Source organism: Echeneis naucrates, chromosome 24 (genome assembly GCF_900963305.1).
Source record: "Echeneis naucrates chromosome 24, fEcheNa1.1, whole genome shotgun sequence".
In the NCBI taxonomy this organism is placed as follows: Eukaryota; Metazoa; Chordata; class Actinopteri; order Carangiformes; family Echeneidae; genus Echeneis; species Echeneis naucrates.
Window position 1 is genome coordinate 14,152,904 of NC_042534.1, and position 144,179 is coordinate 14,297,082.

Below are 144,179 nucleotides of genomic sequence, written 5' to 3' on the forward strand. Positions count from 1 at the left end.
CACTGCAAAGCGCCTTCTCTCTATGATAATGCCCCTCCTGGCATCGCTAGATACATATATAAAATAAGTGCATCTTAATTTATAAACCCAAAGGTCTGTACAAAGAAATTGGCATGTACAGTAGGCGTAATAAGCTTTATTTTCATTCTTCAGCGTTCATTCAGTATAAACCCACTTTGATTTGATTTCAAAAGAACGTCTTAATTACTTGAATGAAATTCAACTAAGAAACTAAACCAGGGCTCAGGCTTCATTCTGAGCATCATCCTCTGCAGTTATAAGGAGCGGTTACCTGAGTTTCCACAGCCCGGTCTGTCAGCTCCCTGTTTCTTTATTTATCAGTGTGACTGATGTGTGTGGAAATCCCAGGAGATCAGCAGTTTCATAAATACTCACACCAACATCATGTCACAGTCAAAGTCGCTGAATCGCATTCTGATGGCTCATGGGAACATTAACTGAAGCTCCTGCGAAATATCTGCAGGTTTTTATGTATCGCGCTGCTGCCACATCGGATTTCACGATTGAGCACGGGGAATACAGGTGCACACAATACAGTCCTGTATGAGCCGGTAAGGGTGAAGGATGTCAGTCATCTTTCTTTACCACTTTATCACAATATTTTGTAAATAAATCCTTCAGTTTGTTTCTTTCCGCCAGTTTGATGATACAAAGATTTGAAATTTGACTTGGTCTTTCTGAGCTGTACAATAACTTTAATGGATTTTATAGATTTCTTGGGTTTTTCTGGTGTATTTCTAGGACATTTAAATATGAGCTGCTTAAAAGTTCCCAGAAGGTCGTCACCAGTGTGCTCACATCTTTACAGCAGCAGAAACTCTAGCTGGACGTCTGGGTTCAGCCGGTAAATATCTGTTCCTACAATCCAACAGTCTGCAATGTGAACCTCCTGGTTGCAGATTCATTTTTATGGCAGACCTAACTCGGAATCTGGGGGATTGTCTTCCTGGCCAAATGCCGTCTTTTTTCCTCCTAGATTGTTAAAACAGCAGAGCTGTTGTTACATGACCGCTGTCAAACTCAAATACAACTATAAATGACTATCATTGTCCGATGTTTCGTCAGATTCGTTTTTAAGGGGCTGACGTTTTTGGATATATTCCGTTTAATTTTGAATTTTTTACTTTTTTTTGTATTATTTTACTCAAGAATATTTGAAGCAAACACGGGATATATCCCTGTCTCCCACCTCCCAGTGTGAGATTATGTGTGTATTATAATAAACAAAAAAACATTTCTGTACCTTCCAGTTGATACCGGAGGCTGCTCCCATCTCTACTTTTAATATGTTCCCAAACACACAGCCTTCTGGTTCTTCTCAATTTGGGAGAGGATCCTCTCTAGTTGCAGATTTGTGCTGATTACATTCAGGTCTGACCATCTGAGCTCAGTCCCTGTTTCTGCCTCCATTCAGGTCTTTTTTCTTTGCTGTTGAAATGAACTGCATCACTGTCCTTTTATGTGCTCCGTGAACTAGCTGACCTTTGTCACGAGAGGAGCTAAGTTGTTTCGTCTTGTGTCTGAGAAAAGAAGAAAAAAAAACAATATTTAGCATGATATTAAAGACGGAAGTGTTTTGAACGACACCATTTAGCTGTGCAGAAAGAAGTAACATCCTAAACATCGCCTCTGATGTTTTAACACAAACAAAATGTAAACTGCCATCTACTAAGAGGCCTGGATCCATGAAGTGTGTTCGGAGAGTGTGAATTGTATTGAAAATGCAGTCTTAGCTCTCCTGCTATACTCCTCCAGGAATTAATTTTTTGTATCAAGCACTTTGTTTATTCTTTAAACACATAAATAATCCTAACATATTTGTGGTCGATCACCATAAAGTCTCGCTCACCCCTCCTCTTTTCTTATCTGGCTTTGGGACAGACAGTGACAGCGTAAAATAGTATTTAATTATTTTATTTTTATTTTTTCAAACTTTTATCAGGGTTTTGTAAAGTTAGAACATGAAACTGTACTGTAAATCCAACAAGTATCAGCTCAAAAGTATTAAGTCTGCGCCTCCTTGCGTGAGGTCACACAGACAGGCAAACGTTTTTTACACAGCTAAAACAGCGTGTGGTCAAATTAACCCCGGAGGAACATTTATACATGCAAAATGTGTACAGCACATTGAAAACCCGTCATCATAGAATAGAATAGAATCCTTTATTGTCACTGTTCACATTGTCACCAACATTAACTGTGAAAATATGCTTAGCAGCTCCACATGGCAGCGAGAAAGAAAAACAAGAAAAACACAAAAGCGCGATATCTCAATAAAAACAATATAAAATATAAAATATAAAATATAAAATAAGTATTTCCAAGGTATGATAAATACGGGAATGGTTATGATAAATATGGGAATGGGTATGATAAATACGGGAAACAGTGTATACTGTAGTGCAAAAGAGTTTACATTATGGCAATGTCATTATTTACAGCAGGTAGGTGTCTTTGGGGGGGAAGGGATATTGCACTTGGTAGTGAGTGTGGCCATTGTCAGTCTTTGGGTGGGGGTGGGGGTGGGGTGATGGCTTTGACGGCCTGGGGGAAGAAGCTGTTAATGAGTCTTGTAGTTTCTCATAATTTCATGCTTAAGCACTTGACCCCCTCAAATTGGGAAAAATCCAGAAATATGAAGCCAAAAAAAAAGAAGAAGAAAAAAGTCAACTACAATTTTTGGAATGATAAACACTGAATACTGAACACTGGTTCGATAGGAGGATTAATAGGATAATAAGTGTGAAATTCTGCACATTCACAATGCATTTTGGTAGAAAAGAAAACAAACATTGTTTTTTTTTTACCCGTCATATTTGCAGTGATCTCCAGACTTTACATATTCTCCCAAAAAGTGAAGATGAAAGATTTCCCTTTTCATATCAGGTTGTACTTAAGCATCAAAGGCGTATTTCATAACAGGATGCCTCTCTCTCTTTTTTCTATACCACCAGAACACTGTTGGCTCTCTGTCAGCACTTTCCCCTTTTAACTAGCCTTTCTTGCCTTGTGGTTTCATATGGGTTTTAGGATAAATGAAAGCAGAAAAAGCTATGGGCGAGATGTACGACACCCAGAGTACAGACCTGACATGCTGACCTAGAGGAAATTTCGCACATTTGTTATTGACACGCTGGTTTGTTCTATCCTTTATCGTCGCAGATGGAGCAAGATTGGAGGGTTAACTAGGGCAGGTTTGAAACAAACCAGCACCGCATCATTTAAAGCCTCATTATCAGCCCGAGGCCTGAGGGAACAGAGTTCTGTCATTGTGTTGCTCACACACTGAGACCAGTGCTGTTCTCATGTCCACAGCCACCCAACAAAAACATTTTGAAGCAGGCAATGTCAACATGATATGTGCTGGCTGGAACTGATGCATTGCACAGTAAACACAACTTAGTTTACTCTCCAATAAAGCAAGCAAGTGATTCCACAATACAGCAGCGATATGATTCCTTCATTGACAGTGTATAGGTGACAATAAATGACCACAGCACATGCTGCCCTGGAGTGAGCTCAAATAAATCCCTTGAGGGCAATGTGGAGGATTTTATATAGGGCAAATGCTTTGATCAACACATTTCTAGTGTTGCACAGTGAGTATTAAGTCCCTGTGTCTGACTCTCTGACAGCTCTGACAGCTCTTTCACCTGTCACACAAGCAATTTATGTAGAGGTATTTTTGTAGAATGGCAGGCCAGGGACATGCGAAATGTGTGTGTGTGTGTGTGTGTGTGTGTGCGTGCGAGAGAGAGCGAGAACCTTAACACTGATGATGATATGATGACAGAGAGACAGATGGCAGACAAGAAGAACTGAGTGAAGGAGAAAAAACAATGGAGACAGAAACTGTTCCTTAAAAATGAAACATACATGAAATATAATTGTTTGACATATGTTCTGCTTTTAAAGGTTTGCTGGCTTATCCCACTCTAAATCCTACTGAGGAGCCGTACAACAGAAAGAGAAGTCCACCAGATTAAATGACAAAATACATAGATTGCCTGCAAGAAGAACACACAGAAACATTTTTGGATCCGACGCCCCCATTGACACAGAATTCACATGTGTGTGCTGACAACTGCCTTGCAAAATCCTTTTGAGGAATAAATCTGGTCCGCGGTGTGACAACGCTGTAGTTAAGCTTTGTCGCCATGCTGGCAATAAAAAAAGAACTATGTTGGCTGTCGGAAACAAACTGCTGTCTCCTCTGGAGAAGTTGACCCATCCATCCACCACAGCTATCTCCCCACAATCGACCGCTCGCTCTTTAACGGTGCACCCAGCATCATCATTTCTTTGATCACAAATATATGTCAAGTACAAAGCAATTGATGCTGATGCTGTTTCTGGGGGGGGGACACACACACACATGCAACAGCTGCTGGCAGTTGCCATTCCTTAAGAATGATATTAATATTTACGAACATGAGGAAATGTGGGGAAAAAAAAAATCCTGTAGATTAGAGGTCAAAGTAAAGCTGGATATATAGCCTATACATGATAGAGAATGATTACATTCTTGATGACACCGGTCAGCTAATTGCGAGGCGAGCCAGTCTGTGAAATCAACTCAAGGAAAGACATAAGTTACATAAATTATGGTAGACAAGAAAAGGAGTTGTTACGTTGCTCAGCTGTTGAGTTAAATTTGTGAAAAAATGTTGTATATAATTTGGTAAACTGAATGAACGCGCTTTGTTATAGTTTTTACTTCACTACTTAACACAACCTTTATTGTATTAAAATGCTAAAAGATCATATGGAACACTCGTTTTTACTTTTAAACACTTGAAACAACCAAGTGGCTGACTGGAATAAAGTAAAACTAGTGGATTAAATTATCCTCTAGAATGCCAGAAATCTTTTTTGAAGAATAAAAACATGTTTAAACACCTTTGTGAGTGTTAAAGTGGACTTTTTCCAAGGAGAAAAAAAAAACAGCAACTTTCCAAATGAGAGGAATCTTTATTACAGCAGTTTCAAATATGCCACATTCAAACTGAGTGTGAATCACCACATGACGACCAGCGCAGCAACTGGCTCCATTTTTCAGTAGATTCTCTATCTCATTAAAAAAACGAGTTAATCCTACTGACCAAAAGCTCTGGTTCAAATTAACAAGTAAATATTGATAATCACATCAAATAAAATGATACTAGGGCACATCCACTTAGAAGAAACATACTAGTACAGCATTTAGGTAATTGTACTTTAACTGCTCTGTGAGGGGAGGCCTTCAAAATTTGAGCGAGGACACTGATGCAGGAATGCAGTGAGCTCCTCGTGTGGCCATTTTCTGTGCAGCACCAGAAGAAAGACACACACAAAAAAAAAAAAATCTCTTAAATACCCTCCCACTCTAAATGGTAGCATTCATTTCCAACCTAAAGTGAAACCATGGCGCCCATTTACTGTAAAAACACAATTATCCTGGCCAGGTTATAGCTCTATATATGCACACATATGTGCATAACACGCGCCACATAATCTTTCCTATATTCTTAAATAACAGTTTCAATAACATTTCAAAGTCGTACCCACGTCTGACTCTCCCCCCTCCTACTACAAGCAGATGGTTTACCCCAGTAAGTATAAATACTTCCTGATGCAGTAGCTCCTCCTTTTGCCAGTGGAGACTGCAGAGTTCCAGGTAAGACTGATGTTAGCTGTGTGTTAGCCATACCCTGTTTACCATTGAAACATAGACAACTGACCTGCCTTTGTGGTGCCCCCCCCCCCCACTCCCACTGCTTTTTCGTGTTTCATGCTCTGTGTAGGACTGACTTCCACAGCTGCTGAGAACTGCAGGCCGAAGAATCCTCCTATGTTGAAAAAGCACAGACATTAATACACACACAGCATGACGTTAACCATGTGAGATGGAGCCATCTCCATGATGAGCTCAGTTTAGCAAAAAAAAGACTGAAAACAGTAAGAAATAGATGTTCTGCCTCTGCCCAAAGTCCAATAAGTCTAAAGACAATGGACACAACGTAATTTTGTTCATTCCGTGTCAAAACCAAATGGAAAAACAGTGATTATCTGTTTTTACAACATCATGATTGCTCCAGCTTCTTAACCTTCTTTGGGTGTGGTTAGGTTAAGATGAGTTAACCAGCAAAGTCTGCTGAGTCATTGCGCCGAGGAAGAAATGGCTCCAACGTCTATAACTCTCTTGTGTTAACCACAAGTTGACACTGAGAGCCAGTTGTTTTCACCTGATTCAGCTTTTATGGCCTGCTAGCTTCATATTTAACGGAAAGAGTATTGGTTTACTCCCTTTTCAAATTCAAAGAAACGCATTTGCCAAAACCTGATCGGAACCATGACCATGATATATTGTGCATTTCTTTTGCTATTAGATCATACATCAGTACACACTGACGCTAAACAGTCCAGCAGGAGCAGCTGTGTTCAATATTACAACTGTGTCCTGTCCAAACAAAAAACAGTCCACTCCTATAAATTCCAACACTATCAAAACTGCAACATAGCCAACCCCCCCCCCCCCCCCAACACCACCACCACCACCCCTCCCATTTTACTTCCAAAATATAGCTTCATCTCATCATTTCAACCTCATACAAGTTACCTTCACAGCAACCAACCCCAATTCCTGACACAATTACCCCCTCAGACCTCGCATGTCTCAGGTCCCACCTTCAGAATTGTGTGAACCCTCCAGGCCAGACAGCATCAATAAGTGCCTGACAAGTCTTGAAGGAGCCCCATTCCCAGACAGTAGTGGCAAGATAAAAGACAAATGAAGAATAATTGACTCACAGCTCTCGGCCAAAGGGATTAGTATGACTGAACTGCTGGGATCTCTTCCACTCTCTCTCTCTCAATCTCTGTCTGTCTCGCTCTCTCCCCATCTGTCTCCCTGCCTCGCCTGTTTGTCTCTTTCTCCTGGCACTGCCAACCCCACCCGCAATCCCACTGTCCATTAATACCCAACAGAACGGCAAAACTTATTAGAGACATCAATAAATGCCATTAAAATCCAAAGGGAAGTAACTGACCTCATTTGAAATGGCAACTCAGAGTTTGCCCTGCGACCAAACTAATATTGAATCTCCCCTCTTTCTCTCCCTCACCTATAGATGTTACTTAGACTTCAAAAACGGTGCAGGCAAATCGACAGGATGAAAAACATTATTTGTTGCAAACAAATATAATTCGAAGTACTCGTAGGCTGTCTTGCATTCGAACTGACATGCACGGTGATCTGTTTTTGTTTTTTCTGTTTGAAGCAGCTCATTATTTTCAAGGGTTTGTGGAATCCAACAATCTCACCAGTCAGTCAGATCAATGGTTTGTTATTTGCAGAATCTGCTGTGTCATATTAAGGTGGTTATGTTCCTGTTGTGGAAAGACTTTGTCTAAGGAGACGGAAACTGTAATATGAAGCGTTAGCCTTGAAGACTGAACTTTTTAAAGCCCTGATGAGTTGTTAGTATTTGTTCTTGCAGCACAGCACTCGTCTCTGAGGGTAATTGGAGGGGAAGAACCAAAGCATAGAGACACCGTGGGATGAAATGGATTTCATTACTTGAAGGGAAACTTGCATGCCCCAGATTTGAGCTAATTTCTTGTGATAAACATACATAAATCCAGGAATACATCATCTCACTTGTGTATGACATCCACCTTTCTGCATTGCTCCAGCTTGCGTTGTGTGCGTGCGCGCGACCGTGTGTGCGCGCAAGCTACCATTCAAATCCCTGACACTGACTTTGCCTTTAAGTACAGCTGTAAATGAGGGGTCTTCGATGTGGAAGAGTTCAGATAATGGTCAGGTTATTTCTGTTTACCATCATTCAGGGAATGAGAGGAAGTAACATCAAGACAGAGTACTTATCGTATTTCCTATGGGTGTTCTGCCACGACTCAATCAAACATACGACTCTCTCCTGTAATACTTTGCAAGGGTCAAAGTGGGTAAATAACAGAAAGTTAAAAAAAAAAAAAAAGACATATTTCACATTCACTGCAGAGCAGTGGCATAGCGGTTTCTGTTGCCCCAGAACAAGAAAGTGCGATTCCTTGGCCTGGGGCCTTTTTGTGTGGAGTTTGAGTGTTCTCCCCATGCCTGTGTGGGTTTCCTCCGGGTGCTTTAGCTTCTTCCCAACATCCAAAGACGTCATGTTTACGGTAATTGGTGAATCTAAATTGTTCATAGGTCTGAGTGTGAGTGGTTGTTGGCCTCTGTCTGTGATGGACTGGTGACCTGTCCAGGGTGACCCTGCCCTGGCTCCAGCACCCCCCATGGGATAAATGATAGAAAATAAATGAGTGAGTGAGGATTTTTCTTTTTTTTTTTATGTCATAATATATTTTCTGATCTGGTTAACTTTCTTTTATTTTCTCCAGACAAACACAATGGCCAAAATTAGTAGTCTGCTATCTGTAAAAGTAATACAAGTCTACAAAATCAATTCACCCAACAATACATATTACTGTCATAGGATTTGGAATAGTACATTCAAGGTTCATGCTGTACCTAACTGTTATTCACCATATGACAATTATACCCTGAACCAAATTTCATTCTTTTTTGGGAGAACACACAAAAGGTGACTCATACTTTGTCTTTTTAAAGTCCCTGGTGTGTTTCAGTTAGCTTAACTTAGCATAAAGCCTGGGAAAAGCTTTGGGTATGTCCAACAGTAAGAGAGTCCATTTCTAAACAAACAACTATTTTTATATATAGTTTTTTGTTTTTTGTTTTTTTTTTATTCACATTTTTAAAATTATACAACTGTGAAAGACAAATATTCCAGCACATGCTTTCCCCTTTAGAGCTGCTGTTTTCAATTTTTTGCCAAGCGGAGATAACTGGCTACTGCTTGTTATTGAGGGCATTATTAAGAAATTCCTTTAGACTTGCAGAATTCTGAGTGAGCAGATAGTTCAGAACATGCACCACAAGGCGGCATAACACACAAGTTGCACACAGTGAATTGCACAAATGTGTCCTGCTTAATTCCTGTTGCGTTGTTTGTGCATCTCAAAATTACTATCATCACTGCATCGCCCCCCAAACAGGTGGAGGACCGTCGTAACAAAGGCAGAACCTGTGACCAATGGCTACGCATAAAGCTACAGGCTGTTAAGTTCCTACACATAACAAGGCCCTTTTCTGTTTTAATGAGCAGCCTGCCTTGCTTGACGATGTTTTCCTCGCTGCAATTTTCTCCACCAAATTTACAGCTAAATGAAATGACCAAACAGCAATTAACAGCCTCCGAACCTGCCCACGCCTGTTTACTTAATAGAATGTAACACCAGATGAGTACAGTAGTCATAACCTTCGTTGGGTTAAATACCTGGGCACCTTTGAATTGAACAATTTCATTCTGACGTTGTTCATTGGATCCTTGTTGGTGGGGTTACTGTAGTGGTCATTCCATAGGAGCAGATGGCGGCCGTGAATGCTGAAGCCACACCTCCCTCATCCATATGGCACCCGATTTTCATTCAGCATCTGTATCCACGGGTCCATCCGTTCACACGCCCATCCACTAACAAACTCCACATATCCATCCAAGCACAAACTGTTATGGGGCATTATCGTTTAGTCAGTCTAGCTTAACAGTGCCAGAAGCCTCATGCTGCCCAATCTCCTCTTCCGTATACTAAAGACCTGGAACACTAAGTCCTCTCTCCTGAGCCCATGTATGCCATCTGTGCTCCAGACAAGATGGAAGAGCAGCGTTAGGTTTCTGCCTGCATGCAGGATGTCGAGGGTGACACAGATCAATGCGAGGGGTGTGGATGAGTGAGTAAAATGAGCATTGATTGCCTGGAGGAGGCACACTGCCAAGGGGGGCCAAGGCTACATAACACCCACTGAGGACCTTGGGGAGTGATGATTGCCAGTGCTGGGAGATTCCCGTTTGTGTGAGAAATATATATATTTTCTCTTTGTGTAAATCTATATGTGAGATCCAAGCGATAATTAAAAAAAAAAAACAAAACAAAACAAAACAAAAAAACTATTAAATGCTCAGAAAATCCCCTTTACTGTTGCACAATTTCAAACATTCCTCACAAGTTGCTGCTCTGTGGAGTGCAATAAACAAGTAGCACTTATTCATTTTAGAATTTATAATTTATAGGAAAGGCTGCACCTGTGAGCAATGGCTACACATTCATACACACATAAATGTGTCCAGAAGCTGTCAGGACAAACACATACAATTTGTAGCATGTTTTTACCCCTTTTATTGGCATCTCATTATTTCTCACCCCCCACCCCGCTGATTTGCAGGACTTCACTACCACTTGGAAAACGATACGAAACGAAAACAAGACATATAACCTCTAAAATTCTGCGGCGGATCTGGCCTCTCGGCAGCTACCATCACATTAAATAAATAAATCCATTTTTAAGATACATTTTATTCCTGTTCACTGACATTAGCACGAAAACAGTGAACGCGGCAGCATGAGCATTGCAGACATACAACAGATTTAAAGCTCTATGCTTTAGCAACAGCTAAACCAACCATTGAAAAAGTGCGTTATCATTAATGCCAAACTTACCATGAGTTAGTGACACATATATTCTCAAGATCAGTATACTCTGTTTTGTCTTCTTGCTAAGCTGTAATTTTGTGTGATAAATGCAATACTCAGCCATTTTTTAAGGTCCTATTTGATGGATAAACTACAGTTCTACAGCACACTCAGCTTGTACCAAGAGACAGCCAATTTAACATCTGATGTAGTGATGTGTGCCAAAACGGTATCACTGATGGAAAGGCGGGTGCACTGATAACTAGGCTGGTGCGGCTCTAAAGACACTGCAGGCATATAAATTTCAGCCTTCATTGCCCATCATTAAAATAAAAAGTTGTTTGAAGATTTCCTCAATGTTCTAACACTGCATGGGACACAGCCCTAATGGTAGGTTTAGAAGACACAACTGTACCATGTGTCCACGGTGATGCTCTGCTCAACTGTAAAATACCTTCAGCCATTATAAGTGCCTTCGTTTACAATAAGTATTGTGTTATAAAGATAGGTATGAACAAATGGTGAGATGAGATGGAACAACATAATATCAGCCATAAACAGTTCATAATGAAGTAGAGCGGTGGCGCCAGCAGGATTACGTTTAATGCAGAGCAGAAGAACCAGCTGTCAGTTTCTCGGCCTTAAGTTTCCCCCTTATAGACAAATCTGTACCTGAGCGAGCGAGAGAGAGAGAGAGAGAGAGAGATTGGATGACATTATTTTACACTGAGGTTTGGACACAACACAGACAGAAAACTCGTCATTCAGATGTATGTCAAAGAGAAAAAAAAAAAAAAAAGTCCACCTACAGGCCTGAAAAACAAAGGGAGCAGAACATTTGACTACTAAGCTATTTTTTTTTTTTTTTTTCTTTGTACAGTATTGAAAATCCACAGAATCATAGCCTGGTGATGGCGATAATGGCATAAATCAGACAACTGCTGACCTCATTCCCCTAAATAAAAGACAAAATCAAAACAAAATGCACAGCGTTACAGGATCACAGTGACAGAGAGACCGGGCTTTCAGGCTCGATTCTGCGTTTCAAATTTAGATCCGAAAGCATTGCTGAGGGAAAAGCACAGGAAGTACTGTTGCCTCAAAGCAACAGGGGTCTGGGATTGAACCACTGGCCTGGGGCCTGCCTGCCTTTGTCCAATTACTCCAGCTTCCTCCCACAGTCCAAAAGAATGCATGTTACATTAATTGTTTTTTTTTTTTTTGTTTTTTTTTGTCTCTGTATGTTGGAATAGTCTGGCGACCTGTCCATGCTGTGTCCTGCCCTTATCCAATGTCAGCCGGGAAGTTCGTTAAGTGATGGATGGAAAATAAGCAAGGATCTGAAATTCATTTGAAATGCATACAGCTTTTGGCCACCCATCTACTGTGAATGCCTCAGAAGGACTGTGAAGACATGTTAAAAATGAAACACTGAAATGTCTCATTGACAAAAGTATTCGGCTCTTTAATTCAGGACTTCATGGAGGCCCATTTTGGCATCACTTACAGCTTTGGATCTTCTTGGATGAGACACAAGCTTTGCACACCTGTATTTGGGTAATTTATTCTTTTTTTCCTGGCAGAGTCGCTCAAAGTGTGTGTGTCTGAATACTTCCTGAAGCCACTGTATACATATTTCTCCTCTCTGAGTATGAACTGCTCCGTAAAAGAGACACCGTTTTCAGAAGGGGACAGGGGCTTATGGTGCTAACGCACCACTTGAATAAACTGTGGACTTGGAATGAATGAATGAAATGGTGTACAGTTCGGAGAATAATGCGCCACAAAGTAAATAGCCCAATGCGTGTTTGCCAACTGCTGTCATTTATAAACTCACCCTGCGAGTAGGCTCACTGCTGGCCAGTCCTTACAGTTTTTAATGGGTTTCTAATGTCTTTTTATTTTGGCCTGCATTTCTTTTCGTGTTTTTTGCACTTTATCCCCCTCATTGTTGAAATATAAGCAAAGTTTCCATGGTCTCATCAACGCAAAGATGTGATGTGACATTTCCAATTATAAAATGTGGATTGGAAAAAAAAAAAAAAAAATGTTTAGAAACCATCTCGTATTATCTGCATCTTAACTTATGAGCGTAAGGAAAAGGTTGGCAATAGGCCCACAAAGATGTGACTAAAGTTAATCCAGCGTTTTTCTGAATGATCCAATATTGATCTTATTTTAAGCAAGTCAAAAGCTTTAGATCCCCTTTTCCTAGCTAATTAACACGAAACTCAACCTTTTAAAATGCTATCTGAAGATCAGATAGCAAGATAATAAACTGTCTGAGAAAGGATCCCTTCGGCAAGTGAAACATTTGTCTTTTCTCAAATGAGTTCCATTGAACATGACATAACTTAGCTAATAGCTAATTAAAAATGTGATAACGTTGATGATTTACACACTCAAATATCAGCCGCTGAAGATAACAATGGCGTGCATTAAACAAAGTTCTATATATACATTTGATGATGAATAAAGAGGACCACATGTTCAGACCTCAGAGTTTGGCAAGTCGCAAGAAACTTTCCGTGTCTGCCTCTACTCACAGTTCCTGTCACAAGTAATCAGACACTCACGCTACACACTAACACTGTAACCATCTGAAAGTCATGGATTTCCAAGTGACTCAGCTCCTGAGCCTTGCCCAGACAAGAAATAACACATAATAAGAGAGGACAATTAGTCCCTAACATGAGGTGTACCTTGATGGAGGAATAAGTGTATCGCTTTGCTTTGATGCTGAATAATTTTTTCGGCTTTTTTACATTGAAAGAATTGCGGCTTAATTTAAATGCTAATTTGGGATATTTTTTACGCTGCGACGTGACAGTAGGCTTTTTCCAGTAAACTAATCATACAAATGAGATGCACTCCTCACCCAGCTTTGAATCGCTGGAGGAAAGGTGGGTCAATTTGACCTCACAGTCATTACGCAGAGGTCCAAGAGTAACCTGGAGAAATGATGTTTATAACCCTGTCTCTAAGATCAAGAGACCTTTTTTTTTTTTTTTCCATCACTGCCTTTTTCTTTTCCCCTTCTCACTTCCTCAACAGCTCAGAAAGGCAAAGAGAGAGCAGACAGAGGTTTTTGCGTAAGTGGATACATTGTGTTTTCTTCAAAGTATTTCAACATACAGAATACCTCAAACACTAGCAAATTACGACATAACAACTCTGTTAACTAAAAGTAGTATCCTAGCTTCTCCTTAGATTTATCCCGCATGTTGCACCTTTTTTATTTTGAGGGAGGGGGGTGGGGGGGGCTTTTATTACGCTGCTCATTCACGCTGTGTATCTGTGCTGCTGTCGTGAAACACTTTCAGCACATCAGCCATGGAGCATGAATACTTTATAAATGGATGCAGTAAAGCATGCATTTATGGTTGCTGTAATTCCCCCCCCCCGTGCAGTCCCTCCGTCGGATTTCTTATAATTATCACCGTGTCGACAAATTTGTGCTTTATTATAGATGAAGACTGATCGTTAGCTGTGGCGTTTTTATTGAATTCTTAAATGCAGCCAAGTGCACTGTCATGATGGGAGAAGAAAACTTGGAAAAGTGGTCCGACCTTTATGGGCACAGCGAGGTCAGCAAGCTATGGCAGTTGTCAATCGTCTGCTCATGGTGGACAGCTGATTCAGATATTTATTCACGCGTACGCGCGCACACACAAATTCAGTTTGCAGTCTAAATTCCACAGGTGCAAATTTATTCATGGGAAATGCAAACTACATGGCAGTATCATTTATATTAATATACATTTCGATTGTCAAGACCTTAGACTTACTCACTTGTTTAGGTAGTGTCTTTGCTTAAGGGGTTTTAAAGAGGACAATTGTGATTTCTGTGGGGTTTGATGCTGACTGGCATTAATAGAGCAAATATTTATGTTTACCTTAGTCCTAAAAATTATTCATCCATCATTGAAATGCTGGGAAATGTGAGGTGACTGACCATAGCGTATTGCTGAGTGACACATAAACAGACATAAACGGATGAAGGTGAATACAGGCTTGGGAACACACCTGTTTTAGTTCATTATACAGTTCGCTACAAATATGAATACCAAATACATCACTGTGAAATCTTCACTAGAAAGGAGAAGAGAAAGGAGGTTGTATTAAATACAAATACAGTTCTGTGAATGCAATAGAACTAAATGGGCTTTACATTGTTTTACTTTTCCATAAATGCAACATGCATTGACGTTGTCATTCACAATATGCGCCGTATACTAATTCAGTGATGACATTTGTCATTATAAGCACAGCACTGATTCGTGTGCAATAGTCAGCATTTCAAAATGTAAAAGTGCGACTTCATAGAGGTTTTAGGCTATAAGTGGGACTGCACTGTGTGGGCATCCACAGACTTTCATGAAATTTATCCACATATCGCATTAATAGAATGTGTAATGTATACATACTTTAATATAAATCTAATGGATCTAATCTAATGAATGTTGCTTTAAAATAATTAAAAACGGCTACCAATGAGTAATGTCGGAGCAGTTGCTGTCAAAATATTACACACTGTATGATGTGTCGCCTCTCTGGTGTAGGTAGGTGTTAAATCAGTAGGAGTAACCTTGTTAAATATGCGAACATTTGTTAGTGTTTTTAAAAGCGAAGTACCAACACAAAACCATATATGCATTTCATATGAATAGCACATATGGCATTTACAAAACAGCAGCTGCAATAACCATTGCGATATTCAAGGATGCACTTCTAATGCATACTGAAAAGGACATATTGAAATAAGTCCTGTTGACAAGACACATGAAGTGAGCCTCAAAGACTGGCAGATTATCAGCGCTTCTATATATGCATGCTGTATCTTTGAAGGCAACAGAGGACACTCTGTATAGTTAATTAAGCTCTTATGGCTCCATCCTATTAAGAAGATAAAGAAGACAGAAAAAGGGTTGTTCTGAGGGGACGTTTACAAAGAAAAAATTGCAGTAAGTGGAAAAAATCTACAATAGAATAAATCCATTTAAGGTGAGAAAATTGGATAGGAGGGTTTCTGTGCTTCAGGTGTGTGATGACGAGATATTATGGGCACATAATGAAGTACATCCGAAAATAACTATAAATGAAGGGGCCTTGAGTGTTCAAAGAAGGATGTAAAAGCTTCTGAATACACTAAACTGTGCACTGAGAGGTTGTCTTCCTGGGTGACCTTGTTCTCAGAGACCTGTTCAAAGCATCCCTGTGAAGAAAACAGCAATTATTGTCATGGGTGGGCGATGAGCACCAAAGCACCTGGAGACAATTTCCAGTGAAAGACAAAAAGTCATTATTATGCCAAGTTTGGCAAAAAAAAAACAAAAAAACAAAAACCTTTCCGACAAAAAAAAAAAAAGGCACTCAGACTTGAATAACGAGACATCTGACATCAAGTGTTCAGACATGAAATCTTTTCATATGCTGCACATGCTACCTTCGCTTGTCTGTTAATGTCATGGATTTGGAATTCAAACATTCATCGCCGTTTTACTATTTTTAACAGCTCGAACGCGACGGGGCCAGTTTGAATATGGCTGCAATGCTCTAATGGTCAGAATGTAATGGTAATAAGGCATTACAATATTCGCCCACGATAGTCATTTGCTGTTAAAGCCTTAATGATGAGTACCAAGGTCGTCATAATTCACCGAGAAATCGCAGGACTCTATTTGAACATCTATTTGCTCTCTCTCGTGGTTTCACTTGCTGTTTTATGAAACCGATGTGTCAAATTCATCTGAGTCTTACTTCTCACCGTCGCTGAAGTGTGGAATGCTTAATTGGGGGAGGACCCTTGATAGTGTCCGCTCCCTCATTGCTTTGTAAGGGGTGTGAGTTTCAGGGCTGACTGGAAATACGAGAACTGTGATTTAGTGGAAGCAGTATCTGGGTGGTGGTACTCATCGTTTGCAACATCACTTCAATTTCAAACAAAAAGAGTCTACAAGGTTGCACAAAAAGACTGTCTAATTCACTTATCACAGGCGCACATGAAGTCTGTATTTGGAGGGAAACTGACGCAATTAGCAATGTTGTTTGATGTAACAGAAAGTAATATAAAAAAAGGAATGAAACCAATTACTTTTGGCATGGCTGAATAAGCAAAGTGATAACATTACTTTTGAAAAGAGCAAGAAGATTCAAGTAATAAATCAAATTTTTGGGTAAGGAACCCAACGCTGCTGATGATTTAGCTTCGGTGAGACCCAGACTCAGATTAGAGGACCAGTGGCCATCATAGATGTCAGGTTATTGTAGCGAGCATCATTTGTTTGTTTTTGCTGTTTGATAGATCGATACTGTTGTCCTAAAATTTTCGCCGGAGGGGCTCTCTAATAGAAACTGTTTTAGAAGCTGTTGTAGAAGATTTTCTTGGATAAAAATTTCACTTTGACTTCTGTGTGATGGGATTTGAAGGCTAGATTTGTGTTGTATTAGGAATGTTATTTTCAAAATCAGTCACAGCCAAGTGAGACACCTGTCTGCAGTTAAAAATAAATAAATAAATAAATGAAACTTTAGAGCTTATTCAACCGTTTAATCATCACAAATGCATCAGTCCTACAGAGACTGCTTCATGGTTTGGATATATTTTGCGTGTTGAGTGCTTGTTGATTAGACTGAGATGAGCTTAAGAAAAAAACAAATCATTAACCTTTGCGTAGGTGTAAGGAATGTTTTTTTTTTCTCTCTTTTTTTTTTTTTTTTTTTTCTCACTTCAGGGGATGCGGTGTCACTGATCACATCAAGTTAAACACATACACACAAATACACACACATTTTCCAATGCGGGAGGATTATGAGTGGAAGGTACAGCCCATTGCTTTCTAATAACATCCTCTAATCTCTTGCCAGCTGCCCTTGAAGCTGTCCACTCAGAAAACATTGCAACTTTTCACCTTCAATAAAGAACTTCCCTCTCGCTCCTGTCTCACCCTCTACCAGTAAGGGGGGGGGGGGGGGTTGCGTACCCTCTCAATCAAAGAGATTGGACAGTGTTGGTCCTCTACTTTGCTGCAGAGGAGAAACCCATTTTTATCCCCTACCTTGTCAGGCTGAATTAACTGTACAACCCCGAACCTCTGCCCATTACTTGCCGCCACACTGTCAGCATGGTTTTCTATTTCTCTCCCAAGGTTCTCTCAGCTCCTACTCTCTTTCCAGTACATTATACCCACACCTTTCCACACAGAAGAGCCTTTAAGGTCACGGTCATGAAATTTTCAAATCTTTTGTCCTTTTGTGTCAGGTGTTGTATTGGAGCAGGCATTGATTTCAGTGGGCCGTCCTTTTTTACACCACCTAATGGCTCAACTCAAACCAAGCCGTCCTACGACATAATATCCCAGTGCTTTCAAATCAGGCTTCAGCTTTGGGGGGGTTACTTTGTAATTTTCACTCAGAGTACTTTCATCCCCTATTACACTGATCCATCCATCAAAAGTTTAGCCCACTCACTTTTAAACTTAGTCGTCATTTGTATTCATCACATTTTCAATTTCTCCCACTCTCTCTCTCCATGATGCCGCATAATAGGTTTTGTGCTTATAAGGTGTCGTAGGGTTTCTTTTTCCAATTAGCATGGAATCATTTCTCCAGCACTAATCTCGAGCCCTGCATATAGCCACCTCCCCCATCTTTGATTTAACACTCATTGTGAATCTAGGGGACTTGAAGGTGCTGCCGTGTTGGAGAATCCCCACATCCCACAACTTGTTCACCTCCTGAGTGCTTGCACTTCCAGGTTTAGTGCTGGTTTATGAAGCATGATATGAAATAAACCCTTTTTCAGGCCCCTAACAAAGATTGGTGGCGCAACTCGCACTCAACTCAAAAAGCTCCATGTTCAAGGACGAGGGGTTCTGCAGATGCGTTTCAGGCAAGATGGGAGAAGGGGCTGGAAAGTTAATCCGCAAACACTAACGTCTTCTGAGAGGAGTGAAAGGACGGACAATCAGAACGCTAGCTGCTGCTCCGTGAAGCAGAGGCAGGTAGTGCTCATCATCTCAAAACCGATACACAAAGGGGGCTTTGCCTGGACCGCAAAGGAGAGGGAGAAGAGCGAGCTTTTCACTGCTACACCATCATCTTAAAGCATGCAAACATAAACCTAAAAAAAAAAAAAAGGAGGGGGGGCAAAAACTAAATTACAGCCACAAACCTCTTTATTTTCCCGACTTAATTGGTGCTGATGGCACTCTTGATTGGAAAAAGTACAAACCCAATCTTCGCAGTGGAAGTTGTTAGTATGTACTGAGCATATTGTTTATTCTCATCTGAATCTGAAAACTAATGAATGCATTGCTTGTGTCTGGTCATGGCAAATATAGGCCTCACAATCTCTTCTTTTATGGTTAATAATAAAATCCATTGGAGAGAAAACATTCAAAATGCAAATTGTTAACCTACCCACCAGTCCCCTCCAACACACACATATGCACATGTAACACACTGTAACACACGTTTGCCAGGAACACACACCTAGCATAATTAGATTGGGACCAAGTGGTAAAAAAAAAATCAATTTTTGGGTGATTCAAACCACTAAAGCAAAAAGCCGACATGCTTATCCATCTACTATTTACTGTGCTAGCTCCCTGTCAATATGGGTAACACTAAACACAAATAATTGATTTAGTCAGTTCAAAAAGAATATATGATACATGCTACTAATATTGGATTAAAAAAACAATATATATTAATGTATGACAAGTTTAATTGTCATTAAAACAATCTTATTATATTTCAAACTGATTTTTATCCTCTTGTTTTGCTTTTTCTCACCATATCACATTTTTCTCCACTTCATGAGTGAGTAATGTTTTGCATCACCTGTGTACAAACATTGTAGAGTTAGTAAAAAGTGTAAATAACACAAAAAAGTGAACATTATATATTCTTCCCATTAAACACAAATGTAAAATTGGAAAGAATAACTCCAACCTAATAATATGGATGATTAAAAGCTCTTGATGATGAATGATTAATGATGATTTTATTAAAGCAAATTTTGAGAGATGTTCTGCTTTATATGTAACTATTAAGCAAGTAGGGTACTTCCAAAGCATGATGGGAATTTCACTCTGTAGTAAAAGACCTACATTTTTGTATTTGAACATAAAACAAGATAATAAATTATTTGTGAAAAAATCAAAGCTTTTCTGTAATATAAAGAAAGGAAAAAAACGTGATAGATTTTGAATTAAACACTGAAAGGAGTCTCTTTAAAAAACAAAGTATATTATATTGTTATTAACACACAAACACTACTTAAAGGTTTTCTTTACCTGAATGAATGATGAATCTGGGTCTGTAATTTACTGCTTTGTCTGTGACTCATGTTGTCTTCAAGAGGATACTTAATATAAGTAGCTGAACTTCGAATAATTTCTTTTTACTGGGCACAGAATACAGGCAAGGTTACAATAGTTTTAGAGCAATGGGTAGTGTCAGCAGATTCCCCTTAGGCTGTAGGTAGTGTATCAGATCCACCAGTCAGGCCACAGAGAGGCTACTGTGTCTTCTAATAAGCAGATGACTGAAAGTGTAATCACTATGGCGTACACTAGTGATGATATTTTGGTGTCATTTAACGGCTAACTAAATGTCCCAAACAGCTGCTCCCAGTAAATGTCTTAACAAACAGGAGATGATGAAATAATGAAATTGTAAGGGAGCATTTTCAAATAAATTCACAGATGGTGCTCTTTCTGGTGCAGCAGCAGGATCAGGACTGAGAAGAATTAAAGTTCTGCGCCCATGTCCCCATACGGAATGTGTCACCAGGAGCGACAGTGAGATTTTAAATAGTTTTTCGACACCAATGGGGCTCTGCGGCTTAGAGATTGATATATATTGGTAAACCGGTGGCTTTGATCTTTCTGTAAAACTGTAACCAATACTGCCAGACAATTTTCACAGCCACAGAGCTAAAGAAAACAAGTGTGGTGGCAGGAAATGGGTCAAGAACCGCAGTGCTAAAGTCAAACAGTATGTGTGCTGATGTATCCACCCGAGCCTTATTTTTCACTGTATTTTAAGAACATCACAACTTCCAACTTTTCAGTTGAATGCATACCCCCCCCCCCCCCTTAAAAAAAAGACAAAAAACAAAACACTTTCATTGCTTTTACTGAAAGTTTTGCATCTTCAAAAACACAGTTGATCGTCTTTCATGAAAAAATCATAAGTTAGTCGGCTTAGTAAAACGATGATTAATAAAAAAAAGTTGCTCAAATAAAAGCTGCAGATTGTTCTTAGTTGAAATGCTTTTTTACAAGCTTACAACTCCAACATCAGACACTGAATAAATCACTTAAAAGTAGAATAAAATAAATGTCCAGCATCTGGACTGGTAGCAGTCACTTAGCAACTCGTCCTGACCTTGGATGCCGTGTTAGCATGCATGAGCAATCTACATCCCTTATGCTTTGATGTGCCGCCGTCTCTCCTTCTCCATCCATGCATGAGCAACCTAAAGATTTCCTGTCCGGGTCAATCATATTGAATTCCAAGCTGATCGACTGTGACAAGCGGCTCACTCATCGACATAGTTCGCAGAATGCTGAGAAAATGCCTCACCTTAGCCAGGCCTGCTCACCTTGACTATGAGCAATGAGCTCCGAGGTTGACTGAATAATTCCTTCCGATCCTCCCAAGGCAGCACATCAAAGAGATCTGCATGTAGATTAAAGCCAGTGGCTTGCGAGGAGTTTACCTTAAACCAGTTAGCATTCACACCCACAACAGCACTTTTCGGGAACCGAGAAGACAGAAGGAATGCAGTGAGATCTCTTTCTTCCATCGCTGAGGTAAGTAGAGCGAGCCAGCCATGAGCGGGTCATTAAAAGGACCACCTGCTCTGCATCTCCATCTCAGCCTCGTAGCGTCACATTCAAGACCGACGCGGCACGTAAACAGTGAAGCGAACACATCTGAGCACTTTGCGCACATGCACACACATGCACGCACACATGGGGCACATGCCTCTGGTTAAGGTGATGATACACAACATATGGCACCGGAGAGCCTCCTAAACCACTTGCAGAGAACACAGAGGAATCCTTTGGATTAGTGTGTGAGTGGCTCATACAGTAAGAATTTTCAGATTTGGGCTGCTGGCAAGAGCAGATGGGCTAATGGCCTGCTTCAGATGTGTAATTAGTTTTTACAGGGCCAACTTTTCTCCGTGAGAATGATGACTTAATAATGTAGTCATGTATTAGGTCATTGTTGAATTGTTAATATAGTTGCAGTGATTATCCCCTCCAAGAATTGAGGACACTCTCTCCGTTGATGAGTTGTCAGCGATGAAAAGGGCAGATTCTCTGAGAGAAGGGTAGATGACCAAGGATATCATTGATGTACGACAAATCAGTTTGTATGCGACTGTGTCACTGCAGCAGGGGAGAGAGGTAGGCTAGAAATAAAATACACTTTGTTAGCAATATAAGTTGTCAATATACACTCAAGCTCCTTTCAAATCAGACTACATAAAATGTTCCTGTTATAATCTATTAGAGAGAGCACAGAGTGGAAACACTGCATCTACCCCCCCCCCCCCCCAACAGTAATTGTCCAATCATAGCTGTGGAGCTGTAACAGGTGTAATACTTCTGTTGGTCCCTAAATTTCTCTTGGGTTGGATCCAAAATTGCCCTTTTCATTATGCTGTGTCCTTCATTTACTCTCTTGCTGTTTCTTTATAATAGTTCCCCTTTAAAATCCCACAGTGGAACGAAAAACAGTAGTGAATATGTTTGCGTGATTGTGTGTCTGTGTGTGTGTGTGTGTGCACTACTTTATTCACAATGCTGAATTTCATGGTTGAGAAAATGACGCTCACATGACTTTTCACCTGGTAGGGGGGATTTAGTCTGCGTGGAGTGGGAGTAAACTGTCCAATGTGCGTTCATTTTCTTCTGACAATTTCCACCTTTGGGGACCGTTTTGGCTCTTGGCTGTTGACAGAGAAAGAACAAAAATTTGAGAGAGGGAGACATTATGGGATTAGGTTAAACCTTGTGCTTTTGCGCTTGAACATAGCTGTTAGAACTTTAGCATGTCGGGTTTTACTTACTCATAACCCGCCTATGGACTAGCCCTAAGAGGCAAGTAAAGGACGTTGAAAGCCTCACCCATAGGTTTTCTAAAGTGTAGCTTTAAGGAGTGGGCTTCTCCTGCATCTCCATCTCGGCAGTGCCTGACTCCGCCTAAATCCTGGCTAATCCAAATAGGCAAAGAGTCGAAGAACTCAGCTATGATAATCAAAACTGAGTTTTGTACCAAGCTGCTAAAGTATTTGTTTCTGCTGTGGAGTTGAAGGTTTTAACGTGGGAGACTATGAGGACTGTTTCACTTTTGAAGTTTCCATTTGAGGGACTGAGGTTTTTAGCTCAGCCCCGAGGGTTACCGCTTGGTTGCTAACCTAGCATTATCTTCTCAGCCAATAATTAGTTGATTATTAGGTTAGCTATGTTATTTTCTGAATTTCCAGGTTACATAAAAAAAAAAAAAGAAAAAAATCATTTCGGCAGGGACAACACAGCAGCATAGTGATAAGTGCTGTTGCCTCGTAACAAGACGGTTGTTGGTTAGGTTCCCACTTTCAGTTTGCACGTTGTCCTATGGGTTTCCTCCGGGTACTCCAGTTTCCTCCCACCATCCAAAGACATCATGTTTGGGCTAACTGGCGACTCTAAACTGTCTGTAGCGCTGAGTGTGAGTGTGAGTGGTTGTTGGTCTCTGTCTGTCTCTGTGTGTTGGCCCTGTGATGGACTGGTGACCTGTCCAGGGTGACTTGTCCTCACCTTTGCCCAGTGTGAGCTGGGATTGGCTCAGCACGTGGAACTTGATAAGCGGTTGAAGATGAAAGAATAATTTCAGCAGTGGTAGATTCAGCCATTTATGACTAATACTTTCTGTCTCTTTTCCATCTGGGCCAGTGAGGTGCTGTTGTCTATCTAAGGATACTGTCACAGACCTATTGGTTCTAATTCTGACCCAAATCAGCAATGCTATGCTGTACATCAGATATGCGTGCCAGATTAAAATGCCTCTGCGGCAATATTAACTAAGCAAAGCTCGACTTAGCTCATGATTCATGCGGTTTGTAGAAGTATTAACTTCAGTGTTCAAAGCAGCGCCTGTGTGAATGCATTCATCTTCAAATTTCAAGCTTCTGCTCATGCCAGAGGCTATTGGAAATGCAAAAATAAAATTTGCAATCTATTGTTTTAGTCTGTTGACTACTCTGAGGAGTGTGAAAAATAAGCAGCAAGGAGAATAAAGCTCATGCCGCACATTGCTTAAAAATGACCGCAACAAAATGAATGACCATCAGTGACACATGAAGACACGCTCACCTTCTCATTAAAATATGCAGATGAACTCCATATTAATGACACTGACAGATGTTCAGATGCAAATTCATGAGCCTATGAACTTGTAAATGAGCAACATTATCACTGCTGTCATGGGGAAAAGTGGTTTTTTTTTTTTTTGGGTTTTTTTTGGTCAGAAAGTGATTGTGTCCATCTGTCAGTAGTCCTATCTTAGCTGCTATTCCAGACACTATTAGACTGATTTGGAGAGAACCTGAGGGTTGAAGGATCTGCTCAACTAGCATTCAAACATTAGACAGATGTTCCCCATGGGGGTAGTTATTAAAAGTCAGAATTAAAAATTTTGAAAGGCCATTTGTCTGTTTGATACACCTCAGGATGGATGATTCATCCAGAAGGTCCCTCTAGTGTTTATGGGATTTGTTCTGACCTGAATAAAAATTGTATCATTTTATCACTGATTAAAGTGCAGCATCACAAAGTCCGCCGAAAATTACACTCAGGCTTTCCAGAACAACTAAAAGCTCCGAAAACAACGGCTTAGTTGAAAGAGAAATGCCGGAAAAAATGATCCGAGAGCGGCAGTAGTACAGTCCAGCCATTTCTTGTTCAAGACCGAGGCCTCCTTGGCACTGTCTTTCGTGATGACACCCGTGCATGTGGGGTTGGGGTCACATCTGGCTGTGCCTGGATCTGATCTGAGCAATCAGATGGAGCTGGCGAAGCATCACAAGCCAGACTCGGCGCTCAGAGCCGAGAGAGAGGCAGGGCGAGGAGGCGTGTTGAGAGGTCTGCAGATGGTTGATAACAACTCATATATGCTCAGTACATTTCCTCATGTAGCCTAGTTGTTATCTCTTAAGTGTGCCGAAATTTCAGCTCCTCACTCTCCTCGAGTTTGGATCCAATAGGAAGCCCTTTCATGGCGCTTTTCCTTTAGCTGAAAGGGGCTCTCGAAAAATGACAAGTATTCTGCCTCTATACAGTTGCTGGTTTTTGAAGCAGTCTCGAGCCTTATATTTATTTCTCAGACTCCACTTGTGTGTTGACTGTGAAGCACGGTCATTGTAGTGATGTCTCAACTGAAAATTTTAAGGGCATTTCAACACCATATATAAAATATATGCTTTGAACAACTGCCATAATGCTGATGTATCTTAGTACAGGGCGCAGGGGTAGATAATCAAGGCCCCTTGGTAATTTATCGGCTGTTATTGACTTGTTCAATCTGGAAGTGAATTTACAAACATCCCTGCTTTTTTTTTTTTTTTTTTTCTTTCTTTTTATTGTTTACAACATGAACTGTGTACAGCTGTGTACAATTAAATACACACAGCTGCTCAGTTTTAATGCATGAAAACACATTAAAGACATGAAAAGAGCGTTTCAGAACGTGATGCGGACCCGGCAGGATCCGAGCTGCGGCTCATGTCGGTTTTAAGGCTGCCTTGAAGTAAAGCTCTGGCAGCTCAATTATTACTTTCGCTGAGAAAATTTTATTCTCGCCTGTTTTTCTTCATGTCAGAAAGGTTACACGACAACAGGGATGGAATTGTTGCACGACAGCACAATTCATCGAAGGACTCAGGCAGGAAACTTTAACACTGACATTCTTAACTTTGTTAAGGTTTGTATATATATATATATATATATATATATATATCATTTATTTTATTTATTTTTTTTTTCGGGGGGGGGGGGCGTTTAAAATCCATTCATTCATTCATTTAACTTCTACCGCTTATCCATTTCCAGGTCTCAGGGGGTGCTGGAGCCAATCCCAGCTCACAATGGGCAAGGCTGGGGGTCCACCCTGGTCAGATCACCAGTCCATCACACACATTTAAGATTGTGACATAAAGCATTTTATTACACTTTTGTCGGTCTCTCTCACGAAACAGTTTTTGGATCTTGATGTAAAGCATTGACATATGCTTAAGGTCTATGATTTTGCTCGATTTAAAGCAGACCCACATAACAATCTGGAGCCGACAGATACAATATGTGTATTGTTTGGCCTCGGTGGATGTTGGCATTCCACTGACCTTCCAGTGTAGTTTTCCGATGTAACGTCTTTCATGTGTTTGCACAGATGGATATGTAATGGCCTCTGTGAAACCAGAAAAGAAAAAGGCAGTATGTTGCAATAGCTGTAGGAAATATCACAAATGCAACTCAAATTTCCCATTCTACCAGCCAATTTGGTAATTAGCAGGTTGTTTTTTATATATTATATCCTGCTACAGATGGACTTATTATTCGAGAGCCCAATGCACACGCCAATAAAACTCCTTATTTGGTTTGCTGTTATATTGATTGCACACATAGACTGTGACAGACACACACAGTGCTCAGTGTGATGAAAATGCAATATTTTAAAGTCATCAAAATAAAGATTTAGTGTACATCCTCTGAGCAGCCAGACGTTTTTGTTACATATTTTTTTTTCTTGCTTTTTCATCATTGCTGGAAAGAGTGGCTTGACATTCTAGCTCAGCAGTGACGGCACAACAAAAGGGTTGAAACGCACACAAGGGAAATTATCTGAACACGATGTGCTCTCTGTGCTTTCCACTTTAGAAACTATTCATGAGGGCACTGACCGTGCTTTCTGCATATCTCAGACCTGATAATACCCAAAATTTAATACTCAGCTGAAACTAATTATCAGTTTCTTTCTCCGCCAAATCTATTTACAGCACCCTCTGGCAGTTTAAATTGGGAGAATAGTCTCTAGTCCATACAATTTAGAGAATGCACAGCATTTCTATCACCACAAGGCCTTGAAATCAATATGTCAATAAACCTACATCTTTTTCTATTCCATTACCCTCTTCCCTGCCATATGCCATAAGGGAGGCAGGAGCACCAATGCATGCTCATACTACATGATGCACTCACATACACAGATAATTTACTGCCTTTTTTTTATCCATCTGGTTTTTAGAATTTTTAGATGTCTTTAATCAGGTTAAAAATGTTTTAATCGCGCATTTTTCTTATTTTTTACGCAGCAGCTTTTGATTCAGCTTCTATAGAATAAATCAAAGCAGCACAGAACACGTCGCATTGTCCTCTGACACGAAGTTCAACACGTTTTAGCAAATGTCACGTTGAGGTTTGCTGAAACGTCATAAACGTCATTTATCAGTCCCTCCCGTGTGAAATCTCAACAGTTGTAAATCACACTAGTTATCTCCTTGGGCAAATAATACTCACCATGTTTTATGCATGTCACCTGAACTCTGGCCTGGCTCAAGCTAGCTCGGGGTGAAGATGGAGCATGTTAACTATTTATCGCACGTTACAACAGGACATGAGCCTGTCAGGCTTAAAGCCCGCCCTGGCTCACCCGCCGTCTGCCACGGAAACCTGCTGACAGGGGTGAAACTCAATGCTTCCCATGTCTTCAACAGATAAGGATCCAGACCTCCTTTAGTCACCACCGAGTTCCCCTGCAGACCGCCACACAGAGCTACCTACAATTGAACTGGCAAAGGAAATGAGGACAGACAGTCTCTTATCAGCAGTTCTATTGCCTTTCCTCTCCCGTCGTTCTGACAATGAGCCGCTGCGGTTCCCTCGCTTTTCACTCACCAAATGTATGACTGTACCCGAGACATGCAGACGATCAATTACCCTTCATGTCTCCGCCCCATCAAGCACATTCACATTGCCTTAATGAAACGGGAGCAAGTGTGATAGCGGGGACTCTGACAAGTAGACGAGGATAAAGGGGGAAACAATGTGTTGAAGGGATCCTATGAAAAAAGTTCAGCAGTTTAAAAGCTCAAAAAGATATTTTACATCCTGAGCTCTGCCTTTGAATCACCTTGGAAGCATTCCTGCATTGTCAGAGGGGGCAGAAAATGGGAATTAAACTGTCATACAAGCAGCAACATGTCTAATTGTTCCATGTTACAGTTAAATGTGGAACCTCTGGCCTGAATATGGAAATATCAAAAGCATATATCTTTTTCAAAAGCTTGTTTCTATTTAACCATCACATTTTCATGGAGTCACTTGCTTCCATCCTCCGCAGAGCTTGGACTCAGCTCAGTAGTGTTTTGAGTCCACAGATGTTCTTCTAAGGGAGAGGAGCCTGTGAAGACTCATTGGCTCCTCTAGCAGCAAGCAGCAAGAACTAGTTTAGCACAGAACAGCTCTGAAAGCTGTGCTGCTATAAATCAGATAATATATGCCCTCTTTAAAATCTAAATACAGCCTGTTGAGCTGTAAGAGAAAATAAATTAAAGAGCCTCTTGAGAGGGACTGATTGTCTAAAAAGTTTTGAGAAAAGCACTTTGAAATAAAAAAAATTCTTTAATTATGGATTGACTCCTATGCATGATTGTTATTTTAAAAGCAAGGATGATTACAAAAAAGAAATTGCAAAACAATGGGATGAATTTTAATGATTTATTATGAGTCACACTGCATTTGCTTGTTTATATCATTCTCTTTTATGTGGCATTTATGCTGTTGTTTATTTCTTAATGTATTATTTCTTCAATTTGAACACTCCATAGATAAAAGCAAATCAGTAAGCTGGGCTGAAAGGTGCAGGATGAAACTGTAAACGTAGTCTGCATAATAGTATATGCTCTTAAACTGTCAACCCCCAGTGTGGAGGCAGAGTTCAGTGTCCAATCCAAAAAAAATAAAATAAAATAAAATAATAATAAATATAAAGCATTTGGGAAGTTAACGATTTTTTTCACTGTCCCCTGGATGAAAGTACTTTAACTTTCATGCGTTCAAAAGTGTAGATTCCTGCTCCAGCGATAGAATTCTGAATTTGTGAAATCCCTTTATAGCAGACATATTGCTGCTGTAGCATTGCTGTATTATTACAGCTTACTCCTGTAAGCCGCATTTTCCACAGAGGTTAACAACATGCTTTCAGCCAGGATGAATGGCTCCAAAGTCTGTCCTCAATTCATGCCCGTATTTGGCTTAGGAGATACAAGAAACAAAACGGATGATCCTATAGAGTCCTTCATATTGTTTGCATTTAAACATTGTTTACTTCTGTGTTTGAAATGAGCCTAATATTTAAATTTCTTTTCCCCCTAACATGTTTTATAGATGATAAAAGTGTTTTTTTCTTTTTTTCTTTTTTTTTTTGTTCTTTTCTTTTTTTCTTTTTTCTTTCATTTGTGTAAATATTCCAGAGGTCAAAATCAGTGCTCATCCATTAGTCATAAGTCATGCAGCACCAATCATCGAGGGTCTGGTTGCTTCAAAACTAATGTGAGAATCAAAAGGAATGGTTAATATAGCTGTTGTTGTATCATCTCCAAAGCCTCACAAGCCTTGTGAGGGTAATTAATTGTAATCAAGGATTTTTTGTTGAAGGCGTATACAAAGAAAATTTTGGAATTCAGCAAACTGTTTCGCAGCTCCGGTTCTTTTAACGGTGCGAGCATTTAGCTCGTTGCAGGCTCGCCATGTTGGATTCAGCCCGGGAGATTTATCGATCCAACTGAGGCTTCTATCCGTTTTTGCCTCTGCTCCCACTTAATTTATGGCTGAGGCAAGTTTTGCTGTGTGCTCATGCAAGCTGAAGATGCAACAAATTAGCACTTCCAAAATCATTTTTGAAAATGATAAATTTTTTTGACTCATGTTTGTTTTTTCTCTCTCTATCTCTGAATAGCAGAATAAACACAGAGGTAATAAATTAAGTTTGAGAGATTTTATAAAACATGTGTTATTTAACCTCATAACCCAGAATAATACATCCAGAGCTATTTCTAGTTTGGGTCTGACAGCTTTATTAACATCTAATCACCACAAAATGGAGCATCAGTGCAAAAACGATCTTGCTGGCTTTTATTTGAATTTGTAGTCAGAGTCCTTTTGGAAAAATGTAACATAAAATAACATGTCATGACATTTAAAAGACATTACATGCTTTTGAGATAATGAGACCCAAATGGAGCAGAAGGCATCATGAAATTCTCAGTTTTACTGGCTTGTCTGTTTTGTCCAAATACTGGCGATTTTAATTCCTGCACATGTACAGAAACATTTCTTCGATTTATTTATTTTTTTTTCTTTCCAAGCATGAACTAATTAAAACCAGAGCCAAGTGTAACCCTGTTAGTACAGAGAGTGCTATAGAAAATGTGAATTTCTGATGATGCAATTTAGCTTTTAATATTTTATAGTGTGTGACGAAAATAAAACAAAAAATTAAAAAGGGTGAATGTCCGCCTGCAGTAGAGATGCAAAGTCGATCCTTTGTGCCTGTTTCTTTTGCTGATGCCTGAGATTTGGCTTAAACCAGAACACAGGACTCTCCAGGGGATTGTAGTGATCCTGTTCATGTAATTGTTTCAATCATTAGTAGTAGCTGTGGTTTGAAGGAAGACGCATATTGCCATGTTTGCATCACTCAGCCACTGTTGCCATAGAGAGGAAGGCATAGGAAGCCTGGGAGAGTCCAGCACATGGAGCAGGAGCAAAATTCAAAACGCTTTGTTGCTGCACTCGTGCGAAACCTATTGTTGAATTCTTCGACAGCTGCCAGAGAATTTAAGTGTAAATTGACTGAAGCTGTGGATTGTTTTCAGTTTTCTCTGCGACGTAGTGTTCAGCACACGTCCCGGCTTTTTAAACCTGGAGATGGGATGTTAAGGGGGTTGTTTATTACCCAGAAGTCACAGTATGCTTCCTTCTCTGCACACAAGCTTGTACCTTCAACTTTTTACTAGACTTAAAAATAACATCCTCTGAAACAGAGGAAAAAAAGCGGACAGTTGAGTTTTGAAAAAAGAAGAACCAGCCTCATACAAACTCCCAAAATCCAATTGGCTAGCAGCTAATTTCGGTTGGCAACGCTAGGACAATAACAGATACACTTTCTCTGCGCAAAAAAAAAAAAAAAAATGTAAAGAGATGTTGACATGCTATTTAATTTATACTGGTTAGATGTTTGAGGGGGTATTTTCGTACAATTTATAGAAGTCACTTGATAGCATTATCATGTTAGCACCATTTCAAAGCTTTGTGCCATTGATTTACTATATGAAAGTATGTCTATACGGCTCATGAAAAATATGTATCATATATCAAAGGTGATTAACTTTGATGTCACTTCGTCATTTTGATGGCGTTGAAATTTATTTCAGTTGTAAGTATGTACTGTATACATTTAGGGGTGACGGCGTGTGATGCATTCACATCACTTTGATATATGGAAATAGGATGCTAAAATAGGAAAAGTGAGCACGCTGCATAGGACTTCTTAATCATCCACCCTCATTCGAACTCGTCCAAGTAAAAGTTGTAATTTTATTCTCTATTTTGCATTGGATATTACACACCTCTTCTGACTGCATGATGACAGCATGACATGAAATTCTAATTGATTCAGATTCATTCTGCACCTCTATTTTTGGGAAGGAAAGCTTGTCCAGGCATTTTTCTGTCTCCTCTCAAGAAAGCCTAACATTTCCCCGTCAAAGAGGTCGGCGACAAATGTTCTACAACTGTCTCTGCCACCAAGGAACACGGGGAGAGCAATTTACTGCGCTCACCAGTCACTCTAATCTTCAAAGGATGCTGTTATTGCACCGCTTACACCACTCTCTATCCGCACAGTTTATCCGGCCCATCCTGCCAGGGTGTGTCAGGTAAAGTGCTAGATTACAGACTGTGTCAAGTGAACTACCCCCAAAGTGACAGTGCTTAAAATATTGATGGCGCCATTTGCTTTGTTCCTTTACAATTTTTACCATATTTTTAAGAGAGCGTGCATGTTAGCGATACAGTGATTTCCTCTGCGTTATCTGCTTCAGATTGGGCCCCAGGGGCTGGGGCTGTCAGACCAATCTGAGTGGAGCACATCTGCACGGTGGGGCCCGACGTAGCAGGGGCACACTGTGCTGCATCGCCCCGGTGTTTAGCTTCAAAATTTACGGGATCAAAGTGACTGCTCCAGTGGAGCGGAGTGGTTGTGACGACAATGCATCAAGGGCAACACTCATCTCTGCCTAATTGTGAGGTGGTTCAAAGGGGAGAGAGGCTGCACAGATTAGATTGTGCCGCAGGAGGGGCGAGGGGAGACAGTCAAAATGGAGGCGTAACATCGGGAAGGAAAAAGAGACGGGGACCGAGATACAAGTGGGATGACGGAGTGTGCGGCGGGGGGTGGAGCTGGGAGAAGAACAGAGGGGAGAAAGCACAGAGCCAAACTTGCTCCCTTCTGGTGCCAGTACATTTCATCCTATTATCTTTTTTTGTTTTTTTTCCCTCTCTTTTCAGTAAGCTCTGCCAGTCACAGTCAGTTGCCCAGATGAAGCTTTGGGCCACTAGTTTGGACAACATATAAGGCTATTGCACAGGCATGCCTGCCAAGTTTGTGATACTTGTTTTGCCAAAATTGCCACTGTATTATTTTCTTGGTCTTATGTTGTTTGAGCGAATAATAATAATAATAATAATAATAATAAAGGACAAGGACTTCCACTTTGGACTGCTCCACTGCATTAATGTTTTGATGCTGCATAGACCAATAGACCAGAATAATGATAAAAGAAAGAGGACGTGGGTATTCATGACTTCTATTCCAGGGTTAGCTATGCTTTACTTCCTTTGTTCACTATAATAAGGTCATCTATTACAATTTGTGTACACGTGAATTCTTGAAACAATTTCTCTTTCATCCACTAACACTCAAAGCTACCCAGTGTGCCTAAAATTTGATGGAAACAACAAATCACACAGATGAACTCTATGGTAGCGGAAAATAACGGTGAGAAAGCAGCGGTCAGTTTTGAAATTTCAATCCTAGCACCCATGCATGAACGAACAACACTCGCCCCGTTTGCACAGTGTTCTCGGTAGGTGTATGCAAATGCCTCAGTGTGTTTAATTCAAATGACAAGTCAGCTCTCGGGGCTCGTGTGCGCCAGTGTTGAATACAATTAGTTTCACATCGCTAATGCATAAATAATGACTTCCCCAAGAACAGTGCGAGCATCCTCTGTCCTCTGCTGTCGCACGCAGATCTGGATCACAGCTCTCTCCCTCTTCTAAGAGAGGTTCTCATGATAAATGTGAAGTGCACTTTATTAGAGATAACATTATTCTTTGGTACAGAAGTTCATGCCAAAAAAATGGTTAATTTATATGCCATTGTAAGATTGTACTTAAATTAAAGTAAAATGTACCGAGTGTTCACATTAAGCGTGCATCACACCGACCTATTCACTTAAAGCTGTGTCACACAGAGTTCATTGGGAAGAAAAAAAAAAAGAAGGAAAGAACTCTTTAATCATAGCCGAACAAAAGTTGTTCCCCCTCCATCCAGAAGATGTTGAGGTGTTTCACAAGTCAAGTAATGGGATATAGAACCAAGAGACAGGCCTCCTGTGAGACGCGGCCTGGCCAATGGCTGATTATAATGGAGGCGACTGAAGTTCTCTCTCGCTGATAAAATGAAAGGAAGAAAGCTGTTCCAGGGATTTCAACATTCAAGCTCACATGGAAAGAGTAATGTTCCATGGTAGCGTTTATTTGATCAGCTCAAACACGCCATGATCTCTGTGGATCAGAGACCCCGATTTGCACGCAGCTCAAGAGAAACCAAGAAAGACTGAAATCAAATTTGTAATTGGAATAATGGACAGGAACATTTAAGGCTATGTGATATTTTTGGCTACTTCTGACCATTTGTTTTTTTTATCAGCCCCAAAACCGTGTGACTCCTCCAACTCCTCATGAAAGTGCAGTACCCAAGTCCACCATTTATTTATTTTTTATTGCCCCTGTTGTGGTTAAGCACATGGTAGTTTTCTTCTTATGCAGAATAGCAAAATCAAATTTGCCATTACAGCGACAGGCTAAGCAAAGACATCTTACACTCCAATGACTCCATTTGCAGATTTTTTTTTTTTTTTCTTCAGAATAAATGACTTAATTACCAGTGAAATGACAGTGAAAATGACTGGTGGCTACATCTACACTCCAGCACAATGACAGACGGACTGAATTATTACATGTGCAAATTATTAACTATCAAATTAATGACTCTGGCAGAAATGCTTGATGATAAGTTGATCCATTTTGACTGACAAGTGACAACAGACACGACAGCGAGTTGAGAGGTGACTTTATCTTTATAGTTACATGTTGTTCCCCAGCAAAATCTTAAAATCCAGTTTGTCATTTAGCTGTCCAACATTTTTTTTTTTTTTTTCATTTTTGATTTGTTGTAGAACCAGAGAAGTACATTTGCTGAAATAAATGGATGGGATTTCTGAGAAGCCAACATGTATTGATTGTGATGGTAAAAATGTGGGAGCAGCAGCAGGAAAGTGAATTAAACCATACAATTAAAATGGGAAAAAGTAAAAAAAAGGACAAAAGCAGAGAGTGGATGTTGAAAATTTTCTTTCTTCCTTACAATAAATACAGCGATTTCCTCTGCATATCACCTTCATGTTAATGATACAGATGTATGACTGTCTGATTTGTAAACTAGCAAAACAACACTATTACAAACCAAAAGAGTTGTCAATCAACACATTTCATGTCCAAACAAATTCACGTTCTCATCTGAATTTGATTTATTCCATCAGCAGTGCTCACGCACGCTGCTCGCAGCCATATCTCAAATTTTATAGTCTGTCATCGGCAGCTGCGGCAGAGTCTGTATTTTCAAGCACAGTACGAGACAGCCATCAGGTAACACAAAAAGTCAGCTATATTTCACTGTTCACCTACTTTTCAGTGTTTGAACACTGTTAGGACAACTTCTGCTTCACGTTGCATTATGATTGATCCTAAGTGTCATAGATCAAATTGGACTGATATTTCATGTTTGTGATGTACCACAACTGCTGTTGCCAATAAAACTACAGCAAGTGCAACATACTGAGCAACAATTGCCTTTTAATAGATGACAACTGTGATTGTTAAATCATTGTCAACCAACTTGAGCTTTTGATCACAAGTCTCTGTGCACCACCTAAAGTGCGGTACACATCAGCAGGTTGAGATAAAGCTATCCATTCCTCTAGATCGTTACTTTACCATCATTTGAAAAAACTATAAGCCCAGTGAAAAGCGAGACCATTTCCCATAGACTTCAATACAATCTGACTTCCTTTGCCTGCCCCACGACAGTCATTAAATAGAATACAGGTTTACAGCTCTTGTTGTGATAAGACTAAAGACAGATGTTTTTTGTTTGTTTGTTTTTCTAGATTAGCCAGCTTGTACATTTGTTATGTTGAATCCCGGAAATGCTCGACTTTCTGACGTGATGTGTACACTCTGGCTGTGTGGCATGTGTGTGTTTGTGTGTGTGTGTCAGCTGTCTTACCCTTTTCACCCTTTGCACCCGTAACTCCCAGCTCCCAGCAAAGATAGACAGAGGAAAAAAAAACAACAACCTTAACTTCAGCTGTCATTGTCTAGGCTGAATGAGAGTATGTCACAGATGAGCAGCACTTTAAACTCCCTCCAGTTTGGCTTCATCCGCTGGCCACGGCTTTGTAATGCAGGGGGGACTACTGAGAGCGATGCTGCTCCTTGAATAACTGTGTATGCTCTGCCAGTCAGGTGTTACTGAATACACAAACCTTTCAGAGGATCCTGTCCAAACACAATGGTGAAGCATTGAGAATAAATATTCCACAGAGTGTGATGATCACGCATCTCAATTACCGATCAAAAGAAAAATCCCGAGGAGAAATTGCAATATGCCATGTAAACAAACAGAGTTACAGATGCATAGCTGATGTGGTGATGTTGATCTTTGTTTTGCAGTTCCTTTATCTGTGAAATGTAATTTCAGGGCTTTGGCACTGGCAGTTATGGATACCAAAGACAGCTGCCAGTTTATTAGGAACATGTAGATGTCGTTTTTTTTTTTTTTTTTTTAAACACGATGTTTATTTTGGGTGGTGTTCAGTTCTATCATGTCAACATGTTTTGATTGTATCATGTTAACATCCGAAGACAAAATGAAAGGATGGGGTTTGTTTTTCCAAATTTACATTTCTTTCTACCTGCTTCATTCAGTGACACAAAAAAACTGTAAACTTGATTAGCCTCAAGACTTTTCTTTAGTCATGGGCTAGACTCAGAGAAGACTGGATCTGATTGAATTGGACTCAACAGCGGTGGTCTTGCCTTGAGCCAAAACACAAAACAGACTCATTAAATTTCACAAAATAAGTACTAACACTGTACCATGAAAATGAGCGTTCCTCTCGCAAAACATGATGTTCTGCCAATAGCGTGAATTGGACACGGTGTGTAAGATGAAACTTCAGACTTTGGGATCACATAAACTTGCCTCGAACTACCTCCTGGACAGCTGACCACTGCATGTTTGTTTTATGGCACAGGCGCAGCACAGGGCTCAGCAAGGCCACCCAGCTCTTCTCAAATGTCACCTGTGTCCAGCAGAGGATTTAGCTCCTGCGACAGGCTGGGACACAGAATCGGACGTATTACAGCTTCACATCTCAGCCATCGTGTTCTCCAGGATCTCATTATAACAAATTTCCAAAACCACACATGCATAGACTCCCCCCTACTTCCTCCTCCCTCACCTCATCACCATCACCGACTAATTTATTAATGATAAATATACTTCATCCAAACTCTGACAGGATGATTTATGCAAGTAAGAATATCAGTAAGCTTTATGCATGGAAAATTTGAGAGTGTGATTTTTTTTTTTTTTCTAGGCCAATATAACTATACATCAATTATTTTCAACTCACTTCATTTTCTATATCCACAAACATACTGGATGATATTAGGTTTGTGTATAATTACCCTAACATCCTTTTCATGCATAACTGTGTATAAATAAAAGTACCGTTTACCATTTTCTTCAAGAAACATTATGAGTTTCTCTGAAGCTTTTATTAAAATACAGGCTCTAGGATTCTCCAAGTATGATTTACTGTACATGTTTACCTGAAGAGGCTCCTACTTTTCCACCAAGTCTGCGTTTGTTAGTTCGAAGTCAGCCAGCCCGTTTGGCTGGAAGCCATATTGTTTGTCCTTGAATGTGCATTTTGTAATGTCAATTAATTCTAAATTTAGAAGGAGCCATGGTCTAAATTCATTTGTAGCTGTCACATCATCGCAGACACACATCCATACCCTAGCTTGGAGAAACTTGATTAGCCCTGGTTATTAAAAATGTTCCTTCCACCTAATTAGTTTGCCATCATCTCACATTGAAGGTGCAAAGTGGAGTGGCCACTGGGGAAAAAACAAAATTGAACTTGAACTAAACTAGCAAATATTATAGAGCAATTGGGATCATCCATGCCCATATTTTGTGTTACACTGATAATCGCAATGCTTTCTGTGTGTTTCAAGATGACAGCTACACTTCAACCCTGGAGAGAAGCATTTCCCTTGGGAGGATGTGTCTGAAAGCTTTTTGCCAAATTCAGTTGGCACATCGTATGGTGCAGGGTGACCAGACTGTCCCCGAAAGCTGGGGACAGTCTCAGATTTGGGCGACCTGTCCCCGAAAATGTCCCCCTGAATAAATTGGTGAGTCAAAGAAACGTTGCGCGCAGACCCGAACTCTAGTTCTTACGGTAGCCAGTTAAAGTAACGTGGTGACGTCACAACCAGAAAGGACGCGCCGCACCCGGAAGCAGATTTGTTTACTCCTGGTTGCTGCGCTACACACCGACAACGCGGAGGCACGGCAGAAGAGACCGGAGACCGCGTTGCGGTGAGTTGTGTATGAAACTGTTTATTTTGTTTGTTTGTCTCAGACTTGGCTGTGTGTGGCCGAGGTGAGGTAAAAGTAAGGATGGTCGTGATACAGTGCGTCTGTTTATCTGAACTGAGTGTGTTCAGACAATAATATGATTTCAACTGATCTGTTGTAGATTTTTTTTTTTTTTTGAGCCAGAATTGATCGTGATAAATTGGAAGTCTAACTTGGGTTGGGACTACCAGTTTTGAAACTGCCTATTGGCTACTTATTTTCTGTAATAGGCATTATCAATATGCATGACCACGTAAATGCCCCAGTTATTTATATTTCGTAATGATGACATTTGATTTTTCACCACAATGTTGAAAATGGCCCTGATTTTCATTTCAGAAATTTGGTCATTCTACCCCACGGTAGAATGACCAAATTACAGCTACCGTAATTTGTAAAGGGGCAAAAAGATGAGATATTTTGGCCCGATTTGAGTGCCTGAGTACCTTTACCACCATACTACAAACCACCTCTCTCTCCTTTCCTGTCCCAGCAACAGTGGCGAGAAAAATTTTGAGGTTCATGATCATTTAACAGTTGGACTGTTAGTTGTACAATCGAGCTGAAACCCAATATTCTCTACATGTAACCCTAGCTTCTCTTTGGGCATTGTTCATTATTACTTTTCCAATATGCCTTGGAGTAGCTTGGGCCCGGAGGCCTTTGCTTCCCATGACCACAGGACAGAGTTTTAAGGAGCCCTCGAAAGTGAACAGCCTAGTAAATATTCTGTGATCCTGCAAATGCAGCCTCAATCAAATGATATCAGCATTAGAGGTGCTCTTATTAGGTATGTACCATAACCATTTGAAATATTTTTATTCTGACGAAATGTTTGTACCGTAAAGGCAATCGTGAATTGCCGTGAAATTCTGAACTTCAGCCTTGAAATTTTCACAGACAGTATAAAGCGACCTGTGCTGTAATTGACACGTATAAGTTAATAGATCCTGTGCATTGCGAAACATATAGTATTTAAAAAATAAATAAATAAATAAAAAAGCAATTTTGGAAAATTAATTGCTACCATTTGCATTTTATGGGTCACTTGCTAGTGGTGTTTCATTACCAGAAAAACAAAAACAAAGCTGAGGTATAACTCTGCATGTCTGATAGCAGGGGAGAGATTTGCTTGTCAGTCATCTCCAAGGCTGACATAAATGAAGATGTTGGCGCATGAACTGATTACCTTTTAATAATGCTCAGTGGGCATTGTTAGTCGGTCAGACAATCCCTCCCACCAAATCAATTAACCATTACTCAGAGAGGGTTGTTCCTTTAAATGCATCTAAGAATCATTCTGGATATAGGAAACACACAATTACATGCTCACTGCATATTTTCAACCTTTAGAAATGAGAGGTCAGATGTGTGCAGGGGTCATATTGACTGTAGTGCGTGCATGAAAGCAGTGGCTTTCATAACAGAATGCATTATTTGAGAGTGAAGGCCAGACACACTGTGAATATGAGTTCCTATTTCATACACTCCGGAGGGAAACATCCGGAGGGAAGAAACATATGACAGTGTTTCGTTTTAAAATGAAAAAGTTCAGCTGAGTGGAGGAAAACACAGAAGACAGAGAATATATCCCATTTTCAATGAAATGACCTTTTCTTTGACGATCGCATTGGTTGTGAGACCCTGCTTGCAAACACCTTGGACTCAGAAAAGGAAGAGAAGATCTTTAGATATGTTGTGATTCTCATTTAATCAGGACTGCTTTAATGAAAACGTTATTCAGCACTGATACATCTTTTTGAATGTCACAGATGCTCATGTTTGAACTTTCACCCAGCTGACACAGCCTATAGAGCCCAACTCAGGCCTCAACTCAACAAAAGCAATACAAGAATTTTGAGAATCTGCTGCTGAGCAACCAGGTGTGTTTCCTTTTTTTTTTTTTTAATTTTTTTTAAGTTTTAATATTTTCTTTTAGCTATTCTTCAGACCTGGAATTACGATTTGTTGGATGTAGGTGGTGTGAAACTGACTGTGATTGTGTGTTCACTTGTCAAACAACAAATAAGCTTGAAATCCCATCTTGCACATACAGCAAACATGCTATTGAATTTATATAGGATGCCAGTATTGCACTGATTAACCTACATGTACTGTAACTCACACTATATCTAATATTTTAAACTATGTACTAAATATGAAATAATAGAATATAGCTTGGGAACAAGTAGGCCTTGACTATACTGAATGTTCTTAGAATGTTTTTAGCGATAGTTATGCCAGGCAGAGGACCCAAAATACACATGGCAACTCTCTCAATAATGCCGCTCAAAAATCCTATTATTCACATTACATCGGCATTTTTTAAGAGACTGACACATTCTGGGAATTAATACGCCAGTCAAGTGATTCCCGAGACATGGATGGATTAGGAAAACCGGATAGGTTCTGGGTTTGCGTCTGCGTTTTGCAGCCTACTGCACATGGACATTCGTGTCCCCGCTGCTTGGTCCTTTAACTTACATGGCCACAGTATTAACGCTCACATTTTGACACTCTGGGACGAATCATGTTCCCCATTAACAACCACTGGAACAGGTGGAGCAACAAACTAGAACATCATTCAATATACTGAATGCATTTCTTCGACCATGACAAACTTGTCAAAGTAACTATATCTTTGGAATGTGAGCTTTTTTTTTTCCCATTGAACAAAATGGTGTATTAGTCAGGCATTATCTTAATCCAGAGGCATCAAACTTCAATTCAACGCTTCTGATCTTCAAACGAAGACATACATCCTGTAAATTCTACTTACTGATTAGACTTCAACATTGGTCTTGTCAGTGAGATTAATATGTGTTAGACCATAGCACATAGTACTTTATAGTTAACTTTTAAGTCATTTTTAATTGCTTTTGTTTTCGGTTTGATAGTTTTTACTGTGGCTCTGTAGTGGAATATGCTGTTATATCAGAAAAAGTCATTTGAACACACTATGTCTTGCATATTCATCGGTTAAAAAGGGCAGATTTAGGACACAAGAGACTGCTAAATAGTACTAGAACAAATTAAAGTTCATATTAGGTTACTTTTCACAGGATGTGTAATTGATGTCTTAATGAAGCTAGTTTCAGATCAGAAATATTCACCGTACACCTGGCAGTACTACTTAGCACACATCAGGCTGCAGAAATGCGTGTGACAAACAAGACCACAACCAAAGGGATTATTACAATCCGACACCACAGTCTTGCAAAACATAATTGTGAATATTTGCCTCCAGTTTCATCTTGTGCCAATTCTTAAATACCAGAAACCCTTTTTTAATAATCAACTCTCTAAACCTGTGTAATCCATTACTGAAGGTTTCTCATACTTAAAGGATGAAGGGGTATATCCCCCGTAATGTCTTTTTTTTAATTATAACACAAAAATATATTTCAGATTAATGATGCGGCATCAGCCAAAACAAGTATTTGGATCGAAAGATTTCTTTAAATATTGCCGTCAGCATGACATTTTAACAAAAGCAGTATAATTATTGACAAAGAATGAAAGGATGTTGATTCAAAAAAATAAAAATAAAATAAAATCTTTTCATTTCCAACAGCTCTAATGAGTTCCTTCTTGCCACTATTTTATTTTTATACTTGGCTTTTTGTCCCTCTCCCACAAAAGCACATTTTTGGTGAACAAAAACAACAACCTACGATGAGTGGTGAATAATTTGATATTCAAGGTAGCAAGATACAATGCGTGTCCTAAGATCTTCGTGATTAAAATAGAGCGGCTTGTCAATTTGGAATCTCTGAAATGACAACAAAGAAAAACACAGCCGCTCTTTCAACACCAAGTTGCACAATGTAATAGCAACAATAACTTTAGACAAGACAATTTTTCTTCCATTTTTATGTCCGTCTTTTTAGCTGCAGGCTGTCAGCACAACCATTTCTCTGACCTCCAGATTATTATTCTTGAGCTCCAGTTTGACTGGGAGACTCTGAGAAAGACGAAGGGCTGAAAGAGGAATAGTCACCCCTCCCTCAAAAAACTAGCCCCGGTGCCTTGAGTGGGACATAAAGGTAGAATTACTCCACTTGAACTGCTTAGAAAACTTTGGTTGTACTTTGCAGCTCCCTGTTGTGTTAACGTGAAGCAGGTTCAGATGTTATTCATCCTTCAAGGAAAAAAAGTAAAATAAAAATACATAAAGGCACCCGAGCACAAAGCTGCAAAGATCCGCATTTGCACACACACTCGCACAATGTGGTCTTCACATTTTTCCCGTGCATGACACTGAGTTAAATGGAATCTTTAATGGACTTTAAGGGTCATCGGTGGCTGGCTGGGTGTGATAACATCAGTGCGGCAGCTATGACACCACTGGGACGACTGGGCCAGCACTGGAATCAGACTGTGCTAATCTGCCCGCAGGACTGACGCTATCGGCAGGCTCATCTCGGCTGAGAATGGGATCCCTTTCACGACCTTCACCAGATGCTTATCGCGCTTGGACAAAAAAAACGAGTGTGTGCTTGAGCGTGTGGATTTCTGGCCGATGACTGTAAAATTGTGGCTGTGTGTGTGAAATGTGGGCATTGTTGGGAGGGCTGTCAAAAGCTTTTCAGCGTGTCTCTGTGTGTGTGTGTTTGATGGGTGGGTATACAGTGTGAATGCTATATATGCACCCCAGAGTCTAATCACTTCCTCTCTATCACACCCAGAGGAATCCTTAAAAAAAATACAAGGAAAACTCATATTTTTCTGCTGCCATTGATACTGCTGGAAGTCTTATGCCAAATGTTTGAATGGAACACTTTGACATTCTTGGAAAAAAAAAAAGAAAAAAAAAAAAAAAAGACATTTTCTTACATTAAGTCAGATGAGGGGCAGCATGGCAGCATAATGGTAAGCACTGTTGCCTCACAACAAGTAGGTCACAGGTTTGGTTCCTGGGCATGGGGCCTTTCTGCATGAAGTTTCCGTGTTCTCCCCATGCTTGCGTGGGTTTCCTTAGGGCACCCTGGTTTCCTTGTAGGTGAGTTAGGTCTGAGTGTGAGTGTGACTGGTTGTTGGTCTCTGTCTGTCTCTGTGTGTTGGCCCTGTGATGGACTGGTGACCTGTCCAGGGTGTACCCCGCCCTCACCCAATGGGAGCTGAGATTGGCTCCAGCACCCCACGTCATCCTGAAACAGATAAGCGGTAGAATATGAATAAATGAACCAATGAAAAGTTTGATGAGAAGGTCAATGCGAATCTCACTCACGCTCTCACGCCCATAAGTATACCGTTGTAGCCAGCTGTCCTGCAGCTTCCAGCAACATTGTTTATGTGGCCACTTCCTTGGTTGCGTGTTTTTGTAACTATTTACTTAAAATGAATTGTGAGTGAGGCACTGCCTCATCTGGTAGAGTGCATGACTTTAGGGCTGCGTGTCCACTGCAAAGTTTTAAACCCGTCAAATGCGACATGACTACCCTGAAAAATGAAGTGAATTGAAATTGTTTTGTTTTGGACATTCCAGGTTTGCAGCCTTTGGAAACGATGACGCACTGTTGTCACAAACGGTTGCTTCCTGATTGGGTCCGATCAGACTTGACTACCTGTGATCAAAGTAACATTAGTAATGGATTACAATTTTTACCGACCTTGATGCAGGCAGCTGTGCAGTTGAGGTCCACATGTCAACGCTACAACAGCTTTTCCTCGCCCATGGTATTTTCTCCAACTAATCAGCTGAGTACAGCGGAGAACAGGCGGTCTGTTTTCTGTTTTCACTATCTCATACACGCCCGGTCTATGTGAATGGACATGCATGTGTGCTTTTTCAAAATGTGTTTGTATAGACGCAGATTGCTTTGCTAATGTTATCAGGGATTTAATAACACTGTAAGTATATTATAAGCTCCTGTAACAATCATTATTAGTGCTTCCATCAGAGTATCATAAGGTGTAAATTTCATTTAAAGGATTCATAGTCTCTGGAGGTGTTTAACTATCACTTTCATAAAACTGTCACTCGATTTTTGATTTATTAGAATCCAGGTTATATGCTGTGGGTGGATGCCAATAGTATCTTCATTCACCACGCAGTTATGAGACAGTTTTACACTTACTTTAAGCCTTTTGGATTTGAAGACACAATAACACCAAAATACAGAGATCAACTAAATTGATTCGGTTTTTATTAAATGATAATAAGGTGCGGTACTTTAGAGCAGCATGAGACCTAAAATGGGAATGCAACAACTGTCAGAAAACTAATTTAATCGGTTAGACACATGCCGGCTAAGAATTATTGCACTTCCAATAGCATCATCTATTGCCCAAGACCCGATTCACCGTCTCCTGCTTTCTCATAGCGTTTGTGACAACAGCAAAATGGATTTTCGTTACACACATCAATCACAAGCAATTGATGCAGCAAAATTGTTCCGTGTCACACAAATCAGCCGAGCAGGGCCAGTGGTGATACTATAATGACTGGATTTAGCGCCGAGAGAGAAACAACACACTAGTTTATGGAAATTTCAATGAGGCTTATTCATGACTGAGCACAGGTGGATGCAATTTTTGTGCATTAGATTTTATGGTTTTTGATGGAGGCTTTTAGTATATAACAATCAATACATGCTCATTAAGATTAGACACATAGATAGAGAGAAAGTAAGAGCAAGGGATAGAGAGCAGCTGCGACTGGGGAAGGAGGAAATGGAAAAGTGTTAATCAGTAGCCCAACTGTTTAATTGTAGAGGGAAATGGAAAATCCAATTTGTGTTTTTGCTATTGCACCTGCAATGGTTGATTAAATTGTGCTTAGAACCTGTAACAAGCCCAAACAACAACTATCTACAAAGAAAGGCTCTACATACTACTTATGGCTCTGACACAAAATTAGATTGTCTTTAATTTTACAAATGATTTGCTATAATGCCAGTTTGCGTGAGTCGGACTTTGTTTTCCTTTTTAGAAAGGCTTGGCAAATTTTAACTCGTCCATAGCATTCAACTATATAATAATCAGCCATGGGAAGGACAGTGGAATGGAATGAAAACTCTGGTATGATTCATTTTCAGCAGGATTTGTGTGTGAAGAATGCGCTTGGTAACTTGGTAATCAGATTTCATTTTCAGAAGGGGGGTGGGGGTGACAATGGGGTGCCCTCACAGCAGTGGGATGATCTGTCCTGCATATTGAACACAGAGAGCTGATAAGACCACATGACTCAGCTGTGTTGCCTTTTATCACATTGAGCTGCAGCGAAATCCATTATATGCCTTCCACGACACCGTCTACAGCAGAAGGAGGAGGAACTGAGGTAACAGGGGGCCGGAAGGACGCAGACTGGGATTGATTTTGATGGAAATTCTCCAGCACTGTCCTTTAATGTGACAGCATGTCTCTCATCCCCAGAGGAGGAATGATGTGAACCATATGGTAATGTGCTTCCTAATCCGCGGACAGCTTGCAAACAACTACAGTTAAGCTACTTTAAGTGCACTAAAACTGTCCTGAATGGCTTATTGCATGGCAGTGTCATGATTCTTTAAAACACATAAACATATGTAAGAAAATGTCACTACAAAGCTGTCACAATCTGCATAGCTGATCACTCGTGTGCCCCAGTCTGGCACTGCCTTCGCTATCTGCAAAATCTCAGACTCTTAATGCAGAATATCATGAAAAAGGTTTAGCCTGTTAGTCATGTCAACTGTAGCCAATTCTGCATCAATATTAAAGAAATGGGAGGAACATATAAATGTCAGGATTTAGGCTCAGGCAAGAAAGGAGGAGATGGGATGCATTATTTCAGCATGGCTCCAAGAAATCTTGGTCTATCAGTTGTTTTTTTTTTTTAGGTAAGATGTGTCAACACTTTACAGAAGGCTTACCATCAAACTGTCTCTGGACTTTCCTGTTGCCCTCAGGATGAACTGAAAGACATTTAGTAATCTCTGAACTTTGAGTCTCTTAACTCATGTTTGATTCGCAACCTAAATTTCCCAAAAGTGATGGCGTAGAGATCAGCCCTGGTATTTTGTTTAGGAATATTGTTCATGCAGATGTGAAGGATAATAATTGTATATGAGTTAATTTTATTTGGCTGCTTCGGGGATTGTGTTTGGAGACTCTCATTTTATGGATATTGTATTTAAAATCTCCTTTATTTTTTATTTAAGAAATGGGCCATGGTTCTGAAATGGTAGCGTCATTTAAATTATACCAAAATGAAATCGTCTCCTTGGGAACACATTAGCATACGCTTAGCTCAAAGCCCCTCAGCTTCACCAAGGTAGCATGGCTGTAGACTTCCAGTCTTATTTTTTTCCTTTTTTTTCTTTTTTATTCAGTTTTAGGTGTTTGAAAGTTTATTATAAGCAGCAACAAGTCTTTTCTCATGGGAGATTCAGCTGCTGTACTGCACCACAGTTCGGATGTGAATATACATTATGTCAAAGCTGAGAGTGGCCCATGAGGGAGAGAGATAGGGACAGGCTTCATTTTCACTGACCCTGCATATTTACTGAAGTATAAATAATTTAACATGTTGGTTTAAGCGTACTCTTCCTATAGTTGCGCCTTGTTTTTCCTGAGATTGGTGGAGTATAGAAGTTGAGGGTATTATTTATCGTACAAACGTTATAACAAGGTTCATGTTATCTAGAGCCATTGTCAAATCACTTCCCCGGCTTTTTAGCATGCAGTGAGAAAAGAGAGGGGAAAAAAATATGAATTTTGCAGTTTGTTCTTGTGATGAATGGAGGGATGCTGCAGCAGCAGTATGCAGTAAGTACAGATGTCCATAAGATATACTGTAGATGAAGCGTGATATTCATTCTAAACAGCCTGAGGCCAGCTTTATCGCACTCCATACGGTTCTTGTAGCTATTCTTCTGCAGTTGGTTCCTAACACAGATCATCATCACTGGTTGCAATTACAATGGAATGGGAAGGAGTGAATTATGATGTAATATGCATTTTTGATGCATGACATTTAAGCTGACGTGCTTAATATTTATATATGACCAACTGATGAAACTGTTTTATCATATTAAGGTGAAACACATCCGTCTATCTATCTAATCTTACCCCCCCCCACCAGAAATAATGCTTCAGTGAGGCTAAAGACTTACAGTCATAGTCAAGTCATAGTCAGTCATAAAAAGTAAGCTCCTTCCACCAGTCGTTATAGGGTTTCATTGAACTGTGCATCATTTAAGATAACTTGACTAAGAGGAATCATTGTGAGAGCTGTTGTGCCTCCTGGCATCCACTTCTGAGTAAAACCATATGACCCTGACTGCATAATACATTTGCACTCTGGTTTGGGATAGAGTTCACACGTGCTCTCTGGTTGAACTTTGACATATTAAATACAACACAAAGAGAAAAAAAAAATCTACCCATGCTATCTAGGCAATATGTTTTAACTGTAAAAAAAATCCAAAAAGACAAATGAATATGCAGCTAGACAGAGATACACTTATCCATGCGCTCCAAAATACACACAGACACAAATGCAGCCCCTTAAGCAAGAGGTGTGCGTTGTTATCACTTTCAGGAGGATAAACAATGTTAGCGAGAATACTAATCTTGGTGTACCAGCTCAGAGCGTCTCCCCATTGCCGGGGTATAAATAGCATAATTAGCCACGGGAGGAAACACAAATGCCACTTATCTCACTAACCACTGCACAGTGTTCCACATTCCTCACGCACAGTTCTTCCCTCAGTTCATCCTCCAGCAGTGCGCCTTTACGACACACTCAATATCTGAGACTAAAGGGAAATTCTGGGGTGCGGTGAGCTGAAGGGGGAGGAATGTCAATTTGCACAAAGTTAATATTCTGTTTCCCTTGCAGCCTCAGGAGACTGGAACACTCCGGCCTGTGTGTGCAAACTTGAGATCTCTGGTCAGGCTCTTTACCAGGCAGTTGCATACATGCGTGATGAGAGGCACAAATATATGGGTGAGCGCACTATTGGGCACGCGAACACTCACAAACGCTCATGCACAAAGCAGCAGAAGGCACCATTGAAGGCCCACTGAGTCTTGACTCGGAGGTCACTGAGCCAGATGTTGTCCACTGATGCAGAGAGGAGCAGTGGGATGAATCCTGCAGTAGGCCAGTAATTGACAAGTGACAACCAGAGAATGCTGGAGTTGGCGAGTTGTGACATTGCGATCAAACATAACAATAACTGTGATGACATCACATATAGGGGTACTAGGGCAACTTGGTTGGTCAGGTAAAAGTTCGTCATTACCTTATAGCGCCAACCACGTGTCTTAACAGGCTACACAAATAAGAATAAACATATGCAAAATATAACAGTTTTAAAAGTAAGAGGCAGGCACTTTTTTCAGTTAATATAATCAGGTGATATTGTAGCAGGTTTTATTGTGATGTTGTAATGGGCTGTCCTTGAAAAGACAAAGAAAAGGTTTGTTACAAATTTTTGGTAAAGTATTGGCGTGTTCCTGTAATCATCATCATGTTTGTTAATGGAAGGTGGCACTGTGATGCAGTGGTCAGTTCTGGCTTCAAACCCACAGCCTAAAGCTTTTTTTTTTTTTATTTTATTTATTTAACTTCCTTCCAGTCCAAAGACATGCAGGTTTTGCTCACTGAACTGTAGAACCGTAAGAAAACAGCTGCCACTTTTGTCAGATCAGTTTCTGTGCTGTGAAATTTTCTGAAGGCAAATCCATGTGGTTCAGACAGATCGCAGAATAAAAGCTGATCTAATACTCACTGCGCCGCTTTCTTTTCAAGTTGTTTTGAATAGGAGATTTGTAATTGGTCAGCATGATTAAGACGTTTATAATTTGAATGATATAAGGCCTCATCCAGCAGGAGACACTCTGTCAAGAGCGGGTGTGTTTCTGATTAGGTTGTTAGGTTCTTGGTGATGTAGGTCAGAGGGCGGTGAAAACTTTACAGTTGATTAAAAAAAATTGACAGAGGTTTCCAGTTTAAGCGTAAGTCTTGGTAAAACCATGACCAGCTGCTGTACGGAAGTTTCGCAACCCCTAATCAAGTAAAAAAAAAAAAAGGTTGAAACAATCAGATCCAGTTGACATAAAGTGGAAACAGCACCAAAGAGAGCACAGCATCTGCCCGAGCTCTCAAAAATGAACGGACACTAATGAGTTTTATTAATTGCCTGGACGTGACTTCACTTGTTCCAGCGCGTGTGCTGATATCCTCCTCACGCTTTATCTGAGCTGCATTAAGTTACTGCGAGTGCTAATCCTACCTATCTTACTGCTGTTGTGTCACCATAAAAGACTTGTCAAACAGGGGCTTTAAAGTGAAATGGCAACAGGAAATCTGATAACCACTAGTTCTTCTTCTGTGTTTCTAACAAGGTGGAGATATATATGTATATATACACACACACACATATATATATATATATATATATATGTATATCATCCAAGTATCTAATGTAAAGAGTATGTAATATGCTGCTTAAGAACCATATAGACTACAGCAGATTGCGGTCATTGTGCATTGTAGGAGAGGACACCCCAACAAAGACTAATGCTTATTAATACATCCTTTGCAGGGTTTTAATGTTCACGTCTTTGATAGACAACTATGGTTGCTGGCCTCCATGTATCCAAATGAGACATTATTTTACCAAAGTGATGCTTCTTCTGACATTCTGACTCCTGGAATTAAAGTAAAGTACATGATGCTTCAGCACGAAACTCGTGATTCATCCTGCTACTTATGATTAGAACCACCGCCTCATCCCGGCCCTCTCACTTCAGTGATGAGTGGGAGCTTACTTGCTGCTCGCTAGCAGTCACTCAGGCTTATGACTAAGTCGGGTAATGTTTATTCTCACCTTCTTGCAAGGCAGTCTGATTGCATCTAGAGTGGTGGCGCACCTTTGGTGTCAGACCAGAATTATAGTGTCAGTGTCAGGGGGGGAGGACAAAGCCCACATATAACAGGGTATGGTTACTTATTTTAAGTGGGTGCTGAATTTCAACATTAAATTATATTATGTTATATTATGTTATGGAATTAAATTTCAAAATGAATACATGGCCAGATTTGTAATCTTTCTGGTATAGTCTCATTTTTGTAAATATTTTAATGAGGCACTGTTCTCGTGCTGCTGCTTAATGCTTAGATAACATTTAGAAGAAAGATTTCACTGTGCCACCAGTGAGTTGGGTTCACTGTGTTGATAGTGTGATTTAATCCTCTTACACCATGAGCTTCACGGGTTTTTATTACAAGTTTTATAGGTTTTATTCAGAGTTCAGACATGTGTTTCAACATGGGCATTTCACATTTTATTTTATTTTCCACTTAAACTGTAATAACCTTTTTGATATCAGGTTCATCAGTGCGCTCTCTGCTCTGACCTACTGACCAGTGAATAAAAATGTAGATTCGGTGAGCAGATCATCATAACACTGATCTATCAGTGAAGCGTGTGGAAGTATTTCGGGCACCACACAATAGACAGCCAAAGATGCATGAAAGATAAGAAGGTTTTTGTTTTTGGTAAAAGCAGCTGTTTTACCCTACAATCACAACAGACGTGATAGCTATAACAAAGAAGGCTGCATGACACAAGCGGAGCATTGGAGCCAAAGACGTGGAGCCCACCCAGTGGTACTGTGATGTAAGATTTAGTGACAGCCCATCCAGTGGTAGTTCAGATGTTTCAGTCTGAGTCAAAGAGATGGACTGTTTTTGCCACTGTTGCCAAGTGCATGCTCTTGGATTAGCATCTTAATTTTTCATCAACGACAAGCATTTTAAGACCTAAATTTAAGGATATATGACCACAGGCCTGGAAGTTTTCAGGATAATTATAAAGATGGAGATATTATATAAAGTCACAGGAAGTATAGTATAGTTGGTGTGTCCTAAATTCAGCGGTCTTGTTTGGTTTTCAGCATAGCTGATACAGCCCACTGTAAAAAAAAAAAAAAGAAGTTTATATGTAAACAACAAGAGAGTCACATTGCGGTTGCAACAGTGTGGACAGTAAGGAGCTGACTATTGTTCATTTAACACACAAAGGCAATCTCAACATGCTTTACATACATACAGAGAAAGGTAAGAACAGTGACACGCATAAAATAATTAAATGAAAATGATTAAAAGAACATGCAGCTGTTTGGATAATTTAAGAGAAGCACAGTGCAACCTGGATTTAAAAGAATCGACATTTCGTACAGATTTAACCTCCACTGGCAGTTTGTTCCTTTTGTTTACAGCATAAAAGCTTCTCCATGTTTAGTCAGGACTCTAGTCTGAACTAGCTGACCTGAGTCCATGGATCTAAGAGTTCTGCAAGGTTTATATTCTCGAAACATATCAAAGATGGATTCTGGTCCCAGGCCTAACGAAACTCGAAAAGATTTAGTGACAGCCCATCCAGTGGTTGTTCAGATGTTTCAGTCTGTGCCAAAGAGGTGGACTGTTTTTGCCACCACCACCAAGCTCTTACTCACGGAGGGATATGCTGGATCTCTTCAACAACTCCATACAGTTTGGTCTAAACTGCCTTGGTATAACTTTGTTATGATCTGGCGCGATATAAATAAATATAATTTGTCTGAACTGTGAATCTTCAAGTATGATATTGACAAAATATAATTAATAAAGTGAATCACAACCTTAATTGTAACACCAGTTCTTAAAACACCCACAACCTTCCTCTTTGCCATGAGCTGAAATCTCAGCAGATGACTGATGTGTACAGTTTAGCTTTTTAACTGAAGCTTTGTGACTGAATTGGCTTGACAGGCTGAAAACATGGTTAAAAATGTTCACCGCACAAAAAAGAATAATTAAGGATGGGTTGCTGCTTGCTACGAGACAAGGGATTTGTCCATGCGTACACTAAGACACACAGGTTGTCTGCGCTGCTCAACGTCTGGCCAGTAGTGTCCTTCATGGATAGTTCTTGACAATCCATATTTCATTTCCTTCAGCGTTCGGGAAAGCATCTCTCCAGAGGTTTCCACTTGTCAAGCTGTCACGTCTCACAGGCCTCAAATGGAAAATGAATTTGTTGATGTTTGCCAAAACATGCCCACACATCCTCCTCTTCTTCAGTTTCTATTTCAGTCATTTTTCTTCTTTTTTTTTTTTTTTCTTTTTTTTTTCTCATGACCTCTATCTAGGAACTTAAATCGTGATAGCTGTGAAAAAACAAAGAGAGAATCCACAGTGGTGCTATTACTGGATGCGTCCCCAAACAGAGTGTAGAGCAACATCTGACACTTTGCACACGTTTTGAATCATTCAAACCTTTTCATGCACTCCCTTTAAGTCTGGTACTCCATCAGCTATCCAAGGACTTAAATGTTACGCCTCTCTAAACCAGAAACCTTAATCCAAACCTGCAAATGTGAGTTTGTGGGTTTACTTTGTGTAGCAACCCAATCTCTTTATCCCCCTCTCCTTCTTTAAAGGGGTACGTTTTTTTTACCCATAACACTGCACTTCTAGATCTTCATTTGTGTCTATTTACAACAAAGGCACACGTAATTCATTGGCTGAGCTCAGGGGCTAGCAAGAAATGAGAATTTAAAATCTTATTTGAGATTATTGTTTATACTTGGAAAAGCTCTGTTTGAATAAACAAGGATAGAATGTTTGATTTATGCTCCTTAACACATTCTCCTGAATGAACCTAAAATTGCTTTACATGAACATAAAAACTGTATTTTGTCACTTTTAGTGTCTTGACTCACCTGCCCATATCTTTTACTGCTAATTCTCTCTCCTTTGAAACATGAAATTGGCTGCAATTTTGCTTTGCCGGCAACGACTGTCATTGAAACTACTGCGATTTCTCCCGGCACATACATCCTCAGGATATCGCTAGTAAATGACCTATCATTAAACAAAAGCAATGCCAAAACTGTGACAGTGAAACCATGTAATGGGAAAAGCCTTAAGGTATCATTTCAAAAGCGACGTAGTGAACAAAATTTCCCCAAAAAGTTTCCCCTTAAAAGTCTATATAATCGTATGAATGATGACTGTGAGTGCTAAGCCTGTCCCCAGGCAATCATTTAAGCTATCTCACCATGAAATGTAAATTACAATCTTCATAAGGTTGTAATAGTGCACTACTTTATTCATGAGGTTATGATTACACCGTTTCTGTCCCTTGAATATTCAGAATGTGCCAAGTGGAAATGATTGGATCCCAGTGATCACATTAAGCAATTGCTGGGACGAGGACATGTACTGTGATGCATTATGGATTAAAACACTGCAGCGTTTACTCATCTACAAGGCTGCTGCTATTAAAGTTTAGATTGAGCCTGATAGTCTGAAAACCTTTCATAATGAATTACCTCCAATTATTTCAGACTCCCCCCGTTTTGTTCACAGGAGCAAAACATTGTGTTAATACTCATTTACTCATCTTTTAAAAGTATGGATGCTGAAGTGTGAAAAATGAATGTGAAAGGTCTCTTTTAGAGATTAATTGGGTGCATGTGTGTGTGTGTGTGTGTGTGTGTGTGTGTGTGTTTCCATACCTACATGCATATCTCAGTACTTCCCCGAATGTGAAATGGATGGATCTCTATGGAGACAGATTGCCAGCCAGTAGGGAAACGGAGTAATTATGATGTGCTGGGAAGCAAAATTGAGAGCTACCTTAATATCTGGCCCTCATGACCGTCAGATACTCAAGCATACTTCATTGCATCACATGGCCAATTACATTGTGTGTCAGTGAGTGATTTATTGCACTAAAGCTAGATCTCCCTTGACAGACAGTCGAAAACGAGTGGGCAATTGTGTTGTATGTTCTTAGATTAGGTCTTATCCATTTGACACATACAGCACACGTTCTGGTGTCTATTGAAGGGGTAACAGCATGTAACCAGCTTACATGAACACAGGAATTTATTCGTAAACATGCTGACCTGCACAAAAACCAAACAAGCACACTCGCTCGCGCACACACACACACGCGCGCACACACAACGAGTAACTGCTCTGCATCTGGATCCCCCGATGATCTTGCGTATTGACTTGTATTTACTTGACTTGACTGTATCCAAGTGGATTTAGCAAGGTGTTGTGATTCATTTATTATTTCTTCCAGCCCTTGCAAAAAACAAAATTGTGTGTTTATAGGCCCGACACCCCGACGCTCACTGTAAAACGCCACTTTTTATTGCTCCTTGAATATACGCTTTCACTCGATGATTCTCAAGTATCTGTAATGGAGACCATATGGGACCAAAATGACTAGCCATATGTTGAAACTTTATACCAATACATCTGATGATTATTTCTAAAAAATCAAAATAAAAATATGGACAATGTGCAGCTTAATACAGTTCTAATCGAACAGTACCAGCTGAACTGTAATAGAGCTCAGCTGCAGCACTGAGATGACATTGGATGCAGTTGCAGTATTTGTGCCAAAGGAGAAATTAATGGGACCGGCGTTCTTATGGTAAGTGCAATGTAATTACTTTCTTTTTAGAAATGTTACCCTTTGGTACGGGGGAAACAAATGAAGACCACATTAAAACGCAGATGGGTGATATTTGAATGCTCATAATTATAGCGCATCGGATATCTGCTGAATGACTCTATCGACCATTCGTTTTTACTGGTATGGTAAGTACCAGTAAATATCAACCCCCAGTTCTCATTTGTATCACACAATATCATACCTCTGAGTATTCTTCGAAGTTTGTTCCCATTCCCCTCTTTATACAAAGGGTGATGAATTAAAACTGTAGTTTTATTCATAATGGCAAAAAAAAATAATAATATGAAAGGATGTTTTTTCCTCCCCAGGACAATCCTGTGTTTAACATTTGGGTGATATTGGGCTCTATTTGTTGAGTTGCATGAGGCTGCTGTCAGAGAGCTTTCATTGTGTACCCCAACCATCTCCTGCCTTTGTGTTCACTTGACAGGTCTGTCTGGTCTTTGTCTATATAATCAAGAGAAAAATCAGAGATGTTGGTTTTCTTTTTTTATTATTATTATTATTATCAAGAAAGAGATGCTGAAACATTTATTATGAAAGCCCTTCATCCATGATGCACGATACTGCCATCGCTCCATAGCTGTATAGGTGAAACTTAATCCTATTGGAGAGATTACACAAACGTCTTTTTTATCCTCATCATTCTTGTCAAAGCACCACGAGGCTTGTCGTTTGACAGACCTTTGTCATTTCCCAGTATCTCTGATTTATCTGCAGTTCTCAGCCTTTCACGACGTCCCTCTGTTTGAAGCCAGGGGATAAGGTCACCTCCGCAGCAAGGTGTTTGCAGTCTGTATTGTAGTGGGCCCGAGAGGCATTGGACTTCTGAGGTCTGCACTCCCCCTGTGGGGTTACATGAAATACTCAAGACAAACGGGGGTCTCAGAGCTGTCAAAGCTAGTGTACCATAAAACTCAGGGGGAAGGAAAAACAACCTGCGTGTCTGTGAGGAATTTCTCTGATATAAAATTTCTGAATCCCCATACTTTATTAGTCGTACAAAAGACTGCAAAAACATAATTGCGCTCGGATTGGAGAGAGTCTCAGTACAATTTTGATATTGTGTGAAACTTAATTCCAAGTAAATTGTATTTTAAAAGCCTTTATTATAGACTTATATTTAAAATGAATAATTGAGATCTGTGAGTGCCTCATTTCTACCGTATCGCAGGAGTTAATTAACACCAAAATCAGGAATAATTAGATATGGAAAGCAATTTGGCCAAGAATGTAACTTTTGTTTTTTGCCCTACAGGCCGCATATTCATCCATGTGATCATTGTTTACGTGCTTGGTGGTCACCACAAGCTCACAAAGAGATGAAAAGGGACATGACTATGAACAGTGGCAGTTGAGATTGTCGCTGTAGAGCCTGATGAAAAGAATATTTTGTATTTCAAGGACAGAAGGTTAAGACACTTCTGGTTCCATTTCTGACTGGCCATGCACCACGTCCACATTCTGGGGGGTGATGTGTGTACATGTTACCATGGTTACAGAGCATTATACAGTGTTTTGACAGGCCGTGAGATTGCTTTCTTAACAGCTCCAAGTCATGACATGGATTCAGCGGATATTTGGCTTTGGAATTTATTCTAAAATGACACATAAATCCTGTGGCTGGTCCATGAAAGAAGTGAGGAAGAAATGTGGTGGCCACACAGGAACTTTCTCTACAATCATATGGTTGAAATGTGTCCTTTTTTTTTCATCTCAATTCCTGTCTGTTTGCTCGTGATGGACGAGCTCCACCTCCAGTATTGAGGACCGCAATCAGTTCTTTCTTCATGTGTGACACCAGAGAAGATAAATAAACACATATGGAGCAGTAAAGTGTCAGTGATTGGAAATTGATTTTCCCATGAGAAAAATAATTTTTTTGGTTTGGAATAAAAAAAAAAAAAAAAAAAGTCAGTGTGAAGTCAAAGTGGACCAGAGTTAAAATGATTGTGGCCCAAATAAGTGAAAGTATGGGTGTGAAAGCAAACCTGTCTTTTTTTAATGCTCATATAGTAAACCCAAGTTTCCAACTGCCGGGAAGGTCTTTGGCAACATCACAAGTGATCAACATACTGTTAATTGCAGCAGGCTGTGGGCCATATTTCTATAAACTGCACATATAATAAGCTGTGTAATTACTGCGTGAACAGAGTGTTGGATAATTACATGTTGTGAATATTTGTTTCCAAACTGACACATGTTAACCAATGATCTCTCTGCCTTTGTGGACTTTTCCAGATAAATTCACCGTCAGCAGTGTCATTGGAGTATTCTTCACAGATATCCTTCAGATGGCTCCTCACACGACCCTTCTTTCATACGTTTAATATGACACGATAATTGGCCAAAGACCCAAAGCAACTCAGAAGAAAGCCTGTGAAATTCCGTGCTGCCCGTCGATTGGATGAAGCAAATACAGTGTGGCCTGCAAAAACCAGTGGTACGTCTGTTGATCTGAATCCAACCATGGACAAACATTCAAAATTAAATAAACCCCATTTTCTTACTAGGTTATTTTGAATAACTGTTGCGAGTAGAGAACGTGAATACAAGACCAGACCTTATCAGATTTTTTTAAAGTGAAGTTAAACCAACAAAACTGTTTGAAACGTGACCTGCAGCACTTGAAAAGCTGAATAATGCCACACCTCAAGGGCAGTATTGTGAGACATTTTGGAGCATTATTTCATCTGCCGCTCACTTGCCACTTTCATTCCATATTGGGTCATCCTGATCTTTGGAGCCATGTAATTATTTCTGCCGTGCTGCAGAAAATGTCAAGGACATGGACATGTCACACGGTAGCCCAGGACTCGACTGTTGTCTTAACCTTCCACAACAGATTCAAGTGGAAGGGATTTAGTCCTGTCTCAAGCCATATTCACATATCCAGAGGCTGTATCGCCCGTATCAATATGTATATTGGCACTGAATCCTTTGCCACTGATGAGCCATAACACTGAGGCGAGGAAAACAAAATCAAGGAGTTTAAGTGGCTGACTGGATCATCCCCAAGAATGTAGGCTTAAGCTCATTCTAAAGTTTAAACAGGATCCAAGCATCGACAGCCATAATGATGTGTTCATCGCGAAATTAAAATATCCGCATGCTGCTGTACTCACAATGACACTGCTAACGTGGCGACAGTCATGCTGTTTGGAGTAATTTGCCAATTAGCACTGAAGGTAGGGTACCACTGAGGCAAAAAGCAGGGGTGTCCAATATGTGGTTCACCACCTACAAGCGATTTGCCCCAAGGATCTGAGAATACGGTGCAAACCATGAAGCCGTGAAGCATTGTTCAAACCTTAAAGGGGCAGGGTCAGGTTATTTGGCATGGGATTGTGGGAGGCGGTCATGTGATGTCAGGAGATTAAAATCAGCTTGCTGAGAGTTTAAGAGAAGCAGCTGGTTGAACCAGAACAGGAGTCGAGGATAAAATGTAAATGGTCTAAACTATCACTTTAAGCAACACAACCTCAGTTCATCAACTATTAGCTATTTTAATTTCGTGCTTGCAATGAAGTATTGGATATACCAACAACCATCATTCAATTACTTCTATTTTAACTAATTTTTCTTCTCTTTCTTCGAAATAAATTTGGCACCAATGTGAATTTCTGGTGTTTTTTGTTTTTTTTTTGGGTGCAAGATGTAAGAATTGAACATTGAAATTTGATGACTTGTTGAATTGTGATATTCAATCGATTTGTTTTGGAAATCAGTTTGTGTGCTTTGATATGATATGCGAATAACTGCAGCCAGTAATGTAAGACATTTATTATAGGCTACTTTTCTTTACTGTAATCGTAGTTCTCAAGTGAAGAAATTGAACTTTTGGCACAGTCCATATTTGTGCACCAAATTTAAAATCCATCATGGTTTTTAAGACTATTTCACTAAAAGCTATAGCCAGCCAAGTGAAATGTCATCAGATGTGATGTTGACTGCAATTAATTCTATCTGCATTGAATTGGTAAAGCCAACTAGTATCTCCATTCCTGTAAAAAAGCAGCTGGAGTGGCTATAAATAGAATACGAATTACACAGTTTTAACGTAAAGTGACTGTGGATGAAGAGGAGTTAAGAAACAATATTGATCATGAGCAGTGCAGAGTCCTGCTGCTACTGCAGATCACACCAGCCGATGTTGTGGCAACCGTATTAATTAGGGTTAATGAAAGTCCATGAACCGAACCAAACATGGCAATTAAGAAAAATTAAAGGCCGCGGCTTTGTGCAGAGGTCAAAAATGTAACCCCCCACCTTAAATATGGAAAAGCTAGTCCGACCAAGGGAAATGTGGGAAAGCAGGTGGTTGTGTCAGCTGATCCCAGGTCTCCTGACAGTGAACTCACTGTGAACCTTCAGCTCATTGGGCAGCCAATGTCCACTTAACTGATGGACTGGGGATTAGCACTTGAGATACAGTACTGGTTCACTGAATATGTGTCACATTGGCGGAGACAAATCTCGTTGACAGCCCTTTGACCCAGAAAAATCGAATTTGCACATGAACCATTAACATTTTCTTACTCTAGGTTCGTCAAACAAAAACCATTAAGGATAGATGAAATCGCTTAAAGATGACTTTCTGGTAATGCTGAGCATCTATGAATACTCCAAAATTGGGCCAGCGGTTCGTAACTACTTGGGCCAAAGCTAGCTGTACGCTAAAAGCCGTTTCCCTTTCCGGTCTTTGGATAAGTTTCCTCTGTGTCACAGAAACCTTTCTTGATGAGGTTCTTATTGATTAAGGGTGGCCATCACCCTTCTGGGCTCCATCTTAAACCAGGACCCCACAGATTTATGTGCTTTTCACAGAGGTTTATCTTTGCCTTAATGCCTCTTTGTTCAGCACTGTATTGGTGTTTCTGTCACGTTGTTAAAATCTATGGTGCAATATCACTCGCTTGGAATGGGCTCATCGAAGTGTCAGCCTCAGCAGATCTATGGCCCAATATGGCAGGAAGAGGAAAAAAGGAGAGAGAAGGATGGTAAACTCATAAAACTATATCTTTATTGTGACGGATGGTGTCCCTTTGCAAAACAGGCAAAAGAGATAAAGAGATAGCACACAAACAGCTGACTTTGTGTTGAATACATTCCCATCATGCTCAATAAAATTATTCCTCAATGTTTTATTTATTTATTTATATATATATATTTTTTTTTTTTATGTCTGTGACAAGTGTTTCTATTTCCTTTTGGCTGGGACAATTTCCTCTGACATCTCAGCTCATGATTGAATGTGAAAGCACTCCGAAACGTGATTGATATGTGGATGGGCGTCCGCAGTGTTTTCTTATCTTCTCTGAGTGCTTCTTTTCCGCTGCTGCATTCAGAGGCGCACCAGCTGTTCTAACCTGCTAACCATTTTGGTCAAGCTTCTGAGTCAGCTCCTCTCCCTGATTGAGATGCGCTCTCTGTGATTACGGCAATCATCGAGCCACTCTTGCTGTGCAGTTATACTTCCTCCAGCTGGCCTCTCTGGTCCGGTTCCATGAAGCTGTGGAAGTGCTAAAAAGTCCTGGTACTGAAAGCCACTTCCTCAAAATAACCAGTTTCATTATACGAGATGTCGTGTTATCTCTGATGACTATAAGGTCTGACATTAAACACTAATTATTTAATACTAGAACCCATTTGTGTTTCCTCCTCCAAAGTACAATTGCAGAATTCAGTAATTATATCACAGTGAAAGCTTCTCCACTTTGATAACTTTGAAGCGGGCTTGTTCACTTTCTTTCCAGGAGTTTGATGGACAGTTGAGATCAGCTTGCTCTTGTGTGTGTTTTGGCTGCCTGGTCCATTACGTGTTAACTTGGCATAGAGCGATGAATCAAAGAGATATGCGACCTCTGGTTACAATAAGCCATGCAAACGCATAGAAATACAAACATTTCTTATTACACGTTGAATCAGCAAAGCTTGTTTGCTTACATTCGATGATATTGGAGGATGATTGAAGTTTGCAGCATAACTGCCAGGACAGTACATTTGGAGTTCTGCGTGGAGTTCACTTCTGCTAACGTTAGGCTAGCCATTGGCTGTCTGTAAAAGATTTTATGAACTGTTGCCTTCTTGCTTGTTAAACTAGCCTTCTACATTTCCATATGTTAAATACACATTGCGGCGCACAGTTGTAAAGGCTTGAGCTATTATTTGATGAGTAATATTTACACAAATCCTCAGATGACTACATCTTTGAGATAACTTGTTCAATATATAGATAGAATTTACCCGAATGCATGAATTCACCTGCACAAACAGCACCAGCTGTGCACGAGTCTTCTTAATCTGCCAACGTTAACCTTGCATCACCAGTTCCTTTTTTTTTTTTTTTTTTTTTCCCCCCTCCCCAGCACCCACACCAGCTCAAATTGCCCAAAGGAATGCTTATTTTCAGGCATCAGAGCACAGGCCAGACAATGTCTGTCCTTTTCAAAGGGTATCAGGGATTGGCAGGGGCATGAGCTCCTCTACTTGCAGGTCTTTTGTGATTCCCTGGAGGGGCTGAGGCCGGGCGAGCTCCCTGGCGCCATTCTGCTCTTTCACCCAGTCAGCCTTCATTAGCCTCCACCATAACATTCCTTTTGCTGTAGATCCAGACTTCTTGATGAGCTGATTCAATGCACCGACAGTACAACAAGTTACACACAACACTCACCCTCGGCAAGAATGTGTGCAGCATAGCTAAGTTCTGAATGGATTAATAATACCTCACAGTAATAAATGAATACCAAAGCTACTCATGAAGCAAGTATCAAGCTCTACTTCTAAAGACGTAAATCTAAATGCAAGTGCACAAATTATATTTCACATGTATTTTATCAACCTTTAATTTAAACACATCACCTACACTGCGGCATCTTACAAATGAATAAATGTATGTTTCACACAGGAGGTGCAATGCCTCATTTATATAACTTATGGTTCTCAAACACTGACAGCTGTTTGGACTGTCGGGTGAATTATTATATGTTGTATATGAGCGCTGCTCCTGCCTCAGGGCTGTCATTCTGCAGCTGCATTGTCAGAAATGAGATTGTGAGGAAAGGCAAAGGTGCGCGTCGATTGCATGTACAGTACCGAAGTTGTGCGGTTGTATGCTGTACTTTATATTGTGAATTGATTTTTCCAACCTCTGACATGCAAACATCAAAAGATATAATTGGGAATTCATTGGCCAAGATCTTGAGGTTGAAGCGAGAGACTCGTCTATATTCTATATATGTCCATGTTCTCCAGAGTGTCAATGTGGAAATTGTGTTCATATTGCAGTCACATGAGGATTTATTAATCCAGTTAGTTCAGAGCAGAATTGAAGGTGTGAAGGTTGCTCTCCTGTAATTGGGGTTCATGTAGCATATGCTACCTCAGTGCAGGCAAAATTGCATCACATTAGAACCTTCAGTTGATGTTTGGCAATTATTACCGAAACCACACTATAAAAAAGGGGAAAAAAAAAAATGTGGCATTGGATTGAAAATGTTGTAATTTGGGAGCTTGCATAATCATTTAATGTGACCCACTCCTCTCCAGGCAACAAGGTTGCACAAGCACTGTCTGCGTGTTCTAAAATGTGCATAGAGTAATCTGCTTGACCTTTTCAGCAGTCTCTCCTTTAATAAAACGCTAATTAAGTATTCCCAAATTGGCATCTAAGTCTGTGCCTGTGAATAGAGCCCTAAATGCAACAATTTAGGCCTTTCAAAAGTGATCAGTCGTGAGAGGTAAATCACTGCAGATAAAAAGCACCCACTAAAGTTGCTAGAAAACGGAACAAACTGCCTTGGAAGAATGTTGCGGACAGTCGATTTTAGGTCAAATATCCAATATAGTCTGGAACTTCGCCAGAGTGAATACCATGACTCCTGATAAATCCCCATCTCCCCTTTTTTCCGAATCATTCAATTATTTTAATTGTTTCTTGTCATTATAAAATAAGTACCATGACAATTTATAGCTCTCAGTTATTTTTTTGCCTCGTCATTATCCCTTATTATGATAAATACGTTTGGAGCAACTCATCAAGCATTAGAATGGCTTTATAAAGATATTGTGCTGCCGAAGTGAGAGCAATACAGCGGATCAGTGGTTTGTACTATTTCAGCACACAGGAAGGGTGTACTGACACAGCAAGACCTCTGAACCTTTGATTTAAGCTGCGCTGAGGCCTGGCTAGGCAGAGCTCCACTGTGAAGGCTCACATTCAGAAAATGTTTAATTTCAAACAATCACCTGTGCTGCAGGCCAAGCTTTAGACAGAGACCACTGGCTCATGTTCCCCTGAATGTCTGGTGATGGCCCCTCTTATTGGTGTGTGTCATGAATTCCCAGCTATCCCTTAATGCACAAGTTATTAAAGTCCATGAATGGCTGCCTTTCAACACTTGGTGCTATAAGGCTGTAATTAAAGCTTAGCAGATACAGCAGTGAATGTAGTCGAACGCTCTCACGTGTTGACTGACGTGGGGCAAGGAAGTTTTGTGGTGACACAGACATATCAAAAGGGCGAATAGAAAGCCACGAGGGTAAAGCAGAGCATCAAGGAGCACTTGTTTACTGGCATGTAAACTAGATGTGAAAATTACTTCTCTGCATTTCAATGTGCATCCCTTTCTCTGAACATTATTACTATAGGAAAGGGGCAGCGGGAAGAATGACGCTTCTAATTGATATCAAAAGGTCTGAAGATAAAAGGGTTTCAGGCTGATTTCTGTGAGCAAATGTGTGTTGTTGCTTGTTACTTCCAAGCTTGATATACGGTTTTGTATAAAATGTATATGATGTGATGTTCTCTCTCCAGTCCCCCGTTGCCTGACTAACCTTGGGATTGAATCATTTCCAGAACTTCAAGCATCATAGGTTGAGCTTTCTTTCATGGCCAGGAAAATTCCCATGTAAAATAATATCATGACTGAAAATTTACTGATCACTCAGCTGTGATTGCCCACTTTTTTAATAGTATTTTTCAGGACACTTTCTGCCTTGCAGGAATTAGTGTTTTGAAAGAGTGCTCAACCCATTAAATTTAACTGCGCAGGATGCTAACTTCTTGTCTGCCATTCACACTGCAAGACTCTTGATGTGGCCATTTTAAGACCCTTTTTTTTTTTTTACAAGTCTCTTGTGTTAAGCCAGTTTCAGTCAACTAGTGCCGTTGACTGAAACTCAAAAATGTGGCAGAGTTGGCTCAGAAAATGTGGCGCAGCTGGCAACAGTTGAGATTTCAGCCAGTGAAAGAGACATAATGAAAAGCCTTTAATGCATAAATTATATATATAAAAAAAAAAGGTAAATCTGCCAACTTTGCTGTTGCAAACACTGAAGCTTGAAAAATGCAACAACAATAGTTTCCTTTTACTCAAAGCAACTCTGTCCCTATTACCTCATATTTTGTGAACATGAGTTCAAATGTGAGATTTTATATATAAAGCTGTAACGGGAAAAAGGAATGTCCTGCCTTGTGTTCCCAGGATATCTGCAGACTGCAGAAAGCTATTGATCCAGCTCGTATAAAGAATTTGTTGGCATGGGCATAAGTATTGGCTGCACCTTAATTCACTTGTTGGTTAGGTATTTTCATGGTTTGACTGCAAGAACATCTGTCAGTGATCACACACACACACACACACACATACAGCCAGCTATACACACAGACTCAACTCCCTTGCAAAAAGGCGCAGGTTGTCTGTGCTGTGAAAGAAACACCCAATACTAATCAAATGAATCAGTTTAAGTGCATTTTTGCTCCCCTATTTATCACCTGGGCCCTGTCTAAACAGCAGGTGATAATGCTGCGCGGTGCACATTGAGGACGGGGCTAGCATTGACATACAGTGGACGCCCATTTCACGCCTGCCCAGTTCAGGGGCTAATGAGTGCAGTTAGCATATCACAAGCGGGGCAAGCACTGTAATCGAAGATCATTAATGCCTGTGCGATTCATTTTCTAACCAAATCTCTGATCAAAGTCCATTTCAGCTTGCTCTAATAGTTCATATGGAAGAAAAAAAAAGATGCCCTGATGACGGGGTCCCTGCGTCTCTTTGGTAAATAAATTATCTGGGTTCTGTATGTCTGCATCCGTTGATTAAATGCAATGATTATACGTTAAGCTTCATTTGTAAGTAAAATAATTTTTCTCACACTATGACTGGCTTGGAGAGAAAAAAAAAACAAAAAAACCCTGCATCTAGTGGTTTCATATTTTCCAATGCGCACAGTGAAAAGCCAAAGTTCTGTCTAGCCTGCTGTTCTGAAAGTTTGCCCATATTTAATACATATCCCCTGCACATTGTATGCCCCTGCAACTCACTGTGCGATACTCACTGTTACAACCAAGCAGAGAGAAGCCTTTGTGTAAACTGTTATTTGCCTTTCTGTCATTTAGATTACCGCTGTCATCAGGTGAACTATTCTGCCTTGTATTTTCGACACATTTGTAAGACCTCCTTTTGCAGTTGGACGGATGTGCATTGTGTCATTGTCTGCATGCATTTAAGTCTAATCATGTGTAAGCATGCAGGCTGTGAATTAGTTCTGGTGTAGTGGTCTTGGTCAGGGTTATTTTTTTTTGATGAAAAAAGAAGCGACTCTGAATGTCGCAAATTATGGTTTTGCAAATAATGATCGGATTAGAATTTTAGGTGACCAAGATAAAAGGCTTAGCGTCCAATCAGTAATTTATTTCATTTCATGGATTTGGGAGCCAGCCATTTTAGACAGAGGAAGAACAGTGTGTAATATGTCATCCAGCACAGACAGACAGACGATGACTAATACGTCTGCTCCATTTTGCCCAAAAATGTGGAAATCCAAAGAAGCTTGAAAAAATACTTTCAGCATTAGCACACATTAGCAACACTTTCATCTGGATCTAGGTGTGCATGTTAGTGGAGTGGGCCAAGTAAACAAAAGACAGTTCTGTATCCTGAAAACAGCAGTGGTCAAGACATGATAAAGGGCACCTTTACAACTTTTATTTTTTGTGAATTTATCAGTATTTAATTGTGGGATGCCCGGCAGGATGGGTTGCATATTGTGTGAATGTCAAAATGGAGACCCAGAATGTACCAGCAACAGACCTCTGACTCAACCCAAATGAGTACAATGTGTATATATGTAAGGTCGAACAATGACAATGTAGTATATCCCCAACCCCCCACCGCGTTTCTGCTGCAGCAGAAGAATGGGGTCATCACGGTGCTAAATAGCAAATCTGGCGTCATTATCACCAAGACATCCAATTACACATGCCCTCAGAAGTAGAGGATTAATATTGGAAGAATGCAGCCTCAACATTCTTTGGGTCTTATACAACGGGCTGCGTGTGTTTGTCCTAGCCCTGGCCTCATGGATTGTCCAAGTGCATTGATGTGTATGTCCTGTTGCCCGCCTAAGATGACAGAGATGGCACCGTGCCCAAAGACCATGCGCTGCATTCCAATGGCCATTAATTGAGTACCTGCCCGTCATCTGGTCCCTGATTGATGACATAATTAGAAACGTGCCTGTTTGATGGAGGTTGCTGGCAAACTCCCCTTTTCTGTTGGCCTTTGTGTGGATGTGAGGCCGAGGTCCCTGGAGCTTTGGTCTGCCTCAGCAGAAGGAGGAAGATACCTTCATGTGTGTGTGTGTGTGTGTGTGTGTGTGTGTGTGTGTGTGTGGATAGCGGTCTCTGGTCCTGCTCGCCTTAACAATGAGCGCAGGCTTCAAGCTTGGGGAAGCTGATTAAATTAAAGTGCCTCACAGGCAATCATGCCAAGGTCAAAGAGATGCTGTGCAAACTGATTTTGGCACCAACTTTCCTCGGTGTGTGGATACACTTATCAGCAGATGTGTGTTGTTTAGACTCAGGAGTGGCTGAGCAGTCATGGAAGGTGGAAAATTGAATTGTCACTGTTGATTTTGCTGCTTGCATATCACGGAGAAAAAGTGCTCCCAACAATAGCACAATATGAGGTCTTGGTCTGCGTCTTGTACAACAATGATCCCAAGTAGGCAGAGAGGATGGGATCGCTGCCTTCTTGCCTCTGTCGCTGAAATCCAGTGAGATCTGCTTTAATTCAGAAGAGCAGAAATTCTTTTTGACATACCGTCTCGGCTGCAAATAATGATTCATATTCATTTATGTTATTTAATGAGTGCAGATGCACTCAGGGGTCACTGGCTGGTTTAATGAGCATAAGCTGAAGTGACGGGAGCAACGTGTCACACTCTGCACCACGGCGCCATCATCAAAACACCAAACAAAGGTTGAAATAATGTGTCGCTGCTGCAAAGTCTGTTTGTAGGTATTTAGGATTTCCAAAATGTTCACATAAAAAGGCAAAAGACAAATTAAAACATTATCATACACTCCAGCTGTTCAATAATAACCTTTCAAAAAATAGTTTTCCTTAAATCCCCTGCCCACACCAACACATGCTTTACTTTTTAAAATTTCATCTGACTGATGTCATCCTCAGTGTTCGCTGTTACCCAGTAGAGTGGAGTCATTTTTAGGAATTCACAAAGCTCCTTTCAGAGCCATAGGAGATACTATTAAGTGATCTGGGAGACTAATCCACACTGCCTCCTGTCTGGGTCCTTGTCCATGACACTGCCAAAGCTATTTGTGTGTGTGTGTGTGTGTGTGAATAGGTGAATGTGATTTGTAGTGTAAATCACTCTGCGTAGTCAATACCTCTGGAATAGGATGATGTAAAGGCGGTCCGTTCCTTCCTTTTGCTCCTGAGCGGAAAGCATCGTTAATTACAGATATAAAAATCAAAGGAAGTATTTCCTCTTTTAGTTTAAGTGGGGAATTGATTGTGTGTGCAAATGAAATGCAAGACCTCATACACTTTCTAGATGGTCAAAAGACTTAAACAGTATCACAGTGACAAAACACCACAGGTGTTGCTGAAAAGTAACAGTCACATGAGGAATGTGACTGAATGTCACAAAAATGAATAGCCCTCAGAGTAAAGACAAGTCTTTCAGAAAAAAAAACCCAAAACAAACTGAAAATAATATGTCACAGCGGTAAATCTGTCTTTAGTCCATTTTCCACTCGTTAAAAAAAATCCCACTATGAAATGCTAACATCTGGCTTTTGTTTGCAAAGAAACGATTCTGCAGTAGTCGTTGGTTTGTTGACTTCGGTTCTCCCATCAGCGGCGATGTAAACACAACACCCAGGTGAACCTGTTAATTTTCACACCCTTGCTAATCTTTCTGACACACTGTAAACAGTCCTGTCACCCAGAAACACTGTGCCCGAGCTTTTCGCTATTATAAGATTCAAAAATATGCATTTGCTGATCAAGGAGTCTGCAGTCTGCACAGCGGCTAGTGTTTCGCTCTTCCTTCCCTGTGTGTGTGTGTGTGTGTGTGTGTGTGTTTCTGAGACTGCAGTTTTGTGTGTCCTCATAGGAAAACTGGCAAGTGGTTTAAAAAAAAAAAAAAAAAAAAAAAAAAACCTGCTTCCACCTGCTAATTTTAGTGAGAGAAGGGTGCACATGAGGCCAGCCTCGCAAATTAAGTGTCTCCTTGAGAGACTCCAAAAGGTCTGATGTATTTTTGATGGCACTCCAAGGTTTAGTGAGAGATAAAATAGAAATGATAAGATATAAAATTACTTTTTTTCTGGAGTTGACAATGTTTGCAGGTGAGCAAAACCCGATTGGACAAAAACAAAACACAATGGCATACAACAATAATAAATGTTTGCTTTGGTGTCAGCAAAAAACAAGATTACAGTCATTAACTCCGGTGGCGGCAGCTTCACACCGTGGGGAAGCTTTCCTGTAGCACACCTCAGGTGGCTTATGAAGGAAAAGATCAAGCAAATTCAGCAAAATGGACGGAGAATTTGTGCGCTGTAAGTTGGCAGGAAACCGTCGGAGAAGATAAACAAAAAGCCAAAGCCGCAAAGGAACAGTTTCAAAGCACAAGCTTCTGTCCTGAAGTAGCTAAGTCCAGACCTCAATCACATCCAGAATTTGTGGCTGGACCTCATGCAGCTTCACAGAGCCTGAGCAGTTTGGCAAAAACAAACCAGGGTGGTGGTGGTGGGGGTTTGCAATGTCCAGACATGCAGACTGAAACAGACCGGTCTGTACAGACTCAGCTGAAACCAGAAGGTGCCTCCATTAAATATTGACTTGAAGTGGGTGAATTATGCCGTCAGCTGTTTAGTAATGTATCCTTGTTTCCAAATGAGATCAATTTATCTGTCATCAGAAAAACCTTAATCACACACAAAATGATGTAAACTGTGACTAACAAGTAACAACACATTATTGACTACGCCAACAAAATTAGCAATGCACAGTTGAAAACCAGGTCGCACGCGTAGTACAAATGAGCGAGTAAGGGGCTCAACATTCATGCACACATATCTCAATATACGTGCAAACACAGAAAACAAAATAGTCCTACTACAATCAACAGTGATAAATGTACAGTACAGGCCAAAAGTTTCACACACCTTCTCATTCAAATGAATAGGAAAGTGTGTCCAAACTTTTGACCTGTACTGTACATTTGGATTTTATCTTCATTTATCTCATAATCTGCCCAAGAAGCTTTTCACTTACTAATAAAGGATAGCTGTAGACCTTATCTCAGTGTCTACTTCATCTTACATACCACGCACCTAATCAAGCTTTACCAAACTCTCCTGCTGTCAGCTTTGTCATTTCAGCTGAGTTTTGCCGCACGCCTCCTCCACAAGATCCACCTCCAGTCTGAGCTCCTCGTCACCCCTCGCCGCATCCCCCCCCTTCCCATCAATGGGATCACCGCCAGCGTCTCCGAAACCTAGGGTGCCGCGCTGAACTTCGCCCCATTTTCGCACACGTCGACATCACGCCGGGGGTCCTAACCGCCACAGAGTCTCACATCTCTCATTTTCGCCTCCCTTGTTTTGCACTTGGCAGTAAGAATGCATTCATTAACACACACATAGTGTCTCCTGTTTGTATTCGCGTGACTGGCAGTTTGGACACACCTTCTCATTCAGATGAATAGGGAAGTGTGTCCAAACTTTTGGCCTTTACTGTATTTCACAAACGAGCCCACCTCTCTTTGAAAACCCAGCCCCTAAAGCGTTAAAAGATGGCAAACACAGAGAGGTAATGAATATGTTTATATGTATGTGTATCTACAGCACAGAGCTTGTAAAGTGTGGTATTTTAATAACTGTAGAATTCCTTCCACTCCAGTAATAACGCTTTACCAACTTAATGCTGCTTTAATAAGAAGCCATTCCTCAGCTGCTTGCCACTTCCACAGAGTAAGTGAAGTGCTAAAATGCTGGAGTACAGTTTGTTTACTTGTTCGCAGGCAAAAAGCATCATCACCGAGCGTTAGACTAAACAGATGAGTGGGAAACAGAGAGACAGCGGTGCTCTGCGCGAAACACTAAAGCATCGGGAGAAGATTCGGGCTGAACGGATGATACCCAATCAGCAGCTGCTTACACTCCTCAGTGGTTTTCAGGGATGTCTGTGGCTAATGACTCACCATTGGAGTGCCTCCACATCCCATGAAGAGATTCAGATCTGCAGGCCAAGCTTGAACGCTATCAGATGGTTGTGTCTGAACACCAGTGGCGTCTGCAGCATATGCTTAATTGGCAGTTTGAGCCTCTGCTCTGCTGTCTGTGTTCCAAGTCATTAACATGTAATGTCCACTCCGGACCCGGGGCTCGTAAGAACCATTCCAATTCGCCATAACATTTAAGCAGCTTTGAGCCACACTTTCCCCAGCTGCGAGACAAAGGGGCCTCTGCTTTTTGTCTCGTGCCGACTCGTCTCCCGTGCGAACTGTCACCACTTCTCCAGCGCGGGCCCCGTCTCTCTGGGGATGTCACCCCCCCGCCCCGATCAGGCCACGGCTGGGCTTTGTCTCCGCTACTTACGGGCGAGGACGGGAGAGAAAGAAAAGCGGAGAGCGGGATTGTGAGAGTTGTTAACAGCTTGTTAAACATGTCTGTTTAATTCAACACCACTCTCGCCCTTCTGCTGATCTCTAATGCAACGTTCATCTTCTCAAATGCTAATGCACTCGACTTTTATAGTCCAGATATCGAGGAAATCAATTCATAATGTCTCACTTTCCCGCACTCTCGGTGGATGTGCAAGACTCTAATGAGCTCCCAATTTAGACAGAAATATTTGTTTGGAACCGGGAAGAATTTGTTCTTTCTCAGAGAAAGCAGTAAAGCCTCAGTGAGAAGACATGAAATTAGGAAATACAGTTCAAGAGAATGAGACAGTCAAAAACAAGAGTTGTGGGCTCTTCAGCGGGAGTGTAGCAGAAACAGCAATAACACTTTTGCTGTTTATATCCTGAAGCCAAGGACAGAACTAAAAGACTAATAGGTGCAAAAAACACTTACTGCAGCCTCCGCACATCCATGTGCGCACACGCACACACACACACACACACACACACACGCTATATGCAGGTTATTTTAAAATCATGGAGAGTTTAGAGCTCATTTGAAAATAGTGCCAAGACAACAACGTTAATTGAACAAAGCTTCCATTCTTTAATTCAGACAGAAAAAAATGTCTATTTATGTCAAACCAACATAAAAAAGCTGCTCAAATGGACTAAAATGGACAAAATGCACACATTACAGTAATGAAATAGAACCGCAGTGGGACTCAAACCTGAACTCTCATTGCTGTTATTATGCACTTTTTACAGAAGGGGATAAAACTGTTTTACTTTTTAGACACCACAGAAACCTGATGCTAGCAGATATGCTGTAACTGTGCAACCAGCTCACTAGCTTCCAACGGTGAAAGTGTTTTGTTTTTTGTTTTGTTTTGGGTTTTTTTTTTTTGTTTGTTTGTTTGTTTGTTTTTGTTTTGGATAGATGCACACAAATTGACATGTATTACCAACACTGGCAACACTGAGTACGCTAGATATAGTAGTTGAGAGCAGAAGTTGAACGTGGTTAGCTTCTACCTGAAATGTGGAGAGTTGCGCAACCTGAGTGTGAAACCTCACAAGAGTATGTAGACACCTGCAACCACAACACAATTCAATTCACAGCAAATAGCTGACGTGCGTGGAATTGCATACGAGATGGCAGTTAGCATTGGCCTCCTGATGGCAGGAATGAATTTCCTTTTTGGTTTTAGTCGCTCTCTCTTACCAACCCAAGAGGGACATGAAGACCTGAAAAACCGCAATGAGATTGAATTTGGAGCAAACTTAGTTAAGAGACAGAACGGTGAATTAATGCAGGAGCGCTCCGATCAGCAGTGGGAAAAAGTGACTACCAGCATCTGCTGAAAGCTGGTTCCAGTGTGTGGCCGTTGGAAGTGAAGTCAGGAAGTATTTTTAGAGCTCCTGGCATGGATATTGCACTAATCAAATTACATACAGTCAAAGACCTCACAGGACATGAATGTTGGGCAAACACTGCAGAAAAATTAAATGTACCCTGGATCTCTTCTTTTTTGGTAACATTTAGGTCAAATTAATGACCGATGACGGCTTCACTGATTTCTTCCCAAAACTGAGTTGTAATTTCAGTCTAACTATAAATGAGTCCACATCAAAAGCTGTTTTCCAGCGCTACATCAGCGGGTGATGTTTGCCACGCAGCAAACAAACATTCAGCAGTCGTTCCATCACAAGTGGGAGAATATGTTCTCCCCATAAAAGCCCTGTTTCTGGTTTTCTGCAGCACCGCCGACTTTACATTCACTGAAGCTTGTATTTATGGCTGCAGAGCAGGGAGTGCAGCTGTGAATGAGGAGTTCATGACTCAAGGAGACTTAATGACTCAGGACAGTCCTCAGTCTGCTCTAAGATTGCAATAGCACAAGTTTTAATATGAGGCAAAGCTGCTGGAACAATGGAACAATGCTGAAACTGGAGCCGAAAGCATTCCTTGACCTCCATCACCTGACTGCACTGTAAAACTGCAAATGTTAAAAACTAGAACTTGAAAACATTTAAACATGCTATTTAGCCAGTAATGTTTTTAGTTATATAATCTGCTGATTTAGGTGAATTATCAACCGATCAAGCAGTCAAACAAAAAGAAGAAAAAGAGCCCTACAAAAAGAGTGGAACTCAATAGAAATTGACGTAATGACATTTATTTAATGATGAAAGACTAAATTTAATGACAAAATTTTACAGTGCAGAGGGATCTTCGAGTAAACAGAGTCGACTTCAACAGTTAACTTTCCTGCTTTGACGACTAACCACGATCACTTATTTAAAAGTTGAATTCTATTTATCAACTTTATCAAGTCGTGGCAGCAGATTCCTTAATGCAATATATATATATATTAACTGACATTTTTACAGTGTCCAGACTCCATTATCTCTTGTCAAGGTCACTCTTGACTCTCGTTTGGAAAAACTGACCCTCAACAAGACAGTTACTGTTATGCTCATAAAAACATCCCATGAGGCCTTGTCTCGAGATGAGTTTGTTTTTGATGACATCTCAAAAAATTGCGTTCCATATGCAGCAGTGCAGTTGGTGATCTTCTTCCCGTCTTCAGACTGCGCGCACACATTGTTTGTTTTCTCCAAAAAGACATTTGACTTTGGTTGAAGACCTGATCATGCCTGCAGCGCTTTAGTAATATTCCTGGGATAAAGGCTTGTGCAATCTGACCTTGTTTTTCACATGAAACTTAAAAAAAAAAAAAAAAAAAAAAGGGAGAAGCCATTTTCTGAGTTCCCTCCAGGTTGTGTCCAGAAAGTCATGAGCATTTTGCCTTCACTATTCATCACCGTCTTCATTCATAACAGACCTTACCAGACGGCGAGTCACGATCAAGGTCACAGCTGCTCTGTCGCACCTGGAATTGAGACTCCTCTGACCCACTGGCCAAACATATGGAGGTGCTGCCATGCTCCATGTGGTCCAGGTGAGAATCTACTCTTAAGTTTCCCTGACAGATGGCGTTTTAATTATTGAAAATGCTTGGTTCATATTTAGTTTAGCCTTGAAAGACTTTTTCATCAATAAGCAACTCGCAATTGGCAGTAAGTCTAAGCATTTCTGCTTCCCTGCCTATTGTGCTGTTATGTTCCGTGCATGCATAAACATCCTCTCTATTAAGCAATCTCATACAGCTTGCTCCTCCACAACATTAATATTGCATATGTCAAAAAATCCCAAGCAGCTTTTGGTGGAAGCACATTCCCTTTCAATTTCTGAAAACAGACAAGGAAGAAGAGTTATTTAGCTGCACATCAATTATTTGTTTGTATTGATGTGCTTGGAGAAACCACCTATGCACGTCATAGCAACCTCTCCGAGGCACTCAAAACTGCACCACGCCAAGCAGAGGAGTCACAGATTAGCATATGGAGAGGCGCAAACTTTTTTCCAGTGTTGCTTTGTGTATTAACAACGAAATCTGCGTTCTATACAAAAAAAAAAAAAAAAAAGGTGCAGTTTAGATTGAAGGCAACTTACTTAGAAAAGACGGTGGAACAACTGAACTGCTCAGTCACAACACCACTCACTTAAGGATTAAGATAATTACAGACCTTACTAGGTACAAAAGGTCATAAAAGTAGCGGGGTGGGGGGGGAGGGGGGGGGGGGGTTGTGCATTATAATTTGATTTGCACACATTGTAGCAGCCCTTCTCTGTGATTTCCAATGATGACTTACAGCATGCATGGATGACATGCCCCAGACACTTTCAAAATAAGGGAATTCTTAATGCATATTTAAAGCTAACCATATGGTTGTGCAATCAGAACACTTTGGGAAGGGAATCGTTGTATTTCTTGTAAACCACACTGTTTTTACTGTATAATAGTCCTGCTGTACTCCAGTGAGAACTCACTTGGTACATTAAGTTATTTGAGTTTTTCTTTTTATGCAAATTTCCAACAAACTTCAGAGAGGCTATATTGTACTCTTTACTCAGCCGCATTTTCTTTTCTTTGACAATCTGAAATGTTGTACACAAAGACAGCAAAAATAGTATGTAAAATCATTGAAAATGAGCCTCCTCTTGGCCTATAAGAGCAGTAAAATGCAACAATCAGTAAGTATAAAACACAGGAGCCATTTTTTCTGCATGAGCCTACCACAACAGGCTTTTTAAATACATGAAACTAATAATAGTTGTGTACTTTTACCGGCATAACGTTGCAAAGGCTGTAATTGAGACGCATTCTTTTCCCTTAAGTAAGTGATTGGAAAGACACCACTGCACATTATTATGTCAGTCTGTGTCTCACAATGCAGGGAATGCGGAGTGTGTCGTTAATGCAAGGTCAGCAGCCGCATTCACATTTTGGCTTCTCAAGGCATATGTCTGCAGAATAATAAACATGTTTTCCTGACTGGGCTTCTTTAAGGATTTGCATTAACAGCATAGTTTTATTAACAAAGTGAAAATAGGTTGATACACTCCACTTACAATGCAGGATGGTAATTCAGCTCTACAGTTTTTTTGAGTCCGTAGTTAATGGTGTTGGGTTGGATTAAAAGGAGCATTAGCTCTTTTCACAAAATATGATGTTCGCCACAGGTTTTCTAAACTGCACCGGGACGGCTGAAGGAGGTGAAAGGAGCAGGTTCATGCTGGCGCCCTAAAAGAAGAGAAGGTCAGTCATTGTCAATGGCAGCGCACACCGGCAAAGTGAGCACTTTAAAACACTTTAAAAACTGACGGCCCACAATCACAGACATGTATCAGTCAATTCTAAACCCACAGATGTGACACATATATTTCTGTAAACGTTGGAAGTTTTCCTGGAGAACCTTTTCTGTTTTGCAGGTTGTCACTGTGAATAAATGTCCATTAATGAGCTTAGAATAGATGGAAAAACTATAAAACCGTGCTATGTGTAAATCCAGACTTTGCAGGATTTTTTCTTCGGTAGCTGAGTAAACTTGGTGATGTGTGTGCCAGGTGGGGCGGGGTTAAAGGGGTCACAGTTGTCTGGATTTAGACAGAGGTGAGACCACAGGGTGCACCGCAGTCCCACACCAGAAAAAAAAAAAAAAAGAAAATCAGCAGACAAGCAGTTATATCTTTGCCTCCGAGGCACAGTGAACCAAGTTCCACAGCAGTAGTATTTGTTGCAGGACTGTGTGAGTGGCTTGCATCATTTTTGTATACAGCAAGGAGTTTGCTTTTATTTTGTGGACACCTGTAATTGCCCCTGGGCCAGAGAGGATTTCAGGCAATTTAAGCAGCACTTTTCAGTGTAAAACCCAACTCATTTTGTCACCAATTAGGAGTCTGTACAGCTGGTGAGTCACTTCTCCTAAGTTGTGAAGGGGGGGAAAACTGCGTGTATTGTGTACATTTTAAAATAAAGTGGTGCGGTTAGGCTGTTTGGAGAGCCAAGTCTCTCTGCAGACACCAACGGCTCTTCAGGCAGGATTCAAAGTATTCATTTTGGTACAGGAAATGTCTTGGTTCTGTGAAATTTTCATTGCAGCTGAAACGAGGGAAAAAAAAAAAAAGAGACTCAGAATCTTTTTGCATTTTCTTCACTCGTGGTAATCTGAAGCTCTGTCAGTTAAAATTGAGTGGACAAATTTCATTTGTGTCTCAAGCCAGTCCCCTCATCGATGCTCGCTTAAAACACCCCGCGTTCAATGTTTTAAATGCCGTCAGGGGGGTTTCTTTCTGTTCGGCTGCTTTCAAAGTCATAACATCAAATTTGAATGACTGTCACCAAATAGATTAAGCACCTTCAGTAAACAGCAGCACTCAAGAAAAGAGAAAACCGGACCTGTAAAGTTTTTGTTGTTGTTGTTGTCCGCGTGTTTCGTTTTATTTTACACAAAAATAAAAGCAAAGCCTGCTGCTTGTTTTGACCAGTTTTCAATTCATTTAATTTTTCATATAATTAAAATAAAGAAAGGCGCTCCGGAATTGATTTAGCCGGCGTTTAGAAAATGTACGCTCACTCTTGGCAACAAACGGGCAGATATTTAGTGACCCATCCTGACACGCATTAGCCTGGCGTACCGCAAAAGAGGCAAAGGCCTCACCTGCATTCAGTCTTTAATTAAAGGCTACTGAGGGCTTTGAAAGATGGAAATGTACGACAGAATGCAGCTTTAAACCTGCCAGTTCAATGATAACTCCACCAGGTGTGAATGTTAGTTCCTGGAATAAGATCGCTTCAATTTGCTTCCTTTAAAGACTTTCTCTCCGTATTGTGGCTGATTAGAAGACGCTTATATGAGGATTGCAAAATGACTGCGTTCGTGAATATATAACCAGAAGAGAATTGAATGTTCTTTTTGGCAGAGAAAGATTAAAAAAAATAAATAAAAAAAAAACAAGCTAACACCTGCTGAACATTTGAAAAGGCAGAAATTAGCATTAGCTCCTGGCATTTGGTTTCTTTTAGATGAATCATAACATTCACAACAGTGAGGACGTAAATTGAAATGGATTCTGTTTTGCTCTCTTAGTTCATGTGATGAATTAAATAGTGGTTGTAACCCACCAACTACAGCTAGAACCGTGTAACTATGGGGACCAAATGTAATTAAATTGAAAGGAAAAGTAGCACATTTGAAGGTTGTACCATTATATTAGTGAATTACTATCATTGCTCTGCTGACATCTAAGATGCACTTCATCTTTATAGTTGGTTATTAGTTTGAAATATATATATATTTTTTTATTATTATTTTTCTACTGATGAAATTTCAACGGGTCCCTGTGCCTCTAAATTTTTTCTCTGTAAAATTAGTCATAGAGCTCTGAGACAGTATGACAAGCAGGCAAGTAGTCGCTCAGCTTCGTACTAGTGCAACCATGAGTGTATGTGCTACCTAACACAACAACAAAAAATATATATATTACTTTGTTACAGTGGCACAATGAATGAAACTGGAAACCAAGTATTTGATGTAGATGTTGATGTAAGATGTAAACTACTGTAGATACTTTTCTAAAATGTTTGACAAAAAAAAAAAAAAAACCAACAACACAAAAACGTCCAATCACCTTAAAAATTTGGCTGTCACAGCTCAATAAGTTATACCAGTTCTGACATTTGCAACACCGGTTATGTTATGTTTCAAATTGTACCATAGCTACACTGGCCTCCTTTTTGCCTTTACAGTGCTGTTAACTAGACAGCATTGCATATGTTCCCTATTTGAAATGCTAAAAAATATTTTATAGACTAAAAGCTTTATGAGAAGATTGAATGGTGCGATGGAGTTGAAAGGAAACTAGGGAAGAAGGTTACACGCAATTTAATTCTCATGAACGCTTACGGGTGTAATCACATTCTGAATGTCTCATGGTGGCAATGGGTTACACAGCACACAAGGACCAGGCACTGGCAAAGTAGTTTGTTTATTAGTGCCAAAGCCTCAGTGCTCTTTGCCCACTTGGCCTCCCCAAAAATCCAACAATTCTACCGTCACAAATCACATTTTTACATTTCGGGGATTTTGAGAAAAATACCAATTTCCTGCTGAAAAATACCAAAATGACCCACCCTCTTGTGTCTCAGCTGAATACATGGAGTTAATTGTCATAGTAAATTAAGATTGGGCTGGTGAGGGTTATTTAGAGGGCTTGAGGTTTTCAAAGGCAACATCGCAATGTGCTCATGCGGAGGCAAAAAATAAAAAATTGGACTTTGGCAGTACAGGGATTTGGAGAAAAAGCCCATGCTGGGATTTAGTTGTGCCATACTTGTCGAATGAAAGAGTATCCTGGATTTTCCCCAGCTGAGCACTAAGCTGTGGTGGCTATGCTAAGATGTCTCGAGCTCAGAAATAAGAAGAAAACTTGAAACGGTGTGGTGCAACACGAATTTTGACCCAGAATTACCAGTGTCTGACCCAAAAAAAGATTTAGCTGGGCCCGTGCTTTTGGACAAACGCTCTCCTCAGACTGTGTGACAATTTATGCCAAGATACGGAACAAATTTTAAAGAATGTTGAATCATTTATAACAATAAGCAAATATGAATTTTCATTTCATGATCAAGGTTCTTTTTTTTTCTTTTCTTTTTTTAAATAAAAGGAATGATGGCTCAAATCCAATGGCTCTTTTATTTTCAAAAAGCTTCACTTAAGTATTTACAGTTTGTGCAAAAACATTTAAAGGTTTCAAGGACTTTACATTGTAAGTTCAACCTCAAGGCACATACATGGAACAACATCGATATTTCATCATGAGAACAGAAATTTAACTTTGGTTCCTAAGAAAACGTCCTGGTGTAAATGCCTAACGTAACACTGCGAGTGTCTCGATGAGAAGCAAGAATGGCAAAGTATCCCAACACAGCTGTTTTACATGCACTGTAAATTCCCAGCCTACTTCCTGTACACCATATGAGAACCTCTATGCATGGTTGCTCATATTGTATCTCAACCAATACAGGGTGATTACTTGGAAAATAAAAGTCCCAAACCTGGTTGTGATAAAACAATGAAAGGCTATGAAGTTAAATACAGTACATGCAAAAAGTCTTTGAATGAATGTCACGGCCAAAAAGTTATTCGCAGCAAAGGCTTTGCCTACAGCAAGAAAAGGTGACTTTAAACGTATTCAGTTTCAACCTCTCGTGTGTTTTGTCTGAATTGAATCTCAGTGATTAAACATAATTATTTCAATGGGAATCAATGAGCTTTAAGGGAAATTACTTCTCGGCACCCTGAAACAGTAATAAACTGACTAGCTAGCGGTCTGTAATACATTTTGTGTAATTCCATTGGTCACGGCATTGCGGCCGCATTCTTTCATCAAGCAAGTAGAAAATTAAGAGTAATGTACGCTGCAAACAACCACCAAAGCTCTTTCCCAGTCTTGGTTGACTCATTATCCATGCACCTCTCAAGGGTCTGGCACTATGGATGAACAGTCTCTCATTTCACTACTCTTGTGTCATGCCTTGTGTTGTTCTCCCTGTTAATACTGTTATTGTTGCCGCTGTGGCTGCAATCTGTTGGGAGATATGTGCTTTCTAATTTGCTGTCTCCTTGTGTTTCGTCTTTTCCACCACCCACCCCCCCCCAAACTTCAACCTCTCTCTAGCTCATCATTCGGTCCAGCATAAAAGGTAAGGCAAATATCTGTCTCCGTTAAACATTCACAGACAGGGGGGAGATACTATATGTTGCAATAGTTTGACCTGACTTGTCAGCACGTGAGTTAAGGTAGGGCTTTCATCGCTAACAAAAAAAAAAAAAAAAAAAAAGAAGTTGAAACAATATTTGATGTAAATGTTCAAGTGTTTCGGCATAGGGTCGTGATCAGCTGGTGCAGCACGTACTGTAGCGAACCACGCACGATGAACTGTTGGTAGGTTATAGATGCTCAGTCGCTCGGTGTCATGACTGCTAAACGGGGTGGCTCAAAGCGCAGGTCAGGGCAGCCTGTGTAGTGGGTGTGCTCATATGTGGTTATTAGTAGAATTAAAAAATAAAATAAAATAAAATAAAAAAAGTGGAGATGCTTTGATAACCACAGAGGATCTCAGGATCGATAAACCAAACATGAAACATGTCATGCATTAAAGCATCTAGTCTTAAAACCTTATTATACTTTAAAGAGGCGTAAGTCATTTGCCAGGGATGTGAAATTATTAGTCTTTCAGTTAAAATAAAAGTTTGACATTAAAAAAAAAAAAAAAAGAATAAGAAGACAAGGATGGGAACATTGATACATCTGTCACGTCTGTAATGTGAATATGAAGTTGTAAACTGGAAAACAAATAGTTGAGCTTACAGTCTGCCTACTGTCAAATGAAAATCATATACCATCATACCACAACTGGAAAAGTGATGCACAGATTTATAGTGAACAATTTAGGTTCATCCCACAGACATGAGATTGATTTTTTTTTTTTTCTGAAATATCAATGTATTGCTATGAATAATCTCAGCAATGGAATTTTAGTTTTTCCAATATTTGGCCATTTTAAGAAATCAGTTTCCAACAAAGAGTCAAATAATTCTCACTTTTCTTGTTACAGACTGAGATTTGAAGACACAACATGCTGATGTTAAGAAAGATGATTTAATGAATTCAGTTGTTTCATTTAATCAGAATTTAAATGCTGGGGCTGTGATTTACAGTAACAGAGTTACTTTTGAGACACTCCCAGATATCTCTAAAGTGGAGGTACTCGGAGGTAATCTCAGTTTCGGGAATAACTCAAATAGAAATGCTTACTAATCACTTTACTGTGTATTTGGGGCCTTTACTGTGTAAGTCCAAGCAGATCAAACCTGCATGCTCTCAAAGAGTTAACACACTCTTTCCCAGCGTGAGCTCCTTGCAGCCAAGTGAAAATAAGGTCTACATATTTTTCTCCCTTTTTTGGTTGAGGATTATGAAGAGAGGGGAAAAAGAAAAGGGGGCGGGGGGGCAGCAGTGGATGGGTTGGTGGTGGGAAATTTTTAAGCTCGGACCCTCAAAACAAAATCTTGTCAAATCAAATAAAGTCTTCTTAAGAAGTGCATAATGAAGACCTCTCACTGGCACCTCACATGCAAAGAGCCACCACCAGAGCCCATGAGCTGAAAGGCCGGAAAAGTGTTTTAATTGAGCCCATGCAGGGATCAGAGACACAGAGACAGGAAGACAGCGAGACGGACAGGGGCAGGGGTGGGGAGGTGTCGGGGGGTGGGGGGGTGAGGGGGTGAGGAATCATTGCTGCAGAAAGTAATGAACAGGTGCATTGTTCAGGTGTGCAAACCACGGATGAAGAAAACATTCTCATAAGTGTGGACAAAGGGATAAATGATGAGATGTGAGATGAGCTGTTCTGTCCCAACCATGCGCCGAGCGGATCACGGGGTGGAGTACAATCTCATTGTTGTAATTCCCTAATTTATCAAAAAGCTTAATGAACGCTGGGACAAAGCTAAAATAAGTGGGTGTATAATTACCATAACGTGTGTGTCTTCTCAGAATTGATCATACTTTCAACGCGCGCGCACACACACACACACACACACACACACACACACACACACACACACACACACACACACACACGCACACAAACACACACACAGTGGCGCAGGGGCCTCCCCCTATAATATACCACAATGGTGAAAAATCCATATAATTTAGCCACCAAACACCGAAAACACCGTTAGTTTTAAATGATTCCACATCATTAAGTCGGTCGATGAGCAATAACACTCTAAGACAATGCCGTTTGGGCATGAGTAATGCAGTCTGGGTAATAGACTCCAGGGGAATGGTGGTGGTAAAGTGATCTCTTCTGTCTTGCCCTCTGTTCCTCTGTCCCACACATGACGCTGAGGGAAACTGCCCCCTGGTGGACTCACTTGCCAAAACAGGAAATACGAGTAAAAGAAACAGAAGTAGAGCAAACTTGGAAATTTCTACCAAGAGGGCCTGCATGTCTCAGCAACATCCTCGCATTAGGGACAATAATCCTTTGTTGCTTTTTAAGCCCATGTTAATAATTGCACCTCATCACAGCAAAAACAAATGTGGTGAAAATGGCATGTCCTTTTCCAAAGTTTTCCAGAAGCGTCTCTTGACTAAGCCCACCTTTGTTCCACCGTAAACAACAGAACAAAGGTGCTTTTAGTGTAACGGTACTTTCGGGAAACCTCAGTCAAGGCTTTCCAACAGCACCAATGACACTCTCCCTACACAACTGGCCACAATCCCTCACACAAGCTCACCACCCCTGTTCATTTCCTGCCTTGCTTCCATTAATAAGAAAGTGCACTTCAATCCTTTTTTTTTTTTTTTTTTTTTTTTTTTTTTTTTAACAACATGCCACCAGTGAACCAGTGCTTTATTTCCACAGCGTCTAATCAGCAGTGTTTGGATTTGCCCTGTGCTGTGTTGTCTTTACCACTGTTCTGTTGTACTGGGGAGTGTTTGCTGTGTGTCAAAGCGCAAAAAGGCCATATTTTGCTTCTGTGGTTAGCAAAGGATCCCAGCCCTCTAAGCGCCCCAACGTCTCCAAGGCTGACAGCGTTCGTCAGAAGCTACACCCAGGGTGCCGTGATTGTACAAATCCATGTTCATGTACAGTACTGACCATTAAAACAACTTTCAAAACCCTGCTGAATATAAAAAAAGAAACACTTGTATCTCTTTTTTCTAAGAATAAAAAAGATAGCAGAGAATCCCACATTATCATCCACAGTATAAATTACATTGTAGACAGAACTTGGAAATATATATAGTACAGTTATATTTCACTAGAATTTTTAGGTTTTGTTTTTTTTTTTTTTTTTTTTTTTTTTTTTTTTAGTTGTCTACACAAACAGTGTGTGTGTGTGTTTATTGATGCATGTATTTGTTTAATGTGTCTAGCATGTGTGTGTGTGTGAATGCTGCAGTACTGTTTGCTGCTGCATCACGTGTGGCAGAACTCTGTGCTGGGCACGTTGCTGCTCTTGCAGTAGGCTATACTGTTGTTACTGAGATGACAGTCTCTAAATCCAATGCCCCCGTTGGGCGTGTAGATGGGCTGAATACGAAAATCTCCCTTGAGCAGCTGCTCATTGTTCAGCGCCACTATCTGGAAACTGGTCTCAGTCATCTCCAGAATGGAGTTATCCTTCTTGGTTCCAGCCTCACAGTAGTCGTCTTTTCTCCTGCCCCGGTTGTATTTCCACTTGGTCGAAGACGACCTGCTCTTCCTGTGCATATGCCAGCAGAACAGGCTGAGCAGCGTTACCAGGATGATAAGAACTGCCCCACCTATGATCCCAGCCATGAGCAGTGTGGAGTTGATGGTCTCCTGAGGGGCTTGGTCTCTACCAGGAGGCTTAGTTGACACGGCAGGCTTGGTCCTGGCCTCAGAGCATATAGTATCCTCTCCTGGCCTGTAGGAGTTAAGGGTGTCCAGAACATGCACGCAGATCCGATACACGGACCGGGGCTCCAGGTTTGTGAGGGTGATATGCCGCCGGCCATCGCTCACTGTCCGCTCCCGCAGTCCTTCATTTATTTGGGTTTGGCCCCTTTTGACCCAAGTGACCTTGTAGGACATAACGGTGAAATAGGAATCCCAGCTCACCTCGATGTTGGTGGAGTTGACAACATTGAAGGAGATTTGAAGGGGATCCTCATATGGAGGCAGGGGCCCAGGGGGCTTGTTATGGACTGGGGGTAAGGGAGGGGATGGTGAGTCAAAATAGTAAGGGATGGATGTGGTGATGGCGGTGGAGATCATGGTGGTGACAGGGGTGGTGGTGGGTGGGGGAGGGGGTGTAGAGCGAAGGGTGGGCCAGGGTGGCTGATCGGCATCAACCGGGCACTCAATAATATCTAGCGTGAGCTCTCTGATTGCCATGCCGCGCACCTTGTCTGGACTCAGGCACACAAACCCTCGTGCGTTTATGGGGGAAGGCAAAGACTTGAGCCACACCACCACCCATTTCACTGCACAGTCACAGCGCCATGGGTTACTGCGCACTATGAGGTGCCTTAGGCTGGACAGGCCATCAAACACACCCTGTGTCAGAGTCTGAAGCTGGTTGCTGGAGATATCTAGTTTTTCCAGCCTGTTTAGGCCAGCGAAGGCTGCCACAGGGATCTGGTTGATCTGGTTCTCCTGCAAGCTGAGTTTGGCCAGCGACTGACTGGGTAGGAGGGGAGGGGGGAATGTGAGGGAATTGCGTGCTAGGGCCAGCTCACGGAGGTTGGACAGGTCCTGGAAGGTCCCTGGCGCAATGCCCTCATCCGTCAGCAAGTTCCCATCCAGCAAGAGGCGCTGCAGCCGTGTCACATTCTGGAAGGCCTCCTCCGCAATGATGGCGATGCGATTCTCATCCAGCCGTAACTCCTTCAGGTCCTCGGGAAGGCCAATGGGAACACTGCTTAAGTGGTTCTTGGTGAGGAAGAGGAGTTTGAGGCTTACTGCCTCTCTAAAGGCCCCTTCCTCCACCCCCACTGTGGAGATGGAGTTATCGTCGAGGTGCAGCTCCTCTAATTGAGTCAGCTGGGCCAGGGCTGCCTTGGAGATTGTTTGGATGTTGTTCTCCTGTAGATGTAAGACCCTGGTGTTTTTGGGCAGATTAACAGGGAATTCGTCAAGCTGGTTGCCGTACAGAAAGACAGTCTCTACAGAGGCCAGATTGTGAAGTTCCACAGGGAATCCAGCACTGTTGATCTGGTTGTTATGCAGGTAGAGGACCTTGTAGCCCTCCTCGATCCCCAGAGGCACTGATGTCAGGCTGCGTTCATTGCAGTACACAAACAATTTGTCACAACGACACTCTTCCGGACAAGAGGCACCCGGGCTGAATTGCATTTGGAGGCTTAGGACGACAGTCAACCAAAATTGCAAGAACGAAGCCCAATCTTTATTCCAAGGTCCAGTCAGAAACTCCATAGTGGAAAAGCAAAATGGGAAAATGAAAGCCAACAATAAAAAAAAAAAAAAAACTGGGCTGGTAAAAACAAATATGACAATCTGGAAAAACAACGACGTATATATCCACCAAAAACTAGACTCACGAGCAGTACACCTAGGAGAGTTCAGTAATGATGCAGTTAGCTGGGAAAAGAGCAGGAAACCGTGGGAGTAATCCTGGAAATGCTAGTCCTCAGCTGAAGAGCGATGGTCTCATTAGTGGTGGCCAGTCCTCTGACTGACTCCATCCATGCTGAGACATCAGACCATAGCAAGACGCTTCATTCGTAGCTCCATGCAGCGCTCAGCCAGGGCCAATTTGAAGCCACGCAGTCGTGAGCCACAACAGGCTCCACTTGCCTGTCCGTCACACACTGCTGGTCCCCGACCGGGGCAGAGTCCAAGGGGGGTGACATTTGGATCCAGAGACCTGTGGGAAAACAAAGAAATGCTAGATTAGTATTTTCAGGGGTGGCCTGTTCTCGAAAAAAGGGCTCTCTCTTTCCCCTTGTGTCCTCTGTCGCTTTATTTGACATATAAACATGCACACACACACACACACACACACACATACCAACTATCCTTCCATCTCTCTCACTCTTTCCTTCTTTCCCCAAAAACAGAATGAACACTCACAAAACATACCGTTCATTGCCGATTTCAAATTATGCACTGGCTATTTAAAAAACGCGTCAAACCATCTGATAAATATTCAGAACAGCTCTTTGCACATCCGGTTTCACAGACATAAAGAAGGCTTTTATCCCTTCCGCTCTATCAAAGGAGGGAATAGACCACTGCAAGGACACACACTCATAGATTCTACAAGGTTCTGAGCAACATCAATGGAGATTAATGGAAAATATGCTCGAAAGAGATAAGACTAATTAGACATCAGCTCTTTGTGTAGAAAAAAGAAAAAACACAAAAACGGAGAACAAGTTACAACTGTCTTATGGGCAGAGGTACAGGAGTAAATACACAAGTGCTTACAGTAAACAGAGACGATTGTCTTGCCGGTGGCCTAAGGAGGAGTACGTTATTACGTTTCGGCATGAACGCACCGACATCCTCAAAGATTTAAAGCTGTGAAGAGTGGGATTAGAAAACAAAGGAAAGGCAGTCGAGGAACAGAGACCCTGCGCACCAGCTCCTCCTGTCGCCAGAGTGACACACACTCTGTCAAGTGAGCTGGAATTGGAGAATAATTTAGTTCCACCACCTGCCATAATTGATCAATTCAGGCCATTTTTTTTTTTCTTCCATCATTGTAGTGGCATGTAGTGAAGCACAGGGCCACTGGAATACAGCAGAAGCCCAGATCCATTATTCCATGTTTTACTAACCATCAAACGGAGGCTGGGAAAGATGGGTCCAGTGTAAACGGCCATGAGCGTGGATTAGAGTTCCCTGCAGGGATTCACCAGCGAGCCAAGCAATTCCAAGAGTAAACACAATTCGTGTTCGTTTCTGATTAAAGTTCAATTTCAGCATCCCGTCAGGCAACCATGGTAGAATACAGTTTGTGAAGACCCCAACAAGACCCCAGAAAGTTCTAAAAAAAAACAAAAAACAAACAAAAAAAAAAAAAACAGATGTAAGTGCTACTGCTTCTTCAAATGTCCTCTTTGTTGATGACACGGGCTTCATGCATGGGCTCATTGTGGCAGAGATGGAGAAACAATTCTATGACACACATCTGTGATCTACTTTTCGAAATTGAAAGAGCTAAATTTAATCAAATAAGTTGGGGTTGGGCGGGGGGGGGGGCAACCACATGAGGCAATCAAATGTGCTGCCACAGCAGCAGCATCAACAGCAGAAGGCAGCAGCATCAAAATTATTATAGCAGCATAAATGAAATTCACCGAGAAACCAAATAATGCACGAACCTCAAAGAGAAGCACGGTATCAAGTCAGCCTGTACTTGTCACACTGATAAACTGGACAGACATGGACAGATCAAGGAGGGAAAAGAGATAGAAAGAATATGGAATATATCTTTCCTGCTCTTTCTTCTCTTTTGATTTAAATTCCAGCCAAAGGAGCACAGTTTCTCACCACCAGATGAAGGCTGTGATATGTGGCCAGAACAATCCGATTAGAACTGGATTTAGCGACAGAAACGCAATTAAAAGTTGAAAACGGATAGGGTGTTTAGCAGGCGATAAGAGGCGGATCAGGTAGACTTCAAAGCCTTGCCCAGTGAGAGGTCTTCATTTGAATGAATTATTTCAAAGTGTGTGTGTGTGTGTGTGTGTCTGTGTGTGTCGAGGGGTGGTGGGGGGGGATTGAAAACCATGCAATGCTATGAAAGCTCCTCTATAAGAAAGAAGGGGAAGAAAAAGTCTGGCTTTTTCTGTGGTGAGTTATCTGGACCGATGCTGCAGTCTATAACTGGACGATAAATGTATAATTTATTTAAAAGTCAGTGGGAATCGGCGAATCCTCGTCATTTTTCGTTTTTTTTTTTTTTTTTTTTTTTTTTTTTGCTGGTGGAGAGCTCGAGGATGTAGTAAATGGAAAAATGTATGGCTCAGACTTGGTTTGTATAAGGAGCACATTTGACCAAAGAAATCTATTTTTTTTTATATATGTATATACATATGCACATACAACTTAGGCCTGCGCAAAACCTTTCTCGCCCTACATTTGTTTCCAAATATGTCCCGGGTTATTGAGAAACATCCACTGTACCTTTGCCGAGCCTTTATCCATTACAAACCCCGCTACCGCCTTCAACTTTTCCTCTTCCTTAGAGCCTCCGTCCTTCAGGCGGTCCGGCCGTGTGACCGTGCGTAAAGCTCCGCTCGGCAAAGCCGCGGCGACTCGGTCCCGATCAGCAGCGCGAACACGGAGAGTCTACACAACAGCATATTTGCCCAGTGTGGGTCCCGTCCAGGTTGTGGCTGCGCGTCCCTCTGCACTTTTTTGTATAAATGTGTGTGTGTGTGTGTGTGAGAGAGAGAGACAGAGAGAGAGAGAGAGAATGTGTCTTGTACAAGTGCGTGCGTGTCTTTTCCAGCTCCCGGGCGCTTCAGAACAGAGCACCCCCCCCCCTCAAAAAAAAAAAAAAAAAAAAAAAAAAAAAACTCAACACAGTCCGAGCGAAGAAAGCGACGGCAGGGTGATAGCGGCGTCCGCTTCTCCTCTTCCACACTCTGGCCGAACGGGGAGTCCGCTGCCTGATCCGCCGCGGGCCATGACGGCCAGCAGCGTCCGTCCGTCAGTGCTGCGCGCTCTTTTACCGGGGAGCTCAAAGTTGCCTCTCAGTATCTGCGCGGCTCAGACCCGGACTCCCAGCTAGTTGTTTTCATAGATGGATTCAGTTGATAGTGCGATGTGTGTGCTCTGCTCACCTCTCTCTCCCCCCCTCTCTCTCTCTCTCTCTCTCTCTCCCTCCTGTCCCTCCTCCCCTGCTCAGAATAAAGAATGCATCTCCTCCAGCGGCAGCAGGAGCAGCTCCGTGATGGCTCTAAGCCACAGATCCTCCCTGCTGCCCTCACACTGCAGAAAATAGTTTGTCTCCCGAACACACTTTGCCCGTGCACACACGCGCTTTCGGTCTCTCTCCGCGCCTCCATTTGTATTTTAATCACAGGATCCTACAGTCACTTTCTCATTGAGAAATCACCACAGGGCAGAGGCCTTTAATATTCCCAGAGCTAGTTACTGTGTGACTAAACTGCAGCCTCCATCCTTGGAGGGAGGGAGGGGGGGAGGGGGGGTTGCTTTTTATCTGTGTGGCAATAATGTGGAGCTCGGCCTGCTCCCCGTTTTTAATGGCGACTACAAGACCCATCTCTTTGTCGGAGGGAAGGGTGGGGAGGTTTTGTTTTTAATTACTGCTGGTTAATTAGCCCCCAGTGAAAAGCACAATCTAATCTTCCCGTACTTCCCGTACTTTCTTCCAGTGATTTGAGGCATTGAGACACACGCTGACAGCCAGAGTAATTCCATCTGACTCCATCGCTTCTCCGCGTTAATACTGATTCAGCAGAGCACCCACACACTCCTGGCGGCCGCGAGCGCGCGCGCGCGTACACACAAACGTCCCTCTCTCTCTCTCTCTCTCTTTCTGTAACGCAATCAAAACACGCACGCACCCGCGCACACACCAACATAAGGTTATGGGAAAAGGCCTCTGAGATGTGTTCTGTCTGTGTTTGTGTTCGTGTGTGTGTGCTGTTTCTCTCGCTGTGTCTCACAAGCTCAAACATCCTTAAAGTTACAACGTTTGAAGGAAATAAAAATATCACAGCCTCTGTTACAAAGAAAGTTAATTCAAAAGCACCTGGTAGCAGCAGTCACTGGAGCATCAAGGCCAAACATCTCATGATCAAACACTTTCTTCCAGCTGATCCAGATGATCAACAGTGTAAAAGGTCAGAGATAGTGTTTTATTTTTTATTTTTTTCTTGCATCAAAATCCACATTTTATTAACAGAGAAATTATATATCCATATTTAAAAAAACAAATACCCAGACTGGATTGGTACCAAAATGCAACATGGCAGACGAGCTGGCCCTACATCAAGTTTAAACCGGTCGAGTCGCTACTTTTGCGCAACCTGATGAGCAAACACTAGAAGTAATAATTCAGAGAGCCAAAGCCTCACTCAGGATTTAGCAGGCACAGACTCCTGTGTCTGGTATACTGACTAATCATAGCCAACGTTTGTGACTTTCAGTAGGTGCTGCTGTGTCTCTGAAATTACCGAACAAATGCACTTAATGTTAGCCTGTGTTTGAAGCTAATTTGAAATTGACCTTCTCATGAGCTACTTGTTTAGATACAGTACAGTCAGCGCACTGTGTGTGTTTTCCAGGAATGTATTCATGCATTTTCGCAGCCTGCTCTACGCTGTACTTTTCCTCTGATGGCATTTGTTTGTATGCACGCGCGTGGCGTGTGGCGTGCACGTATCGCTGGAGTAGCGTGCTGTAAGCAAAGTCTCCAACACCTGGGTCCGCTTACTCATCTGTACTCTTCTATTTTCTTCTGATTGCTTTTATCCAGCCGTCCATTATACATGCTCAGAACCAATCCGTGTCTTGAAATTTGCACATAAGAAAAGCCCTTTATACTGGGAAAACCACACCACCCCTTTCATTACATTGTGCACTATGAGAGAACTGATGTATTGTACCTGTCTGAATTTTGTTATGTTTTATCTGTCATCTGCCAGGCGATTACAAATGCAAATTAGCTGTTGAGCTAACTCTGGCTTATTTGCATCTGTATGTATATTTATGTTCATTAGTATGCGCTGCCCCCCTGACAAATGAACAAATAAATATAAGCTCTTCTATATTTCACTTGAAGTTTTACTCAGAAAACAATATACTTTCAGCAATAGGTGTTGTGACTGGTTGGTGTAATTATCCCAAAAAATAAGTCTGCACCTTTTTCCTTGAAATTTAAATGACTTATTTTTGTGATTGAACCATCTTACAAGCACTACTACAGTACTGCAGCAAACATAATCAGTAATGGTAGTTGGAGTGGGTTCATCCCAAGTGTTGAAATGTGTAATGGGACAGGGTGTGGTAGTAACATTAGGTAGGGGTGAGGATGAATTATCGCACTGTTTTTTTTTTTGGGGGGGGGGGGGGGGGGGTTGCGTGGGGGTACACTCCAGTTAGTGCCCCATAAATATTATGGCAGTCTTCAGGTTTTTTCACTCTCAAACATCCATCTGAAGTTGGCATGTCAAATGCCTGCACAGAACCTCTAACATTGTTTCCATAAATATCTCCAAAAAACAGTTTGAACTTTATGAAATTTCACAAAAAAAAAAAAAAAAAAAAAAAGAGGACACGTGTATCGTTATCCTTTATGTTTCCTCACACAGGAAAGGTGATGTAAATTACTGACGACGGAGAGGAGATTTTAAGTATCAGTGTGACCGTAGAAATACTAAAGGTGTCATGTTCTGTGTTTTCCATGTTGGTTTATGGCCAAAGCCAGGGTCATAAAGGCAGGCAGGAGTCATAGGAGAGCCCCACAGGTCAGCAGGTGCACGCCAGTCTTTGATCTCTGCCTTCAGTTGCCGAACAGTTTTAACGTCAACTCTTTGACTTCTGGTGACCCGCGCGAACGCGTATAACTCACAGAAAGTCTCCCCACAAAATTATGCGATTCCTGTTTGAATCCCTGTGGTCATTTAATCCAATGAGGCCGTCCGCTGCCCGCTAGTACGTCAACTCCCTGTGAGATGGTTTGGTTGTTCTCAGCGTTTGCCTTTCATGTTTAATTTCAGCTGCCGCGTCCTAGAGATGGACGGCCATTGCGAGGCCGCGTCCACAATATTTAATTCTGTCATAAATCAAGCGTCTGCGGTTGGCATGAATTATTGATTGAGTGAATTTAGAGGAAACAGCCTGTTTTTTTTTATTTTCTCCTTGATGGACATGCTTTGCTGTAATGCACTCTGTTCCCAGTTGCCATAGCATTATGGAGTGTCTTTCTTTTTTGGGGGATAATACAATGGACATTAAAATGGACTTGAGAGGCTCCTATAGGAAAATTGAGCCTTTAACCTGCATGTTAATTTGATGTTCTTATTGTTGTCAAGAAGAATAAGTGCAAGCGAGAACCCGGTGTCTGTATGTGCCTTCCTCTGGATGCCTCGTTAGTTTGGGGAGGATACACTGTTTATATTGAAGGTCTATATTGCATAAATGCAGGGAAGTATTTCAAACTACACCCACTCCCGAAGTGGAAATTCCCCTTCTCCGCCTCACACAGAGACCTTCCCAGAGTTTTTGGTGTGGCATATTTACTCTGCACGCTCGTGTACCTTGATAACTCTGCACATGACCCTACAGAACATCAAAGCTTCCTCTGTCCATCCACTCCTGTTCAGACCCCAAACAGTGCTAAGGGAGAATGGAGAAAGAAAAAAAAAAAAAAGCGTCAACTCAGATATGCAGATATGTTTACCCCTTGGTTACATTCACTCCAGTCCCTGGAGACATCATTAGCTTATCACATTTCCCCCTGTATGAATTTACATCTGGACACTGGAAGGCACTTCAAAGGTGCCAACAACATCAGTGTTTAAAAACCTCCCCACAAGTGTTGGCGAGATCTTTGAAAGAACTAACTGTGGGAAACCGCAGTAATATTGCGAATCGCCAAAGCTGTGATTTAATCAGGAGCGTCGCTTGAGATTTCAGTAGCTTAAAGAAAAATATGCTGATTATGTTTAGAGTGGGCGATCAATGTGTTCATTAATTTCTAGGGCGATGTAATTATGTTTACCCCCGTCGATTATCAATCTACATGCATCTAATGTCACAGCACAGCTCCCCGAAGAGAACACATTTCCACAGCCGAGGAAACTAGTCAGCCAACAGCATATACTGTATATTTTACTCAAGGAGTGAGCTGAGACAAGACGAGGGAGTCAGAGGATTGCACCAGCTCGCTGGCCTTTCTAGGCCCAAATTATTATTGTTAATTATTCAGACAGACGTAAAAAAAAACCCTAATGTATAAGCCAAAAAAACTGCACAAAACATTGTAAGGTTGTTATTTTGCCATTTGCTATCTGCGAAATAATGAAATTATCTTCTGATCTTTCGAGTCGATGTAAAGTTAGAATGAACTACATTCCACGCGCCCCACACTCTCACCACCATCCCTCCTTGTTAAAACCAAACAAACCCGGTTCTGACTGTACTGCAAAAAAAAAAATAAATAAAAAAAAAAAAAATCTCAATCCAGCCCTGCTCCATATGAGACTTCCGAAAGTCATATAAGTTGTTATGTGTGGCATTTAAATTGTACAAAAGATTTATTTGTAAGGCTCGGAGTTGCTTTTATAAGAAGGGTAAAATGGTCCATGGAGCTGTCAAAAGGCCAGCAACACTCAATCAGTCGTTTCGTGAGGAGTAGCACAGGCAACACGCTTTCACATGAGCATGTGAATTATAGGGGAGCCAAAGTGAATGCAGGGTCCTGACTGAATGCTGCCCTGTGCTAATGCCAGGCTGTAAAAACACTGACTTGACAACAAGCAAGCCCCTGTAGTTCTGCTGAGGAGAGATGAGGGCGAGAGAGAAGCAAGGAGAGGAGTGTGGAGAGAAATGGGGTGTGTGTATGTGTGTGTGGGGGGGGGGGGCAGAGATAGAAGAAAAGAGATAGAAAGGTTAGAAATTGCAGAGAAGAAGAAGAAGACAGTGTTCTGGATCACGGCTGTTTTTGACATGTGGCTGCCCTGTCATCCTCGTCCTCTGGAGATTTAATGCCCCAGCCAACTGCTTAGCAATTGTTAATATATATGGTGGCCATTTTGTGCTGACATGTGCTGCTCTCGGCTATGAAAAATAATACAGGTCTAAAGGAGCAATCCACCCTCGGAAGGTCTTACTTTATTTAACGCCATCAGTCTGAAATGTTTAGAGCAAGTGTTGAGTGTAGAGCCCAGACTGTGCTTCTCATTCATCATCATCATTATACTCCTGTCTCAGAGCCATGCATCTAATTTTAGGAAAAATGAAAATCTGGTGAAAAACCCAGGAAGTTGTTTCACAACACGATGTTTCCCTGAATGTGCCAAGACTCCTCCAAGTATCACGGTGAAAAAAAGGTTCTCTCTCAGCAGTTAAGTAAATTGAAAAATGTTCCTTTGGGATGTGCCACTGTTTAGCACAGCTAGTAGCAATGTCGTTCTGTTGGACACTTAGTTCTCTCGTTTAGCCCCGGTACAAATAACTCAACAGCCTCTGGGTCAATCAAACTGACTTTTTAAGGATATTTTTGCCCCCCTGAAGATAAACCATAAAGAAATGTGTGGTGTTTATTTTAGCACTGCCAGCAGGTTGTCGTTTTTCTTTCAATTGGTTTTCAAACAAAGCCAAATGATGCAATGCTGCAAATCACGAAAACCTGCGTGCCATGCCTTTAAACACGTTCCTAATCTAAATAAAGATCTTGGATAAATAGCAGCTTCTTCCTAAATTTGTGCAAAGTGATCCAAATAGTAGAATATGTCCTTCCGCTTCTTTTCAATCGTAGACGAGATCTTGATCATTTTGGGAAAGAGGTTCAAATGGAATTTTACAGGCTGACGGCTCAATCACTTTTTGGAAAACCGAGGCTTAAGAATGATGGTAAATGTTGTTAAACAACCCTTTAAAAAATCACTCATTTGGAAAATTGGACACTTGAACACTCAGTGACCAGATGTAATAGCATGGCTCAGCAGGCACAAACTGGGGTTAGGTGGAGTGAGGAGAGCTGCCATTTACACCATCAATCAATACTTCTATATTTCCTGGAGTGATGTGACAATTTCTGGAGATTAGATGGTTGTGATGTAGCCCTACTGTATATGAAGACAGGAGGGCAAAGCAAGATTGTTGCAATCAGAACACATTTATATTTCAGACACCAATATGCAAATATGTTTCCACCTGTGTAATTATACAAGACTAGAAAATAAAATCTTTTAATTTAAATTCAGTTTAATAACCTACCACACACATATATAATACATAATATTCCACGTATAAATACTTCAGCTTAACCTCCAGTGAAACTTTTGAAAATAGTGTTGTGTTATTATGTTGATTGCAGTTGTTCAGATGCTTATGAGAAAAAGCTACAAGACGAGGCCACAATCTGTCCTTAAACTGTTCTGAGAGCTTTGCAAAACCCTGTTTTTCCCCATCGTTCGGTAAAAATGTGCTGCTTGACGGCATTTCTTTATCGTTTCATTAACAGAGTGGGGTAACTCCACGGCCACGTAGAAATGATCCTGTTCTGACTTGTTAAAAAACAGACGTCCTCTTTAGGAGTATAAGTAAAAAGACCGGTGAGACAGCAACTTAGAGCATGTCATCACAGACAGAGCAGAAAAGGAGAAAAATAGACAGATGCCTGGAAGGAGCAGGTCTCGGGGTCAGGAGAAAGATGGGCCTAATCCCACCTCCAATCCCCGCATCTTTTCTTTTGTTTGAAGTCACATCTGGGCTAAATTTCCCCTCCTGACTCAGGCAAAGAGGAAGTCTTCTGGGTGGGTGGAAGGGGTCTCAGGGCCGCTCCTGCCTCCCGGTCTAAACTGTACAAATAGTGTCGATCCGTGACTCACTACAGCGGGAACTGAAGAAACACACATCCAGACCGTGATTCAGGGCTCATCACGGTGACTACTCCTATCAGTCATTCAGACCCATGTGGGCAAAGGTGTGTTTTGACTAAGATGGATCAGTCCTGTCAGAATAGTTAACAGGGGTGTGAGGAGTACAACAACAATTATTATAAATCGAAAACAAACAGCTGTGGCTTATTTAAACACGAGGGCGTACAGAGCATTGCCATTAAGCATGGTAAGTGCACGTGATGCTGCTTGTTGCATTAAACTTAATTTTTGTAGTTCTCAACCTTAAGGTCAGGAGGTCTTTGAGGTCCTTGAGGTCTTTTCTATTTGCTGCATGTTTTTTAATTTCTAGTTTTACTTCACAGGCCTTAAAAAATCCTAAATGAAACAGCGTGACACAGTACAATCCGCCTCATTTGCATGCAAGTAGAAACACTTTTGTCTTAATGCAAAATAAGAAACAAGCTTTTGGACCAACTGTTCTACGTATTTTACAGTAAAAATGGAAAACGTTCGATATTTCATGTTTAGTACGACTGCAGAGTTACAGTGTAAAGCCAGATCAATTAAATGGCTTTGCAAACTTTAGATACAGGCCTTCTTGACTCAGTTGACATTAAAAGGGCGCGGAGTTTACGTGATATTCAGTTTAGTCATCATGTCGAGTAAGATGTGTGGTGTTGTCTGTAGCCATTATGGGATTATCCGGATTGGCTCAGCTTTGGTCTTTGACATATTAATGAGACAACCCATGTTACATACCACAGGAAGTTTGGAGGCAGAGATGTTCTGATCAGTTATGCGAACCAATGTCATAAATTGTATTAAAGAAAGATCTTATGTAAATGGTGTAACTATTAATATAAAGGCAAATTTGGTTGTCACGTCAAAGAGGTTTCAACACAGCTCATATTTTTTGTAACAATTTTCCTTAGTTTGTTTCCTTGCGTTCTAAGATCGTTCCGAATAAATCAAACTTCAGGTTCATTTTTCGTAGAATCAATAATTTTAAGCAGTATTCCATTAAAAGAAAGGATGAGTAGGAGAGAACAGCCGATGACTGAGCGCCTCCCAGACATGAAGACATTACTTCCTTTCAAATAAATAAAGAATGGTTTGTATTAACTTTGCATCGTTTTGGCCGACCGACTGGCATCTTGATGTGCTCAGGACCTCACAGCTGCTTAAAGCCTCTTCCTGTGCTTGAATGACAATCTGTGTTTATTTTTGACTTCCCCCTCCAACTAATTAACTAAGCTCTGAAACACCAAAACACCACGGTCCCCTGAACCTTTTTTCTCTCTGACAGCTCCACCCTGCAGCTGATTTATTATTGCACAATTTCAAATTAGTGCTGAGTGGAGAATGTCTCACAGCAATTTACACGCGTTTGACCTGAGACGCTTATTAATTGCAATATTTTGATCTGAGATAATTACAATATAGTGTACAAAATGTAGCTTCATATAGGCATATATACTTGTCAACCTTGCTTATTTACTTAACACCGGATACAATAAAGAGGAGATAATTAATGCTATCATCTTTTTTTCTTTTTTCTTTTTTTTTTACATTTTATTTAGTGAGTCGGATTATCTTAAACAGACACACACGGAGTGTGTTTTCACGCTACTTCTATACTCCTGTGTCTTCACTTTCAGATTAAACACTGTGCCAATCTTTATTCCTGGTGGAAAATTTTAATTGCTTGGGAAGCAGAGAGGCATCTTAGCCCGCAGTCTGTCTGAAAGCATACATTGTAGTGGGTTTTTAAATGGTTCCTATTATCTATTTCAGCCTTCGCCTTGTCTTTTCGATGTGTAAAAATCCCCCCCCCCCCCCCCGTGTGTGAGGAGGGAATTTGGATAAATCCAGATTACATCAGGAGTCAGGTGAAACAGCTCACAACACAGATGATAAAAAGGTATAATTCTGCCATCAGACACTGCCAGGCTAAACTGTTTCATCCTTTGCCATGATGATGTCATTCCTTGTCTTGGACTATTAAGAGATGTAATTTAATATTCTTATCCTGAATCTTAATATGCATTTCTTTCCTCTGGTTAATTCATCATCATCATCAACATTTTTTTTTCATGTTATTTATTCTGTAACAATTACGGTGTTAGCCTTGGCAAACCCCGCTGTAACCTAATGCATTAAGACATTAAAGCCTGGCACGTGCTCATCCGCTCTTATTTTGGAATATTGCTCACAAGTTGAAAGAAAACTCACCGCAACACAGCTTGGAGATATGCAGATGCCGTCGGGGGCAGCTGGAATTTTTTTTTTTTTTTTCCCCCCCATCATGTGTTGACAGTGTAAGTACTTTATCTTTTGTTTACAAGATCCTCCAGTACTGCTCACCATGACGTGAAAAACATGAATGAGATTTCAATAAATAGCATTTTTGCCCCATATGGTTTTGCTGAGGCAGTAGCCCCTTTAAAACAATCTGCGGTTCCATCTGGGCACTGTGGTTTTTGCCCCTCGCCAGTGTGTCCCCCCCCCCCCGCTTTCACTTACTGCCGCAGCATGCCTCCCCAGTTTGAGAATAGTCTAACAAAACATCCTGAGGCTGCCTTAAGGTGGACGCCTACATGAGAATTACAGCTCCTCTCCGGGTGCTTCAGGGATGGCTGATGAATCAAAACGCTTTGTTCAGCCTTTATAGGCCTCATCTTTATGTTCCATGAAAATGGAGAACAAAGAGGCTTGAAGAGGAAGAGAGGGAATGAGGTTGGTCTTGAGCAACGATATATGGCGTACTGCTTCGGAGGGATCCGTTTTCATTGCTCATCTCTCACCCAGCAGCAGCCCACTCTTCCTCTCTCGCTCAGGTGGCATGGGGCCCAACCCTGGCGCCTGCCACCCTGCCCAGATTAATTGAAGCATGCTGCTGTAAATGAATCACATATGGCTAATATCTGCTCACTTTCCCCTCTCCAGTGCACGCAACCGTTACCTATTCTCGTTTGTTTTCTTTTTATGGAACAGACGACTTCAACGATACCTCTTTCCTTGTATTATTTTTTTTTTTTTTTAAGGAGGCGGTGCTCAACACGAAAGAGAGACAGGAACGAGACGGTGTGAAGGTATCCAAGGTCAGGTGTTGGTTTGAGTTCACTCTAAAATTCATGACTTTCCCTTTTGGTTTTTCATTTTTCTCTTTCCGCAGTCCACTCTTTGGTCTTAGCTTGGCACAAAGCAGATTAATTGCACCGTCTTACAAAAGGTAGGAATAAGCCAGCACACCTGTCCTCGATGGCACCTACCGTTAAGACCAATGTGTCATAGCTTTGGTCTTTATTAGTTATTTATAAGACCCACTGCCCAGAATAACAGCACGAAAAGAGGGAGACAGAGCTAACAGCCACTAACGATGCTTTTGGCACCAACACCCACAAGGAAGAAATATATGAGAGTGACGGATGTTGACCAAAGTGACATTAACCGCAGTGTCAGGCCAGACAGTTCCATCAGGTTGTCATGTCGACACAGGGTGGTTACCATGAAAACATCATATATAGTTGAGGCAGTGAAAGCAACACACAAGAAGAAGATTTGTTGTTACCCTTTAATACTCCCACACAGAAAACCGCCCTGGAAGAGATTACAGATGTCTATTTTTTTCCACTTCACAAGAGGAAAAAAAAATAAAAAGCAAAAGTCTGACCAGACATTTCGCAACCATGAACAAATAAACATTTCGGATGTACAATAAGTTTACAATCCCCCACAACATGCACTACGTTTTCTTTATTAATGTGAAATTTTAAAGTGCCTATATTTTTATATGCAGGCACAGAAATAAAATTTTTCGCATGCATTTTTAAAAAGATGTGTAAATCGAAAGAGTAATAAAAAAAGTAGTTTAATGTATATCATGTAATGGCCATAAAGTATTTAAAATCTCCCTACTTTTCTATCATTATGCAGATTTAGTTAGCACCCTAAAGTAAAGTGAAGAAATACTACTTGGCGTTAAATGGCAATATCGGCATGCTAACAAGTTCAACAGCACGAACTTCCTGATGTTTAACAGGTGTAATGCTTTCCATATTCATCGAAGTTCATCACGCCAGGATGCTAACATCTGCTGATGAGCAATAAAAGTGCAACTGGGGCTGATGGAAAATTCCTGTATCTAGTCCCAGAATTATTGGATGAATCGATATGTTGTTTGATGGTGGTGACATTTCTCGGTAAGCCCAAAGTTCGAATTTTTAAGGAATAGGCAGGGGATGATGGGTCAGATCAGCACCTGCAATAAAGCTGAATTGCAATCAGTGCATCGGTTGATGAGATATTTCAGCCTGCATTCAAATTGTGGACTCGCTCATTTCGCTGGAACTTCACCACATGAAAAAAAAAAAAACAACAACATCAAATTCAAGCCAGACATCCCAGCTGAAAATGGTGCTCTTCCAAACGACAGGGAAGACCGTCGCAGACAGAGCGGACTCTGCACCACTCGTGAGATTACTGTGCTCCCGTCAAATGAGATTTTAGGCGACACAGGAGGCGTTTTGGGGACTATGAGCTAATATCCAATGCTGCCTGAGGATGTCTGATAGTTAATGAGAAGACAGACTTTCACAAAGCCACAGTGCCCTGTTGGTCCCCTCTTATCGTTGAATGATCAGGGTGTATTCAGTAACTTGGCAGAGCGCCTGATTGCATGGTTAGAAATCCAAGTGGTAGATGGATCAGGTTTGATATGAATATTATGTGGTTTGCCCATGGGGACAATTCCATTTGTAGATCCTACCCCCTTCTTTGTCTGGGCCCTTTTGGATTTGTCACTTTGCATTTACTTTAAAGGTAAAGCTTTTAAACAGTCATAATAACGAAAAAGCATGCTTTGGTGGTGACACAGCTACGATTTGTATCAAAGCCATCTGGAAAATAAAAGCCCCTACTTGTATTTTAAAAGTGTGTTGGAGCTCTTTAAATCCTGCGTCTTGGATTTCCACATTACATCCCGTGCTGAGGGAGAAAGTTAGTAAATCAGTTCACGCAAATGTTCTATGTGATTGCACTTCAAATGGTCTGGGGATGATGATGCTAAATTCGGATGCAGTGAGCTAAACCCTTGTCTATCGCTGTGGTTGTGTTCATCCCCAGACGCCCTCACAATTTCCCATCTAAGTGCAAAAACAGATGGGAGCGACACAGTACTCGACAGCTGTATTCCCGTGTGCAGTGGCCATACCTTTAAATGCTGACCTGTATTTTATTAAATACAACTTTGATGTCTATGAATCATTCCCACTTTAATTCCTATGTTTAGACTCCCAGCATGCACTGCCCACATGCGTTTGTCACACCAGGCCACTTGTTGTCCCTGCTGTTGTGATTAATTGCGTGGTACTGCGTGGATTTAAAGTCACGGTCCCCGCTGTGTCAGACTGAGCTTGCCGACTGGCTCTGAAGCTCGCACCTAGCATTGGTGGCGGCGTGCAGCGGTTAGACACGCGGACGTGACGGAGACAGCCCGCATGCTGGGACGACAGGTTTTGTAGGTGCTCACTCTGCACACTGAACCTCTTTGTTCTCTCCCCGACCTTAATGTGGACACTTTTATGTGACAGCGAGGTGGAGATGCTGTCCCCACGCAGCCGCCAGGGTGGTGGTGGTGATTATGACAGTCGTAAAACAACCTTGGCTCCATCTCCCCGGAGTCCAACAGGAGAGAAACAATAGCTGGCACATGTGCAAAAAAACTAAGACCAAGGGAATGGCAAAAATTCCCCTTCTTGTTATTTAAAGCTGGTAAGAGCTAGCAGGTATTTCTCATGACTATCTGCTTTCCCCTGGGTATCAGGTATCTTTGGGGTGAGTCTCTAAATGCCTCAGAAAGGGAGCTGGAATGTGGAGACTGCACATGGAAGCGTTTTAGACGACTGCAGAGCAGGCGGCCACTAGAGAGATGTAAGACGAAACATTGCTCAATGTCCTCTTCAATGTATCTCTTGGAAAGAGAGTGTTAACACATGTTTCGTTCCTGGGCTATCTAGCCATGCGTGTGTGCGTCTGGGGCTTATAGTAACTGCCGTGTCATAGCGGGGGTTGTGTAGAAATACGCCCCTGGGATTTCAGCTCTGGCTGAGGACCAGTTCTACTGATACGTTAACAAGAAGAACTTGTTCTTATCAATGGGGTGCTTTATTCCTGCTGTACACACAAACACGCACGCACGCACGCACACACACACACACACACACACTTTGAAACATCAACAGAGCTGGGGACAGAAACGCAAACATCAAACATTCCAATAAACTCACAGACAGACACAGATCTAGCACACAATCGACCAGCACAAACACACACACACACACACACACACACACTATGATGCAAACAAAGTCAGTATCCAACAGACATGAACATTAAGCCGGTCTCAGACAGCACACAGATGGGTAGAAAGACTCACACACACAGCCAATGGGTACAAAGGCAGTGTTGGCTTCAGGAATGCCCTTCCAGGTTCTCATCAGTGCCACACACACACACACACACACACACACACACACACTGCTCACTTGTTATTATTTCTTGTAAGAGGAAACTGAATCTTCCAAGCAGGAGGAATTATGCAGAAATGACGGGACAGGAAAGAGAGGGAGTGGAGAGGCAGTGAGACGCGGGTGATTTGTGTATAGATATGTGTGTACACTCGTGTTATCTTGGTAGGTGTGCACACTTTTTCCCGTCTATACAATTCAGAAGTAAAGAAACACAAGAAGAGGCCATATCACCGAATTGTGTTGTGATTAGACAGAGCAATCCCACAGCCGGCTGCACCGATAATCCTTCTGGAATTATAGAACTACGTGCTCACCTTTCACGATTTTCTTTTCATGTTGTTGGTGTTAAAATCTTCAAAAAGTTTAAATGCAAGGCACTTATAATGTTTAATAAATGCTTGTCCTCTGAGCTAATGAAGCGATCACTGACCATATGTCTGACGTTTACAGCGGAGGTTTTTCAGTGCGACAAATGTGATCATCATGCTAACTACTGATCAATTTATAAAGTAGGTATGGTGAACTTACTCATCCTGTAGACATTAGCATTCGCTTAAAGATGTTTTTCTGGCCACCTGGTGAATCCAAATCCAATATCCATTCATTCAATATTCAATATTTTGCTTTCCATCACCTCCAGGGTGATATATCTGGCTCTTTGGCTGTTAAATGCGCCACTTCATTCGCCATTCAGTCTTTAGTTGCGTCTGTACACCATTTGGTGCTGGAAAGGTTGTGCACATTTGGGATTATCACAGATTTTTTTCAATGGAAACAGCTGTTCCTTGCTGCCGCTACTGCTGCTGCTGCTGCTGCTGCTGCTGCCGGGAACAAGGCTGAGGACAGCGGTGAGACTGAACCAAAACACAGAAGAGTTTACGGTTTACAGAACAAAAACTGGAGGCTCAAAGGCCGCACCTCTCGTCCGACATAACACTTCAGGGCGGTACTTAAACCAGGAGGACGCCGAAGTCGAGGCCTAAAAGTCTCCCACGGGATACAAGATGGCTAGCATAATGATTGGCGATGTGTCGCTTGCTGCAGGTATGTATGTCTGGATATCCTCATACTTGTGCGTAAGGTGGAAGAGGTTAACGCAGGAGAAGAGGTCTCGGCTAATAGGACTTAAAAGCAGGAGGAGAGAGGAGCTCTGTCACCGCCTTGGCTGGTGCTCCTGCCGTCTTCAGGGGAAGGCAAAGCAAACACAGTACATTGCCCAACCAGCCAGCCCCTCTCCTGCTAATCTCTCAACATGGCCCACATAAATGAAAAGGCTTTTTGGCAGAATTCAATTAGAAACAGCATTAGGTACTTGTCCCCCTTCTCTCTCTCTCTCTGGTTTTGTCCTTTGCTTTCTCCACTGCACACCTCTCACTCTTTCTCTTGCACAGAATTTAGACATTCAACGTCCTCACGCACGCCAGTAAAAAGGCTTTGATAGTCCTATCTTGAGCTGCGGCACCAACGCACACGATCAGAAAGTGTGCACGCAAAGTATGAGCGCACGCAGACCTGCGTATGTGTGTGTAAAATTAAGTTCCCCCTCATGTGTAGTAAGTTATATATTGCTAAGCGCCGCATGACTTACACTCACACCTGTTGTGTAACTAAGCAAAAGAGCACAGGTTAGTGTGTAGGGAGTGTGTTAATACAACCCCCCCCCCCCCCTCCCCCTCTGCGAACACACACCTCTAACTCACTATTATTGCTGGAAAGGTCTAAAAGCCCTGCCATGTGTTTGCCACAGTCAGAAGCTTTTGCTGTCTGTTCAGCTGCTGCTTTTCTGCCTCACATCCAGGAAATCACAAGATCCTGTTTTCAGAAATCGATTAAAAACAGCTTGCTGATCATTCAGCATACGGCTACCCTGACAAACATACCCTGTCATTTTCAAACTGCATTCTATTGTTTTGTTGTTTTTTTTTTTTTTCTGTAAATGTCTTCATCATGAAACTCTTTAACCTGTTTAAAGAGAACCACTGCAAACATTACTGGCCATTTTTACGAGACACACTTTCACAGCTTGGAGTCAAGAGGAAAAGGGAAACATTGAGTGGGAGGCAATTACACACCGTGTCAGCATATCCCAGTAGCTGTTCTGTATTTTCAGGATGGGAGAGGGTTTGATTGTATGCACAGTGACAGTGGTATTGTGTAAAGCCATGTAAGAGTAAAATAGAAATTATTCTACAGATTATAGTTAAGGCAAGACAAATACTGCAGCGATATAGGTTTACTAGTTAGTAAATGTATTAATTTCAAGGAAGGTAATGACTTTACTTGGAAAGTGGTTTAAGATAATTTAATGCATTCAGTTGTATTAAAAACATACATTATATTAAATTGAATGGAATGGAATACAAAATAAATAGAGTTGAATTGATTTAAATTGATTTCAGTCACAGTGAACTGAAATTTATCTCACTAATAAAAGGTTTCTGTCTCTTTATTCAAGGAAGGGGATAATATAGATACTAATTAAATGCATTTTTTTTTTCAGTGTACATTAACTAAGCTGATCTTTAAGTGGTGAGTGTCGCGTTAGCGTTAAATGAAATTATGAGCAAAAGAATAACGTGAGCAAATATTTTAACATTCGAAACATTTTCTGGCAAAATCAGCGCAGAAACACTTCTTAGTTTATTACTCAGAATTATTGTTCCCAAACTGTTATTATTCATCGTAACTATAATCAGAGAATAAAGAATTTAAAATCCAGTTTTAACACCAAAGTTTGAGATTCAGCATTTTATGGCTTAGCGGGAGTTTAATGGAGGTTTGATCCTGATCATTTCATCACGTTTATCTTAATGTGGGGCTGACGTCAGGGGGCAGTAGCTGGTCTCAGCAACAAAAGGATAAATATAAATATACAGCTTGTCCCCACAATGTCTTTTGGTGAAATTACTCCTGATAGGCCTGGCTCACTGGTTTACTAATCTAAGCCACAGCTGTCTTTTTAGCCGCTGATGAGACCACATTTACATCATCAGAGGTTTCTTCAGAGGTCAAGGGTCAGTCAGCTGCTGCTACTGTCACTGAAACTAAGCTAAGGTCAGCTTAATAACATGCTACATTTTTTTTTTTTTTTTTAAACATGTCCAACACTGGTCAAAATATGTCATGATGAACGTAAGTGAAGCGCTACCATATTTCCAAACTCTGGGACTTGGGCATGTAGGCGTTTTTGTGAAGATGGGAGACAATTATTTCAGCTCCTGCCAAGCGCATATCAGCAGCATGGACACTACGAACGCTGGCAGGTAAAGTTCGAACGTACTTTTCCATTGAAGTGACTGGGGAAGGAGAACGTTGGAGAAGGAAGGAGGAGACCTCCCTCCTCGGCGTCACAGCTAGCCATTTGCACACTGACATCCTCTGTCAAAAAAAAAAAAAAAATAAAAAATAAGCTGACTTTGTCAATCACTGTTGACTTTGGACACGTTGCCTTGCTTATGATTTTATATTGGCTAGATGGTTAATGAGTGGGACAGATAATAGCAAAGGTGTGTGTAATGCTGAAAAAAAGTCTAATATTATAATTGTATACATTTATTGAAGTGGTAATGGACATTATGATTATAACTGGACATCTGGATTTAACTGCAGTGTTTTAGAGATTAATTATCTTGCCTGTTACGCTTACAGGCATATCTCTGTTTGTAATTCGAAATTAAAGCAACTGGACTTTTTCTTTTCCTTTGTGAATGAGAGATTTCTTGTTTTGCATTATATCTGTATTTTAATTATTTGAGGAATATTGAAAAATGCAAGAGAAAGACTGAAGCCAGAAATTTGCCAATTACGACTGTCAGCCGTTTGCTGGCTCTAGTTCCATTCTACGTAGTAATTTGAAGCTTTTATGAGGGCAACATATCACTATTGTCTATAGTGCTTATGGGGAAAAAAAAAACTCCCCAAACTTTTCTCCCTTGAAACAGTTTAGTGATCTCTGCAGCCAAGTCAATAAATAGGAAGACTTTTCCCTCGCTCCGCTCCCCTCCTCTGTGAAAGATCCAATTTCAGCCCGACAGAGGTGATCCTTCCTCGGGACTCATTCAGATGGAGGCCGCTGGGCCGTTTACACAGCAGAGTGAGAGTGAGGGATTTCTAATGACGCCGCACTCTGATAGTCTTCCAGCGAAGGCCCAAGGCCCCTCACCAAGGACCTTCCAACTCGACACAACTGCTCACCAGCCAGTCACATAATTCTAGAGTGTAGGCAGAGCGTGTGGGGCCTCTGAGTCCAGGAAGCCCAGACGAGTGCTAGCAGATGGAGTCCATGCTGATTAGACTTTTGTTTTTTCTCTCTCTCTCTCTCTCTCCCTTTGCACACAACTCATCTCTGAAAAGTCAGAGATCACATCAGGCTGAATGTTTTAAGGCTTTATCATGTTTATCAAATCCAGTTAGTAGTGTTAATGTTGTTTTTGAATTTGACCTGCAACCGGGTGATAGTACTGAGGGTGATGTGCAAAGTAAAAATAATCCTGTCCGTTTATCAGGTTTTTCTTCAAGTGAATGCTAATGTGAGCCCTGAATAATTAATGCCATGCCAAAAAATATTAATGATCCCTTTTTAATGAGCGATTAATGCTGAAGCTAAGTAACCTCAATGCTTGTTTATTATTTTTCCTGAAGTTAAAACAAGGTGGATGTCGCATTATGGCAAGTCCAGTGATTAATTTCTTAAAGAAATTAATGTAGTCCATCGCCTGATTACTTTCTAAATTTTGCTCCCTGCATCAACGATGCATACACAGAAACATTTGGTTTATTATGAAAATCACTTTCACCCTCATTGAAAGTTTTCGGGTCTTTCACATTTTTCCTGTAGCGCAACTTGGAACACTTTTCACTTTGATTTATGATGTGGTTTGGTCTCAAAACAACCGTCAAATCTGTGTTCCGTTTTGGACAACAGACTATGGTGCTGTATTGACAATGCCTGTCAGTGAGATGTTTGATAGAATCTGACATCATTTTTAAAATAATTATCTTTATTTTTGATTGTGCATTTTTTATTTTAAGTATACTTTTGAAGAACAGCTGCTGTTCTCGCATTGCAGTACCCCTGAGATTAATTGTCAATCAATCATACGTCCAATGTTGCGATGATGTTCTTTTCATGGATTTTGTGTCTCTGTGTCATGTTGTTTTATCACTGTCTCATCAGCCGTTGTTGTTGCCGCCACTATTTCAAGCCACCCATCTCATCTCTATGCAAAAGACTGCACAGTACACTAACCTAAATTGTATTCATCCTAGTAATGGGAGCAAGTAATGGGAATAATTGCCATTTATTACAATGAACAGCTCTTATTGGTAATAATTAATAGTTATGTTTTTCCATTGTAATTTTAACTCACTTACCTTTATTGATTAAGTTCCATTATGTTAGGTTGCGGGTCCTGAAGCAAAATCTGTTCACTAACCTTTCAACCCGACATTTCATTTTCTCTATTTCAAAGGTTTCAGCAATGAATAGAAACTTTCCTTTGAAAATGTAGCGGTTTCACTTCAGCTGATGGTAGGGGCTGGAATTAATTATTATTTTCATTAACAATGAACCTGCCTATTATTTTTAATTCATTTGTCTATGAAATGTTTCCCAAAGCCAAAAGTCATCCATTTAGCTGGTTGATCTTATCACACACACACAGTGAAGTGATTTTCACCAAAAAAATCATCTTAATATCACAGTTGACAAAGTAGAGCCCACATCTGCGAGGGTGCAAACAGAAAATCGTCTACATCTTCAATTATACATATTGATCAGAGACGTTTGCATTTGCAGATTGAATTTTGTTCTTTCTAGTTTCGTTGACCTTATGAGTTTACCGTTGCTTTTATTTGTATCACACATCTAACAAGTGATAAAAAAGAAAAAATACAAGCATCTCCAGCAGCAGCAGAACAATGCTTCCCTGTCGTCCCATGTTTGTATCAGCAGAGAAAGCTCTGGTGTTATGCAAAAACGAGGGGCGGCAACATTTATTGTAAATGTCACGTATTATTTACTTAAACATGATTTCAATGGTGCAAGCATCAGAGGGCCCAGGAATGCCACGTCAGTTGACCCATAGCAGCATAAAAATGAGTGATCAACAAAAATGTCAGTCCCACAATTCATTTCCCTTAACCTGCATCCATTCTTAAAGTGGTTACACACTTCCAGCCTTATTACTGGCGCCGCTGGGGAGGTGGGTGTAAAGTGGCTCCACAAGGCCGAGAACCTCATCCATATGTCCCTGACTGGATGTTAGGTATTAGGATGCAGGGAAAATGAGGAGCACTTGACCTCTATTGTCTCGGTGGTTGGTCACATTTTCCTGCCACAGTCATGGGCCCGAGCTAAACTCCGTTTCCTTTGCCATGTCATTGTGTCAGACACAAATCAAAACAGCACAGGCACACAGAAGCACACGGTTGCAATGGCACTGCAACATGGGTTCATCACCCCCATCATAAATGCTGTCTTCCTTTCAGGAAGGGAGTTAAGACACACACACACACACGCACACTCCCACACAGCTACATTACTTCTGGGCATACAAAGATGTGCATGTCTTAGCAGTGTTCTTCCCTTGGCAGTGTAGCTCCTCTGACATTTAACTGAAGAAAAACAAATTCCACCCATGAGTGCATCTTCAGTACTCGCACAAAAAGAGATTTAAAATGTGTAAAACAACACTCATAATAACCAGAGTACAAAAAGTCCCCTTGATTATAAATACAAGGAGGATCGATGCAGAACAATGCTAACTTATACGCTACCGGCTCAGATCAGCGTCTGTAAATGAAGCCATTTTGTCAAAAAAATGATGTGGCTTTAGTTTATGAGTTCATTTGAAAATGGGAACCATTCTGGAGGCTGACCTAGTAGGAACTGAGTGGTTTTATTTCTTGTCTGAGCTCCGGGTTTAAAGAAATGGCCTCACTAAACCGCTGTTACTTTTACACGTCTGGGTCCATTTATGTGAACAGTCCCTGTTGTATCATTTCTCCCCCTCGTGTTAGCAATACTCCACCAGCTCCCTGTTTCCCTCCCTTTTCCCCGATCTCTGCTTCTTTCTGTCGACACCAAATGGGAGACAGCGTTGCGACGTGTTTGAGAATGGAAAATTGATTATAAATAGACGATGTGAGGGATGCACGGTAGTGATAGCTGAGAGTGCTCTGTCCCACAGCACAATGCCACCACAAGCTGTTAACTGCCCCCCGGTGCTGCGCTTTGATGCTGCCCAGTGCATATTCTTATGCTTTGACGCTGGTAAGCCTATATGCCTCAAGAGAGCTCACCCGGGGGTCAACTAATGGGACCATTGCCATCCTCCCTCTTTGCTTTGGAAAAGCAGCAGTTCCTTTTCTCTCTTTCCCCTTCCTGAGGACTTGGTTACAATAACTACAGCTCTCACAAACCCAGATGGGTGACGAGCCTGACTGGGCATGTTAAGAGCCGGAGAAAAAGCATTGTAAGTAACCAGTGGCCATATTCAAAGCCAACACAAACTGACTCACACCTTGGAATCTTTCAATTTGCCTGTAATAAATTGCAGTAGGAAGCAATTGCATGAGGGGATGAAATTGAAACCCATGCAGGGACAGTGGCAGAGTCTCAAAGAGAGCAGCGCCGTATATTCTTTCCTTTGACTGGTTAAAGGAATGGAAACAATGTCCAATTGCGGAATTTCTCTCTGTTACATCAACACACGTACGCATACACGGGAAAGAAAGCGTTACAACAATGATGAGGGCTGAGCAGATATGCCTCCACATTAATGCGTCAAGTTGCTGCCCAGGCTCGCATGTTTTCTCACTTTAAAAAAGAAAAAAAAAAAAAAAAATAACTGAGAACAGCAGCAGCGGCGGCAGCATCTTTTCTGGCAATTATAGAAGCGAGAAAATGGCTCTTGGAGAGAAATATATAAGCCTACCTGTGAAGTCCATACAGCGTTACACACACGTCATATATGTATGCTCTCAGCGACATGACCTACGTCAGTGGATGCAGTAAGTTGGTCCTAATGCTCTGACCTGCCTTCTCTCTCTGCTACATTAGTGCCCAGCTGAGCGGCGATCAGCTCTGTTTGCTCTAACTGCAGGTGGCATCAGTGACATGCATTAGTCTTCCTTTGGCCCCTTAACAGAGGAGCAAATGTGAGCTCCCCGGAGCGCTGGGAGCCCAGCGGTAACGGGATGACGGCTGTCGGAGGGCTCCATCTGAGCCACAAGTGGAAACGCAGGCCGAACAGAATACGAGTCCAACCCACAGCGATGTAGACTGTATCAAAACACAGGCTCTGGATACGGACTCTCCTCGCCGCCAATCTGGTCCCGGCTGGGCCCAAACTTGTGTTATTCTGCTACATTCCCTCACCAATCCTGTTCTCTGCCCTGTGTTGCTCTGCTCCGGTGCTTTTTCAAGCGAAATAAGTATTTGCTGACCGCACAAAGGACATTGTCCAACAATGATGTATAGTCTGCAATGATTAAAAACAAAAAAATACATATGGTCGGTCTGTTTTGTTTTTCCGTGGAAAACCTTTTTTTTTTTTTCTTTACCCCTTACATGATCAAAACATCTTATCAGCGGAGTGCTAATACAGGCTCATTTAGGATGAGATTGGCAGAGCCTTGTTTGCTTGCCGAGTGTGTGGGTATCAGATAACGCAGTATGTGATTTATTGGGTGGTGGACAAATAAAGAATAGCAGAGCAACGTGTGGGAAGACAGACACTGGTCTAAAAGCCTCTATTCATCCCTGAGTCATGTTTCACCGGGGCTTCAGTGTCAGGTTGGACCATAATCTCCTCCAGATGCCCGTGCAGGAAAACAACGTCTCTGCCTTGCGCCGCAGCGGAGAACAAAACAGCCTCGCCAATGACGGCAACACAATTGATTTGCTTTTCTGTTATTACTCGGTGGTTGCTTTGCCTCATTTGCGTTCAAAGTTCTGGGACCACTTCCCTGTTTGCTTTAATGTATGTGTTTACTCATTTGTCCTCCCTGTTTGGTTTCCTATATTCTCACTTTCTAGTCTTCGTCAAAACTGTATCTCTTTCCGTTTATCAGCTGCATGTGTAGGCTGGCCTGTTCATCGTGGATGAGAGGAACAAGGGGAATATACTCATAACCCTCCGCTGACGTGCCGTCTTATTTGATGTGGGCTTCTCAAACAGATGCCCCGTCTCTCCTACGCTACTGGGGGTATTGAATTGATGCGTGGCTCCGTCTCTCTGATGTTATAATGCAAACACATTTGCAAAAACCAATTCTGTTTCCTGTCAGTGTGTTCACATCTTGTCTGTTATTCAGAAAATTTGTTGCTAATGTTTCTGTAAAACAAAATACAGTATTTAATTTGTAGAATCTCCTGTTTGGGCAGCAGAGATAAGTCAAAGATAATTAATTTGTGAATAGTAATGATGATAATGATTAATTAATTTTTGCTATATGAATACCATAAAAGATGATATAATTTTTTCAGAATGGTGTGTGTTCATTTGTAAACTGTTTGGTGAAAATATTGAAGTTGCTCTCATGTCTTTACAGTAAATATGAAGCCAGAGCCACATCTGGAGTAGCTTAGCTTAGCATAACAGCAAAAAGCAAAACCCAACTGCTTACACATCTTAAATCAGATCAGTCTTTTTTCAAATTGTTTAAATCACTGTGTTAAACAAACTAAATATAAAAAGTTAATTAATCAGTCATAAACTCGTGTGTAGGTGAATTTTACTTTTGGACTAAGCAGAATGAGATAAGATTGATAACATCAAACAAGAAGCTGAGTGTGTGCCTCCTGAAATGTCAAGCACATCATTTAAGTAGCTCTTCAATTAAAAAAAAAAACAAAACAAAAACAGTTGTTTCAGCACTAGCTGATTAATGGTGAACATTAATGGTGTTGGAACGCAATGTCTGTGTGTACAGATAGACAGACCTCTGTCTGGCACAAAGGCTTTAAGTGTTTGGGAGTGGATCTATCTGTCCTTGTAAAACAAAACTGTAAAAGGAAATTTACAAGTCAATTGCATCTCTGGAGTTGAGTCAAGACTGTAAACAGTGAGGAGGACGAGTAGTAGTAGTAGGAGGAGGAAGACAGGGAGGCACAAGAAAAAAAGATAAGCTGGCCTTGAATTATCTAGGCCAGTCAAATGGAGGTGTGGTCAGGGACGGACGGCACAGCTTTTGCTCAGGGCCAGGTCCGTGAGAAGGTCATGTGAAAGTGGAATGTGGCCCTGCTGGATGTTTGCCAGAGGCTGCATGTAGTCAAGAAAGCTTATTTTTCTTCAAACAAAGTTAAAACTGGATGCCACCTGGGAGAGATTATTCCTCCCTGTTTCCATACAGCCCATGCTATTTGAATAATTGTGTTTTTAAAATGTGACAATATGTCGCCACGGTGCAGAAATCTGAAGGTTATTATTATTATTATTATTATTAATAATAATAATAATAATAATAATAATATTAACGAAAATACATATTTATTTAATTATTTTTTTTTTTTTTTTTTACTAATTTCAACAGGCATAATAAAAGAACTTGGCTTTGGTGAGGCGCACTACTGGACAAACAATTACCGAGCAATTACTGCGAAGCTTTTGAGACAGAGAGGATGCATCGCTCAGCCGGCAGCTGACAACATGAGCTAAGTCAGCAAATGACATGCAAAATAGGAAAATAATTGTGTGGAGTGCCAGAAGTGGATAATGTCTGTTCAACGCTGAGGCATAAAATAAACAACGCAGAGAGTGCGAGGCACAGATTGGAAAAAATCTCATTTATGTAGACAGGTGAGAGGAACAGAAAAGTGCATATCCAAAGAGAAGCTGAAGGAGCACACGTATTCACACACTCCGGTGATCGCTGTCAAAGCCTGGACGTCAACTGAATTTCAGTCTGACTGAAGGCTGGGTGGATAAAGAAGCATTTGCCTCGACAGGTTTATTCAAAGTTTCAAAGCGATGCATATAACCAAAATGGTTATATTTGTTTCCATATGAAAGTATTATTTCATTTTGCAATATGATGCTGGATTTTGTTATAGGTGTGAATGTTAAATAAAAAATAAAAGACCTTTAATCCAGCTCACCTCTCTTGAGTCATAAATTCGAGTATAGAAAGAACAGAAAAGTGAGGGATTATGTCACCGTGGGTGGTGAGAGAAACAGTGAGAAGGCGAGATTATGATAACGGACAATGAGCGAAAACAAAAATATGGCCAAAGACAGGCACTCGCTTTCACACTGGCAGCCTAAATATGATTCTCTGTGTATACAGATTGGAATAGGGTTACTTTTATAGGGTGTGGATGACAGTCAAAATGTAGAAGTCGTTTCTGTAGGTGGCTTGAAATCTGATTCGAATCAAATTTTAAACGGCTTAGCTACAGCCACTAAAATAGCATAACACAGAACACATGATGGTGACATCACATCTGGCTATTACTGACGCCGAGGAGTGAGAAGTATTCAGATTCTTAAACAAAAGCAACCATTTTCCAGCTACCCGTCGCGTCGATGCTACAACTGACGGACTAAAATCATCAGCTGTGTAAGTATCAAAAGTCAAAACTTCATCATCATCGTTGGAACCACATCACGCGTGCAGTGAGGTAATTCAGTCCATGGTCCTACTGTACCTGGTGGGTCACATTTCGCTATCAAGCGAGAGTATTCCACTGACACAACACGGCTTCCACTTTACCAAATACCAACATCTTGACCAAGTGAGTTTTTTCTGTGTTTTCTGTCAAAGCTGTCTTACTAGCCCAAACTCTCCCCTTCTCGGGTTCTTCTTGCTTCCCATAAATACTCCTGCGAGTGCACAGTGAACGCTGTATGTAATGCTCTCCAGATTTGTTTTCATTTGCTGCCGTGGGATGCCTGATCAAGCTCACTTGACCCAATTTTATTAAATCACCTTAAGTGTTGACAAAGTCTCGAGTCCTCGCTTTTTTGCTTTTCCAATCAATAAATAAGTCAGTTCAGCCTGCTGTTCAACATAAAAAGCTCATATTTGACTGTACCATTTTGAAAAATGCCCAATTACTTGTAAAACTGGAATATGACATTCAAAACCACAAGGAATAAAGAAACCAGAGCAAACTGCAATGCACCAGAGAATATTTCTAATGATTGGTTTTCTAGGTTCCTAGTAAAGGTAAACGGTTCTACTCTTCCACTTTTGACCCGTTAATTTGATCGCATTAGGAGGATAAATACAGTAAATTCAAAATAGATTTCTTCTTAAAAATTTGTATGTTTCTCTCCAGTTTGAACAGTTGGCTGATGGAACTGTGAGAGAAGGTCATAACACCTTTTAGTGACACTACTGACTCCTGATACACATCTGAAGCATGACTAACTGCTCCACCTATCTCCATCGAGGAGCTGAATCCTAAATGGTTAGAATCTTACTCTGAGGAAAAATATATGCTATATAAAAACAGTATACAGTGGTGATGGAGAACACAGTATCAGACAATAGGAAAACACCATACAATTACAAATTTACCGTCAAATTGTAGAGTACAGTGCCTCATCACTGAATGGGCTTATCTCGGGTGCTGCTTACTTTGCCTCCATCACTGGTGGCACACATCTCCATTCTTCATCTAATCTACATCAGGATGTTTAGGTTTCCCTCTTGAAAAAAAATGTTCCAGGAGTCTGTTATGGTGCAGCAACAACTAAGGCTGCCCCAACAACAAGGGTAACGCCATTTCCAAATGACATCAGCTATTTCAGCAAATAGAGTTTTTACGAGGTGAGAACATCACCGTCTAAGATAAGGAGGGACAGATCGGGGGAGAGGTGAGGCCGAAGGGCTGGTGCGGCTGAGTTCAAAATGAGTCATCAGCGTGAAGCCTGCTGAAAGTTCAGTGCGGTTGGAGCTGAAAATCCAAGGAGCGGGGCTTTGCGTTGTGTGCTGTACGCCTGCTGGCAGCCGCTTTCTCTGGCATCAACAGCAGCCTTTTTGGGCCGCTGTCAGAAGGCTCCAAAGCAAACAGGAACGGCCCTGCTTACAGGCCATAAAACTTGTGGGTCAGCCTTCCCAATCATGTGTCCTACCAAAACAGCAGAAAGGTGTTTACATTATCCACTTATGTGGGTAGACAATATTACAAATAATAATATATATTATATATATTATAAATAATATTACAAATTATAAGAAATATTTTACTTGCAAGTCAAATTAGAATTGCTCCCATTTTTCAAGCAAATATAAATGACAATGATGGCGCAGACAATGTGCCCCTTTTTCCATTTTTTAAAAACAAAATAAATTCTTCATGACTGGTAAATCTTTTTATATATTTGTGGAAGTAAAGCCTAAGAATCGAGCCTGTGGGTTCGTGTTTCTCATGGCAGCTGCTAACTGACATTTGAGATCGCTGGAAGCCCTGTCCACATTGATCGAACCTCGCCTTGGCGCTGCATACAGAAACATGAAAGAAGGATAATTTATGTGCCTCAATAATATCAAATCATCATGTCCCATTAAACAATTGAGGCGGAGGTTAGGAAGCTAGCTGGAAAAGAGTCCACTAGTTCTAGATTGATTTCAACAAGCATCCGGCTAGCATTAGTTGGTTCATGGGTTCGGGGTGCTGCAGCCGATCCCACCCCAATCCCACTGGGTGAGGGTGGGGTCACCAGTCCATCACAGGGCCAACAGACAGAGACAGACAGAGACAACCACTCACCTCCACACTCAGACCAGACACTGAGCCCAGGAATCGAACCCGTGACTTTCTTGTTGTCGGGCAACAGCGCTAACCACAACGTCACCATGCTTCCCTTAATCCATTCAGCAGAATTACATTTGGAAAGTCTGGGAAAGCTGCATGATATAATTATTCAGTCTTATTCATGAATATGGGCAGACAACAGGAAGTCAGCCAGCCAACCAAAGTACCGAGCCGATGTTCCCTGGGTCCAAAAATATGCACAGGGATTTTTGCCGTATGTGCACAGCAAGCAGCTTTCATGCGAACAACTCTGGTGCCATTTTTCTACGTATGCTGCATCCAGTTCTCCTGAACGCAGCCATTGCTCAGACATGGTGGTGGCGAAGCAAAAGCAACAGCTAATAGGATAATCTCAGAGCTCATTGGGATTCAAATCCCATCAAAATGATGGAAAGGGTCACAGAGATGCCTGAGTAGGGAGTGAAATACTAACATTTTTGGCATCATGAAATTGATACATTATTTTCATTATGCACTATTTTCCATCACTCATGCTGTGTTAAATTTTACTTTAAAGAATTCCAATGATATGCCAAATAGCAATTTTTTTTTTATTTTTTTTTTGTTATGTTTCAGGGGATTTCTTCATCCCCAGTGGTTTGAATTGCAGGGCTCTTTCTTACTGTGATTTCCCTTTTATACTTCTCTGTCAAGACCAATCAAAGGCACCACTCACTGTTGGCTGATTCATTTGTGGGGGGGGGAATAAAACTCATCCATTGTCACCTCTCATCTTCAAGTGGATTTACTGTGACACTCTGAATGTCAATGTACTTGCCAAAACAGACCGCCTGGAAGCCGTGGGACGGCAAAAGTAAGTAATTTCTTCCTCCCACATTTAGCTCAGGGAATGTTGTAAAGGTCAAGGTTGGATTCTGTGGCGGGGGCTTTTTTATCCTTTCGAAGCCCAACTCTATAAATGAGAGGCCTCACATAAACAGGGCACAAATGGTCACTAGAGGAAAACAGCTATAGGAGGGATTCACCGTGGCTCTGTCTGACCTCCAGACACGTGAGGCGCTTGTAGGGAGGACAAAACAGCAGCTTAATGTTTTTCACATCGGTCTTCATGATACTGTAAAAACACGTCTGAGCCCTTGACCATAATCTAATGATTGGACCTCATCTGTCCAGGTATTATCTTCAGAAAATATACACTTGCAACATTCTTTCTAAACTATTGAGTTATGTGTTTATTTTACAGGGAGCCATAAGAATTCAAGCCCTGCTGGCAGAATATAGGTTGACTTAAAGATGTGTATATATAGGGTCGTTTTTTTTATGGACACTTAACTCCAATTAACCTTCATTCTGCTGTTTGCCTGTAATCACATTATCCTGTGGTATTTGACTCTATTTTTCTTTCATCCAAAGAGAGGCCATGTCCTGCTACATGCCCAGAGAACAGCGCCGCAGCACAAGAACAAGCTTCTCCTTGTGCTATATTCCCCAGTTGGCCAGGGAACCAGCCTATGGTCTGCCCTCCCTCTCTCTTTCGGATCCTTCTCAATGCTCTCCTCATGCTCTCTTTTTAGCTCTCTGCTTCTGCTCCCTCACGCCGTATCTGAGCTCTGCCCCAGGGCCATGTCCAGCACCAGACAACGTCTGATTCATGCCTTCAGTTGGCGGCTGCGGTCAGCTGACTCTATAGTACAATAAGACTCAGATTGTTAAGGATTGATTCAATATCCCACTGGGGTGCTGATCACTTCCATGGTACCGCAAGAGAGTCTGAGGAGGGACTCTCTTAAAAGTACTTTAAAAGTTAAATAATTTCGGGACAGAAATTTATAAAAAAAAATATATATCCCCAAGATATCAGACTTCATTATATTTCTGCAAAACATAATTTATTAAGACACACTGAGTCATTTCTACTGCCAAAATAACGTCAAATATTTTAATTCCTGTTACTAAATGACTCAAAATGGATTGTTTGAAACAGAGACTTCCCACTTCCCCCCCCCTGCACTGGGCAAAAACACATTCCAGCTGTCAAATATGTTCATTCACGTTCTTCTATATAAAACTGTTTTTGACTACGCCTAAAGCAATTACAGGTGAAAGAGTTTACTTTCAGCACCTCAGCCCCTACGCTGCAGAAGGCGCATGTAGAGCTGTCAGTTGCACTGACACGTAAATGACATATTCTCAGAGCTGATGCATGAAATTTGCAGTGAGTTTGAATGACTTGGAAATGTCAACTCACACTGGCTTTATGTCACTCAAATTATTTGGAAGCTATAGTTAGTTGTTTAATTAAGAATCTGTATGCATACTATTAGATGATCTCAGAAACAAGTGCGGCATTATTATCTATTCATGTCTAATTCTATGTTTTCAAACATCTTTTTATTGCAAGGCATGACTTTAGTTATGACTCTCAAATAGATAAAATGAAACTTTGATGTCTTTTTGGGCTATAAAACAGTCCTAGGTCCTTGTTTTATTACTGTGAAACAGCTCAGTCCACACAGAAATGCAAACTTTTTGGGAAATTGTGCCTTTGAGCGAATTGCAGAGAATTTTTTTAACTCTGTAAATGTCCCAACAGTCAACATTCTCAGCCATCCATTCGGTCTCTCTAAGTGTTTCCCTAAAGTCTGCCTGGCTTGATTCAATCATCCAGGGTGAAACCAGAAAAACAAAGTCTGCAACTACCTTTAACTTGTTTGGGCTCTTAAAACAAAGCTATGTCTTCTTATGGATCAACAAATTCAAATAAAACACAGGAGAAGTCTGAAAATATGGGAGTTCTGAATATTAGTGTTTTACAGTACTGTAGTTGCTAGTTGCTTATGCTGGGAAAAATAACAGCTGAAATACCTACACGACCTCTGTAAACAACTGGATAACTGCATCTATGAGGATAATTAAATGTTACGAATATGTTGATGTGGGAGAGGTATATGCTGTTGTTCTCCAGAAGTTGTACTGTTTACTCATTAATCAGATCCATTGGCAGTCAAGGTCTGGGATTCTGCGTGTTGGCTGGTGGGGTGTTAAATAAAACCTGTGAGTAAAGCAGCTTTTTAAATTGAGTGCATTCAGGGCAATTTTCTCTAGCAAAAAAACAAAAATAATAGAAAAAAAGAGAGGGGGGTAGGTTGCTCCACTGATGAGCAATGGAGTACTTCACAACCGTTTAAATAATGAGACCATTGCAAAAGATGTGAGAGATAATTGTTACTTCTCACCTCAGACATTTTTAAAGTTATTGCCGGTAACTCACAATTAATTCAAATGATTTTCCATTAGGTGAGAAAGAGCAGGTGGCAGACTGCAAAATGTAAACCTTATACAGAATTTTTAAAACAGTCCCAGAGAGAGAGAGAGAGAGATGTGGAAAGTCCTCTTTCATTATGCTTTTCATTTACATAAAAAAAAAGAACCTTTTTTTTGTGTGTCTCCTGTATGGCAGCCATTAAATTCATCAACCCTGTTTAAAAGTTTGCTTCAGAGGGATTTGTCACCCCCGCGGTTGACAAGAGAAGAGCACGGGGTCATGGAGAGACAACGCTGAACAACAGGCAGTGAACTAGAAAGAAACATGGCAGCCATGAATAATGCATGGATGAAAGGTTTATCTAATGGCACTCTTAAAACTTTGAAAAGGCTCATCTTCCTGCTGGAGATGCTCTTGGCGAAAAAGCTCCTTCCTCCAATTTAGTGCAGTCAGTCCTCCGCGCTCAGCTTGAGAGACGCACTGATTGGTTTAATTATGTTTGCGGTGATTAAGCATCTTAGTGGTGCTCATCACAATATTAGCCATGAATCACAATCGCTGCGAGATGTGACATTTGGGTTTCCCTTTTTTTAGTTACTAACACTTTTTTACCACCAGCCCTGAAACATACGCACACACACACACACACACACACGCAGCAGAAGACATTTTAAAGGGGTACACTTACCATCTTTAGACACTTGGTGGTCATGGCAAGGTCAAAGAAGCGACTCTCAGAGGGAGGGGAGAGCACGACCTCGCTGCGTTAAACTCACATCCCAGCCCGGCTCCCAGACATGAGGACGGGACCAACGGGGCTCGTTAACTTGAAAGCGCGGATGGAGGTCGGCGGGCTCGCTGGAGTGTGTCAAGAGGAAGCTGCAGGCACCAGCCACTCAGGTCGCACAGAGACAGACAAAAGCAGGGAGAATTCAAAGACGCCAGCAGTTTCTTCTTCCTCTTCCTCCTCGCTTTCTCTGGTGTAACTTAACCCCCTGAGGAGCAAGCAAGCAAGCAGACACAGAGAACCAGTTCCAGACCTGCCCCGCACCAGCGACCGCCTCTCCCCCTTCTGTCTCCGTTTTCTCTCCCCTCTCTGTTTTTTGGTATCATTTAACTCTTGATTCCACGGCCCGGCAATGAGCTCACCGCGGGCTCAGGTTACAGCGCCTTTACTGGAATGTGAGGGCAGCCGCGCAGAGAGGCAGAGGTGCTGGGGAGGTCAAAGGCTACTGGGGTAGTGTGGAAGAACGGGAGAAGAGAGTGGCGTCTGTCATCTGGGGGAGTTCCAGGAGAGGGATATCTGAGGGGCCTGGAGTGCCGAGAACAAAACAGGAGTTACAGAGGTCATGGGCTGCGGATGTTGTGGGGCCAGACAACATTTGACAGCTCTAGAAACTATGGACTTGAGGACACTGAGTACATTTACACGCTCAAATACACACACATGGACAACCACTCCTAAGTGCCAGATTTATTGCTCACTTAGAGAGTGGGGTTTTTTCCTCAAGGGAAAAAAGCGTTTTTCTTAGTTTGTGGAGCTGCTTTTTTTTTTTTTTTTACATTTTAGCAGACTGCTGGGGATGTGAATTATACAGTCAAAATAAATACATAGATAAGCTGTCCGCAATCACACAAATACTCACATTTGCATAATATGCATTTATGAATTGGGGCCATGCGCTTCACAAGAATGATGAAAAAGAGCAATGAAATAAAATGATGTGAATCACAATTCCAAAAAGAAGGAACAGACTCATGTGAAGGAAAAAGTGTTTCAAGGTTGTTAAAAGCAGCTAAAGTACCTGAAAAGACCACCAAACAGGACTCTGAGAGACTTCTGTCACCTGAGCATTAACTCTGTGAGCATTTCCGTTATGAAGGCTTTGATTTTATTTTTCTTTCTAATTGTGCCTTTAACCTGTTTCAAATTGACCTAGCACGCCGTCCCTCCATCCCTCCCACACCATTCAGTACAGCAAACAGACTTTTGCTACTGTTTTGTGTCTTTTTTCTGTGAAACATTTTGAAATGAAATGCCACAGAGGTATTTCTGAAGCAACGACAAGACTGCTTCTGTTAACATGGGTTATTTGCTTAAACTCTCAACATCTTTATGATTTTTTGGCACAAGTTGTTGGCTAATGGTCACATGGCATCATGACATCATCACTACGAAGCCTCCAACTTGTCCCATTTATGAAACTATATCGTAAACTCATCAAATCTTTTTGGGCGGACTGATGAGTTAATCGATTTTCAGTGGGAGGTCATCAAACATCCCAAACATCCCCCATTTGGCTAATTTACCTACTTGTTAGCAACAAGCCTTCTTTAAGTTAAACTTTGCTTGGAAAAAAAAAAAAAAGATATTGTCTGAATGAAATATGAAAATTCAAAAATTAATAAAAAAATTATTATAACTTCACTTCTATATATGAATTCTGCTTTAGAACTTGTTTCATGCGCAATCTATTGAAAAATTTGGCAAGCCAAGTTTAGCTACCCAGTCAGGTAGCATCTTTAGCCATGTCGAGCTAAATGAGGCTAACATATGCTCAAATTATAGTGAGAAATGTATCCAGAATGATTAATGTGCCCATTAACACAAAGGCGGGGGGGAACTAAATATAGAAATCAGCAGAAGTAGGAATTATCACAAAATGATAGACTTTCAGTGGGTAGAGATAAAAACTGGCAACTGTTTGTTTGCTGTAACTGTAGTCAGGGAAGTGTTGGACACACAGTAACAGTTTTCATTGGGACTCCGTATCCAGTCGAAGCTATTACTTTCAATTAAACTGTGTGTTCTGTAGATTATTATCAGAGTAACAGGGACAGTAAAGGTGTTGCTATATACATTTATTTACTTATTTATTTGTTTGTTTCAATGTAAAATTTCAGGGCAGGAAGCAGCACATTTCTACTCACCTCCATCATATAGCAATGGAGACAGAAATATGAGTGACAGAAGTATTAAACGTTTTGTTTTTTCAAACTTTTCTTAATATTTCCTCCTATGCATAGTTCTTTTTTTTTTTACTTACACTTAAGTCGCTACTTCATATTCTCACTGTGAATTTTCAACCATTTCATATCACTTCGAGCTGTAGCTCTGTACGGACATGCACCTGTTCTGTGGTGCTGTCATCAAAGAATGCAAATATAACGCAGGTCGACTCTTTTTCTAATCATGCAGCGTGCCACCTGTCTCCGTACAGCAAATGCTTGAGGATGGGTGCTAATTCTCTGCGATGGCTAACTTGACAACACAATCCAACTGCATAAAAACAAACAAACAAACAAATGAAAAAAATAAAAAAATGAAAATAATGTGATGCCTTTAAAGATGCCATCATCAAGAGATAGCCTCTGCAGTGCAGCAAAAATAACGCGGCTGATTGAAGCCGCCTGGCATTTATTTGTTTATTACTTTGCCGGTTGACTTTCTGATGTTTACTTCTGTACTGCAGCCCCGGCTGGCTTTGAACTGCAGCTCCGCCGTTTCAGCCGCTGGGAATGTGTGGTCTTTATTAAGGGGAGGAAGTGTGCGAATGAGCACTGCAGGCCCAACATCTCAGGAATCTTGATCCTTTTTCCCCTTGTGGCACTTTTCACAAGCAGGGCCAGCTAATCGCTTACACTGATAGCTGGGCTCTGTATGAGGCCCCAGGATTCTGGGGAAGAAGGCTGGTGGTGGTGGGGGGAGGCAGTGCAGCCCCCTCCCCTGTCCCGATTTGTATAGTATGCTGGAGAGCAGGCTTGCATACTGTTTGTGCAGATGAGTGTCGGAACGGGCACACCCTCTGTGGGCCTGTTCCCATGGGAACGGCAGTGATAGCGAACAGCTTGTTTTTGTGTTTTTTGGCAATGTTGCCATTGCTAGAATACTCACATGCTCTGGGGAGGTCTGATATGCAAAATCCTTGCCAGGTAGGCCTTCTGCGGGAGGAATGTTTTCCCTTTGACTTTTTCCTCTGTGCATCCACGCTGTGTTATTTGGTCACACGGCTTTGTTGGAATCCAGCGTTTTTCACCTTCATCAGCAGGCGATGCTGATCAAGACAGGGTTTATGTTTCAGAGCTTGCTCAATGCCGCAAGCTGACAGGCTGAACTTGCTCTGGAAGGTTCACAATCCTCAGGTGGATCGTGAGATCCGTTTTAGTCAAATGACTTCAGCTTTGTGTTACATGTCTCCTCACGCTTGGCCGACAGACACTTGGCTTCAGTTTTGACCTTTTTGTGTCACAAAGGGAATTCCACACTACATAAACAGGAAAATAGGTTTTTACAATCTCCCCTTCCCATAAAATTTCTAATGATAACATTGCTCCACGGGTTGGCTGACTTCTTTAGCATATATGCAATTGTAAACCGCTTGCCCCCTTTTTGACAAAAAAAAAAAAAAAAAAGAAAGAAAGTTTAAAAATGGGTCTGCGTTGGCTATGGACTCGCCAACCATGAGCGTAGCATCGCAGATGAATACAAAAATGTACGCCGGCTTTTCATTCTTGTAGCGAAGTCAATCCCAAACTGTGATGAAAACAAAAACTGCTCCTGCAGCTTGATAAAAAGCAATACAACAATAATTTTGGAAAAACAAAATCAATCGTCATCTGTCCGGGAACAAAGAACAAACGTCCCCTGCTGACTTCATACATCAAAGCCAACTCAGAGCCTATATATATATATATATATATATATTATTTTTTTTAATATATTTTCTTTTTATCTCATAAATACTTGACACACACAGAGCATGGCGAGCTCAAAACGAAATTAAAGTGTACAGTCATTGTGCAAACGACTGACTCACTTTATGGTGTTTGGCTTCCTAAATGAAAACATACCTTATGAAACCCTTCAGTGGGCTCCGTGCTGAGAGAGCAGGCTGCACGGAGAGCAGACGCCTCCCCTTCTCCTGCCGCTCGCCCGCTCGCCAGGGATGGCGGGGTAATTACATCATTTAGAGATGGAATGAAAGCACTTTACAAGCCAGAGTAAGTGAAATGCTTTATTGCTTGTGGAATTGCCAATTAAAAAGCAACACCTGGAACACAGAAGCCCCCGTGACAGGGCTGAAATCAGTCGGTCGCCTGCTTCACGGAGGCCCCAGGAGAATGTTTTTCTTTCCATTGACCGCCCCACCATTTTTTTTTTTTTTTTTTTTTACCTCGTCTTTATTTGTAAAAAGTTGCCGACAATGCACCTTCAGACTGGCTTACATAGCCCATAAGTCACCAAACCCTGACGTGCCTTTAAATGTATTAATAAAGCCCATTTCCTGGGTAGAGCGTATGGCAAAGCTACAGTGTAAACCTGCTCAGGGCACGCTACTGAAAAAGAAAACAGTGGTGATTCTCTCCAGCACCCAGTTGAGGTAGCCCGCCATCCAAAACACATATGCACATCAAGACCAGTCCAGTCTGGTCCAACCCCAGATGTGTTCAGGGCTCAGGTCTGCTTTCCCCGAGAGAGAGAGAGCGAGAGAACCTGAAGAAAATCAACAAATAAGAGCGGGGAAAAAAGAACAGAGTCTTCCATCGACTAACTGCTGTCAATGGGAGTCTTGTCTTAAAATATCTGCGGATGAATAAACGGCACAGCTGAAGCTCATCGGTGTGTGGCTGAATACTTGCAAAGTGTTGAAAAAACATTGTCAACCAAACTTAGAGCCATAGAAAAAGCAGGAAGATCATAAAGTCAGTAAGAATTATCACCTTGGCATAATGGCTGTCCTTAAAAACGTGTGCCAGTTTATATATTTTACTGGGTAACTCCAATATTTTCTATGCAAATGGTGCGTGAAAAAAAATCAGCGGATCACCAAAGTTTTTTGAGTTCATCCTCAGGGAACTATGAGTGTCTGCGTGAACTTTTAAGGCAGACTGTCCAACAGTTGTCGAGATATTTTCATCAGGGCCAAATGCTGCTGGCTTGGTTTGATAGCAGGAAGTGGGAAAGAAAATGTGCCGTATGTTTTTAAATTAAAGTCACACAAATTCATTTCCAAATTCATTTCCAGCTTTTCATCGTGATCCTGGCTCGTTGCCCAAACAGTAGCAGGCTGACACATTTACCACACCCCTGCGAGAGTTCCCATTCTGCCCGACCAGACTGCCGCACCCACGCAAAATATTAACATCAGCCCACACTGCCAAGACAACATGGGTGACAACGATGCTGACAGGCGGTACCATGGCGACAGCAGTCACAGGCACACATTTGTGGTGTCAGGAAGGAGGCTGTATTTACTTTGCTAATGTCTGGACCAGCGGTGCTGGCTGATTACTTTTGAGTCTGACAGACACAGTCTTATGGAAAATAAATTGGCAGAATCACACTTGATGCATGGAATATCACTTATGATACTGGTCTGGTCCCTGAGGAGAGACATGAAAGGGGACGGATACTCGATGATAAGATGTATTGTCATGAATAAGAGTGAAAGGGATGAATAATACCCTCATTAGGGCTCATAGCGCTTTTGTAACTGCAGTCAAAGTGCCTCTTGCAAATTCAGAGCTGGGAGCCATGGACAATATGCCTCTTATGTCCAAATAATGGCCGCTGCGCTTTGCACATCCTTATAACATCCTGAATACACAGTTTACCAAGTCCAATCTTATCACTTGTTAAGCCTGCATGCATTTCAGGGATTTATATAAAAGCGCAGTGTCACGTTTCCTTTTTGTGAATTCTTTTTCATTAAATACGGCTGGGGGAAGAAACTCTTTCATGCATGGTTTATGTCAAAGTATTTGTACAGCGACTGGTTAAAGGCAATTCCTGTGCTCAGCGTTATAATTGTGGGAAGAGAGGTCTCACTTGAAATACAAGAATTGTAAGAGGAGCTTATCTTTTGATGAGCCATGTGAGAACTCTATTGCTTAAAAACCCTGAGGATGACACACACACACACACACCCCCACACACACAGACGTAGCTAGAACTGAGACACCTGAAATCCAGCTCCAAGCAAGTGTTAGCATAACGTATGTTAATCACAAAAAAGCAGGTGGATGAATGGATCTGCGTTTCAGTGATGAAAGGAGGAAGCGTCTCTGTTTAGATAAAGCAATTCAACAGCCATGTGAACAGCCGAGATCTGAACTCATCTAAACTAAGCAAACGTCAAAAGCTGTTACATCAGAGTGTCTTTTTCTCCATCCTCCTTCGTAATTGCATCTGATGCGACCTTCTCTTACCAGGACAAAGACGAAAAAAAGAAAAGGAAAGAAAAAGCCGAAGTGACCCGAGCCCACAAATCCTTGATACATTGCCCATCTGCCTGGAGCACGCGCGCCACTAACGCCCCACCTGTAGCCCTGCAGCCTGTGCCAGCACGTTTGACTCAGGAGTAATATCCATTTTGACTTGCTGAAATATTCATTGGCACACCTTGGGTGCACCAGAGGAGGCATATAATGTGTCAAATAAGGCTACGGCAGCATCCTTTGTCGAACGCCTTAGAAATGATCATCACAAATTACCATAAAACTGAGCCTTGACTCTGCGTGTCAGTACAAATGAAGAGAACAGACGAATATATTGAAGATGCATGTTTCCAAAAAAAACAAACAAACAAACAAACAAACAAAAAAAAAAAAACACTTTTCACAGCACTGAAGAATTTGGAAATTCCTTCGGGAGTATTTGTGTGGACGGCAGCACGGCGGAATAGTGGTTTGCAGGTTCGGTTACCAGGCCTGGGGCCTTTCTGTGTAAACTGTCCAAAGACATCATGTTTAGGTTGATTGACTCTAAATTGTGTGAGTGGTTGTTGGCCCTGTGATGGACTGGAGACCTGTCCACAGCTGAGATCAGCACCTGGAAACAGATAAGTGGTAAAAATGAATGGGTATTTGGATGGTTCGTAAAAAATACACATGATATGTACTCTGAAAAAGATACTGCATGTTTTGTAAGGCCAACATCCACTGTCTTGTCTCATGACTCATGACACGGTTTGTCTCATGACTTGGTGAAGCAGAACTTGGCTCCAACTAGCTGCTACTGCCCTCATTGTTTTCCCTTATCTACTGGGTATGTGCTCCCCCTCATTCAAGCTATTTGTAAACAGAGCTATAACAAAACCCACAGAATAAACAAAGCTCTGTGGCTGACTCTCACTTATCATGCAGGGATTTCAGTAAAAATGTGTTTTCCTTATTGCCTATAATGTGTGCTTATCTCACGAAAGCACAGCTCCTTGTAAGGTCTGTGTATTTGAGGAGAAAATGACTAAATGGTTTGTGTGTCAGTTGTGGTTTTTACCTCGGAGGGAAATTCATATCTTATATCACTAATTTGTTTGAAAGTTTGCCATCATTTCAGTTGGGAGTAAAAACATTGTTGTGGTAGCATGACATCACTGAAAGTGAAGTTTAAAGGGGCAGCAACACACACAGACAGCTGAGTGGGTTAGCCGCACGTCTTTGGATGAGAAAGTGCACCAGAAGAGTTTAAATGTTGTGCAAACTGTGTCTTCCTTATGAAGACTGTCCATTATGCAAAGGTTGTGTTTGTTCATTAAGATAAGCAGTTGGTGGAACTGATTCGGATTGGAGAATGGAGAATTGCTGTCTCCACATTGGTTGAGATTTAGCTCTTGTATTTGTTTTTTTTTTTTTATTTCATTTTATTTTATTTTTTTGCAATTTGGGGTCCTGTACACCTTTAAACACAGTAAAGGAATTGGCATGATATGATTAACTGTAGATTGTTTCAACCGATCTGATTGGCTGACTGCTCACATCTCTTGCTTTGTTGGACTCAGTCTCACCACGATCCCTGATCAAAAGCGGTTACATAACCACACAGACGGACATATGGAATAAAATCAAGGCCTGTATATACAATACACTTTAATGTTGAGAAGTAAACACTGACTTATGAAAACAGCACAAAACTGTTTTCATAAATTTCCTCAAAACCCTTAATTGCGCAGACTCCAATTCAAACAAGTAAATCCTTTGAAATCTGTATCAAACTGTATCAATATATCACAGTCTGATTCGCCTCAGTGCCGTCTCAGCCACTCACCATCCACCTGGTGTGTCCTGTCCGACTGCTTATCTCTCTCTTCATTTGCTCAGCTGTCTTGTCATCTCCGCAGACTCCCCTAAAAGCATGCACACACTCGCAGGCAGCCCAAAGGAGCACAGAGCACATCATTTTGAAGGCAAGAGAGAAACTTGAACACACAGAGCAGGTTGCGTGATTGAGCGAAACACAAAGGCAGATGGAAATTCTTCCCAGAGTGTTGCTTCTGTGATGCGGGATGATTTACATTTGGAGAAAAACAACTTTACAGGAAACTCCACCTTCATGTGGCACTCCTCATTTTAAAGAAACCAATGTGCTGTGCACACCGCAACACTCCAAACAGCAACAGCAAAGAAAAAAGATGCTTTGAACATCTGGCTGTGGATCTGGATGGTCATTACAGAGTGAATGAGTTGCAGTGAAGTGCGGCTAGAGGTTTGAGATATTTCAAGACGAAGCTCATTTGCTAAACGACTCCCTCTCTCTCCTATCCTCTTGTGTCTGTCAACATTCAAAGTGGCAGAGATTTTTCCATTACCTGACACCACTAAGGTTGATTTTATGTAAACACAGCCAGGAAAAGTGAAAAAAAAAAAAAAAAAAGGAATGCAATCCAATTTAACCTTTTTCACAGTGTCGTAAAGTGGAGCTCAGGCCTCAGAAATCCACTGTGTTCACGCGAACCCGTGCGTACCTGGCCCGTGGTGGGAACAGGGCTGGAAAACAAAAGCTTTTGTTCCTGAACCATGCAGAGTATGCATTACGTGCAGCGGTCTCATTGCATGCGTTAACAGCAACTTCAGTGATGGCGTGTTTAGGTCTGCACTTGATGCCAAGAGGGATTTTAGGTCGGCCTTGGATCTTGGGGGAGCGATGCGAGCGAAATGCTGATCCTGTATCTCCTGCAAACATTGTCTTGCCATTTGGCGGTGTGCCTGTCGTCCGACATGCTCTGTGTCCCATGCTTCCACGGCTCGATGGACAGACGACTTCGCACTCCCCCCACGTCTCCTCCCTTCCTCTCACACCCACCCTGGGCTTGGCACCACCAGCTGTTGAATGCATCAGGCCTCTAAATGGCTCCTCAGCTGCTGCGGTGGTACTCGGAGAGAAGCCTAGCAGACTGAGCAGCTGCCGTGCTAAAAAAGGGCAAGGTCACTCTCGGAATGAAATTTAGAGATATTACCTGTTAAAACATGACTCGGTGCTTGGATCATTAAGCCATTTGAGCTGGCAAATGTTAAATGAATCTTTAGTTTCCACAGAAAATTCTCCTAAAAGGCAATTTAGATTATAACATTCAAACCAATTTTCAGACTAATCAGAATAGTTTTGTCATTATTTGCTACCATGAAAGATCACAATCAACGTGCCTTTAAGCCACAAAGTATATATCCACTTTACTCCATTACCACTTTCTGTAATGGGATTAACATAATGTGCAATCAGATTGACGTAATTATGCTACATGGAATTTGTCACTCTCCAATCCTGTTAAAGGATGTGGCAGTGCAGAGATAAATTGCTGGCAGCAGATTTATTGGTTGCCGTTCACACATTATGATTGTCGCCTTGTGGCAGGATACCTCTGTGCCACTCCCATATTAGACTCTTAAAGGATGACTGTGTCTTATTAAGCAATCAATGGTGTCAGTTCACGGAACGTGCGGCATGAAGTTATACAGTGTCAGCTGCTGTTTGTCGATCCACCCAAAGGCTGAAGCTACGAGTCAGCTTCAGTTTGCTCAGTTGGTGGAAAGGTTTTTAAATCCCAGCCAGGGGTACCTGTGGGGTGGGAGGTCCACAGCTGGTGGCATATGCAAACAATGTGGACTCACGCAACTAAAATTATACATATATTATTTTTAAAAATCCCTGATATTTATTTATTTTCTGACTGAGAAGAACGCACACATTCGAAGAAGATTACAAAATGGCGTGATGACAAATTTTACTCAAAATGTTGTCCCGGTAACTTGTAAGCTACCGGCTGTTGCAAACACTACACACCTGACACCTCAAATAAAGCTGTTACCTAAGAGGTGGCTTTAAAAGCTAGTCAGAAAGCAAGAAGAGGAGTCAAAGGAGGTACATTAAAATCATGTTTAAATAGTTTTTAATCAAGGAGGTTTCGCATTGGAAATACAACAAGCAAGAAAAAAAAAATGCTTCATTCGCAAAGGAAAATTTTATGATTTACGAAATAATGAGTTGCAATCAATGGAAATGACAGTTGAAAATAATACTTGAGAGTGATAAATAAACAGCTGAAACCACCAGCTAAAGGTTCAAAGTCATATTAATTGGCTGAAAGTGTTGGCGGACATTAGGTATGAAACATGACAGATTCACTCACGTAAACATTGATACAGCACCGAAGCTTCAGACTGACTGACTGCCTCATTAATGAACACAGCGCAGACCAAGTGTTTTCTACAAAGACCTGATCCTTAGAAAGTCCATTTGATTGACTTCAACAACTCCTTCCCACCCACCCTCTCCATCCCGTCAGTGCTAAAAGGGTGTTTCCTGACAAGCGAGGTTGTTTTACATTTATGCGTTAAGGTTTTAAGGCCAAAGCTTAGGTTCAGAATTTATTGGCTATTGTATAATGTTTCATGCAGGAGTCTGGGAGACACTGCCTTGTGTTTTGCCGCTGGCCCAGGAAAAGCCAGTGTATTTTGATAGCAGTGAGAGCTGAAGCTGTCAAAGACTCGGCCTGAGGGAAACTCACCTTTTGCATTTCTGACTGATTGTGTAAAGTCCTTTCACACAACAAAAGCGGCTCTGTGAGGTCCTCTGCACTGTAATTAACTTCGGCCAGGCAGATTATTTTTACATGAAGTCCAAGGTTACACTCTACAATATTATCCTCATCTTTGGCACACACCCTGATTAATCGCGTTCATTTGCAATGTTTGTCACTTTGGAAAATGTATTTGCACAACTTGCAGTGAGGTTGGAAGCCATCCAATAAGGTAAATGAGCGGGGGGGGGGGGGGGGGTAGTTCTTCAGATACTTTACTCATCTTGACCTACTTAAGGGTGTTTTTGCTTATTTAAAGAGCATCATCAGATTTAGATGAGTTTAAGGCAGTAAAAAAAAAAAAGAAGAAGAAGAATTAAAGATTTTTTTTCCATTACCTTTTGATTCAGAGGCAAGGACCAGCAAACAACACAGTGTTCTGAATCACTGTACAGTCAGTGGACAGCCATTCTTTGAGATGGATAAAGTCTGCTCCATGTGCTAATCCACGGTCACTGACCTTCACCATTGTAGAGAAGGAACGTTATGATACAGCGTGTTCTGTTATTGCTGCCTTGACATTATTAAGCAGATTCAGGTCTGCTCTGGGTGAGTAATTCTTCCGGATGTACTTAAACACAGCCCTCGTTTTCTGCTTTGGTTCCTACTTTCTCTGCAGAATTTTTCAGACTCCTGACAACTTCTCCTCCCTTGCTCCCATCAATCTCCTCCATCGTACTCACAGCAAAGCTCATCAGGGGAGTTATGAGAAAGCACCCCGTAGGTCTTCCTGTCTGAATGCTCTTACTACAAAGCTTGAATGTTCAGTGTTAAAAATGTGGACAAACGCACATTTCCACTCATACATCACGTCCTGACAGGCGCTGACTTGCACGCACATTATGTGCGCAGCATTACCCCAAACGCAGCAGGACACACACGCACACACACATATACACACACGCTAATGAGTCATCTGACTGGCCATGTGTTTGTCGTCGCACAGATGTCATGTCAGGAGAAACCTCCTGTTAAAGTTGGATGAATTACAGATTAAAATTATGCTTTAACTCCCTCCTATCCTCTCATCGAGATAAACAGGATATCAGTTTTGTGGTTCCAGAAATGTGAGCTGACGCTAAGCTGATCTGTAATTTTGTTTATTGCAGGGCTGCATTAGGCTCTCCGCAAGTTGCTTATTTTGGTTTTCTGTTGCTTTCCATTCCTTTTCAAGCCCCCCGCCCCCTCCTTTTTTTATCTTTCGACACACTTCTCACGCTTACCTTGTTGCATTATCATCATGCTTCATAGGCTCATTGTGTTGTTCCAGGCTGTGTCAAGCATTTGGCACTTTTTTGCCTTCCTATTACATTAACAATTTAGAAGCCTCTGATCTCCAGCACACACAGTGACACACACACACACACACACAGTGACATACACAGGAGCAAATTATATGGTTTGGGTGTGTGTGTGCTCCAGACAGAGGATTTTTTTTTTTCTGTCATCGTAAACACAATTATGCAAATGATTTAATTTTTGACAAAACTTTGTATAAAATGACGCTTGAGAATATACTGTGATTTCTCAAGAGCTTTGCATCGTTTAAAAATAAAGACTGTTTCTGTGAAAAACTACAAAACACTGCTTGGAATATTTTGAAAATGTGAACATTTGCAAATATATAGAATATATAGAAATATAGAAGTCAAAGTAAGAGAAATGAACTGCTAAAAAGAACCAGCAAAATGAACACTCAAACCAGTTTGAGGAATGATGATCCAGCCATTATATAATTTATTTTCCTTTAACTAGTTGTAGTTTTCTGAATGTGTCCATTGGTTTGATTTTAAAAATCAAACTTCATCTGGTCATTGAGGGATTAGTACACGGATGCATCCCTGGTACTGGATAAAAAAGCGTCGCAGAAGTTTTATGAAGCCAAAACAAATCAAACTGTGAGCAGGCCGCACTATGCAGCCCAAAGAGCACTCTTGCTGAAAAGAGGAAATATCCACAGGCTTTGAAAGCTGTCAGCATGTTTGAAAACAACAGGGTGTCTCACATAGTTTCTCCCTGCAACAAATTTATAATTTACAAATACAGCAAGAAACTTGTTCAATTGAAAGAGATCTATTGCAGACAATTCCTTTAGACGTGCTGAAAGTTTCTTTGGAAATCATATTTTGAAAAAAAATTAAAAAGGCCAGCTGTCCCAGATGAAGAAAGCCGAAATTGTCCATGGGACACATTTCAGGCTACACCCGTAAAGGTAAACCACTCTTTCCTCAGGGCCACAACCCTGAGGAGTAATTTAAAGTTAACTTTTGAAGAAAAAGAAATAAAGTCAAAATTAGTCATTTAAAATGAACCTTTGCTTAGTTCAGCACAATCAGCTTTACATCAGGTTCTGTTTTTTATAGGAACTAGTAGCATGTGGTGGCTAAGGTTAGCAATTTTTGGATATCTAGCGCTATCATTCATTCATCTTCTGTTGCAAATCCGTTTCCAGGTCCCATTTCACACCGGGTGAGGGCGGGGTCACCCTGGACAGATCGCCAGTCCACCACAGGGCCAACACACAGAGACCAACAGCCACTCACACTCACACTCAGACCTACAGACAGTTTAGAGTCACCAGTTAACCCAAACATGATGACTTTGGACGGTGGGAGGAAACCCACACAGGCACGGGAAGAACACCCTGGAAACAGAACCTGGAACACCGCTAACCACTATAATGCCGTGCTGCCTGGTGTAGAAATCGACATATTTATTTTACTAATAGATCATATTACTCGGTGTAATGTGAAAAGTTCACAAGACAAGTCCATCAGGCATTTTAGGTCATTGTTTTGCCCCTAAATGTCACTGCTTTGATTCAGTTTTATCTTTCACCATAACTGTTTCTTGCAGTAGGAAGCTGTTTTAGGGAAAAAAATAAAAAAATAAAAAAATAAATTAACCAGTTCACGTTGGCCACCAAATACCAAACAGATTATACACAACAGCTGCTGGTGAGAATAACGGAGCAGAGCTCCGAGAGGGGAAGTGTTGGTCTTAATATTGCCTGAGAGAAAGAAACACAACTCATCATGGCTGCTATTACTGCAAATATTAGCAAATGTTGTATAGTGTTTGCTAACAATTCACTCATAACAACTGATGCGGGATAATATGTGCTGGTTTTGCAGCCCTCGAGTTGACATAAGTACTTTATTGCAGCTTTGAGATTAAAAATCATTATGTTATTTCCCTGATTCTGTTCTGGCTACAAACCGAACACAAGGAAAGCACTATCTTCACATGTATGTCATTTGTGTAACACAATGCCAGTAGCTGAAAGTTTATTAGTGCACACACGCTGCTGTGCTACAGCCCACGGGGTTCATTTGGTGCAGCAGCTGAGAAGATAAGACAGCAGCACAGAGAAACTGCAGCAGAAAAACAGGCAGATGCCTTGACGTCTGACACCACTCACACCGATGTCTTTCAGTGTGCTTTCTGAGGAAAAAAAAAAAAAAAAAATCATTGCTGTCATACAAAACTGGCATGTGTAGAAAGCCAACAGGAAATGAATAATTTCTCCAACCGTTCTGCAGCTTCGGATGTCAACTTTTCACACTTGGGTAACGCCTAGCCTATCCTGACTTTATTCTCCACTTCATCACAGGGAGCTCGCTCCTAACCAACAGGTCACGGCGTCTCCCACAGATGGAGAAGAAATGCTGAGGCAGTCCACAGCAGCAGGGCGCTCTGAAGCAGCATCATTATGGTCGCTCACCTACCGTTTAGCTGAAACACCCTACGTCTCCTCTACCTGCTGATGAACAATCGCCGCGTTCACAGCCACAGAGCTGAGCGGGGAGCGATTCCATCTTCTCTGCAGTGACAGATACACACACACACGCTCATGACTTTGTAGGAATATGTGAAAGTTACAAAGTTGAAAGGGCAACAGCTCTACTGTGCAGGGCAGCTCTGTTGATGCACTTTAATTGGTCAAAGTCAAATCCTTTTAACAGCCATCAGGCAATTCAAACGACTTTTACGTATTCGGCCTCATCCCCGGCTAGTTCAGCAGAAAATCTGTGAAAATGCAAAAAGTGGACGAAACTCTAGCCTGACACACTTCACTGTTGATAAAATTTCTTGCTGGCCACTAGTAGAAAAAAACTCCACTCTGACTTTCTTCAAATAAACATTTTCAGTCATGGAAGTGTTTTCAGTCAGTTCAGCCACCACTGTAGTCTAAACTACAATATCTCAGCAACTAAGGGAAATTAAGTTTGGTGTCGACATTCATGGCCCCCACAGACTCCTAATAAAGATCCTCAATGGAGTCGGCTTCTTCTGGTGTAAGCCTGCTGCCCTTCCAAAGCAAAGAGGACTGTCTGAAGCTATCAACCGGATGGTATATTAACATACAAGGTCTGTGTTTACTTTGAAAATAAGCATACACGGTAAGAGATTAAGAGAAATGACTTGATAATGAAAATGCTTGTTTGTTTGCATGCAGCTTCATCTTTGTTGTGTGGCTGTGCGTGCTGTGCTAGTCAGACAATAGACGAGAGGGACTCATCCGAAATAACCTCGAGACCCCCCGCCATGCTTGAGTATGGAATTACAGCGCTGATAACTCGCCATTGTTAGGCCAATGCTCCACTCTCACCTACATGTCCGGCTGTAAATGAGTCCCCAGATACCTTTATCACATCTGTCGTCTTGGAGACGTAGCCTCTGTCCACACATGCAAATATGCGCCCATGGGTGATTCTCTCAAGTCTAACTAGTGCCACCACCTGGTTAGAGATGTTGTCTATTTGCTGAAGTATCTCTACGTCATGCTGATGGACTGGCTCATGATTGGGTGGGGACATCTCTGATTCCCACTCGACATATTCAACTTTCCGACGATGTGTTTGTGTTGTGTGTTTCTTTCCCAAATGTTAAGATGTTAAAATAGATTGCCGGATATGTTGTCATGTTAATACTGGCGATATTCAGTTCTCAGCACGGCTTTGCCTCGCAGGGCTGATGTGTCTGTGAACTCTCATTCATGCTTGGCCTTTCATCGCTGGGCTGCATGGAATTTCATCAGTTCCTAAATACAAAAAAAAAAAAAAAAAAAAAACAATCGTAGTGTTTTGACTTGCACTTACAGTGCATTTGTTCCCAAGTTCACACATTCTCAGTTCTTGCTTATTAAAGACCAACACAGTTAAATTAAGAACATGTTGTAATAAGGAACCAATGAAAAACAGCACCAGATGGCTTTAACACTACAACACAAAAAAGCCCCAACTCTTTCACAGTGCCCCCGTTTGAACCTTTCTCGAAGGCAAGAGCACAGAAGCCACGGAAACACAGCAATGCTGAGCAGCATCAAAGCTCGATGCTTCCAAACAAATGAAAATTACACTTGAAACACTCTAAAAATACATCTGGAGCGATCCGTGTTTGATGTTCCTCCAGCCAGTTTTACATTAGCAAAATGATTCACACTAAATATTCCCAAAGCAATATTTTATTCAGATGCTTACCACAAATCTCACAAGCCCAAAGCGATTGCGACCCTGATTCCCATCACTCTTCTCCGCCACTTCGAATAGACCTTCATGTGAACATGATTATTAATTCATCGCACCGTCAGACAGGGTTTAAATTTTAATACATTTCGAGATTGAGCCATTTTCACCAGGATGACTCGGAGTGATTAATGATTGAGTTTAGGTGAGACTATCGGTCCGGTACTCCAAACCATCTGGTTTAGATGGAGGCTGGAAGCGGTACTGGCGAAGGCAGAGCAGCTCAGAGGGCGCTCGATGGAGCAGAGCATCGCTGACAATCCTGCAGGATCAAATCTGGTTACACGCAGCTCTACACTCATCCCACCTCTGTGATGGTTGCTTTTGTGCTTTTGTCTGGCCTCAAAGGCTTCTGAGCTGTAGAGTCACCTCAGGTAGAGGGGAAGAGAGAAGAACTGAGAGAAGAGGCAAAAGGTATCAACATATACACAAGCAGCCAGCGAGAGTCTGCTATTTGAGGGCAACACTACGAGCTCAGTCATGTTTGTTTTTCCTTTTTCGCTCCCTCCTTTCGGCTCTCGTTTTATCTGCTACACTAAAAAAGCACATAAGCAACACTCAGTCTCACACGTCCCTCATCACTCACACTACCAGACACTTTGTAGACAAAAGATAAAACAAGACCTTTTGAAGGTCATCATGTAACAGGTGAGAAATATTGAGGCCCTGGTAATGCGGTGGTCTTATTTTGGTGTGTGTGTGAGAGAAGCCTGGCCTTTTATCTCGGGTGATACGATCCCTTCATCCCACTCAGCCCCTATGTTACTAACCCCACCTGCACTTTGATGTCTTCGTCTCCGTCTCTCTCTGTCTGCATTAGCGCCGGAGCTGTCACTGCGCTGTTGAGAAGAACTCAGGAAGGAGCTAAAAACCACAGTAGGAGGAGTGAGTGCTGTTGGTGAGAGAAAAGGTGAACTGTAGAGGAGTTTACCGGCCTTAGGGCTCGATGACAACAGGGATGAGGAGGGATAATGGAGGAGCGTGGCTGGGTGTGAGCACAGTGAGGGGAAGTATGGCCAATGGGAGTCTGAGCTGAAGCTGAGAGGCAGCGGGTTGACGGAAAGGCTGGGGATGATTCTGAGTCGCAACTGGTTGAGAACACACTCGATGAAGACACACTCCAGGTGGATGAGGGGACGCAGGAGAGTGAGGATGGAAAAGCATGTGCACGCCAATGCGCACACACAAAGACAGACTTTGTGAAAGGCAGGCAACAGTACGAGGACACACTGGGGAATCTTCTAGTAACGACTGTCAACAAAGAACAGCCGTATTTCAGGAGAACAACATACAAGACTTTAGGGTTTTGGCAAATGCTACTTTATTTTTGATTTTTTTACCTGAGGGAGAGCTCAACAGTCAAGGCCGACATCAGACTGACAGAGCTTAGTTATCGAGCAACGGGCTGAGACTCGTGCGCCGGTTTTACTTTCATGGAAAATTCAATGTTTTGAAGCTCTGAAGTGCCAACGGGGTAGAGTTGCAGTAATGTACATGTCCAAACTGAAGACAGTCTGTTCCCATCAGTGACAAGAGGTGATACAGTTTCACCACACACATCGCCTGAGATCTGTTGGAACTTGACTTGGCCCAGCCAGTCACCAGTCATTTTAATCCTTAACCTATGTGTGAACTTTAAATCACTGTAGTGCAAGATTTCTCAACAGTTTCTGGCCCCTTGACACTGATTCCCGCGATTCTCAGGACCTCGGCCATTAGAGAGTTGTCAAGTTGTCATGCTAATTTTAGCCCTGCATTCTTTTGCCTTTTTTTTTTTGTTTGTTTGTTTTCATTTTTTTGAAGGACACTTAGATGTCTGGCATCTTCTGTTGTGAAGGTTTTGGCTGAAGCCTGATAGTTATGGTCATAATAACTTTTTCAGTTGTTGCTGGGGTCTGTTTGTTCTAAAGGTGATAATTTAGCTTAGTCCAATAAACATATTAGTTTTACCGTTTAAGTCATATTTTTCATGTTCCTTACTGCTGTGCTTCTACAGCATGTTAATGTCACACTTTAACATTTACGTGGCTTTCTCCGAGAAACAAACAGGATATAAACACCAGGGCTGTGTCTTAAATTATTCCCTCATCGCTGTAGAGTTCACTGCGGTTATTTTGTCGTGTTTTATTTGAATGTTAAGCCTCTAAGTGTGAAACGTATGACAATTCGCAATAAAAAACAAATTAGCTGTGAGAATTATTCTTGTTTATTTAGTTTTCTCTCCAGCTGTTACCTTTTTGTAATTGCAACTAGTGTGTTACAGGCAAAAAATGTCCGTGGCTTTAGCTCTGAGTTGCACATATGTAATTTAGGAATGAGTTTGGGAGATAAACACAACATATCCTTCCATGCCTGTGGCTCCTTTCCTTCACTGTCACTCAGGTCATCCAATAATAATGATCCCAAGCCAAGCAGCTTAAATCTTTGGAAAATTCAATTGGCCACCATGCTGCAATTGCGTCTATCTCCAAGTTTAGCAAACTGCACATGCCTTTTCTCTTTTTCACTTCAGACTTACCAGTCTGCCGTACACTCCACTTAGATTAATCTGATTTAAGGGACAGATGGCTGTAACTAATTACTCGCATGGCGACTGGTAAATGTTGTAGAAAAAGATCTCAGGATCTAAAAAAACAGTGACAAACTGCTATGATGAACATCTTTAGAAAAATCACGTGAATTATAAATGCAACTGCGGCTGACCCATGAGCTATTGCGGGTGAGCTCAGAGAGGTTAATGCCCAAGATGTCAAGCTTTTGGCGGGAAACACAGCAGAACATGTAAAATTAATGTTTCGAAATATGCCACGGCATTGTTGTTCTTGCCGCTCATGGTGACTTATGGATACAGCGGCATGGGGGAATATTTTTTCCATAAAATATTCATATTGTTGCTCTCATCTCCCATGTTCAGACAAAGCCCTCTGAAAATAGGGGAGCGTGTTTGTGGCATCCATGATAACTTCAATCAAACAGTTATTCTATTGCCAACCTAGTAATCCTCATTATTCTTCATTGAGACATCACGTGAACCCCCAGCACGTGCTCCGGCGCTTATAATGCCTTACACTACTGCAGATTTTAGAGATAATTAATTGTTTAGTGTTCTTGAATCCCTCTCCAGATGCAACCAGTGTGTATATGGCAGAAACTGCCTTGCTTTGTCCCAGCAGGAGGTCCCACCCCAACACAGCGTGTAGTGACTTTACGTCACAAACTATTAGTCAAAAATCGAGGAACTATCCTATTCTTGTTGTTTTACCCCCCACCCCAGCCCTCGTGTTCACACCAAAAAGTTCACACCATCTCTGCGATGTAATGTGATAATTGAGCTGTGGAGAGAAGGAAAACCCACCTGACAGAGGTATGGAGACCTCAACACGTGTAGTTGTTGCATATTCAAAAGACTTTTTGCTGCTTTTTTGTTTTTTGTTTTGAATATTTTCTCACAGTTTCCAACATCTGTTCAGCTGAGTGCTATTTCAAGTTTTGTTTTTAATCGCTGTTTCTGCTGGAGGCACCAAAGAGTGGCATTTGTTGTGTATGGCAACACTCTCCTGTCCCCAAAATAACTCCTGTGATTAAAGAGCAAGTGCTGTTTAATAAGCAACTAATCCTCCTGCCCTTTTGGTCTGTCAGTCCAAACAGATGAGCTAGCAGGTCAGGGAGTATTCAGCAAGTCAGGGTGTCTGATTAGTGATGTACTCTCAGCCTAATTCATCCATTGCCAACAATGTAAATGTGTCGGGAATTACCTCACCTAACTGGCTGAATGTTATTATGACTTTGTCAAACCAGCAGACCCACCCACGCCAGCCCTGCAGCTCACCGAAAATCCTATGAAAGCTTTATAAATATAGTTTTTTAGTGTTTTCAGTTAATGGTTTTGGTTAAATGACCCATAACCGTATTGTTCTGTTCTGTTTCGGCCTCCCCAGCCTCATTGAAAGCTTAGACTACCTGACTAACTAACTAAAAAAAAAAAAAAAGTCCCTGGAGATAATTGTTAATGTAAAATCCAAACGGTAAAACATATATTTCCCACATAAAATAGTCCAGAGTTGGTAAGAAAATAGTGTACAGTTGCAAGTCGATAAGTTACATTAAACCATCGGCTATGTCATTTTAAAAGATTTAATGTCACCCAGTTCACCTTTCACCCGTTGTCCTAAATACCAGAGTGTATGTATGTAATCTGGTCGGACAGTTTTGGTTTAGTTGGAGAAATTTCTCGAAAACCTTTTTTGGATTTGCTGTGGGAAATCTGCAGATTTCGCTTGAACCACTTGGTTCCACTTCAAATCGCCACCTACTGAGGAAAACAATAAGTGCAATGTCAGAATTTATACGGGGGACTCTTTCTTTTGAAATAAATGTTCTAAATGGGCCGCACAGCAGCAAAGTTGCTAGCGCTGTTGCCCCTCAATAAGAAGGTCCCTGGGCGTGGGCGCTCTCCCTGTGTTTGCTTAGCGCTGCGATGGACTGGTGACCTGTCCAGGGTGTACCCTGCCCTCACCCACTGTGAGCTGGGATCCACGGCCTGGAGACAGATAAGTGGTAGAAGATCACTGAATGAATGTACTATATTGTCAAGTTTTTGCTCTTATTTTTTTTTTTTTTTTAGCAGTGTTTGGCCACACTCTCAATGCTCTCAGTAATGGATGCAGCTGACGTAAATCACAAGTGGAGCCGAAAGCACTCATTACTCGCCCAAGAGGTTGACAGACAATGGCAATTGGTTGAAAAGGCAACTTAAGCGGGGGTTTGATTGTCACGGAGATAATATTTCATTTCTTTTGTTGCAGTGCAGTCGGTGACCTCTCACCCCTCCGAACCCCTCTCCTAAATCAGTTGCTGTGATGTGGATCACATTCCTGGCTGTTTACATTATCCCCCTCCCCACGCCAGACGCTGCCACCAGCCTTTCACACCTGTCCCGTCACGTCCTTGGAAAGGAAACTGTGATACATTTTCGGAGGAGAACAGAAAGGCCTTTGTATGTGTGTAGGTGTGTGCGTGTGTGTGTGTGTGTGTGTGTGTGTGTGTGCGCGCATTGTGTGTTCCGTGAGAGGGAAGCTCAATGCGCAGGCATTCACAGAAACTCAGAAGTGCCCGCATGCACAGGCTTACGCAGCTGAGAGATGGCCCACACAAATTCAGGCAGACACACAGCGAGGCACATGTCCTCGCACACACTCATCAGGCTGTCAAAACGTCAGAAGAGTGAGTTATGGAGCTTGTGGATGTGTCTGAACACGGAGGGAGAGATTCCATTGCTGTAAGGGGTGATAAATGAGGGAGAAGAGGGGAGTAGAGGCTCCTCACTCCTCCGACACAGACACCACGGTGTCTTGCTGGAGAGACCGGTGAGGCAGATAAGGGCTGACATCTCAGTGCCATGCCATGTTTTGCTGGTCCAGCCACAAAAAAAAGTGTTTAAGAAAAAAAAAAAAAATAAAAAAAATAAATATCTGGTGTGGTGTCACAAGAAAGTTTCCTTTAGTGACTCAAAACACTGTGCCTGAATGAAGCATGTTTTTTTTTTTTTTTTTAATCCCTTAAAGGTAAAAACACAAATCTTAGTGATGTATTCAGTGTTATGATTCCTCTGTCTTAAAGGTCTTAAGGTCTTAAGGTCTTTAAAAGAAGTTTGGCACAATGAATGTATTCCACCGTTGTCTACAAACATTTTTGTTTTTCAAGCAGAGCTGCTTTTTTTGTTGGTGCAAAAAGCCTAGGTCAAAATCTGAATAGAAGAGTATGTACACAATGCGAACAAAACAGGGAAGCAGTTGTCAAAGCAGTGACCAGTAATGGCCTAAAACTCTATAATGGCCTTAAATATAAATATTTATTGGGTCAGGTAGTGTTTATTCAAACTTGAACATGTGGATGTAGTGTCAGCAGATTTGATAGAAAGTCACCAAACAATATTCACCTTCACCCCAAAACTGAAAATAGAAAGCTGTCAAAAGGCTGTCAGTTTTTTTTTTTGGGCCACTTGTTGGAATTATGTTAAAACTTCTTCGGTATTACAATGCTTTGTTAGATTACTTTCTCTGAATTTCACTTGCTTCAACCCTCCCCCAAAATCCTAGGCCATCTTTGTTCACAGTAAGAAGATGATGATAAAGATAAAATTTTTCATCGAGCTTTTTCAAAACACACATTTAGTCTGTAAAATGAAAAGTAAAGCCTCATTTACTTGGAACATTTCCCATGGCGACTATTGCCAGCCCCTTTCTACTTTAAATAGCCTTGTTAGGGTTGATGATTGCATCGGCAAAATCTTTATAAGCCTCAACATTGTTATTATAGGGAATTGATCCTTCGGCTATCAGCAAAAGTGTACCAAATTCCAAACAGAGGGAGATTTTATCTCCTTCCAGCAATATGTGATTGATGTTGACACAATGAAAACAGTCTTTAGTCCTCATCTTTCAATGCTTTTCATTCGAGGAAAATGCTGATTTTCACTTCAATTTTCATTGAAGACAGTTTTCCATTTGGCACATTTACTGTTGCATACTTTGTGATCTTAGAGTTTTGTTTGTTTTTGAGGGCTGATGATAAAACCCATCACTTCCACAGGATTTTAATAGCTGCATACTACAGCCATGACACCAGGGACGAGTCAGTCTACTGCATTATTATAGACTAAAATCAGTTTCAATCAGTTAAACTGATTCCAGGGCAGCACGGCGGCATAGTTGTGAGCGCTGTTGCCCCACAACAAGAAGTTTGCAGGTTTGATTCCCGGTCCTGGGGCCTTTCTGTGTTCTCCTGTGTGGGATTCCTCCCGCCGTCCAAAGACATCATGTTTGGGTTAACTGGTGACTCTAAACTGTCTGTAGCTCTGAGTGTGACTGGTTGTTGGTCACTGTCTGTCTCTGTGTGTTGGCCCTGTGATGGACTGGTGACCTGTTCAGGGTGACCCCACCCTAACCAGCACCCCCTGTGACCCGGAAAAACAGTAAAAGATGGATGGTTGAAAATGATTCCAACCCTTGACCACCCTGTAATCATGGCTGGAGACTTGAGAAAGCTGATTCATTCATAGATCTGCATGTGATTTGTTCGGGAAGAGTCACCATTAAAGGAGCTACTTGTAAGTTTTGTTATTCCCACATAGCCAGCATTAGCATTGCCATCTGTTTGGTCCCAAGTTCACATTAAGATATTAGAAAATCACCATCAGACTTAGCATGCGCTAACCAACTGTCTTGTTGATGCTGCACTGCGCCGTGTTGTCGTATTAACTCAACAATGGCCGCAACGCCTGTCAAAACACAACCATCATTACATGGCAACACACTATACTCCGCCGCAGAGAGACCAAACAAAAAGCAGATTAAAGCAACGGCACCTCTCATACAGCGAGTTTGATTTAAAACCTTTCATGATCTTAAGTGGAGTAAATAGACTGAAGTTTTCAATATGAAAATCTGAAAGTGATGCCGATCTATCACCCACACAAGGCATAAAGAGGCGCAGGCACACACATAATCTACATTGCACATCTGTTACCAGGGAGTTATCTTGTTCCTTCTCTACCAAACGCACATCACAACCCTCCATTAAACCACACGCTTGTTACATTCATCACTGCCCACTCGTGCACACACACACACGCCTCACAGCAGTGCGCGTAACCTGCATCATTGCCAATCCATTTCTCGCCATCCCCACTCCACACTGGGATATTGGACTAATGGGTCTAATAGCACGCCCACTGATGTTCCAAGACTTGCCAGGTGTACAGGTCCAAAGTACGATTTGTGTGCGAAGAGGATGGAATGAGGGAGAGAAAAAGACCAGTGGATAGAGGAAGGAAAAACAGATGGTGGGAGAGAGAGGGATAGAGCGGGAGCCGGGGATGGCAGGGCCAGATTGACAGGAAGCCCCGCAGAAGGAAAAATGTGAAAGTGCATTTCACTTTAGTCGCACAGCACTGCTTAGCTGTCAGCATCCCTGGTGTACAATCTAAACACCGGGATCCTTTGATTGTGACATTTTTTTTTTTAGTTTTTTTTTTTGTGCCTTTCGTCTGAGCTCAAAGTAAGTATTGTAGGATGAAATGAAAGCAGAGAGGAGGGATGGGGGGAAAAAAAACATTGTCTCACTGGTTGCACACAAAAGAAAACACTTGTCTGGTCAGACTCCAGTGTTCAACAAAAGTGTATCCCCGGAGCTTGAGTGATTTAAACGCATTCTTCTCACATGCTGTTATTACTGGTCTGACACTGAAATATTGCCTTCAAGATGGGAGCATTTCCTCCACCTGACTTTTATTCTCCAAAACTTGGATGAGTTGATAGATTTTGATTTTGAAGAAAAACAACAACAACAACAACAACAAACTGTTGCGGTTCAGCTTCTGAAACTAAAATCATGCAAATATGCCCGCATTGTAGGGAGTGCTTATTGGATTATTGGAAAATTACATTTCTACAAAAGCACTCATTACTGAGTAAATTAGCACAGCTACAGTTTCCTTTTGTCTTTAATAGTTCTGATTTGGGATATGCTAATTATTTCCAGGCATGCGTAATGAGAAAAAAACAAAACAAAACAATAGCACTGATGGGTTTTGGGATAGAAATTTGAGCCTGCAAAGCAAAATAGCATAAAGAGTTTTTGTGCTTTAATGAATTGGGTTTTCTGGAAGAG

The 144,179-nt window shown here is 41.3% G+C and overlaps 1 protein-coding gene across 3 annotated transcripts; it reads right to left on the reverse strand.

The window, feature by feature from the left end:
* Positions 1-81,858: 81,858 nt before the first annotated feature.
* flrt2 (fibronectin leucine rich transmembrane protein 2) lies at positions 81,859-119,091 on the reverse strand. 3 transcript variants are annotated; one of them, XM_029496495.1, is made up of 2 exons: positions 118,815-119,091; positions 81,859-84,923 (listed from the first exon to the last, which is right to left on the reverse strand). In XM_029496495.1, the coding sequence occupies exon 2, from the start codon at positions 84,470-84,472 to the stop codon at positions 82,490-82,492; it is 1,983 nt and encodes a 660-aa protein (XP_029352355.1). In that variant the 5' UTR covers positions 84,473-84,923; positions 118,815-119,091; the 3' UTR covers positions 81,859-82,489. The 3 variants fall into 3 exon arrangements, with proteins under 3 accessions (XP_029352355.1, XP_029352353.1, XP_029352354.1); XM_029496493.1 differs by lacking the exon at positions 118,815-119,091 and adding an exon at positions 87,191-87,529; XM_029496494.1 differs by lacking the exon at positions 118,815-119,091 and adding an exon at positions 85,840-86,024.
* Positions 119,092-144,179: the final 25,088 nt, after the last annotated feature.

Coding starts and splice junctions, on each gene's coding strand:
- flrt2 (XM_029496495.1), bottom strand. CDS start 84,472: ATGGAGTTTCTGACTGGACCTTGGAATAAAGATTGGGCTTCGTTCTTG.